This window comes from Cibotium barometz, chromosome 15, assembly GCF_041138505.1.
Source record: "Cibotium barometz isolate CiBa-2024 chromosome 15, ASM4113850v1, whole genome shotgun sequence".
Lineage (NCBI taxonomy): Eukaryota > Viridiplantae > Streptophyta > Polypodiopsida > Cyatheales > Cibotiaceae > Cibotium > Cibotium barometz.
This window is the reverse complement of record NC_141060.1, coordinates 54,433,851-54,564,272: the sequence shown is the minus strand read 5'-3', so window position 1 is coordinate 54,564,272 and position 130,422 is coordinate 54,433,851. Positions and strand designations below refer to the sequence as shown.

Below are 130,422 nucleotides of genomic sequence, written 5' to 3'. Positions count from 1 at the left end.
GTAGGCCACCTTCTTGAGAAGAATTGTTGGTCAAAGGAGAAGCAAACAAGCAACTTGATGGTGGGAGAAACTCATGAGGATGCTCAAGAATACCTTTTCTACGTGTAATGATGTATGAGATGATGTTTTATGTCATGTCTATGATGATGTCTATGTCAACCTTGGGATTTTGCAACCCTTGCTCGAGATATGCCCATATGTAAGTGGATGTGATGCTTTCTATGTTCATGTCCATGATGTCATGTCATGTTGATGTAATCACCTCTAGCCACCACCGATGATGTAGGCTAAGTGATGTATGTGTGTGTATCCATTAAGGGGGGCCAAATGTCATGTCTATGTATGTCACATTATCTCTTCGTATGAGATACAGGGGTGTTGAAATATGGTGCCCGTCGTGTCATATATGGGGCACATGTATGTGGACATGCATACAAGCATATGTGTGTGTATGCATACATATGTGTGTGTGACGTAGAAGAAGATTAGGATGCTATGAAATTAAAAGGTATGAAAGCTAAGGTTATTAGAGGATGTGAATAGATGAATGTAAAAGGTGGTCAATGGTCAAAAGTAGGCACATGGAAGGTGCAAAGGTGCACAAGGCATGTGAGCATTTATGAACACATGGATAGCACAAGTGTGCATAGAACATGTGGATGAGAGCTTTATAATAGCTACATATGGATGTAACAAGCTTATTCTCATAATGAAAAATGTGATCCCTTGATTAGTGTTGATTTTATTCGTAATATTTGTGATTAAGTTAACTATATGCCCTAAACTATACTTTATCCCACATTCCATCTGCCATAGCCCTCGTGCAATCTTCTCATATCTCATATCACTCCTTTTCATGGATTTCATCAAAAAACTATGAGAAACCTGAGAAAGAACAAAAAAGGAAAATTTTTTCCCACATGATTCTCTACAAAACAAAAAAAGGAAATTTGTTCCCCACATGATTCTCCACAAAAAGATCCTATGTAAAGGTTTCCAAAAAAAACATTTGGGGGTCAAATTAGCCTCTAAATCCGATGTAGGTGATAATTTGCAAGAAAACAAGCAAAAGAGCCTAGATAACTACTTTGGAGCTTAAATCACTGTAAATCCTAAAGGAATTTCAGAGGAAATCCTGTAATACAAGTTGTAGTATTTCAGAGGGCTATAAATTTTAGACTCACAAGATTTTCTAATTTTGAAACCTCTGGGAGGTACAAGCTTAGCAAAAAGGGTCCTGACTATGCCTAACAGCACTAAAAAAAACTTTTACCTCTAGGAGATACAAGTTTAGCAAAAAGGGTCCTGACTATGCCTAACAGCACTAAAAAAATCTCTAGGTCCACTAATTAACTAGTTCACTAATCACTCTTGAAGATTCAAATCACTATTATCAACCAAAATTAATGTCTTGATGGTTTAATGTAATTAAACCATTAAGACATCTTAGATTTTCCCTAAGACAAATCCTTGAGGTGTTTAAAATCCCTAATTATTACTAAATAAGAGATTAAAGAATATTATTGATTAACTTTTTTAAAACCAAATCGAGAAATAATCACACTTAATCTACTTGTTTGAAGTATTAAAATAAGCATACTTGGAGCAAAGAAGTTGAGGAACCCTTTGATGATGAGGACATGTCAACTAAAGATTGGGAAACGTCTCCACAATAAGATGACACCTAGGTTAAACTTTAGAATAACTTAATCATAGCATAATCATGATGATGATGCCTTAATCACCCTCCCCTAGGCCCCTTTTATAGCCACCCAAATAGAAGGAGGTACACTTGGATGTAATTAAACCATCAAGACCTCTTAGGTTTTCCTTAACATGAATCCTCAAGGTGTTTAAACTCCCTAATTATTACTAAACAAGATATTGGAAATTGTTATTGATAATTAAAAAAATTAAAACAAAATTGAGAAATAATGACACTTAAGCTACTTGTTTGAAGCATTAAAATGAGCCTACTTAGAGTAAGGAAGCTCTGGGGATGAAGCCCTTTGATGATGAAAATGCTTGGACTAAATATTGGGAAGCTTCGCCCATAAGAAGATGCTGCCTAGGTTAAACTTTGAAAGAGCTTAATCATAGCATAATCATCATCATGATGCCTTAATCACCCTCCCCCAAGCCCCTTATATAACCCTAGCCCTCCCTCTTGCACCAAAATAGAAGGAGGTACACTTAGATATATGGGGGTGGGGGAGGACATGATGTGACTTGCGTATTTGAATTTCTTCCATGTTTAATTAATATTTTTTCTTTCTTTAATAATGGGCTTAAGCTTATCATTTGATTCCTTCCCTTTTATGGCACAAAAATTAATCCTTGAAGGAGTAGTTAGCTTAATAGTCTCAAAATTTTAAGAGAACAGACTTAGCTTTAATTCTCATCTCCCACACATTTTTTCCCTTTCTTTTATTTTTAAATTTTGCTTGATATTTTATTCTGTTATTAACCCTATTCACATTTGAGCAAGCTTTGGGGCTCATATCCAAAATCTCTCTTCTCTAGATTTTCTAAATTATTTGAGAGATAAACTTTAAGAGGCTACATGACCCAAATCCAAATCCAAATGAACTTTTTTCAAAATTTTCACAAAACTAGGCTCATTAACAATTGGGATGCCAAAAAACTATAGCCATTGAAACTTAACCCAACAAAGTTTAATTTGGATTCCAAACTGGATATCAGGCACACATACAAGTTCCTTGGGCTTAGGAGAGTTTTTTCAAAAGATTAAATTTTGAAAACCAAATTTCTTTCTCTAAACATATTTTTTCCCTCTATAATTTATAACTAAAAAAAGGGGTTTTGTTTAATGATTTCTACATTCCTGGGGTGATCCATAGCTTATAAGGTTGCTCCTCAATCCTATGAGTAGCCATATAAGGTCCACAATATCTAGGTGCTACCTTCTTGTGCTCCCTAAGGATATGAAACCCCTTTTTGGCCTCACCGGGAGAAAAACCATGTGTCCTTCCTCAAATTCTCGAGAAAGTCTCTTAGGATTGGTATAACTCTTATGTCTATCCTAGGTGTCTCTAATTTCCTTTCTAATGGAGTGCACATGATGTTCCATTTCATCTAGCACTTACCTTGAAACCTTAACTTTGTTCTAGTAATGCAATTCTAACCATAACGAGCTTTAAACGAACTTATCTCACTGCTACTACAATGAGATATGCTACAAATTCCACTAAGTGAAGATAAGGCATCCATCTGTGAGGCTCATAATTGTAGAAGAACATTCTCAATTACTTGATTCACCCTTTCTATTTGGCCATCTGTCTCAAGATGATAAGTAATGTTGAGGTCTAAGGATGTTTCTAGAACTTCAAAGAAAGCAGTCAAAAATCATGAGGTGAATTTTACGTCAAGCCATCACTGACTATCCGTCTATAGTCCATGCAATTTTCAAAATTGTTTTAGAAAAACTTGGTAACATCAATTACAGGTGTAGTTGTCTTTACTAGCATCAATGAGCTGCATTTGTCAAAGTGATCTTAACGATACTAGAATGGAGTTATATCCTGCCTGCACCTTAGGTATAAGCAAGTGCTAAATCCATACTCATTCATCCTCCTTTCATCTGTAGGATATCCAAAGGATGCACCTTGCTACCTAGCACTTCACCCTTTCTACTTTCACACGCTGACACACCAAACACTGACGGATACGCTGACACACCAAACACTGACGGATATGCTGCAATACATTCTTTTTCAAACCTACCTAGAAGAAACTCTTTTTATAGATGTGAAAGTCTTAATATAGCCAGGATGCTTCTGTCAAAATCTTCTTCCTATTTCCAAATTATTGGGGATTTATAGCATATGTTACTAAAACACAATCATACATTCTCAAATTTGCAGTCCTAAGCTTTCCTCAATTTTCTAGAGTCTTACTTGGTTGCTACACTAACACAATAATAGATAAAAAGAATGTATCCAAAGAAACTAACCTTCTAACTTCATCAAAGAGGGGATTTGTAACCATAGATACTAAAAAGAGTTTTTTGAATTCAAGGTGTTAACCACTATCTCTTTTTACCTCTATCCAGGCATGGAAATATCTTCCTTCATCCCATTAGAGAACGTGTGATAATGGAGTGAGAACACGATAGACAGGCTAGTGCACCCACATCAAGGAGTTTACATGATTTTAGATCCCTTAACACTTAGATTTCATTGTATTAAGCTAAGGAATAGCTTATCGATTGTTATTAGGAGTGGAATCCACTCCAAAAACATGAGCATTAAGCTGCATTAGGTGTGGATTAGAGTGGGTTAGTTGATTGTGATTACATTAAGCCAAGAAATAGCTTAGCAATTATGATTAAAAGTGGAATCCACTCTAAAAGCATGACCATTAAGCTCTATTAGGTTTGGATTAGAATGGATTAGTTAATTATATTTGTGCATTTCATGTTTTTTCATGCATTCTTAAATTGGTATCTTAAAATCATGTAAATCCAATAAAAATTAAAAAAGTACTTGATTACTTGCATATCAACTATTAACTAAGGTTAATATCCTTAATCACCCCCATCAAGTCCTAAAAATCTTAAAAACTCTAAAAACTAGGCCAAACTAACTCTCGAGTTGGGGTCATGTGAGTCCATAGTCCTGCACACTAAAAGGTATGAATCTAGACATGTGACCCTATAGACATTAGTGAAAACCAAGCTAGTATACACTACTTCAAAGACACTACTTCAAAGGAGCAATGAAATAAACGACATGTTCCTTGTCATTTATAAAGGCACAATGGTCTCCGTAATCTTGGATGGTGATGCTAGTGTCAGCATAATCACCAAGGATTACTGGAAGGCCTCGAGAAGCCCATCACTTGTAGGCACAAGCCTCGTGGGTCAAGCTTGACATGACAAAAACATAGCAAAACCTTTGGGCATCCTTTAGGATGCAAAGATTAAGATCTTTGGGCTAAGCTTTCACCACACATTCATGGTGATGGATTTTCATAATAGAAGACAATCATACACCATGATCCTCCAAGGCCTTACATGAGAGATGCAAGGCTAGTTCACGATTGGAAAACCAAACACATTTACATACTCCAAGCCTTGAAAATAAACTTGAAAACATGGAAGGCTCATCCCATGGATTGAGGCATTATCGCTAAAATGAGTCTGACACAACCACTCAAAGAGACTCGACTCTGAGGATTGGATTCATCTTTTAATGACCATTTGGGCACACTTCCACAAAATCTTGGGATAATCTTTGCATGATTAAATGGTGATGTTCTTGCTTGATGCATTTGACACCACAGAACTAGGCTCACCTTAAGCTCAAGTTGCCCCAAAAATACCACCTAGTTGCATGGCCCACCTTAGTTGATATCAAGGCTAGCCCCAAAGTGTTAGGTTGGTAGTAGAAATGGACCTTATTAGGCCACCCATCCCTCAAAACATGCACAGGAATCATTTACCACAAAGTTCTAGCTTGGTAGACGTGGACCTCATTAAGCCACCCCACCCTCGCAACATTTATAGGAAACCATTACCACAATATTGGTCGTTTAAAGCTGAATATTGAAACTAATCTTGCCTCTTGTAAGTTATACGTGACCCCCATAGATACAATGAAAGAGAGCATCCTCCTTGTTGGGAGGGTATGGATTGCAGCCACCACTGATTGTGTAGTTAGTTGGTGGAAAAGAATCGCAACACTCGAGCTTCCCCATGGAATGGTTACCGTACGCTTTTAGTGGATGAGGTCACCTCGCACCTATCAACATCCCAAGCCTCATCCTCCACTTACACAAGCCATCACCTAAAATAACCCCCAATACTAAACACTCCACTTCAATCACCTCGCAACATCGACGATGACCACTCCCTTAAACCATCATGGAGATCCAAAACCTTGCTAGCTGTGAAGATGAAGACCACCCCCTAAGCCTCAACCTCAAGAAAATAATGTTTTAGATAGGAGGAGTGGGTACCCAAGAGTACCTTGGCTAGCCACCAAGGAAAGTACGATTCCCACCACCATTTAGCTAGAAGCTTACCCTTGAGCGAAAACATGCCAAGCGCGAGTCCCATGTGATGGAGTTTTACCCAAACCACAAGCCTCATTGGATCCCTATCAAGATGTTAGAAGCTCAAGGCTTCTACGATGAGAACCTTTTTGTTTGGGTCACAAAAACTTGGTGGAGTGCACCCCAATCTCTATGTCCAAAGAAATTCAAGTGGGTGACCTTGAACGCCAGTTTGAGCTTAGTAGTCATTCCATTGGGTCCCATCCAAGCTACTAGAAGCGCAAGGCTTCTACAAAGGATACCCCTACATTTGGGTTGTTCCGAAGTCAAGAAAACCTGTGCCACAAGCCTTTGCAACCATGCATCAAATGCCATACCAAAGATGGAGTGGAGATTAAAAGCCATGCCTCCAACGCCAACCCCAATTTTAAGTAGGAATGGAGAGCAGTGAGTTTCACCTTGACTCATGTACCAACACCACTATCAAAGTAGTTGAAGGAATCAATGGATGCCAAGTAGGCAATACCTTGCCCATGTGTAATGGCCTTATGCATTCATGTTCCCATCAAAGAAGATCCATCCATGGTTCCAAACCCTAAAAATAGCCAAGCACACACCTCTATGGCATCAACAAGCAACACTAAGGCTTAAAAAGATCACCACAACCTAGCAGCACTCGTGTGCACCCCGTCACAACACCAACTCACCAATTGGAAGTGAAAAGAAAAATCTCAATAATCAAGCGTGCCAGTAAAGGTGGTGGCATAGTGACGTGAAGGCTTTCATCATGGATGGGCAAGCAACTCTTTGCCTTTGCTCTCACTGAGGGTCCACGGTAAGCCGAAACCTTAAAACCCCATTGTACATATGTAACGTAGTACTTCATATTAATTGTACATACACATACATATACCTAAGAATAATCAAGAACTTCAAAGCCAAAACTAAACTAAAAATGAGAAAAATTTAAAAACACACATACACTTACATGTACACAAACTTGCACATACACATATACTCGAGAATGATAAAAAGACTTGAAAGCCAAAAAAAAACTAAAAATGACCAAAAATTAAAAACACGAACATGCACTTATGTGCACACAACATGCACACACACACACAACCCCTCTCTAAAAACCAAAACCTGTGAAAAACTTCCTTCACATACCCTTTAAATTTCCTCCTCCTAAATTTTTGAAACACCCTTGAACAAAATTTCCATGCACACACACACACACACACACACACACACACACACACACACACACAATAAAAAACTTGTAAAAAAAAGCACACACAAAAAGGAGAAAAAGAATTTTTTTAATTGATTAAAAAAGTACCACATGTAGGCTCGTGTGTGTCGCATGGCAATGTAGGCTCATGGTGCCACATCATCATTGTTACCAAAAAGAAAAACTTTTAAAAATTTTATAAGAGTTCCCACGTGGTGACATAGACTCACGTGTGCCACATGGTAACGTAGACTCATGGTGCCATGGCATCACCCAAGAAAGAGAGAAAGAGAAGAAAAGAGAAGCAGAAAAAAGAGAGAGAGAAAGAGAGTCTAGAGAAAGAGATAAAAAGAGAGAGAAAGAGAGAAAGAGGACGCATGAAAGAGAAAGAGGGCACAAAAAGAGAGAGAAAGAGGACTCATGAAAACCTCCCTTGAGAGAAGAGAACCAAGAAGAGAAAGAGGACTCATGAAAACCTCCCTTGAGGAGAGAACCAAGAAGAGAACCTAAGCCGGGAGAGGAGAGCCAAAAATGCAACTGAAGCCAACAAAATCCCAAGACTCAATCTTTGGCTCCACCTCTCCCTCCACAGAATGCAAAACATGCCCACGACCATGCTAATCAAACAAGGTAGAGATGCCCAGGTCACTGCAAAACCATATCCCACAGTTGGCATTGTCTGATAAGTCAATCATCGCTCACAGTTTACCGCGTTCATGACCATTCTAGATGGCCTAAATTCTTCCGTTCTCATAAACAACCCAACCTCATTCACACCCACCTTATCCACCATCCTCACGACACGTCAACACTCAATTGTCTATCTGAAACCATGTGTAAGAGTTGAAGAAAGCAAATAAATAAGTGTCAAAGAAAGCGGTATGTTTGAGTTTTCATGAGAAGTAACTTCTACACGGACCCAACTTTTGTCCAATGCCCATGCACGACACTTATAATATACAGATGGGCTCTGCATCTAGTAGACACATCAAAGGTTTTCTATCTCTCTGTAGACATGCTCTGCAAAGTTCTATACTACTGCCTCAGTATCTAGCGCTCTGAATAGCTTCAGCAATCCTCCAGAGTCCATGTCAATGAATATGTTTGGCTTGTAAAAGGAGAAGTTTCTACGTACGGCCTCAAGCACCTCCATTAAGCCTCATTGTGTCCAGATATGTTTGTGGATGGGAGGGACCATGCCATGCAATACACGACATCTAGTGAATCCCTAATAGATTCGAGAACATATTCAATGAAATTTTGGCTGCTAGTCGCGGTATGGTTTGTAGATTCTGGGTAGCTATGCCAAGTTTCGCTCGAAGATTGAGTTAGTTTTTTCCATTACTTTAGGTAAGTAAACAAGAGTGGAAAAGAGATTAGTACCCAATTTAGACGCGGTTAGAAAGGTTATGGGTAATGGTTGATGGACCTCATCATCATAAATAACTTAAAACATCCTATTCCATTCACTTTAACATTTTGACAAATAATTAGTTACACAAAGTTTATTCAAAATTACATTGGTTATAGAGACTATGCTCATCTCAAAGATCTCCTTTAATCCTATGTGCTAGTTAGGCATCCTTCAATGCACTAGTAAGGAGATTAGGAGACTTTTAAAATTTCTCATTGCAACCGAGGAGTAAAATCCTTCCTTCTAGGCACACACGTCATTGAGGCAACCATTGAGCATGATTTTGCTTTGCAAGATTATTTGTAGTTCTATCTCAAGGCCGATAGTGTGCGCCATAGTGATGTGAGTGGTCCCTCAAATATTGACCCTTTGAGCATAACCACCTTCATTATTTTGTCGTTCCTCACAACACATGATCATGAGCTTATCGTTCAATATATTTATGCTTGGCCATGGCACCACTTACGTGGCAAGAGCATATATAATCCTTCAGTATATTTATGCCTGGTCGTGGCACCATTTGCGATGGCAAGAGCACATCCCTAGACAACACGAAGGAACCCAAACCCCTTTTATATATACTAGTTAGTTGCATGTGCATTGTTGCTCCCCCTCATGCTCGAGCGAGGGACCACGTGGAGCTACCATGTGGTTTCGACCACGTGACGATTCCCAGCAAAATAGTGTGGATAATAATAGAGATTAGCTCTCCATAGGTGTAGTTTAATACCTAGTGAAATGCTTTTTAGCTCTGTATTACTAGTGATTTGAGCTAAAATTACGTTATAAGATTTCACTCTTATTTTAACTAGATCTAGAAGAAGAGAAGAAGAAGAAGACTCTAACTCTCTCTCTCTCTTTCTCTCATTCACTCTCTCAATCTAAGTCTCTCTAACTCTAATCTGCTCTCTCTCTCTCTCTCTCTCTCTCTCACACTCACCCCCTCAAATCTAACTCTCACTTACTCTTTCTAACTCTAACTCTCTCTCTCTCTCTCACTCTCTAACTTTCTCTAGGTCTAACTCTCTGTACCTCTCTCTCTAATTCTAACACTCTCTAACTTTAACTCTATCTCTTTGTAACTCTACGTCTCTCTCTAATTATAACTCTCTCTCTCTCTCTCTCTCTCTCTCTCTCTCTCTCTCTCTCTCTCTCATTTTAAATTTTCCCAATTGCTCACCTTGAAGCTTTTCATTAGCATTTTGTTGTCCAATCACTTCCATGGCCATATAAAGTAATGAAAGCTAGTATATAAAAGAGAAATAAATGGTAAGTCAATTGGACAAGAAAAGATTTGATGGGAAACTTGTATTGATAGATGATCGATCTCATATAAAAAAAGGGAGGGAGGGTGAAACTCACCGAAAAGGTGGTGTGGGTAGAAATCATGGGAGAAAGAAACTAGCAGCAGCATTAAAAGAGTAAATTTATTTGGTAGTAGTACTCGTAACTCCATATAATAATTTAAGCTTGAGGTGCATGCCAGTGCATGGTTGGTGTGGTATATTCATCCAACTGTACGCTTTATTTTTTATATTTTTAAAGGAGCAGTGGGAATCGTTTACAGAAAAGCGAGTGAGAAAAGTATTTTGGGGGGGGGGGGGGGGGGGGGGGGGGGGGGGGGGGCGCGCGGGGGAAGTGGTATACATATGCACATCACTAGTCTGCGCAGTGCGTGTGTGTGCAAGATTTGAATTTTGAGGATGTCAAATTCCAACCAACGTAAAGTGGAAGTACACAATTTGAGCACTTATCCATTCGCAGAGATGGATGGAGTCCATAACAAGGAACCGCGAAAATCGTAGCACTTCACTGTAGGTGATTCGAGGTGGCGTCAGCTCTCTCCCCACTTTAGCTTTGACATGCCAGTGTTGATGAACCCCACACAAAATTTCTTGGAAATTGAAGCGGCTACAACAACATCTCATCAAAATCTCTCCCTCTCTTTGGCGGCCAGGGATTTATCTCTAACTGCAATACAAAAACATGATTATCAACTTCCACAAAGGGAGGGGCTCCTCCACCTATACAACAAAAAACATGATTATCAACTTCCACAAGGGAAGGGCTCCTCCACCGATGCAACAAATAACCGTGGCATTCGTCTTCTCTACTATATATTACAAGGCGTCGTTTAAGCCGTCACGTGTCACATTTTTTTGAGAACAAGGGGCTACCCGACACCTTCATCAAAGAACGTCGGATGATGTAGAGGTTACAAGGGCACGTCGAATGCAGAGTAGGGAAATTTGACGTTGCCGCCCATCGGATGAACAGGGGTTTGCAAGAGAATTGAAGTCACTGCCTTGGTTTCAAGTTCTTCTCTCACGTGCTTCCCTCCTCGGCCTTCTCCTTCGTGCTTTGGTGTTAGTTGTGCATGTGCTCCATTGCTGCATTGTTCTGCCCTCCCTCCCCCCTGCAATCGAATACTCCTGGTTAGCATCTCTCTCTCTCTCTCTCTCTCTCTCTCTCTCTCTCTCTCTCTCTCTCTCTCTCTCTCTCTCTGTGTTTGTTGTTGCGTGAGAAACATTACCAGACCTACATGTCGTTTCCTCGCTCGGTTGCTCTACATAATTACATGGAGGTGGCGTCACCCTCTAGGTGCCCTCTCTGGCCCATATGCTGCTCTCCAACAAACAGTGCCATTTGTGGGAATGTCGACTACGTAGGCCTATGAACGTCGCCCTCTCAGAATCTCATCGTCTGCTGCCAGAGATGGACTATTGGCCGCCCCTCTCTCCCTGCATGCATAGCTGACTTCTAGTGGTGGCCTCTCCTCTCTACCATCATGCGCGAACGTAGAGGTAGTGTCCCCTCTCTCCCGTGTGTGAACGTTGCCTCCACATTTTGGCCCATGCGTGGAGCTTAAAAGCTTTAGCTTTAATAAGTTTTTTAAATGTTTTAATAATTTGAATAGTGTGTGTGCGTGCATGCATGTGTGTGTGTGTGTGTGTGTGTGTGCGTGCCGGTGTGCCGTGTGTTTGAGAGTGTTCTTTTATTGAAGTTGAAAGTGTTTTAAATGTTTTAATAATTTTAATAGCGTGTGTGGAGTGTGGGTGTGGGTGTGGGTGAAAGTATTTTAAAATATTTTGTTATCCAAATACTTTGAATAGCAAGTGTGTGTGTGTGTGTGTGTGTTGGTTGAGAGAGTTTTTTTTTAATGTTGAAAGTTTTTTAAAATGTTTTATTAATTTCAATAGCAAGTGTGTGTGTGTGTGTGTGTGTGTGTGTGTGTGTGTGTGTGTGTGTGTGTGTGTGTGTGTGTGTGTGTGTGAGAGAGAGAGAGAGAGAGAGAGTGAGTGAGTGATTGTTTACATTTTATTGTTTTCTTCTTACTTCTTACTTTTTTAAGTATGATGTTTAATATTATTAGTAAGTGCAATCTTTTAATTTCTTCTTACTTTGTTTAAATATGATGTTTATGTGCTTTAAGTTTGTGTGTGTGTGTGTGTGTGTGTGTGTGTGTGTGTGTGCACGTGCACGCGAGACACACAGATATTAAGTGCAACCTTTTATTTTCTTTTTTTAAGACACTTTAATATCCTTTTTATTTGTTTAATTGTGTGTGTGTATTTGAGATAGTTTTTTTATTGAAAGTGATTTTTTTAAAAATGTTTTAATTCTTGAATAGCAAGCAGTGTGTGGTGTGTGTGTGTGTGTGTGTGTGTGTGTGTGTGTGTGTGTGTGTGAGAGAGAGAGAGAGAGAGAGAGAGAGAGAGAGAGATTGTTTACATTTTATTGTTTTATTCTTACTTCTTACTTTTTTTAAGTATGATGTTTAATATTATTAGTCAGTGTAATCTTTTATTTTCTTCTTACTTTGTTTAAATATGATGTTTATGTGCTTTAATTTTTTTTTTTTTGTGGGTGTGTGTGTGTGAGAGAGAGAGTTTTTTAAATAAGGGTGAAAGTTTTTATAATGTTTTAACAAAACATAAAGAGGTTTTAACAAAAAACCTCTTTATATTCATGGTTAGTGTGTTAAAACATTTTGACACATTTTACTATCTTATTCGATTAATTATGATGTTGTCTCTCTCTCTCTCTCTCTCTCTCTCTCTCTTCTTCTCTCTCTCTCTCTCTCTCTCTCTCTCTCACACACACACACACACACACACACATGTATTAATTCAAACACACATGTTCCACACACAAAGGGGTAAGCACCCAAATGACAATCTCAAGCTCCTCTTAATCAAAGAGGCATTGGGATTACTAGATGGCTTTTACATTGTGGGTAGTAGATGTAGGAGCTCCGAGGAAAAGCGCTTCATTTTTTAGGGAAATACTGAAGTGCATTCCGTTAAGGAAGTTGGTAAAGATAATGTAATAAGCTTTAAGATTATTGATGGATGTCTATTCTCTCTCTCTCTCTCTCTCTCTCTCTCTCTCTCTCTCTCTCTCTCTCTCTCTCACACACACACACACACACATCTAATACATAAATAGTTACTCTTGCCTTTTATTGTGTATTTGGTGTGAAATGTAGCTAGCTAGGACTGGTTGAGAAAAATAGAGAGATCGTAAGTTTTTCTTTTTTTTGCCTCTGTGTCTGATTGTATGGATGCAAGCACAAGGACGATAGCATCAAAGTTGGTGCTTTCGAATATAATTCTCTCTTCAACTTGAGGTTAGTTTTTTTGTTGCCCTTTTTGTCTCTATCTATTTGTGTGTTTGTTGTCAACATGTGATGCATAGAAAAAGAAAAAAAATTGTTCATATGTTTGGTTAGCTAGAGAGAGAGGGAGAGAGAGAGAGAGAGAGAGAGAGAGAGAGAGAGAGAGAGAGAGAGAGAGGGATGAGTCTACACATCAAAATACTCTTTCTATCTCATTGAGTGTTTTAATATTGATAATTTGTATTGCAAATATTAATGTAATAACGATTTTCGCCGCATCTAAACAATTTATAATATTGATATGATTGGCACCTAAGCTAGAAACATTTCATTTATTAGACTACTGCCTTTGAGATTGTAGATAGAGTTCTAGAGAGAGAATATATGGGTCTTGGAGAATATAAAAACTATAGTAGCCTTAGAGAATATACACATGTAGTAGTCATATATTAGCAGAGAATATACACATGTAGTAGTCATATATTAGTAGAGAAACGTTCTTAAAAAGGAAAAAAAACTTCCTTTATGGTTTTGCCAATCCATTAATTTTAGAGAGACAATCATATGTATCAATAAGAGTTATCATTGTGTACTTTTTTTATCAAGGAGATATCTACATGTATATAGTGTTGGTATATAGGTAGGTTACTAGGGTTAGTTATATGTTGGGCAAAGATACAAAGAGATATTTGTAGAGCCTTAAGATATTAATTTTGGATTTCAACAAATGGAGATTCAAAATGATAACAACTACTCAAAAACTATAGTGGCGACAAATGATTCTTCCAATGAAGAAGTTGCTTTGTCTACCCTGCCTGAGTTGATGAATGTTTCAGTCGAGGTCTCCATCTGGATAACCAAAATCTAAACGTCTACAAACTATTGCAGATATATGCAAGCGCACTGTGGTTGCTTGTTGCAAGGAGTACTTACATGCCCTTTGGGATGAGATCCGTAGAAGCAGAGAGATACGCTAAGAGATGAGTTAACTCATCATCTCCATCGCATCCTTGACAGCAGTGGTCACATGGAGGCTAACCAACTAGACATGATTTCTTTCATGGAGAATATGCATGTTGAAATTGGAGAACGTTTGGGTATATTTAATGGGCAATGTAAAGAACAAGTCGATTCTCTAAAAGAGCAACTACATGCACTAAGCATGGAGGTATTAAGTCTTAAGATATCTATTAATCAACTCAATGCTATTATGAAAAAGATGAGCCGTATGTTAGAAGCCACGGTAGTTGCCTAGAGATTTTGTGAGAATAATCGGATGTTTTTGCTCAAGGGACAAATTGTATTGCAACTTTCAAATTTGGCTCTCCATTTTGGAGATATTTATGAATTTTCTATATTCTTAAATTCAATACTTCTGTCTTCTATTTTTTCTCACGCTCTTTTTTTCCTATCTCTCGGTATGTTTTATATTTCTGTTCTCTCTCTCTCTCTCTCTCTCTCTCTCTCTCTCTCTCTCTCTCTCTCTCTCTCTCTCTCTCTCTCTCTATCTATCTATCTATCTATCTATCTATCTATCTCATTATCTCTCTCTCCTCTCCACTCTCTTTTCAAAGACAGATTGTATATGTTATACTCACTTATCTATGTTGGAGATGGATTGTATATGTTATACTCACTTATCTATGTTGGAGATGGATTGTATATGTTATACTCATCTATTATAAAATTCTCTAAGAATTATATTGTTATTGAGCTGAGTCTATCTAGGAGTAGAGTCACATGTGTGATAATGGCTATTGAAGTAGAATAAATGTAATAAGGTAATATTATGTTATTTTTTGAAGTTAAGAATTTTTATAAAAAGAAAATTAGTATTCGTTATTTTGTGTTTCGAAGGAGATTAAAGATGGTTAGGAGCTATATATACTTGAGTTTGAACCAAGTTCATCAGCTTCGAATTTTGGATGCAACATGCATGTCTCTCCGTAATCGTTCATAGACAAGGGCTTACATTCGAAAACAAAATATTGCTAATTTAATGGACTACTTTAATGAAAATGGAATTGAAACATTTGGGAGGGTTGAAAATGAGGAGGAGCATAGAGAATTCCATAGTGGAATCCACTTAGATTCAAGTAAAAGAGCAATCGCCACCAATGCTACGGTACTTCAAGGACCTCTCAATGAACATCAGAATGCTCAGGCACATAGAGATATGGCACAAGGCCCTTTTTCATTTGATTTAAATGAGCTACCTATGGATGATAATTATCATTCTATTTACTATGCCGTTGGCAATGTGAAAGGTATTAAATCCGAATGTCACTCTATAAGGCGTGTGTTTTCATTTCCTCGAAATGTTAAGCACCCAACAACTATGGTGGTATATTTCAAAGATTATACTCTATCCCTTTCTTATAAGGGTGCCCTAATTTGGAAATGTGAGACATCAAGAAAGCTTGGACAATATGTGGGAAGTGAGAATATCTCTTTATATTACTACCTTTGGAAAATCCACCTCTTGCATTGGTTGAGTTGTTACTTGGTAATGATAATACAAGTAATGAATACAGAAAGAATATATGTTCTTATAATAATGCCTTGGCATTTGTTTCACTGGGCACTTCACTTGGATAATCAATTCACTAGGGGAGAAGGAGCATTCAATTTTTGAATCCATGGTACTACCTATCATCATGTTGGTTCTGTAATACCTGATGAAACACAAGATGCGGCTCCTCGATTTTCCCAACTATATGTGTGATACTACAGAGCATGAATTAAAGAATAGACTTCATGGGATGCCTTCTTTAAATCATAAAGTACCTGAAAGGCTGCAAACAATGATGTATGGACATAATCCGTACTCTTGTGCACTTCATACAATGAGAGAAATGTTGCAATCAAGTCCACATGAAGATTTGAGAATGGTCATCACTAAAGCGCGATAAACCTCAAGGCAATACTTGGTTCTTACAGGAAGTGAGGTAACAGCTATCATGCCAGGTCAAGGAGATGATTTTCATGTGGGGCATAGAGATATTCAAATAATGCCGTGCATAGGTAGTACTATAAAAATATATATTTAACTTGCACCGTTCATATATGCCTCTATTAAATGTTCTTCTATTTCCTCGAGGAGAGAATGGTTGTATGTTGGAATTCCACTCAATGGTAGGAATAGACAAGGTTCAAATGAGGAGACAAAGATTGTAACTCAACAGCAATATTATGTATATAGACTACAGATAAGGTAAGATACAAATGCCTACCTTCTGAACAGTGGTCGACTTTTGTACATAGTGAATGCATATAGTAGTATGGAAGAATCAAGATTATTATGGATACACAATAACCAAAAAGCATTGCATGCTAAAGTATAGCAAGGTCTTACAGATATGGTTAATTTAAGTGATGGGGTCAATAGAGTCTCTAGGGGACATTGCTGGGGTGGACGCAAGGTAGTTCTACCATCTACATCAATTATACCAAGATTCAATGACAATTGTTAGGAAGATGGATAAACCTGACCTGTTTATTACCTTTACTTGCAATCCTAAGTGGTATGAAATAACCAATGTTAAACTATCGGGTCAGGTTGCCAAGATCGACCTGACTTGACAACCCGGGTCTTTTATGAGAAGCATAAGGACATGATGCACTTATTGGTGAAAAAAGCAATATTTGGAAGGGTATCGAGATTTTTTTCTATTATTGAATTTCAAAAAAGAGACTTGCTACATGCACATATATTATTGATGTTGGAAAGTGGATGTAAACCAATTGAGATTTCTCACTATCATATGTTGGCATGTGATGAACTTTCTGATAAGGTGATGTTTCTTGAGTTGCACAACATAATTAGTCATTGTAATGTCCATGGACCATCATGTGGAGAACTAAATATGTACTCTACTTGAATGGTTAACGGGAGTTACAAACATCGATACCCTCGAAAGTTTTCGAGACTACTAGCGTTTATGACAATGAATATCCAACTTACATGCGACAAGACAATGGTAGTTTCATCCAGGTAAAGGATCACAGAGTGGATAGTCCATGGGTTGTTCCATATAACCCTTTTTTCTCTATGAGGTACAAAGCCCATATTAACATAGAAGTATGCTCTACCATTATAGTCGTAAAGTATTTGTGTAAGTATGTATACAAAGGATATGATAGAGCTACTATAGAGTTGCAAGACACACATGGGGTTATTGAGATGAGATTAGTCAATATCTAGATACATGGTAAGTGTCTACGTCAAAGGCATGTTGGCGCTTATATCAATATGATTTGCATGATGGAAAGCCTAATATACAAGGGTTACATATTCATCTTCCGATGCACAATAATGTGATATTCAATGATGACAAGGATTATTTGTGTAATGTGATTAGTTGTGACAGAAACCAAAGAACATCTCTCACTGAATGGTTCAAAGCTAATCAATTGTATGTGGATGCAAATATGTTGCTATATGTTGATTTCCCTTGCAAGTGTTGGAAGGTGTCATCTCCAGATGGTGTCACGCTAGTGGCACACTCTTTAGCCTCTAGGCATTTTTGGGATTTATAGCATTCATTTCCATTTTTCCCTATACATTTTTGGGTGGAGGAATTTTCTAGAGATCCGTTCATCTTGTGCCCATATATATGAGGCATTATAGTTCATTTCTAATAAAGTTGGCTAGTGGTTCATTGATGAGTTCTTGAGTACATTGTCTCTTCTCTCATCTCTTCTTTCTCACATGGTATCAGAGCAAGGTGGTGGCGCACATAGAGCTTCCTTATCCTTCTTCCTCTCTATCTCTAGTCCTCTTCAACAACCCCGCTTTCAATGGCGTTTTTTTTTTTGATTTTCTGCTAAACGAATGCGTTTTTTAGGATTGTTCCTGCGAGACCTACTGGAATCATCGTGGTCTACAACTTTGCAGAAGAAAGTTTTCGCAAATTCCTCACCATTTTTGAGTTATTCTTCGTCAAACTGCCTACATGCAGAGTTTCTGCTTGCATTTTTTGCAGAAGCCCTTACTCATCATCCTTGCACTCATTTAATGATGCAAAAGGCTTCAAACCAGCCCCTTACATCCTCTACAAGTGTGTTTTTAAAGCACTTCAATCTGAGTCCTACAACTCTACTTGCGGTGAAAACATTGCTAACTAGTTTTCCCTACATGCGGTAGCATTTTTTTTGGAGGCTTCTTGTGGAGAGATTTGTAGCCATTTCTTGGCTGCGTTTTCATCAACTTCAGCCCTCTTCATGGTGTTTTGAGGTACATATTCATCCTCTTTTCTACACCTTTCTACCGGCTGAAAATTTCACTTTGCTACACACTTTGTGTTTGCGTTTTTGTGGACAATCAACTCCTCCATACTCCTCCTACCTAAGGCTACATTCTCAGTCCTCTTTTGGTGGTTTCTACGGAGTCTATTGGTTCATATATCGGCTGCGTTTTGTGGCTGCGTTTTCGCACTATCTTTATGTATATTTTGGAGATACTTCCTTGGTGGGGACAGCCCATCTATTGGCTGCGTTTTTGGAGGTACAGCACTTCTTCCCTTGTGTTTTCCCACCCTCCTCTCCCTATGGGATCTCCGAAGTCCTCTACTCCAAATGACAAAGGCAAACTTGAAGATACTATGGATCCTAACGGTTAAGATGGCTAAGTTGGAAGAAGATTTGGATAAGCTTTCTATCTCCGAATCCGACAACATAGTGGAGAAGCTTGGAGAATTCAATCGAATCAAGCGGCAACTTGAAGAGTTTGGTACATTGGTAAGCAATCCGGTCCACAAGCTACTTGGTAAATTGCCTTCTTCTTTTGAATCGTTCAAAGATAACATCTTTCTTCGAGTTCCTTTCCCTTCCTTTGAAGAGACTATGGGTCTTCTTCATGATAAGTGCCTTACTCGCAAGCAAAACAAAAAGGACTCAGCTTTTGTAAGCCAAGGCAAGGGAAAAGGCAAAGGCAAGGGGAATGATCAACGCAAAGGCTCTAATTCCAATGCTAAAGATTCTTCAACCAAAGGCGACAAGGACAAATCAAAGGATTCTTCCAAGGAGTGCATTTTCTGTGGTCGTAGTGGCCATACGGAGGATCGTTGTTTTGCTAAGAAGGTAGCATCCAAGAAGGTAAAAGCTAAACTTGAATCCAAATCTAAGGGTTCTTCTACATCAACATCTTCTCACGACGACAAAGACAAAGACAAGAAGGAAGACGGTAATGCCAAGGTTGCATATGTTGCTATGTCTTCTACTTCTTCATGTTACACATCACTTGTGGTAATCAAAGATCTTGATACACATACTGCGGATGAGTGGATTGCCGACAGTGGTGCTACCTCTCACATGACCAATAGTTCTTCCTTATTGGAAAACCATAAGTCTATCTCTTCATCACAGTACACATTGGTGATACTTCGTCTCTCCCTGTGATTGGTATTGGTGATGTTTCTTTTGGAGATGGTATCTTACATGATGTTTTGCATATGCCTAAGATGTCTGCCAACTTATTTTCTATCTCTAAGGCTACTTCTAAAGGTCTTGGGGTTTACTTTGATGATGAAGTGATTGAAATCATTGATAGACAGTCACTTTCTTGTGTGGCACATGGTTATCAAAATGCTGGGCTTTATCATATAAGCTCTTTTACAGCACAGTTGCCACCACATGAGTCTCATCTTCATCAATTATTTGCTTCTCCTAAAGCACTTGTTTCTAATGAAGATAGTGATCTATGGTATTTCCGCTTTGTCCATGTTCCTCTTGCTACTTTGCAACATCTTGTCTCACATGACATGGTTACAGGTCTACCAAAGCTTCAGAAACCTCGCCATCACATTTGTTCTTGTGCTCAAGGAAAGCAACATCGGGCTTCTTTTCCAGAGAAGGCTACTCATAGGGCCACACGCATACTTGAGCTTTTTCATGCTGATCTTGCAGGACCTATGGTAGTACAATCGCTTGGTGGATCCAAGTATTATGTGCTTATTGTGGATGATGATATATGCATTCTTGTGCTTTATGTGGATGATTTGACACTCACTGGCTCTAATTTGGACCTACTCAAATGGGTTCAAACTCAACTCACAACATCATTTACCATGACTGATCTTGGACTACTCCACTATTTTCTTGGTTTAGAAGTGTGGCGATTTGCTTCTGGCATCTTTCTTTGTCTCAAAAGAAGTATACTTTAAGGTTGCTTGAGAAATATGGCATGCATGATTGTGCATCACTCACTTGTCCCATGGATCCTAATTCAAAATTATCCAAAGATGATGATTCCCCTGAGGTTGATTCTACAAAGTATCGCCAACTTATTGGTTCTCTACTTTATTTGGTGAACACTCGGCCAGATCTCTCCTATGCTATGAGTATTCTCAGCCAATTCTCTTCACAGCCTCATCGATCTCATTGGCAGGTAGCTTTGAGGGTTCTTTGATATCTTCATGGAACTCTTGAGTATGGCATTTCTTATGCAGGTGGAGATACACTTATTGGTTACTCAGATTCTGATTGGACAGGGTGTATTGATACTAGGCGTTCCATGTCAGGCTATTCTTATATGCTTGGTAAAGGACTTGTTTCTTGGAAATGTCAAAAGCAGCGAATTACTTCTTCTTCATCGTCAACGAAAGCAAAGTACAAGTCATATCTTGATGCCACTTCTGAAGCACTTTGGCTTTAGCAAATTCTGAATCACCTTGGATGTTCATCTACTCCGACACTCATCTACTCAGATTCACAGAGTGCTATTGCTTTAGCCCAAAAATCCAGTTATTCGAGGACGATCCAAACACATTGATGTTCATTTTCATTTTGTTCGTGATTGGATTTCTGAAGGTCGCATTCAGCTTGAGTACCAAAGATAATGTTGCTGATTTGTTGACTAAGCCTCTTCCTCGACCTACCTTGGATTATCTTCTTCAACGCGTTGGCATTGGTCCTCCCATCTGGACCTGAAGGGGAGGTGTTGGATAGGTGTCATCTCCAGATGGTGTCACGCTAGTGGCACACTCTTTAGCCTCTAGGAATTTTTGGGATTTATAGCATTCATTTCTATTTTTTCCTATTTACACATTTTTGGGTGGAGGAAAGGGTGGAGGAACTTTTCTAGAGATCCGTTCATCTTGTGCCTATATATATGAGGCATTGTAGTTCATTTCTAGTAAGTTGGCTAGTGGTTCATTGATGAGTTCTTGAGTACATTGTCTCTTCTCTCATCTCTTCTTTCTCACAGCAAGTAGGTGTGGAATTCATCTCTTCGATCATGGACTAAAAGGAAAAGGAAAAATATGATCGGACGTGTGTATAATGTTAGTCCGAGTGCAAGTGAGCAATATTACTTACGCATGTTACTCAATGTAAAAAGGATGTAAATCTTTTGAGGATTTACGAACAGTGAATGGACATTTGTATCCCTATTTTAAGATTGCATGTGAAGCCAGAGGAATGCTGGAGAGTGATGGGGAGTGGTATATGTGTCTCCAAGAAGCTGCATTATAATAGGATTCCAACTGCGACAATTGTTTGTCATTATAATGGTTTTTTGTGAGCCTATATACTCTGGACAGCTTTAGAACAAATTCTCCATTGAACTTTCAGATGATTTTTTCCATTCAGCAGAGAGGGTGTGCCGATGTTGGTGTTTGTGATTCTATATCAAAGAATCAAGCTATGTTGCACATACAAGACCTCTTACAATAGTATGAAAAGCAACTACATGATTTTAAAGGGTTTCCTATTCCTGATAGATCAAGTGTTGCCACTGTCAACAATGGTTTGCTGATGGAAGAGATGATGTTTGATTCTATTCAGCAGGCTAATTTGTCTATTTTCATGGAAAGGACTCTAACTAGTTGTCAATCAAGAGCATTTAATACTATCCTTGAGGTTGTTTCTTTGAACCAAGGTGGTGTACTTTACCTTGAGATGGACCAGGTAGATCAAGTAAAACATATCTTTATAATACCTTACTATATTGATTATGTGGAGAGAACCAAGTTGCATTGACATGTGCATCGTTTGGAATAGTTGCATTGTTACTTTCAAATGGTTGTACAGCTCACTCATGTTTCAAAATACCATTGGTGCTCAATGCTTCTAGCACATGTGGTATCAAAGCTAATAGCCCATTAGCTGAGGTGTTGAAGCTTGCAAGGTTACTCATTTATGAGATGAGGCTCTAACGATGCATCGGTAAGAATATGAAGCATTGTGGATAAGACATTGAGAGATATTATGCAAAGTGATACAGTGTTTGGTGGGAAAGTTATGCTCTTCGGTAGTGACTTTAGGCAAATCTTACCGGTTGTGCCAAAGGGATCGCGTGAGGATATTGTTGATGCATGTGCCAGTCATATATTTGGAGATATATGAATGTTTTAAAGCTCACCCAAAAACATGCGGATTAGACAGAGTGCTTATGATTGTATAGAACAAGAATTTGTCAAATGGACATTGCAAATTGATAATGGCTCTATAGGCCATCCAAACAATCAAGGCAAAGTGGTAATTCCACCACGAATGTTAATTCATGAAACTCTGTTTTGAGTTTGGTAGAATGGGTATACAAAGATCTTTAGAGAGTCGAGGATTATGTATGCTTCTTCAAAGAGCGTGCTATTCTTGCACCAGGAAATCTAGAGGTTGATGAGATCAATGAACTAGTACCTGATCTTGAAAGAGAATACCTCAGTGCAGATTCGATTGTTTCTTCCAAGAATGACGTAATATTGTATCCAAATGAGTACTAAAACAGTTTGAACTTAGGTGGTAGTTACCCTCCTCACCGCTTGCTTCTAAAGATTAATGCTCATATCATGTTGCTCTGTAATTTAGACCCTCAACAAGGACTTTGTAATGATACCATATTGATATGCAAGTAATTCCACACAAAGGTGATAGAAGCAAAAATCATTATACGTATAAATATTAGAGACAGGGTAACATTCATACCTACTATACTTCAATTGCCTTTTGACATGAGAAGGAGATAATTTTCTATAAGGTTATCTTTTGTGGGCCTGGTGATAGATTCATCGAGTCAGTTCTGCAAAGACTTCGAATAAAGCATGGCTTTAGCTCAAGTCTATCTTTGGGCAAACAAATGTAGCTGCTAGATTCTTCTTAAGGAAGAAGATTTATAGGATGGAAAAGGATAATAAAACAAGTATTGGTGCTCATGTAAATGATATCCACTGTATGCTTGACCAACTCAGTGGTGCAAGTGTGACTATTGATGAGAAGGAGGCATCTAGGGACTTTATCTGGCCACACAAGTATTCACACATGAACAATTGTACGTTACTATGTCATGTGTTAGATCACCTGATGCAGTGAAAGTGTGTGTAAACATATTGTGGTACACGAAAGCAGCAAAGAAGATTCAAACAAAGTCTTCACAAGCAATGTTTTCTACAAGGAGGTTTTGCAAATAGCATGCAGAAGAATGTAAATGTAATCTATGTCCAAAAGGTAGAGAACAAGCTATTAATACATCAGCTTACAAACACTAGAGACTACATTCATATATATCTCTATATCAATGAAGTAAGCATTTGAAAGAAGAATATTTGCAAAGATGCGACATGTGCAATCAATGTTGTCTTTCTATATAATCTTTCACATTGATGCTACTCTTTTTGATAATATCAATTTTAAATGTATAAATCTACTTATATTGAGGTAAAGCCACCATGTAAATCCACAACAAGAAGTGCCCATCATTACTCAAGAGATGGTTCAAATTGTTGAGATGGCTGAAGGAGCTCCATGAGTTCCTATTTGTTTTTTTTAACATTTGGATAAGCAAATGTTTGCTTTTAACTTGCTTTTATATAGTGGCATTACTTGCTTGGCACAAAATTATCGAACATATATATATATATATATATATATATATATATATATATAAAGAGAGAGAGAGAGAGAGAGAGAGAGAGAGAGAGAGAGAGAGAGACCTTAAAGTCTTATGTAAATGATTAGTGTAGTGTTATATATTTGATATCATGAGTATATTGCCTAAGATGGATGTGGCAAGGAGATCATTTTCATTTGTTTATGGTGATGGGGACAAAGATATTGAAGGTAATTTTTAATTTTTTCAATGATTGCTATAATATAAGTATTATTGTTTTTCATAATCTATTTAATATTCATGGCTCAATTGTAGACCCTCCATTTTTTAAAGAACAAACATCTCTAATTATTGAACCATTAGAGAGCAACGATGTTTTACGGTATATATAGAAACTTGCTTTTAATGTAGCTTTTGTGTTTTATTTAATTAAATTATATTATTATTGATACATTCTTTTTACAGCAAAGGGAATATCTTTATTTTTTAGAACCTAGATTATTGCTAAGTTTGTATGGTTGAGACACTTACAACAAGAGCTTTAGACTCCTTGGAATTTACAATCTCAGATTGTGAAAGATCACGGATCAACTTCATGTATGCTTAGGCCTTAGCCCTAGGATAAAGACCCACTAGTTAATAAAAACATTAAAAAAAGCCTCTAATACCTCCTCTAGACGTATGTATTATGTATTCCATATTGTTCGTAGGCATTAGACAACAAGGGACAATCATCAGCAAAGCATATCATGATTCATAATTCATTCTAGAACTAAAAAACATTTGAACTTTAACCTTAAAGTTCATCTTGGATTCTAATTTCTTGGCCCTTGAGGTTTGAGCCTTGGGGAGCAACATTAGTTACATTACCCACCTAAATTCTAACCTCTATGTGCATTGAACCACCACCTTAATACTATCAAACCTTAGAAAACCCTCTTTTAAAAATATTATGCCATGTAGAACCTTTGCGGTTCAATTTAGTGCTATGAAAAACCTATTCTTGTAAGAGATTCACTATAGGCCTTAAATTATACCGTTTTAAAAAATTACGAGGTTGGTCAAGACCTCGACCGAACCTTTCTACATGAGACGTCCCAAAGAGAGGAAAAATTACAAAGGCAGATGGTACCACGAAAGAACTGCTTATAACAGAAGACCTTATCAGAGATGCTTTATAGCTCCTCGCGATAGTCAAGGCCCACAGACACAATAGATACAATGCCCATCAAGGAGATGCTAAAGAGAAGGACAACAGCCCATAAAACTTGTCGCTAGCCCTAATCCCCAGTCAACCTACCAAAGCTACTGTAAGGGTGGATGAAGGACAACAACCCATAAAGTCAATCAAGAAAGATTGAAAGAAGAAGACTGACAAAAGGATTAGAGGGCTACTAGTATATGTCACCACAGAATCTCAGTAATTGGAAGCAATTGTGGCATCAGAGCTCAAGACATACCAATCATAGTGCACCTTTGCCTTGACTTCCACTGTCCCATACCAGAATATCCATATATTGCACAAGTGATTAAGCTAAAGAAGGAATACACATACAGCCCCCATTTGCCATTGTCTTTGTTGATTCTTTTAATTGTTGAACGATCCCTACACCCCTCATTCTGGCCAGCCACCTTGGTACCCAACCACCACCACCAAAAAAAAAAAAAAAAATAGAGAAACTTGGCCTACCAAAGTCTTTCTTGGACAAAAAGACAAGCGTTGCCCAAGTCTACACCACAAATACCACTGCTTTATTCTCCTTCCTTCAATTTTTGTCCCTAGACAATCAAGGAACTCAAAGATACATGCATCATGTGCAACAGTCATACTTACCCAATCTATAAAACCAAATGGCATAGTGCACCAAAAGCCACGATGATATAACCATCAATATACAATCATGCACTATGCACATATCATCAATGAACTCTACGACTACACCAGCTCTAGCAATGGCAGACACTGAAAGCAAATTCCTCTCGATGCTAGATACATATAACACATCTGACAAAGTGATAGTCCCACCATTTGTAGCAATGAGCACCATCTTTCCAACACCCTTGACAAGATACAAGTTGTTGGCACATGAAACACTTCACCTTGTGGTGCAGGCTTAAGAGAAGTACACAAGTGTTTCCTCGACGTAATCTACCCAGAGGCGCCACTATCAAAGTACCACACATCATCCTTTGTAGGAGTAAAACAAATGTCCTCTTTGAAGAATCATACGAGCATATTTCAAAAATGGCCGATCATCCTGCACAAAGTTTGCAGATTGGTCTTCATTCTTCGCATTTGGAGCAGAAGCATCAGCCACCACTAACATGCCAGGATCTTTCTCTCTCTCTTCTGCAAGACTTGTAATTGCCAAGTATTTTGCAATAATGACATTTGCTCTTTTTCTTGGCTTTCCCAACATCATTCTTATCAGCATTTGACTTGCTGAATGGATGGTTGCCCAAAATCAGCTTTCGGTTGATAACCACCCTATGAAGATCCTTAACCTTGCCCTTTTCTTTCATGGCAAAACGGGTTGATAACCACCCTATGAAGATGCCTTACCCTTGCCCTTGTCTTTCATGGCAAAGACCTAATCACCACCATGCATACCTGACATGTTTATCCTAGTTTGTTCTTCTTGCAATAGTAGACCCACCAACTCAAATGTGAGGATTTGGGTTTCCTCTCATAGACAGATTGAGGGAGGTGTTGAAACCAAGATAAGATGGAGACATGAATTCAAAGTAGTCGTGATCAGTTGGTTGTCTGGGATCACCTCATCAATGTTCGAATCATTGTTTTCTAAGGTCCTTGACCTTTAGTCAAGTGCTCTGTCATAGCATCACCCTCTTCCATTTTGAGAATGTCCAAGCTGCCTCTTCAAATATGAAACTCTAGCCTCATCCCTTCCAGAGTATCCCATGCAAGTTTGGCAGTCTCACAAGACCTAATTTTAGGTATCATTCACCTCTAGACTGAGAATACAATGAGAGACATGGCATGTGTGCAAACCTTCACCTTCAAGAAATCACAAACCACCTCATGGAAAGATGCTTTTGTGACATTTTTACAAGGCCAAAAATATGATATACTTCTAACTCCTGCGTTTAGCAAGGCTGGTCATGCATGCTAGTTTGATCGTTCAAAATCAAGAAAGATGTAAAATTACTCAAACTTCTCTTCTTTTCATAAGAAGACCTTGTCAAAGGGTTTGCACAGCTGGAAATTCAATAAGGTGCATAGTCTATAAGTGTAAATGGCATGGAGTTTTTACAAAATCCAAGCAATCACAGTGGATAAGAAGACCTATAGAACCTGCCAAATGTAGGCAAATAGAGACTCAAGCTGCAGACTTACAATTTGTCAGCAGTAGTTTAGAACAATTAGTTTTATACACCGGCACAATCTTTTGTGCAGTCAACCTCTGCTCTTAAAAGAAAACTTTGAAATGTGCAAGGATCCCATGAAGCATAGGCATACCATGCAGATAGCTGAAAAGGTGATCCAGGTAGGTCTTCGCCCTGAAAACGTGTGGAGCAGAATCTTGGCATAACACCTCTCCAGAGGCTGAGACTTCATCAGCAACAAGGCTGGAAGATATGAAATGCCCAGTAATCTGCCATATCCAGTGAAGCGCAAACGGCCTTGAAAAACATTAGTAACTTTTTTTGCTTGGTTAAAACTACTCACTGGCACTGCCATGATGAGTGCCATCATAACAAGTTGGAAATTCCAGTCCAGAGCCTGTGTGGCCAACGAACGTTGGGCACAGCCATGTCATAAGGTTTGGCCCTAAAACCTGCAGATTTGAAAAAGCAAGGTTTCAACATATCTAATGTTACTAAAAAATCATGCAAGCACAACTGATTGACCAGAATTCTGAAAGCAGCAGTGATTAAGTTCTATTTCCTCAAACCCCCCGCTTCCCTCTTTCTTGCAGCTGATTACAGCCATAGGTATAAATGTGAAATCAGGTGCTCTATTCCATCAGACATTCTTAACAAAACCATTCCAAACACAAGGTATCAAGAGTCAAGAATCATCATTTTCAAGACACCATAAAAATATCATGAAATACATTTAATCACAAATGTTAAGCTTATCAAAATAGATGTACAACAAGAAAGGACCTGAGATATCAAAGAGAAACAGGAACTCCCATGAAATGAGTTCCCTTGATGCCTAAGACAACCGATCAAAAATATATACCAATGGAAATTCCATGTTATTTAGCAAAATAAAAGGCAAGGTGCCATCTCAGCTCCATGAAAGTCTACTCACGAAGCTTCAAACCATCATCTCCATAATCATGCATAGCATAGACTACCACTCACCTCTTCAACCCTGCAGGTTCATGCATAAAGGCATGTCCATCTTAGTGGACAAAATGAAAGGAACAGCCTTGCACCTTTGAGGAAACATACACTCATGAACCCCAGCCCATAGTCGCAAGAAACGGCGTTTCAGTCCCTAGAAACGTGTTTCTCGGTTTCAGGACCCCATCCGTTTCCATGGCTGTTTCTCGTTTCCCAAGTGATATTGTCACAGGACATAGCTCTTCCCATCCCTAAAAACTCGTTTCCCCATTTCTCATTTTTTGTGACTATGCCCCAGCCACCTTTTCTTTAGGTGATCTTGTATGTCTCACTATCAGACATGGGATCCAATCATGAATCAAGCCATGTATGACCCATACTATCTTTGAACACACTTGGAGTTGATGTTTCCTTTTGAAACATTTGATCTCCCTCTTCAAACTCTTAAGGCCAAATATATTCATCTGCATATTTATTCTTATACACCTCTTTCCAATTTTTAATAAGGCATCCATTCTCTTCAACTTACTAATGCTCCAATCACATTTATGAAGCTTAGGAATGATATTTTTAGACCGTTCATGGATGAACTTAAAGTCGATTTCATTGATGACTTCTTGGTTTATAGTATGTCTCTAGAAAAGCATGAGCCACACTTGTTTACAACATTTGGTGTGTTTGAGAAAATGTGTTATTACCAATAAAGATAAGACTTTTTTGTATCATAAGGAAGTTGAATATAGTCTCTGCACAAAAAATGAAAGCAGATAGATGCGACACTCAGGAATTCATCCACGGAGCTGTCCTCCACCCTGTGAGAGTTGTGGGTCGCTCAAGGAGGTTTTTGACCCTCCCCCTCAATCTGTGACTAAAGGTTGCCTATGGCTTTATAGTGGATGTCTCATTAAATATCTCCCGTGGGATCCCGGTAACTAGGAATGGATTGATGCAGCCAATCCCTTGAAGTGCTTGCCTTTGTTCAATTAGACTGTGAGGAATGACAAACTACTACTTGGACCGATTCAAAGGATTCCTACCCTCATGCCACACTAGAAAAGCCTTGGGATTACTCCATTGATTCATAAAGAGGTTCTGGCATCACATTTGCCAATCTTACAAGAGAAGCCAGATATCCTGTTTTTTCGGTTTTTGTTGTAACTACACCGGCTAGGTGTGAATGTCATTGGGTACCATCTCGTGAACAATACGTGCGTCAACACTTCAAATGTAACAGCCACAATGCACAAAACAACTGAAAGATACACCACTGCAAAAGATAATCTGCAAGAGACAAGCACTGCGTAGTACACCACCACTGGGGCCATGAACGGGGGCACATATTATTGGAGTGTTTTAATTTGTGTACAAGATTCCAAAGGCTTTCTAGCCAAATAATCCAATGCAAAAGCAAATATGAAGACAAGTTACCCAAACAAGAGTGTGTCAGAGTAGATCGTCGAAGCTGGACTCGTCGAAAGAGCCAAAAGAACCTAGCCACCAATCTCATACACCCAGAGGGGAGTGAACACGAAACTACCATTCCGAGACCATGCATGAACAGGCACTCTAGCCTCTCGTACTAGAGCTTTGGCTCACACCCTTGTAGAGAGACCGTGGCTCAAGCCTCCTTGGTGCAAGTACACAAACAGGTACATGCACACGAGCAGGTACTAGTACGCTGTTTCCAATACCAAGTGCTCAAACAGGTACACACGGAGCTGGTTCACAGCAAGCACAGCTGGTGCAGCAAGTACTACTGTAAGCACAGCAGGTACAGTAGGATTTTCAGAAAGTACAACTGGTACAGTGGACTGTACAGCAGGTACAGTATGATTTCCAGAAAGTACAATGGACTGTACAGCAGGTACAGTGCTGTACTGTATTTGTACACAACTGCACCACCTGTACGCGCTGCACTGGTACTGTGCCTGACTGCATCCACTGTACTGACTGCTGTACTTTTCTGAAAACCCTAGGTGTACAGGTGATGCAGTCGGGGCACACAGTATGGCAGCAAGGGGGAACACTTATGAATGCTGATTTTCAGATGGAGAAGCCAGGAAGTGATGCGCTACCCTCCAATGAGTGAAGAGGAGAGGGGCAGTCGTCTGCATGGAAGGTGGGCAGGAGGTGGAGTCGTCCAACCCCTATGTGCCACATGGCACAGCGCACGTCAAACCAAGGTGGGCACCTCCTTTCAGTGTACACACACTTATGTGTTTACATGCTCAAAAAGGTACCCAGAGGTTGGGTTTCCCTAACATGCATCCCTTGGGCACCAGCCCATGGCCGGTGCCCGACTTTCATGAATGTGAACAGTAAGGGTTATATAACATTTACAATAAGAAACGAGGGTTTAAATGAATACTTGCTACCTATTCACATGCCACAAACCATGTCAAAATATAGGGCACTCGCTCGGTTCACAGGTGGGCATCCCCTACCCGTGAACTGGACACATCATATGAGGCAGTCACACGAAAACGAGTCACGCGAAATCAGTTTCAAGCAAGTAAAGATGCGTACACGTGCATTATGCAATGGATATACCCCATGTTCCTGGAACTTGTAAATAGCAGGTCTTCCCGAACACGGAACTGGCTCAATGGGAAATCTTAACTGGGATCCCTGACAGTGGGTTCCACATCCTAGCCACACTATGGGTGGCACAAGGCCTGGCCTCCCATAGGTTAAATGGTGGCATCCCCCCCTGGCTTCTAAACAGTTGTCCTCAACTGAAAAGCCACCAAATTCGCTTGAAGAAGCTCTGATAGTCTCTGAAAGTAAACAATAGGCAAGTAGTTTTTGAACTTCACAAAGTATTGCCTAGAAAGCTTACCACCGGGTAGCTTTCCCCCCTTGTGAAACACGATCTGCTCAGGTTGAAGTACTTCCTCTACTCGTCAACCTCTGGCAGCTCTTCTATGTGACAGGCTCCTTTGGCTCTAGCCCCACATGCTTCCGCAATAGACTCACATGAAAGGCATTGTGAATCCTCAAATGATTAGGCAATGCAAGCCAAAAAGCAACCACATTGATCTGCTTAATCACTTTAAAAGATACACGATACATGGTAGAGAGCTTAGGGCATGCTCCCTCCTTTCTTGGCCTCTTATAGAGAGTCTTACTTTCTCAAATTTCAGCAATACCCAATAATTCTCTTTGATGTCCACCTCTCTTCTATGCATGCCGACAGCCCTCTCATGCTTATCATGTGAGCAATGGCTGTCCGCACTTGTGCAAAGGCAACATCAAGATCTCTCACATACTCATATGCTGCAAAGATCTCATCCTTAGTGCATAGGATGGGTGGCAATATTACTTTGCCATATAAAATCTCAAACAGGATCTTTCCCATGGAGGCATGCACTATGTTGTTTATGCAAACTCTGATATTTTCTCCTTGGGTAATAAAATAAACCGCACCGCGGGGGGCGAGGGGGGGGGGGGGGGGGGGCGGCCCATTCCGGCCTCTATGCGGTGTCAATTGTGCACATCTCTCTTTTATAGTTTTGTGAATTAAGTGGCATATATTTAAGGCTATGGCCAATTTCAGTGTTTAATTGCATTACTGGTCAAGTATTTTGCGAAACCCCCAGTCTCTCTGAAAGTTACATTGGTATCAAAGCATTGGCTTTTTCACACGTGTGAAGACGATCGTATTGGGGTATAAACACTAGCTATTAGTGTAGTTAACTACGTCCGTTATCCACTTATGGGAGCAGTCATGCATCAAGGCATGTGCAAAAGACAATCTGATTTATGGATTCTTAAAATCTATTTTGGAATCGTGAATTGGCTTTATTGCTTGTATTATCTTCTATATGGAATTGGCTATTATGCCTAATTTATGAATCTGAAAGGCAACCGATATGGGGAAGTATCTTTCGACTGGCATGGTGGGTTGATAAAAACCCTCACGTCTCAGGATCGAATCTGGAAAAGAAAAGCTAAGTATACTTTAAGTTTGAAAAGTTGGTGCTTTTGCTACTTAGCATGAAGTGCTTTTGATGTTCACTAACCCTTGTATGCCTGTATAAGGAGAATAGTGACTTGTTGTTTTCCTTGAGATGGTTTTAGGCATAGTCACATGGGACGTGAAATGGGGACGGGGAACGGGGACGGAAATGATTGAGAATGGCCATTCCCTCTGACTATAGAGTGACATGGGACGGGAATGGAAATGGGAACAGGAAGATGCTGCCATCCCCAACATTCCCAAGTCTAAAAATGCCTGTTCCCTATGACTATGGTTTTAGGGAAACATTGTTTATGGCTCCCTTCATTGGGATGGGTTATGTTTTTGGCTCCCTTTATTTGGGATGCATTGGACTTATGGAACTCATGGTCATCCCATGATCGAGGATTTCTATTGGTGCATGTAAAACTATTGGTGGCTGAAATGCTTATAAACTATGTGTAGCAAAAATGTTCATGGAGCACAAGGATATTTATGTCTGTCAGTGATTCTTATCCTATGTTACACACTTGAGCCTACCTCTCCTCCAAGGTGTGCAGTCAAAGTACCAACACGGAGAGCAAGTGGTAAGAGTGGACATGACGCCTAGTAGGCAGGGGACTCATGTCTACGCCAATGGTCATCTGGACTGACACCTTCTTGACAAGGGATTGTGTCTACACCAAGTGTCAGTAGACTGGACTCCGGTATGCTGGGGACTTAACGTCTAACTCATATCCAGTGGACGTTCTGCATCCGCGTGCATAGTCAATCGGTCTTCTATTTCTCGGTCTTGTCTTCGCATATGTAAGCATTGAAACCAATGGAGAGAGTAGAGTAAGTCTGATGTGACACTGGGGACTAGGGAACGAGTAACTGCTCCTTGGAGTTTGATTCGACTTGAAGTATGGATAGACAAACGTGATTATGATATCTGGACTTATGGGATTGTTTTGTCTCGCCCATTTATTTGGGACATCATTATAATATTTGGACTTATGAGACTGTTTTGTCTCGCCCATTTACTTTTTGGGACATGATTATGATATCGGGACTTAAAGGTCTGTTTTGTCTCGCACATTTATTTGGGCCATGATTTTGATATGGTATTATAAAGACTTATTTAGACTCACCCTTTTATTTGGGACATGGATTCTTTCAATCATATTGGATTTTTGAGGCAGTCTCATCTCACCCACTTGATGGGACATGATTATATCTTGGATGTATGGAAAAAACGAGTGCATGGCCTGGTACATCAGATACAACCCTCAAATCAGCCAGTACATCCATCAAGAGGCTATAGAAATAGAGAAACCTTCTGTTGAGGGGAGTTTTAAGAATGTAGGAACTCTCCATAAAGTGTTGTAGACAAGAACGTGAGCAACCATCATAGTAGAGGCTAGTCTACAGCAAGAGAGCCTCTCTAAATGAAAAGAGAGGGCTCCATAAAGTGTTGTAGACAAGAATGTGAGCAACCATCATAATAGAGGCTAGTCTGCAACAAGAGAGCCTCTCTAAATGAAAAGAGAGGGCTTCAATTTAGAGATTTGGGACTCCCATGAGTTAAAAAATGGAAAGTGAAGGCCGACTGCTAGGTCAAGGCCTTGAGCTGGTCGATCTGCCCCAGCGAGCTCCGCCTCATCCCCCTCCCGTCTACCTTCCCCCTGCAGCTTCTCGCCGCCACGCGCCCCCCTCTCCCCCCCCCCGCCTGTCCCCCGCCTTCTCCTCCGCCTCTCTCCCCCGCCTCCTCCTCCGTTTCCTCCCCCGCCATCTCTCCCCCCCCCCGCCTTCTCCTCCCCCGCCTCCTTCCTCACTTCCTCCCCCGCCAGCTCTCCCTCCCCGCCTCCTTCTTCGCTTCCTCCCCCGCCTTCTCTTCCCCGCCATCTCCCCCCCCCCGGCCTTCTCCTCCGCTTCGCGGCTCTTCCCCCCGCCTTCTCCCTCACCTCCCCCTCCGTCTCGCCCCTCCTCCCACCGCTAGCTCCCCCGCCTCAGTCCCCCCCCCCCCTCCGCCTCCGCTATCCTCTCTCCTTCCGCCTCTCCGTTTCCTCGTAGGGCTGTGTCCCTCCCATTGGTGACCCCGGTTTCTGGCCTTTTCCCTTTGGAGGACTCCATGGAAGCGCTCCCACTACCCCTGCCGATTCCGGTCTCCGTCTGGAGTTCACAGATGCAGATCATCAGTTGTTTGTTTCCACAGTATCCGCTCTTGAGGCCTCCTCCTTGGTCTGCAAGATAGTGGGTAGCCGTCCGATGCGGAGAGAGCTTCGCGACCTTCTGCAAGGCAGCCTCGTTGGCGTGCCTGCCAAGATCGTCAGCGTCGATTTTTTGGGACGTGGCTACTACCAGGTGGATTTCGAGCCCCCCCAGGCAACTCAGACAGTGCTGACTCGGAGCCCCATTTCCCTCCACTCATCCCGGGCGTTCCTGGCGCGATGGATTCACGGTTTCGACCCCGCTTCTGACCCGCTAGCAGGCGCGACAGGTTTCCCCATCACTATCTGCTTTCCTGGACTCTGCAGGGAGTACTTGCCCCTCTTGTCATCCATTGGCAAGGCGTTTGGGCAGGTGGTGGAGACGCCTCAGACAGCGGCTTCAGTGATGGCTCGGGCAGCAGTACTCCCGGCCATTCGCGTTGTGGTTCCGTCGCCGGAGTCCCTCCCGAAGACGATCCTCCTCCCTTGTCTTTCTGGAGGACATCTGATACAGCGCGTGGAGTATTCGGGCCTCCCCGGCCAGTGCTACATCTGTCAGGAGATGGGCCACCTCGCACGCGCCTGTCCCCGCAAGGGGATTCATCCTTCACGCTCTGCCGCCTCTGGACCCCCTTCAGGAGGCCCGAGGGGTGGCCATCCACCTCAGAGACCGGACATCCCTGGCTCGTCTCAGCAGGCGCCATCATCTGACGAGCAGGCCCCGACGGAGGATGCCGCGCAGACCCAGGAGGCTGGCGGATGGCAGGAGGTTCGCCAGTGGAAACGCCCGGCCCGCAGGGACCGTCGCAGACGCCAGCAAGCAGCACAGGCTGGCGGACAGGCGACTCCGGCTGGCGTCCAGGCACCTACCCGCACTTATGCTCCAGTCAGGGATAGGCGGCCAGCAGGTTTCACCCCGATGGACGAGGATTCAGTCTCAGTGCCCGTTTGAGGCCGCTGGTGGAGCCCCCCCACGTGGAGACCCCGCTCCCGCCTCCCCCTGCGGGGGGCCCCGTCCCCTCCATGGAGCAGATTCCTGAGGATCCCGGGCCGCACTCTGCGACCCCCGGCCCCTCCTCCCCTCACTCAGAGAGCACTCCTTCCACCCCCCCTCTCCCCCCTCCCGCCTCCCCCGACGGCCCCCCCTAACACCTCTCCTCAGGCAGATGCCTCTCCATCCTCTCCTCGCTCTCCCCCCTCCTCTCCGCGAGCTACCATCCCTCCCTCGGCCTCTCCAGGATACTCCTCCAGACCACCCACTGCCCCGGGGCAGCACAGATGGGTAGGCCAGAGTTCAGTTCAGCGGCTGTTCCACCGCCACTCCGGGCCGGTGGAGATGGCGATCCTAGCTTCGCCCGTCACAGAGTTCTCTCCAGCATCCCCTGGGGGGCCCCGCGAGTGATGGGGCTCCCAGTGGATTACGGCTTTTTCAGGTGTCTCCAGCTGGATGCTGGCCCGTTCGAGACACTGGTCGCGCCCTTGCGAGTTTGCGTGGTGTGCCATCCCTCTCGTTCTCCTTCAGTGGTGAGCAGCATGGTGGCCTTCTCCTTTCCTCTCAGTGTTGCCCCAGGCACAACATGGGATTGCAACTCTGTAGAGGAAGTTTTGCGTGATAAGATACTGGAGTTTTCTCACCACTTCAGCGACTTGGGGCTCACGGACCTATTGCAGACCCGATTACACTCAGCCCGCATGAGCTTGTTTGGTATAGGAGATTGGCGGGCAGATCCGGTCCACACCTCAGTTGAGGCGGTGCTACTGATTCTCCTCCACGCCGCCCCGAGGATGCAGCCTACCTTTAGATACATATATGCCGAGGATTGGTCTCACGCCTATGCCCTGGACAGGGCGAAGGTGGAGTGGGGCTGGACACAGAGACAGGTTACCCTCTTTTTGGAGAGACTCCGCACCCGGACAGACAGTGACTATTCTCCCTCCAAGCCGGCGCCCAAGACTCACAGAGTGGAGGGCAGCTCATCCGGGCCGGCTGAGAGGGGTGAGCCAGTGGCGGCTGCTTCACTTGCCATAGCTCATCCATGAGGATCCTCTCATGGAACATCCAGGGTCGCCCAGTCCCTAGACAACTGGATATGTTTTCAGCAGCTGCCTCTAGAGGTTCAGGAGAGGAGACTCAGCGGGATGAGGGGCAGAGAGCTGATGAGGCAGGACATTGAGGCGGCCATCCCCCGGGAGTGGCGGACTCCAAGACAGGACCCTCCACCTCCACAGTGGATAGGCGTCTTTACTTGGCATGAGATCCTTCTAGCGGTCTGCGGCTCAACAGAGAGAGTCGCCCCACTCACCTTCGAGGTGGGAGAGGGAGGCCAGCTTCAGAGGATGAGTTCCAGGGTTGTATCTTTCAGAGGGTGCGGGTGGTCGGCTTTCATCAGAGACAGTGGCATGTAGACCCCTCACCGGCCTCGATAGGGGAGGACCATTCTTGGAGATTATGGGCTTGGGACAGCAGGCCTCTTATTTGCCTTCAGTGGGATCCAGGCGAGTGGCTTTGGCGAGATCCCTACTCGGCCCCTACCAGCCCAGGCACCCCCTTTTTCAGTACACAGCGAGGCTGGGGCGGCGGATCCAGAGGCACAGAATAGTGGGCATCCCGGCGGCGGCCGAGCATTGGCGGCGACAGGGGCTCTCCCGTGCCTTCCTTAGGGACTTCTGGCAGCGCCTTTGGGCCATCTTCCGGCCCCGGAAGGTGACGCTTTTTCTCTGGCTTACAGCGCATAGAGGACTGGCTGTGGGGGCTTGGCTAGCTTTTGGTAGACACCCAGCGTCCTGCCCCCGATGCGGCCATGCACAGGAGTCGCAGCGGCACTGCTTATGGGATTGCCCACAGGCACAGCAGGTCTGGCAGCGCGCTCTTAGGATGGTTTTTGCAGGCTCGCCAGGTGAGATGATGGTGACGTGGGGTGTGGTGGCTTGGGCCACGGACAGCAGCCCGGCCCTTGGATATGAGGACGTCCCTGGCAGTGTGACCATCCAGGTCTCTGACAGGGCGATGGCGGTGGTTCCGACGCCAGACTTCTCTTCGGCAGTCTCCCAGGAGGGGGACGGGCACAGATGGGAGATGATCAGCAGCATGACGGCTTGGCACATATGGAGAGCCCGATGCAGGGAGGCCATAGACCGCCAGGCGACTCCACCGGCGGAGGTCATACAGGCCCTCTGGGTGGACATCATTCACACGTTGAGAGGACACTGGGGGAAACTTCAGGGCGCCTCGGATCGCATGAGAGATCGCCGCAAGGCGTTCCTCCGCACTTGGCAGCCTGGCCCTTTCCTCATCGCGAGGGGCGAGGATGTCACTTGGCACTACAGGCCTCCAGTTTGGCTCTTCTCACCTCCCGCATGTATTACTAGGTAGCCCCCCCCAGAGAGCGGCCAGCCACGGGGGTGGAGCTCCGGTGTTCACTGTGTTTATTATCCCTCCTTGTGAGGTGAGTTTTGTAGCCTTATGGCGTTTTCTCATTAACTAATAGAAGGATCGTTCTTCCAAAAAAAAAAAATGGAAAGTGAAGGCCATGATGACAAGTGGAGAGTGACACAAGAGCGGAAGTAACAAGTGTGGGGCCACTTGTTACTTCCGCATCATAGTAGAGGCTAGTCAGCAGCAAGAGAGCCTCTAAATGAAAAGAGGGCTTCAATTTAGAGATTTGGGACTCCCATGAGTAAAAAAATGGAAAGTGAAGGCCATAATGACAAGTGGGAAAGAATAACTGCAAAAAAAATTGGAGCTCCGCGACTGACGACCTCGCCTGCGAGCTCCGCTTCTACCCCCCCCCCACCCCCCCCCGCTGCTTCTCGCCATCGCGCCCCCCTCTCCCCCCCGCCAGTCCGCCGCTTTCTCCTCCGCCCTCTCCCCCGCCTCCTTCATTGCGCCCCTCTTCGCCATCTCTCCCCGCCTTCTGCCTCGCGTCCTCCCCCGCCTTCGCTCCTCGCCTCCCTCCTCGTTTCCGCCTTCTTCCCCCCCGCCTTCTCTTCCTTCGCCACCTTCCACGCTGCCTTCCCCGCCATTCCCCCCGCCGCTTGCTTCCTTCCCCCGTCATCTTTTCTCCGCCTCTCTAACCCCTTCGCCTCCTTCTCCCCCGCCTCTCACCTCTCCCCCCTCCGCCTTCTCCTGCGCGGTGCATCTCTTCCCCTCCGCCTTCTCCCTCTCCTCCCTTCCGTCTCGCCCCGCCGCCCACCGCTAACTCTTCCCTGCCTCAGCATCCCCCCCCCGCCGCCCGCCCCCGCTATCCTGTAGCCCTCCGCCTCTCTTTTTCCTCGCAGGGCTGTGTCCCTTCCGTTGGTGACCCCGGTTTCTGGCCTTTTCCCTCTGGAGGACTCCATGGAAGCCGCTCCGACTAACCCTGCCGATTCCGGTCTCCGTCTGGAGTTCACAGCTGAAGATCTTCAGTTGTTTGTTTCCACAGTTTCCGCTCTTGAGGCCTCCTCCTTGGTCTGCAAGATAGTGGGTAGCCGTCCGATGCGGAGAGAGCTTCGCGACCTTCTGCAAGGCAGCCTTGTTGGCGTGCCCGCCAAGATCGTCAGCGTAGATTTTTTGGGACGTGGCTACTACCAGGTGGATTTCGAGTCCCCACAGGCAGCTCAGATGGTGCTGGCTCGGAGCCCCATTGCCCTCCGCTCATCCCGGGCGTTCCTGGCGCGATGGACTCATGGTTTCGACCCCGCTTCTGACCCGCTAGCAGGCGCGACAGGTTTCCCCGTCACTATCTGCTTTCCTGGACTCCGTAGGGAGTACTTGCCCCCTCTTGTCATGCATTGGCAAGGCGTTCGGGCAGGTGGTGGAGACGCCTCAGACAGCGGCTTCAGTGATTGCTCGGGCAGCAGGACTCCCGGCCATTCGGGTTGTGGTTCCGTCACCGGAGTCCCTCCCGAAGACGATCCTTCTCCCTTGTCTTTCTGGAGGACATATGATACAGCGCGTGGAGTATTCGGGCCTCCCCGGCCAGTGTTACACATGTCGGGAGATGGGCCATCTCGCACGCGCCTGTCCCCGCAAGGGGGTTCATCCTTCACGCTATGCCGCCTCTGGACCCCCTGCAGGAGTCCCGAGGGGTGGCCATCCACCTCAGAGACCGGACATCCCTGGCTCGCCACAGCAGGCGCCATCATCTGACGAGCAGGCCCCGGCGGAGGATGCCGCGCAGTCCCAGGAGGCTGGCGGATGGCAGGAGGTTCGTCGGCGGAAACGCCCGGCCCGCACGGACCGTCGCAGACGCCAGCAGGCAGCACAGGCTGGCGGACAGGTTGGCGGACAGGCGACTCCGGTTGGCGTACAGGCACCTACCCGCACTTATGCTCCTGTCAGGGATAGGCGGCCAGCAGGTCCCACCCCGATGGACGAGGATTCAGACTCAGTGCCCGTTGAGGCCGCTGGTGGAGCCTCCCACGTGGAGACCCCGCTCCCGCCTCCCCCCACGGGGGGCCCCGCCCCCTCCTTGGAGCAGATTCCTGAGGATCCCGGGCCGCACTCTTCGACCCCCGGCTCCCCTTCCCCTCACCCGGAGAGCACTCCTTCCACCCCCCCCTCTCCCCCCCCAGCCCCCCCCTCCCGCCTCCCCCGGCGGCCCCCCCTGACACCTATCCTCTGGCAGATGCCTCTCCATCCTCTCCTCGCTCTCCCCCCTCCTCGCCGCGAGCCCCCATCCCTCCCTCGGCCTCTCCAGGATACTTCGCCAGACCACCCACTGCCCCGGGGCAGCGCAGCTGGGTAGGCCAGAGCTCAGTCCAGCGGCTGTTCCACCGCCACTCCGGGCCGGTGGAGATGGCGATCCTTGCTTCGCCCGCCACAGAGTTCTCTCCTGGGGGGCCCCCGCGAGTGATGGGGCTACCAGTGGATTACGGTTTTTTCAGGTGCCTCCAACTGGATGCTGGCCCTTTCGAGACACTGGTCGCGCCCTTGCGAGTTTGCATGGTGTGCCATCCTTCTCGTTCTCCCTCAGTGGTGAGCAACATGGTGGCTTTCTCCTTTACTCTCAGTGTTGCCCCAGACATAGCATGGGATTGCAACTCTGTAGAGGAAGTTTTGCGTGATCAGATACTAGAGTTTTCTCACCACTTCAGTGACTTGGGGCTCACGGACCTATTGCAGACCCGATTACACTCAGCCCGCATGAGCTTGTTTGGTATAGGAGACTGGCGGGCGGATCCGGTCCACACCTCAGTTGAGGCGGTGCTTCTGATTCTCCTCCATGCCGCCCCGAGGGTGCAGCCTACCTTTAGATACATATATGCAGAGGATTGGTCTCACGCCTATGCCCTGGACAGGGCGAAGGCGGAGTGGGGCTGGACACAGAGACAGGTCACCCTCTTTTTGGAGAGACTCCGCACCCGGACAAACAGTGATTATTCTCCCTCCAAGCCGGCGCCCAAGACTCACAGAGTGGAGGGCAGATCATCCGGGCCGGCTGAGAGGGGTGAGCCAGTGGAGGCTGCTTCACTTGCCATAGCTCATCCATGAGGATCCTCTCATGGAACATCCAGGGTCTCGGTGGACATCGCTGCTACATTGGTCGGGGCAGACTTCGCCAGGAGATCCAGAGGGCTCTCGTTGGAGGACCCATAGATATCCTTTTCATCCAGGAGCACCACCTTTCTGCCGGGCGTACCCGCACCTGCGGGAAGATCTTGCCAGGCAGGAGTCACACTTTCTGGTCACCGGCATATGGCTCCCAGGGGAACCATGGTGGAGTATGCATCTCAGTCAGCGAGCAGCTTCTATCCGAGGTTGTGGACTCTGGCATTCTGGTCCAGGGTCGTGCGCAGTGGATCATCCTTCGGGTTGGGGAAGACCGCATTGGCTTCCTCAACTTCTACGCCCCTAATGGGGCGACCGGGAGAGCCGAGTTCTGGAGCACCATTAGGCAGTCCCTCCCCTTGGCAGACCACTGGTGCCTCGGAGGGGATTGCAACATGCTGGAGGATGCAGAGGACAGGATGGGGGGCAGCCAGGAGACCATTCATGGGCCGGAGCTCGCTGCCTGGGAGGAACTAGTGCTACAGGTGAGAGGCCAGGATCCGTGGACTCTCTCGGAGTTTGGCAGGTTGCAAGGGAGTCTATCTTTCTCGCGCTCGGATAGACGGGCCACAGGAGTTAACCTTTCCCGCATCGACAGGTTCTACATTGATGAGTGGGCCTGTGATAGAGGTGGCACAGTGGGCATACTCGCAGGCTCCTCGTTTTCAGACCACTTTCCAGTGCTTCTCCAGATCGAGGACCCCACGAGAGGAGAGCAGGGCCAGAGCGTCCGGATTCCAGATTGTCTCATAGAGGAGCCCGAGATTGCGATCAGAGTTGAGCAGGTCTGGCAGGAGCTACAGTTCAGGAGAGGATCGGCAGCCAGCGATATTGCCAGTGGCTTGCAGGAGATTAGCCAGATGCTCAGACAGGCTGCCTTGGACCGGCTGGAGGCCTTCAGAGAGCAGGAGAGGAGCCTACGGAGGAGTCTAGCGTCCCTCCAGAGACTCCAGGAGAGGGATCCTACGAGCCCTTGGATCTCAGAGCAGATGGAGTCAGCTCGCACTGAGATCAAATCCATCGAGAAGAGGAGGCTGGAGTTCCGATTCCATGCTCGGGCTTCTTTTTGGACACAGGCTGGAGACAGAGTGACTCGAGATTTCTTTGAGGCGACAGGGCCTCGCTTCAGACGAGAGGGTCTCAAGCGTCTTCGACAGGCTGATGGCCAGGTTGTGGTGGATCCCCCCAGGGTTCGGGCTATAGCCACAGATTTTTACAGGGATCTTCTCTCTGCTGAGCTAGCAGATGACAGGGTGAGCGAGGCTCGGGAGGCAGTCTGGAGCTTCACGAGACCGGTTGTGCCGGCCCATTTGCAGCACTCCCTTCTCTCCCCCTTCTCGGATACGGAACTGGAGGAGGCTCTTCAGGCATTACCTGAGGGCAAATGCCCAGGAGAGGACAATCTTTCGGTGGCCTTCTTCCAGAGGTACTGGGGCCTCTTACATAGGGGCTTCAGATTGGCATTCCAGGAGATTATGGAGTCAGGAGTCATGCCGGACAGCATGGCAGAGGGGTTGATCCACTTGATCCCCAAAGAGGGAGGAGACAGACTGGAGATTAGACAGTGGAGACCGATCACCTTGCTAGGCACGGCCTACAAGGTCCTAGCTAAGGCGATCAGCAGGCGGCTTCAGCCTCACCTTCCGGACATCATCCACTCCACGCAGACAGGCTTCATCCAGGATAGGAGCATTCTGGATAACATTTTCTCTTTCTGGGAGGCTACGGCTCTGGCTAGATTTCGACAGGAGGATCTGGCAGTGCTCCTTCTCGACTTCGAGAAGGCATATGATCGGGTGGACTGGGCCTTCTTGGAAGGCACTATGGAGAGGATGGGCTTCCCCCCTCAGTGGATCCGTGGGGTCTCTGCACTCTACACATCGGCTCATAGCCAGGTGCTGATACAGGGCGTGCGCGGAGAGAGGTTCCAGCTCTCGCGCTCGGTGCGGCAGGGGTGCCCCTTGGCGCCCTTTCTTTTTCTTTTTGTGGCGGAGGCCATGAGCACTTTTTTGACGGCACAGGATACAGGTTTGCGGGGCCTCCAGCTTCCCATCCGCACCTCGGAGGAGCTCCTAGACTCGGAGTTTGCGGATGACACAGCTATCTATCTTCAGAGAGGTGAGGAGAACCTCCGCCGCTTCGCCTTAGCCATGGACAGGTTTTGCAGAGCTTCGGGCGCTTTGATCAACTGGCACAAGTCGTGTGGGTTGTGGGTCAGCTCTATGCCCCCCCCGACTTGGAGGCCAGTTGACGGTTTTCAGTGGCTGCCCCCCGGCACTACAATGCATTATTTGGGATGCTATGTGGGCATTGACATATCTCCGGAGCAGCAGATAGCCCCCCTTCTTCTGAGCATTCGGAAGAAGCTTCTGTATTGGAGTACCGCTCGTTTATCGCTGGCTGGCCGAGTAGTTGTGGCCAACCAGGTTCTGCTTGCTACTATGTGGTACATCACTTCTTGCTGGGCCTTCTCACGGGCGTGCATTGGCCAGGTGCAGAGGCTCATCAGAAACTTTCTTTGGTCCGGTGGCGACGGGCGGCCCGCCAGGGCCAAGGTGGCATGGGCGGTGATCACTCAGCCGAGGGAGAGAGGCGGCCTGGGCATTGTTGATCCTATTTGCCAAGCCGAGCATTGCTTGGCAAGTTGGTAGTTCGTGGCCTCCTGCCAGGCGCTGAGCCGTGGAAGGAGTTTCTTGTTTCCAGGATGCTCAGCCGCACCCCTTCTCTTAGCGGCCCCTGGACCCCCAGCATCAGGTGGATCTTTTCAGAGCAGCAATCCAGAGGAGTGGGCCTTGGCTTCGAGGAGCGTTTTGCAGCTAGCCTTCTGAGGGCCTGGGCGCATCTGAGGCCGTCACTCTTCCAGACTCCCCCGGGCACCGATGAGGAGCGCCCTTTCTTTTCCGACAGCATGCCAACAATACAATCTTGGGATGCATCATAGATCTATATGGAAAGCTATTGCAGATCTCTTACACCCTTTCATTCCGATTCCAACATTGGATGTAAGAGACAGGCTTCAAGATTGGCATCTTCAGTCTTCAAGTTCAAGATTATCCTCTCAGCCTTTGCATCTATTGACTTCTATACAGGCTTGTCGATTGATATTACCTCCTCCATGGATTGCTCATCATGCTAATTCTCTTTGGCATCTGGATAAGTCTTTAGCTTGGTGGAAAGGAAAACTGAAATTGATATGGAAGCTGAAAATGCCATTGAAGCAGAGACTCTTTCTTTGGAGATGCATTGTCGGTATTTTTCCAGTGGGAGTGAAATTGGCTCAAAGAAGGATTGCCTCTCCTCTTTGTCCAAGATGTCATCATACTACTAAGAGTATTCCGCATTTATTGTGGTCTTGTTCATATTCCAGAGACCTTCTGGTAAGATCTCCTATTTTTTATCTCTCAGATTTGCTGCACACAGGTTCTACAGGTTTTTCTGGATGTTTGGCACGTTATCAGCTTCTTTGTCACAGTATTCTCTTTTTTTCCATTGGATCAGATACTGGGCCTTATGGACCCTCTGGCTACAGCGAAATCATGCATATCTGAATTCACCCCTTCAGCACCCTTATGAGTTCTTCCGAGCCTCTTTGCGGCAGTCCTTATATGATGCCGTACATGAGGAAGATTTGGATGTTTCTTGTGTTCAGCTTTTCTTTTACTGTTTCTGATGGATAGGGCATAGGCTCTTTTCTTGAGCACTGCCCTATTCTTGCATAGAACTTTTTTACTGTTGTTTTTAAGTTCTAGGGTTTAGACATCCTCTTGATGTCAAACCCTTTTGTACATTTATGATATAATGCAATTTCAACTGGTTTTACAAAAAAAAAAAAGTGTGTGTTCTCTGTTTCTCTGAAACCCTAACCCCAACAGTGGTATCAGAGTTTGGCTGCACCCCCCTGCCGGTGGAGTTCCCAGCTTCCTGCAACCGTCCGTATGTTGGCACCTGCCCAGTCCATCCGGCGTTGCATTTCCAGCGTTGCTGGGAGCTTCCGTCTGTCGCATGCAAGAATCCAGCGATCCACGGCCCTTCTATCCGCGTGTCCCCTACCACCTCTGCTCCGCCGCCCTGACTAGCCACTGAATTGGGCGGTGATAGTGGAGAGGGCTCCACCACCACCCCACCAAGGAGCGGCGCTCGCACGAGAGCAAGCAACTTCCGGTGGCACTCAGCCCCACCTGGGGCTTCTATGGCATTCGACAAGAAACCGTGTTTTTTTGTGACTTTCCTCCGTCGCAGTAGCACGTCCGAGAGCAGATCCGTCGAGCATCCATACTCGCTCCGTCCAACTCTTTCCAACCGTCGCTGACTTTGCGCCATCTACTCGCTGCCATCTGCGCCGCCTGGTACACCTGCCTACCAGATCCCGTAGCCTAATCACCGTCGCCTACACGCCGAGCCCGCCTGCTCTAGTTCTATCCTGCTCGCCACACGTGGAGCCCGCCTGCTCCAGTTCTAGATGGCTCCTGCTCACCACACGTCACCTCCTCACCTGCTCCAGTCTACCCAGCTCCTGCTCGCCATCAGCTGACTGCCTGTCACATCAACAGCAGCAACTCGCCTGCACTCCTGTGCGTTTGGGATTTTGCTTGCAGGTGCTTTTTTACAGCATATTTGGTTGCACGTGCATCTCTCTTGCAAGAGATTTCAGCACATGGCTGGAAATACGACCGATATATTGGGAGTTTTGTCCCAAGAGGACAAATTGGATGGCAGTAATTACTCCCTATGGAGTTTCATGGTCCGAAATCTACTTGTGGCCAAAGGATTATGGGCTTATGTGTCAGGTGAAGATGTACGGCATGTTGACATAGCACCTAACACACCTGGCCGTGGTGCTCAACAAGCAACAATACCCACTCCTCCCTCACAGGAGTAGAAGAGATGGGATACTCGAGATGCCCAAGCAATGGCTTTGATTGCTTTGTCAGTAAAGCCATCAATCATACCGCAAATTCGGTTTTGCAAAACCTCACGGCGAGCTTGGGATGTACTTGAAACTATGCATCACGCAAAGAATGACGCCAGGGTTGCATTTCTCAAGAAAGAGCTTGAGAACTGACATGAATGAAGGTGATAGTATGGCTAATCATCTTACGAAGATCCAAGATCTTCGGGAGCAGCTGCTCAAGCCCGAGCGGAGGGGGACTCGGACATCTAGCCACGAGGCGGCCTTCTATATGTGAGGTAACCCTAAACCAATCTTGTTTGAAGAGTTGGTTGGATTGTTGCTACAAGAGGAGCAGAATCGGAAGAACAAATCTTCCAGCATGCGTGGTGATGGGGCTTTTGCTGCCTAGGACAAGGGAAAGGGAAAGGCCAAACACAATTTTTCAGCCAAAGGCTGATTCGGGACAACCTTCACAAAAGGCTAAAAATGATGCAAGCAAGCCCAAGAAAAAGGAAAAATGTCACTACTGCAAGAAGCCAGGTCATTACTTGAGTGAGTGCAGAAAGAGGCTTGCAAAGGAGAAGAAAAAGGAAAGCGGCATGGCTGTAGATTCTTCTTCATCACCTATAGGGAAAGATAATGCATCAATAAATCTTGTGCAGGATGAGTGGACTTTTATCACTTGCAGTTATGATGCATCTTTGGAGCATATGTCTCTCAGTGTCAATGAAACACACGACACATGGTATTTTGACAGTGGTGCTTCTACACACATCACCTCACGGAGGGATTTGCTTTCGAAGCTTATGGCTGCCCCAAAAGGCAAGCGGGTAACATGTGCAAACAATTCTTCTTATCCGGTTCAAGGTGTTGGTGAGGTGATCCTCACAATAGCAGATGGTGCAGATTTATGTCTTCCAGATGTATTGTATGTGCCAAGGATTAAGAAGAACTTGCTGTCCGTCTCCTCTTTTGCTAAAAGAGGATATGCAATCAACTTTGAGGACGACAGATGCACAGTGAAAGACCATGAAGGTGGCTTTGCATTGGTCACTTCCGGCACATTGTACCATGGGTTATATCAGCTTGACAGGTTTGACACGAGAGCCCATGATGTTCATGTGGCTACCACTCTTACACTTGCCATGCACGAGGTAGAATTGTGGCATGCCAGGTTTGGGCATGTGAATTATGGCAGTTTGATGCTATTGCAAAGGCATAATATGGTACAGGATATGCCTCAAAAAAGCTACCACCAAAACATGTATGTGAAGAGTGCATATTGGGTAAAATGCCCAGAAATGCATTCCCAAAAGATGGAACAACAAGGGCTGTCCGGAAATTACCGCTTGTGCACAGTAATGTGTGTCATCCTATGAGGACACCATCTTATGGAAAGCATCTATACTTTGTAACCTTTATCGATGACTACTCCAGATTTGCATGGGTGTATCCCTTAAAAGCCAAATCTGATGTATTTGCATGTTTTCAGCATTTTGTGGCACAAGCTGAAAATCAAACAGGTTGCAAAGTGCAGACCCTCCATACAAATCGAGGGGGGAAGTACATATCCATTGCTTTCAAAGCATTTATAGCAGAAAAAGGCATAAAGCATCAATGCACGATGCCATATTCTCCTCAACAAAATGGTGTTGCTGAGAGAAAGAACACGTCTTTGATGAAAATGGCTAGATGCATGGTTAAAGGGAAAAGGCTTGCCTCCCAAATTTTGGCTGGAGGCAATAATGCGTGCTACACGGGTTGAATAGATGCCCTACCAAAGCATTGAAAACCATCACGCCATATGAGGCCTGGCATGAAAGGAAACCTAAAGTTGATCACTTAGTTTTTGAATGTATAGCACATGCACATGTACCTCAGCAGTTGACAGGTAAGCTTGATGACAAAGCAGCTAAGTGCATATTTGTGGGTTATAGCAGTGGCAGTAAAGGCTACCGTCTCTTTAATCCTTCCACAAAGGATTTTGGATACCAGATGCAGGGAGAGAGTTAGGGTTTCATGTGGGAGACATACACAGAGAAGAAGGGAGAGAGAGAGAGAGACATATGTGGGGATAAGTCAACTCACAGTATGAGTGTGTGACTCCCCTATCACACATGTATATTTGCTCTAGTACACATAGTGCACTTAATACATTAAAAGTACTAAGTGTACTATGTACTATAAAACTTATGGGCTAGTACACACTACAAGGGTGAGCATAATGCCTTTACCCCAACAACCTCCCACTTAAAGGCAAAGTGCCCTTAAATGAAGGAAAAGAAAAATCAGCATGTACATGATAATATACGAGGCCATATCAAGGCTGAAACTGGCCTCATCCAATGCCCATCAAGTGTCTGCAATGAGCAAATCGCTCTGGAGGCAAACTCTTAGTCAACAGATCAGCCGGGTTGTCATCCGTATGAATCTTGACAAGCTGAATTTGCTTGTTCTCTATCACCTCTCTGATGAAGTGATACTTCACATCCACATGCTTCGTCTTTGCATGAAAGACAGGGTTCTTTGCCAACTGGATGGCACTCTTACTCTCACAATGCAACAATGGAATATCCCCTGTATAACCCAAATCAACCACTAACCGAGATAGCCATAATGCCTCCTTGCAAGCCTCTGTGGCTGCAATATACTCGGCCTCTGTAGTAGATAAGGCAGTGCACTTCTCCATCCTGGATATCCATGACACAGCACCTCCTGTGAATGTAAACACATAACCGGTAGTAGACTTCCGGTTATCTGGATGACCGGCATAATCCGAATCCGTGTAACCATGCACTAATGCATCCTGTTTGTCAAAGACATATCCTGTGTGCCCTTCAGGTATCTCATGACTTCCCAATGCTTCTTGCCAGGTTTGGCCATGTATCTAGTAACCACTCCCACTGCAAATGCAATGTCCGGCCTGGTAGCAACCATGGCATACATGAGACTGCCACAAGCTGAAGCATACGGAATCTTGGCCATATCAGCCCTGTCACTATCCGACTGTGGGCTGTCCATAGCACTGAGTTTCACATATGGAGGCAAAGAAGTACTAGTCTTCTTCCCCCCGTCCATATTGAACCTCTGCAAAACTTTGCCAATGTATTCCTTCTGAGACAAATACAACACATGCTGATTTCTGTCCCGAAGTATCCGCATACCCAAAATGTGATTTGCATCACCTAAATCCTTCATATCAAAGGTCTGATGCCGCCTCTTCTTCATAGCACGCTCCCAAAGAGCCTTGTCTGCTCTCTATAAAGCCTCCTTAACATGAGGGCTCCCCACAGTCAGTGAGCATCAAGTAGTCAACCCCTGGAACAAACCTGTCAGGGATTCTGGAGGGTCTTGTGGACCTCCTTACCCAATGACCATCATTTGCAAGTTGCTGTCCTGGCTCCTGTTCCATGCCATAAGGTTGAAAGATCATGCCCGGTATCTCCTCTAACTGTGGAATATCCATAGGGATATCTTCTGCCATCTCTGGCTATCCATTTGGACCATTTTCAACACCATTTAAGGGCTGGTTTTGCTCTGTAATGGCTGATTTACAGCCCTTGGTTGTTTTCCATGATGTCCATCATCATCAAAGATGACTCTGCCAGGCTCCTGTTGCCTTGCAGGCTCCTTATACATGCATGTTTCAACAAAAATGACATCATTGCTGCGTATAATCTTTCTATTCACTGGATCCCAAAGTCTATACCCCATTTCACCTCTGTCACCATATCCTAGGAATATGCATTTGTGAGACTTAGGATCAAGTTTGGTGCGTATTTCCCTGCGTATGTGCACGTACGCAACACAAACAAACACTCTCAAGTGCTTGTAGGACGGAGACTTCCCTGTCCATACTTCCTCTGGCACTTTCCCACCAAGCCTCGTGTTAGGTGACCTGTTTATAAGATGAACGGCTGTCATAACAGCTTCATCCCAAAAACCATGAGGTAACGTAGCATGTGACAACATAGAACGGACCTTCTCCTGAATGGTCCTGTTCATCCTCTCTGCTGTCCCGTTTTGTGGAGGATCATAAGGAGTAGAGAGCTCCCTCTTGATGCCTTTAGCATCACAAAAGTCCTGAAACTGTTTGGACATATACTCTCCACCATTGTCGGAACGCAAAGCCTTCAGTGTTTTGCCAGTTTGATTCTCAACATGAGCAACAAACTTCTCAAACACTGAGAATGTATCACTCTTCAAACGAAGAGGATAAACCCACACCTTGCGTGTGGCATCATCAATAAAAGACACAAAATATTTTGCCCCTCCCAAAGAAAGCTGAGGCATCTCACATACATCCATAGTTGCAAGCATTCTTTGCATTCGTGCATTCGCATTCGAGAATGCCGAGTTTGCAAAAGAATGCATTGAGGGTGGATGCATTCGCATTCGTGGCAGGTTAAAAAAATAATTTTTTTGGGCATAAATAAAATGTTCAAAGTCAATGCTTGAAAACACAATGAAAAACTTGAAAGCTTGAAACTTAAAAGATGTTAGAATTTAGAACTTAAGACTCAAGACTCAAGATTGCTGGAAATGTACTCAATACTCATATTATCGCATAAAGAGTGAAGTACATAAGTCAGAGTACTAGACTGTAGTCCCAAGGCAAAGAGCCCAACACACTAAAAGTGAAGTGTGCTCACACGGGGAAAAAACCCTTGTCCAGCCAAGGTAAAAAGTGCCCGTGTGTGAGAGGTCATGTACATGGTGAATCGTGATCATTCATCATCTTCCTCTTCAGAGGAAGAAGATGAAGTAGCATCCTCATCTGTCTCAACAATATCAGCTTCAGCCTGCTCAGTACCAACTGCATGCATGTCCTCTTCTTCCTCATCCTCAATAGACTCACGAGCCTCTTGTGAAGAAAGAAGTCTCTCATCATCTTTCTCCTTGTTGATCATTTCCAAAGTTACCTCCACTTTCTCATACCCTCTTGCCTTGATTTTGGAAACAAGTCGAAGGTTGGTATGTATGTATACCAATTTCTCAGTGTTTGAAGGTTTCAACTTGTTCCTCTTTTTGGTATGAATGAGTGAGAAAGTGCTCCAATTTCTCTCACATGGGGAAGATGTAGTTCCTTGAGAAAGCACTCGAATGGCAAGTTGTTGCAATTTAGGGGTGCTTGCACCAAAAGACTCCCACCACTTTACCCCTTCATGCATTCTGCTTTCATCTAGAGCAAGTGGGCGAGAAAAAGTACCTTTCAATGACCTGTAATTATCCAACTCATCCATCAATGCACCTTGCTCAACAACATCTCCATGCGTATAACGCTCAATAAATGTCATCCATCCATTTTGCACCTCTTCATCTGCTTCTTGTCCCTTGCCTCTCCAAATTGGATGCACTACATAGCCTGTGGCATGAAGAGGAGAGTGCATCATGTCCCAACGGTCAACACATAAAGCCTTTACTTGGTTCAATTTGCATTCATCAACACCTGTCATTTTTTGTATGCTTTCCACCATCCTATCTGTGAGCTCATAAACTAATCCCATGGTGGCTCCCTCCCTATCAGCCATGCGAAGAATCTTCAAAATAGGTGCCATTATTTTCACAATCTGTCTTGCATCCTGCCAAAATCTTGTCTCTAACACTTTGCTTGTAATCTCCAAGCCAATAACTTTGTTCTTCACCTGTTTTGCATTTGTCCATTCATCGCTTACAACCATCTTCCTCAAGCCAGTGTAGACTCTCTCATCTAGCAAGTTTGACAATACAATAAATGTGTAAGCAAAACGTGTCTCTGTTGGCTTTAGAAGCTCCTTCTTGCTGTACCTTCGAAACATGTCCAAAAGAGTTGGCTTCCTTGTTATAAACTTCACAATCTTCTTTGCCCACTCAAGAACGGGGGAAACCCATGTCAAGCTGCCAATGTCTTCAAATAGCAAATCCAAACAATGGCATGTGCAACGCGTAAAAAAGATATGAGGCCATTGAGCCTCGACAAGCTCTCCCGCAACCACACAATTTGATGCATTGTCCATGCATACCTGCACAACATTGGTAGGACCAACATGAAGAATAGCATCTTTAAGGATACCAAAGATGAACTCTCCCGATTTCAATTGACCGCTTGTGTCAACAGCTTTTAAGAACACACTGCCATAAATACATGATGCCAGCACATTAATGATTGGCCTTTTCTTGGTGTCGGACCAGCCATCACATACAATTGTACATCCATATTTCTTCCATTTATCTCTTATGCCAAGCAAATCTCTATCTATGCATTTGACTTCATCTCTCAACTCCTTAACACGCAATGCCTCATATGAAGGTGGCTTGTATGAGGCTCCGGCTTCGCCAATGGCTTTGACCATATCCAAAAAATACGGACTTTTCACTTTGCAATGAGCAATGTCCTCTGCATAGAAGAAACGCCGCACTGCAATTGTTGCATTTTTTCTTGCTTGCAATTGCCATGCTGCTCCCAATTTTCCTTGAGAATGGCTACCCTTAGAGACTCTTTGTCTTTTGTTTGCAGAAACTGCCTCGTTACATGTACTAGAAGAACCACATACATTTGACATTGAAGCTGCCACATTTGATACATCCTGAGCAGCATCCCCCAAATCCCCCACCGCATCATCAATTGCCTTTTTATCATACATAGGATCAGCTTTGACATGCAATCGCCTGCATATATCTTTCACATCCTCTAGGGCATGCTCACATTTGTCCACACCGTGCCCTGAAATGGCTAGGATGTGAGCACGAATTCGCAAAGGCCCACCTATCCACTCATGAGGACAAAATTTACACCTGCACTGATACATCCCTCTTCCTTTCTTTTCCAAGCGGGTTACATATTCCCACTCCGGTCCCGAGGATTTTCCCATTCTCAAATCTCCAAGGCTTGAAGGCAGGAAGTCCTTCACTCAGTAGTAGAGACTCGAGAGGTGCTCGGGAGTCGGAAGCTCGCGGGTCGGAAGCCCCTTGGGCGGCTGGGCCTCGCTGTGGCCTGTAGGTTGTGGCCCGTGGGTGAGTAGAGAAACGCAAGGGAGCCCGGAGCAGAGAGTGTAGGGCCTAGGCGTGCACGGTGCAGCTGCTCGCTTCTGCTGGAGCCTGGTCGACAGTGGAGTCGTGGACACTGGATAGCGCGGAGAGGGAAGAGCGTAGGGCCCAGGGGTGTGCGCCCGCTGCCGTCACGCCGCGTACTGCTGGTCGACAGCGCGCAGCCTCGCGAGTCGCAGGGGGCGGAAGAGCTTCCGCGTAGGCGTGTACAACTGGTCGACAACGCGCAAGGGGCGGAAGGTGTCCGCATAGTGTTAGAAATGCCCAAAAAGTGGCCCAATTCGTAAGTGTAACAAAAAGTGCACGTGAAGTTTGCAAGGGGGTGCAAACTGCAAACGTTTGCAAACGTTTGCAACCCCTTGCATTCGCGAATGTTTGCAACTATGCATACATCTCTGTATGCACAAGCTCTAACTGAGCATCTTTCTGTCCAAGAGCTTTCTTGTGGGGGCACTGGAGTTGCCTGCCATATATACAATGCTCCCAAAACTGAAAACTTGAGAACTTTAGAGAAGGCAAGTAACCAAAACAAGACAATTGCTCCATTCCTTTGACACTCATGTGTCCCAACCGGCTATACCACATAGAGATTTCCGGCAGCTCGGTTGCATTTACATTAGCATGGTGACAAACATTAGCATGCATGCAGTAAAGAGTGTCCACCTTAGAGCCTCTGACAACAACCAGTGAGCCCTTACTAATCTTCCACTTTCATGACCAAATGTGGTAACATAATCAGCATCATCAAGCTGTCCAGTAGAAAGCAGGTTCTTCTTGATCTCAGGCACATGCCTGACATCATGGAGCATAAGCTGTGAGCCATCTGAAAACACAAGCCTCACATCACCTCTGCCAAGAATCTGGCATGCATGGTTGTCACCCAAATAAACTACTCCTTCATTGCCAGCAATATACCTGACAAACAAGTCTCTGCAACCTGTGACATGAAAGGAGGCACCTGAATCAATGATCCGTGAGTGCATACCATGACCATCTCCTGCAAGGAGTGAATGGGCATCAAGTGAAGACGTTAATAGGACTTCATCCTCACTGTCACCTGCATGTGACACATTGACTTCTTCAATCTTGACTCCACTTTTGCCCTTTGGCTTTGCATCTTTGGCTTCATCTTTGTCTTTGTCTTTTTCTTTGCCCTTTTCCTTTTGATCATTCTTCCATTTGTAGCATTGCTTTTTTAAATGTCCCTTCTTGCCACAATAATGGCATTCCAAGTCATTTTTGGAGCGGGACTTGCTCCTTCCCCGTTCTTGGCTTTTACCCCTTTGCTGGGATCTCCCACGTGCATTCATTGCATCAGACTTTCCAACAAAGTTGTTCTTCCTGTTCATCTCCTCTTGAAGGAGGGCACCCTCCACATGTGCATATGACAGCATAGCATTTGAATTGCTAGTGGCTATCCTGAATGTGTCCCAACTCTCTGGCAAAGTGCATAAGAGAAAGGTGGCTTTGAACTCATCGTCCATTGCCAACTTTTGATTGATGACCTGGCTAACAACACCATTAAACTCATTTAGATGGGCTGTCATAGACGCCCCTTCCTTCATTTGAAGACCTATGAGTTTCTTCAACCAATACACTTTGCTTGAGGCACTTTGCTGGGCATACAAGTCCTGCAATCTTTGCCACATTCCCCAAGCTGTCTTCTCTTCACGTATGCTGAAAAGTAAAGTGTCTGACATAGACAACATGGTGGTGGATCTTGCTAGCTCATCCATATCTTCCCATTCTTCAGCAGTAAGAGAAGCGGGCATTACACCCCTTTCTTTGATGGGCTTGTGCTGCTTCTTATGGAGCAACAAATTATAGCACTGGGTTTGCCAAATGTCATAATTATGTGAGCCTTCAAGCTTCTTGATGTGAAGCAATGAAGAGCTCTCACCTGTGGTTGCCATAGCAATATGCAACCTTTGACACAGTCAATGCCTGACTCCCCGCAAGATGTGCAAACACTGCACCAAAAGCACACAAAGTGCTCACAGTTGTTCTCCCAAAGTTTATCTCCCACTGCGGAAGCACGAATGCAACTCTCCTCCCACTGAATGTGATAAAATCACCAAAATCTGCTTGCTGCAGATTTATGACAGCACCTTAGATGTGCTCTGTTCCCCTCCAAAGTACTGTACAACAGTACTAAGTGCTCACCAATGATGTACCAAATCTGTACCAGCAAGTACAGCAACTGAAAATGAACCTTTTCCTCACTCAAATCAATGTACAGCCATGCCAAAACTTGTACAAAGTTGTACCAAATCTATACCAACAAGTACAGTAGCAATAAATGCTCTCCTGGCTGTCCAAATGAGTGAACATCAGACCTTGACAGTCCCCAACACTGCATACAACAGTCCTGGACAGAAATTGGGCAAAAGCCCCTTGACTGCAAGTGGATTTCTGAGTGTTCAAGGCATAAAAGTCTTCCCTGCTGCTTTGCCAAGCTCAACAAGCACAAAATCTTGAAAAGCCCCTTGATTCAAGATCAATTTCTGATCATGAATGGTACATTAATGCACATGAAAGGCATCCAGAGTCTTCACAATGCTTCCCCCTGGCCACATATACATCCAATACATAAAAGCCCCTTGATTTACTGGCACATTGAGTGCTTGACAGGCATCAACACATTGCCCAAAGCATCAAATGCCAGTGCCTGTATGCAAATCAATCCAATTGGCACAAAAGCCCTTTGATTTACACTCCAATTTCCTGCAATTTTGGCCCGAATGTAAGATTGCTCACATCATACAGCATGTATGAATGCCCAATGGCACAATTACATCAAAAGCCCCAAATGTTCCCACCCAATTTCCTGCAAATTGACCCGGAATGTGACCAATGTCACCCAATGTTGCCAATTTTGCTCAAAATCTGAGCCATTTGGACCTGTACCTGCTCAATTGATGAAAATGGACATGCAAATCCCAAAAAATTGAAGCAAGTACCTCTGACAATTTCTGATTTCTGTTGCAAAAAAAGGGGAGGGGGGCGTCGTATTTCAAGTTCTACGGGCTTCTGATTTCTGTTGCAGATGCTACTGCTGTCTGAAAAGGTACGGATGCTGCAGATCCAGGCTCTAGCAAACTACAAACGACTACACGTGTCTACATTGACCTTTGTAGTCATGTTGGCAAGGCCGCGTAGATCAGAACCGCCTTGGCTGCCACGCGTTGAGAGGTGATTGACGTGGCAACGTCAGAAGAAAGCACTGGTAATGAACCTGTTGTTGGAGTACGTGGCTGCAGATGTCAGATGCGGCTGTAGACAATATTAGAGAGGCGGCCGCAGACACAAGCTGCTTGTTGGCGTTGCAGTTAACAGCAACTGGGTTTTGAGGTTTGCAGACGATTTGATCAGGGACCAGACTGCCCCAGCCCTAGACCACTCTGAGTTCTGCTGCTCCCGCTGCTGACCAACGTCCACGGCGGTTTGCTCTTCCTCTCGTCGAACCCTTGCCTCTTGGCCGACCGCTGGCCAGTCTTACGCAGTGCATAGGCAGTGGTGGTGCAGTGCTGCTAGTTACCATCAAAGGCTCGCTTGTGGCATCTACGCACGTTGGTCGTGAGCCTAACGATCTCAGCAAATAGGAGTGAAAGCTACAGGCGATGCGGGCTGCGGGAGAAGCAGTAGCTTCAGCGACTATGCAATGGCTCTGATACCAGTTGAAGGGAGAGAGTTAGGGTTTCATGTGGGAGACATACTCAGAGAAGAAGGGAGAGAGAGAGAGAGACATATGTGGGGATAAGTCAACTCACAGTATGTGTGTGTGACTCCCCTATCACACATGTATATTTGCTCTAGTACACATAGTGCACTTAGTACATTGAAAGTACTAAGTGTACTATGTACTATAAAACTTATGGGCTTGTACACACTACAAGGGTGGGCATAATGCCTTTACCCCAACACCAGAGATGTTGTATTTGCTGAAAATTCAAACCAACCATTGGCTAAATTTTTTGGACAACCACCTTTGGGCCCACATAACGTGTTTGAAGGACTTCTCCTGTTGGGAATTGATGAATCAGCCATCAACTTTGCCCAATGGACAGCATTTGGGTGCTCAAAATCAACCCGTGAACGAGCTCATTACACCTCAGAATGTGGAGGAAGCAGTGGAGCAAGAGCAGACAGCAATGGATGAGGCTAGAGTTGTGCCTCACTCACTACTCCGTACTTTACAAGAGAGCAAACTTTCAGCTCCACTTGGCAGCAGGACACGGGCTGGTTCATGTAATGCAAGAAAACACGCATATGTTGCTTGCATGAGTACACTTTGTGATGCGAATGAGCCAAATTCAATTTGAGATGCTCATGAGGATGAGCATTGGATGCAAGCCATGCAAAATGAGATGGATTCTATCCATAAAAACAGCACTTGGGATTTGGTAGACTTGCCTCTGCTGGCAAGAAGCCCATTGGCACAAAGTGGATTTACAAGTTAAAAAGAAAGTCTGATGGTACCATTGACACGTACAAGGCCAAGCTAGTGGCCAAAGGATATGCCCAACAAAAAGGCATTGATTATGATGAGACTTTCGAACCCACCTCTCGTATGGCCGCAGTTAGATGTGTTGTTGCATTAGTTGACCATCATGGATGGAAAGTGCATCAATTGGACATAAAATCAGCTTTTCTCAATGGGGATTTGCATGAAGAAGTGTATGTAAATCAACCCATTGGTTTTGTGATGCATGGTCATGAAAACAAAGTATGCAAGCTTCGAAAAGCACTTTATGGTCTCAAACAAGCTCCTTGAGCTTGGTATGAGAAGATACATACTTATTTGACCACGCAGGGATTTTGCAATAGTCCAACGGAGAGCACCCTCTATGTGACAGAGGATCATGGCACTTTGATTATGCTCGTTCTTTATGTGGATGACATGTTGTTAACTGGGAATGATATGGATAAAATTTCAGCATTCAAAGCTGAATTGCAATCGTCATTTGAGATGACAAATTTAGGGGGAGGGGGGGGAGGGGGGGACAGGCGACTCTACGAGATGGGCGGGGGAGCTCAGCGCTTGCTCACACCACAGTGGTTTTTCTTCTTTGGTTTGGTTTTCTTTCAAGGGACTTCCTCAAAACCCAGAGGAAGATCAAGAGTTCTCTCCAAATCCTCATGCCTACCCAGAGGAGTCATCGAAGAAGATCTAGCTCTCTTCTTTTCGTGGTAGGAATTTTGGTCCAAACCCTCTAGTTGTTGATTTCTGTATTGTAGAGGAGGATCTGGAATGATATGTTGGTTAGCAGAATTGACCTGGATATCCCCGTTCTCCCAAAGATATCTATAAGCGAGATCTCTGGGGTTTTCTGCATATACTTGAGCAAGATCCCCAAAGATATCCATAACACCTCGATCTCAAGCCACTCTACCCTAGAGAAGCCTATTAACATAAGGGTCCCTTCTATAGAGTGTCAATAAGGCTTCTTTGTCAGCTAATCGCTTAGACAATTTATCCAATTCCTCACAAAAGGACTGCTACTGTTTGTCAAGAGTCTTATGAAATATAGTAATCATCTGCTCAAGAAGCTTGTCTGAATTATTACCCAACAAAGCTGAGCTGTCCATGATAGGGAAGCTATTGAACCCAAGTTCCACCAAGATCTTTTTCCTTTCCAAGAGTTGTTGTCAAGCCTACTCTCCTCGAAAGGTTGGACTCTAATAGACTAATACCAATGAAACCGGACGAGAACCCGAAGTGATGGACAAACACTTCAGATGACAGCAAAGATATGAAAACACAACGGAAAAATAACCAGAAACAATGCTAAAAGGAACACAACACTGAGCCAGAACGGCCGGCCCCCCATAGGAACTGCTTTATCCCAGTAAACGGGTTACAACCAAACCAAGGTGCCGGTGTCAACAACACCAGATCTTTCCACCAATACTTTAGAGAAACAACTCAGCTCCCAAAAGGCTGACCAACAGTCAACAAAGAGAAGCTCCTAAGAACAGGCCCCAAACCAGCCCCTGGGTTCCACACGTGTGATCCCAAACTGTACCGTTGTACGGCTGTTGCACAATATAGCAACTTTTTTACGCTTGCACCCCAAGAGCTGGACGCCCTCTTTTGTCCACAAATACCTGTCCTATGATAAAATATGTCCACCCCTTTATTAATAAAGTGTGGAAACACCATCTCCTCTCTTTAATGATGAAGATCCCCTGGTATTTTTGCCCCGATGCCATCTTTCAGGTTAAAATCTTGCCGGTTAATGTTCCCACTTACTTCTGTGGAAAGATCCCATTCACACCTTGGTTTCACCTAGTGTATAAAACATTGGTCGAAACAAGTGGGGAACCAAATGGTGACACCATCCGGGCCTCGCAACCTGTGGATACCCTCTCTTTCCCTGTGTGGGCCTGAAATCTCCAGTAACCCTCTCTCCTGCCTGCATCCAAAAAGAGGCTCTAACATGGTATATGTACTACACCTGCCGCTCCTCTATGGATCTGAGCACTATACGAGCGGCAGCCAGCTGATTCTCAATCCACGTGCTATCTGGTGCTCTCTCTTGAAAACGTTGTAGAGAAGCCCAAGGATTCTCCACTGGCTAGCACCTATCGCTTCCAGTATAGTCTGAAAGCAAAACAAAAACATATGCTGAATTTGATGACGATCCTCAACACAAGAGAGCATTCCCGGCATTAAGCACATGTAAGACAACTATAGACAGCCCATAGCACTCCCACATCAGCCCGGGACAGCCCTACATCTTCACCTCCCTCCTATATGGCGCACAGAACAAGTCGGCCAGCCTTGAAGGGCTGTTTGCAGCAGTCGACCAGCTCTCAGTAGCCATAGAAGAAATTGACCAGCAGAAGTACACAAGCCTTAAGGTCTCCGATCAGTAGGAAATCCCTTCTCCACAAATCGGCCAGCTCTCTGCCCTTTTTAGTGCCCTGACCAGCAACTTTTTAGAGCTGTAAACAGCTGGCCAGCAGTAGGAAAAGCTCCCAGAAGTAGTCAACCAGCTTCCCCCATACACCTGGATGGTTTCCGTCGCGGTAGAAGGTGGTAGAGGGCTGCCAACAGCTGCAAAACTGATCGACCAGCTCCCATGCACCCCAAAAAGCATGCACATCCTCCACATCTAAGTTTTTTTTTCCCAGTAGTAGAGCCTCTCCGCTGAAATTAGCTTAATCATGTGCTTTTTTGGTCCAGAAGGGAGTGCCTACAAGTGGTTGGTACAAATCAGGTCCGGTGCCCACCTTATGGTTGCCACATGTATTAAATAAGTCATGTCTAGTGTGTACAATTTATAAGTTGTCCGGTCACTTAAAAGTGTGTGTGAACCTGGACCCATAATTATTACTATGTGAAATCATAAAGCTGTAAATTGGGTTTTGAGGTACACTTACCACCTGCAAAACACATGTATACCACCTGTCAGTCCAAAACAGGTGTGCACATACATGTCCACAGGGTGCCCAAGTGTCCTTGGTCCCATGGACAACATAGGCAGTAATCTCAATTATTGTCCAAGCAAACAAGACAAGTCATCCAAATATAAAATCAAAGTCATTTACACACATGACTGCAGCTAGACTGGAAGAAACACCCATCTGCTCAATTGTATCAACTAAATGTCTAGGGCTCATGATCCTTCCGGAATCTTCCTAGAACATAAATACAGAAGATCTCCAAGATAGCTAGTCCCAGGGAATCACATCATGTTAGGCTCCATGAGCCATACATGTACACCATGTCAAGCCCCGCAAGCCACACATGTACTATCATGTCAGGCTCCATGAGCCATACATGTACTGTCATGTCAGGCTCCATATTGCATACAAACACACCATGTCACGCTTCATCAACCATACATGTATGTCATGTCAGGCTCCATATGCCACAAGTGAGGAGTAGAAAACAGAAACTATGAGAAATTTTATGACAAAGACTATTTCGACCCCTAGTGTGGTGTCTTCTCTCTCTTTTGTATATTTTTCAGATTTTCTCAAGGTTGTACGCAGTATTGTTGTTTTCTTGAAGATAAGCTAAGTACTCGTGCCACAACCCTTATGAAGGCATGTTTCATAGTATCAAAGCGAAGACTATATCTCTCTCGTACAAGAGAAACAATCTTTACATGCAGTGCTTTTTGCTTTCTTCAAGCAATGGGAAGCACTCACCGCCAAGAAGAGGATCAAGCCACCAAAAGTGGAAAGCAAACCCAAGAAGACCCATGAACCCACATGGTCAAAGAAACTATAACCAATTTGGACACTATTCTCCAAGATTCCGACTTGATTAGAATTTTTGAGCAACTATCTAAGAAGATCGAGCAAATGAAGAAAAGGGATGAGCAACCAACAAAGGTGGAGGCGGCTCAAAATCAGAAGTCTTCATCAAAGAGATCTCCCTCTAAGAGATAACCCAATCCTCCACCTTCTCCCGAAAGGAAGAGCAGCCATTCCAAACCAGCCCACTCTCATCATGGGAAAAGTCGACATGGTCGGAAAAGGTCCAGGAGCCCATCTTCTTTATCAAGCCTTTCATCTTCCTCATCTTCTTCTTCTTCTTCCCCTTCTAGGTCACCCTCTCCACGGCATGGAAAGAAAGAGGAGAAAGATAAGCGCAAAGCTAAGGAATTCGAAGAAGAAGGAAGGACGGTGAGGTTTACACCATATGATGGAGCTTATGGTTACACAAACAAAGCCCTCACTTTTATCTGCTAATTTGATATTACTTTTGGTTTCGAAAACTATTCGGAGTCATCCAAGATTCGCATGGCCAGTTCACATCTTACAAAGACAGCCAATGCATGGTGGAGTGCACTCATGGTTTAGGGAACATCTCCCAAGAAATGGAAAGACGTCAAAAATCAATTATATGATTAGTTTTTACCTCAGAAATTTGAAGATGATGTGCACCTTGCATGGGTAAGATTGCAAATAGAAACAAGTGAGACATGTCACATGCACTCTGCACTGTAGTGCATGGTGACAAGATGGCTCATCATCATCAATGCATCATTGTACAGCAGTAGGACCCTTAAAGGATATGAATCTGTCGAATGCCGTGACCCCATTGTAATACTCAACCCAAGATATGTCAGGCACGAGCTACGTAGGTCATTCCTCAGCCTTAGAGTGTCAGTCAGACACTCAAGTCCCTTAACCCACTTGGAGAGAATCATTCATGCATATAGACTTGGGAGTCAATAGAAACCTTAGGGTTTGCGTCAGAGCATGGTTGCATTTGCATATCATTCATCCCATTTGCACATAGACCATTGTAGAAGGCTTAGAACACTATTCAGCATTTTACCATATTTATTAACATCTATTCTGGCATTTTTACCATATTATTTCAGTATTTATCCCTTTTAGCAAGTCGTGCAACATTTAATGCTAGAGTCGGCCAGCTTTCCATCAAATCAAAGGTTCCCCAACCTGTCGTAAAAGGAGGGTCGAAGGTTTGCTTAAAAGCTCTCTTTAGAAAATACCGTTTTTAAGGACGCTCCGCGGGGGGGAAAACGCAGCCAGCCGACCAGCCCCCCATATAAATAGCATAGCTTGCATCTCATATCACATCTCATCATCATCACCTACGCAATTCAGTCCACAGCATTTTGGAGCATCATCACTTGATCACATAGAGCATACATCATCAAAACGCAGCCCGAATCCAGTCCAAGGAAAGAGGCGCATCAGCCCTTGCGTTTACAGCACTTGTGCAGTTTTCAGCATTCACACAACACCTCGTTTGCTACAGCCATCTCGGTGAAGGTAAACGCAGCATTGTTCATTCATTCATAGTGCATAAACTCAACCTAGAACAGTCCCAAAGCAGCCCTTCTCTCAGCCTCAATTTGCAGCCTTCCTTCATTCCATTGGAAGAGTGCATTGGCATTGAGATCAGTCATCATTGGTGCTTCTATAGCCGGGTTCAGTTCAGCCCAACTCTTGGTCTTTCAAAGGTCTTGTGTTTGGCTTATCTACAAACCCAAGTCAGTCATACATTCATTCTCTTCAAAGATAATAAAGCAAATACTCCTAGCAATAGGAGGCGACCCTTCAATGGGTAATTTGGGACCCAATAAAGTGTGTAGATCTCTCTCTCTCTCTCTCTCTCTCTCTCTCTCTCTCTCTCTCTCTTCATCTCTTAAATTGTGAAGTGATAAAGTGGATTGCTAAAGACTCGCGAAACTCAGGATAAAGAAGGCAGTGTAAGACCATGTGTGATAGGATCCTTTATCTACGCGTAATTCCCCTACATGTTACAAGACGAATGATCATTACACGAAATTTTGGGATGCATGTCTCAAGATTACTCCTTCTAAAGAGATTTCTGAGAAGTCTAAGTTAAGAAAGTATCGACCTGGTTTGCATAACAACATTCGAGATTTTGCGAATGCATGCCCGAATGATACCATCCAAGATTTGATGCATTCAGCTTCAGTTACTGTAAGGGCATAGTAACAAGAGATGGCCGTTTCCTAGCCCGAAAACGCGGAAACAACGTTTCCCGAGAGTTGCCGTTTTCATTTCCGTTTATCTGTTTCCTACTCTCCAATTAAAAAACACCCATCTATTTGTCTCATCTAGTGCTTGCTTAGTGATTTTCTACAAATTGTGCTCACTATTTATTTCAAATTATGATTCGCAGCAAACCATCAGTACCACATGAGATCATCAAAGCAAAGCTTGTAGTGCCCCTCATGATGGTAGAGGCTCTGTTTCAAACCATAGCCTACATCAGATGCATTAGAGCCATGGGTCCAGAGAGACTACCCCGCTTAGCCATGGAGTCCTCACAGAGTATTGCCACAAAGGGCCATCACCCCTCATGGTATGCTGCAGTAGATGAGTGGTTCTCAGCACATGGGCTCGACATGGATAGATTACCGCCCTTCTAGTACGACGATGACTCCCCATACTTTACACTCTCCCAAGAGGAGAGAAATAGAGTTCTGAGACAAGATTTGATCCAGATGCACACCAGCGAGACTTGGTCGGGTCACCTTCCCACCAAGATGCAGTACTACAAAGATCATTTCCTTAGATTCATAGAGGATGGATTTGTCAGACGACCAGGCTACGTGGATGTACACATGCCTCACGCTATGAGAATGACTATTAGTTAGATCAAAGTTTTCTCTCACACTTTGGAGATTGAGGCAAGGAGAGCAACACGAACCCCGGTCCCCCAGAGAGGACAAAGTATGCAGATTATGCCACATAGAGGTAGAGTCAAAGGAGCATTACATATGCAGATGCCTATCTTTTCTCTCTCTCTCTCTCTCTCTCTCTCTCTCTCTCTCTCTCTCTCTCTCACACACACACACCATTAGGATGAGCAAAACCCACTCTCTCTCCACAGCCGAGCTGGTAGCACTGATGGATGGAGACATATGGAGAGGCCCTCGGTTTCTATGATTTCCCGGATGATTAGGGCCAAGGCCCCTGTACCACATGATATTATCCGTGCAGAGATGGCTGCCCCCCCATTGGTAGTAGAGGCACTCACTCAATCAGTCTCCTTTATACATAGCACTTGGGCTCTCCCTAGAGACAGATATGCTCGCTTAGCCCTGGAGTCTTCACGACAGTTGGCATCACAGGGAGACGGATCATGTTGGTATGCACAGATGACAGCTTGGTTCCAGTTGCATGGCTTTAGTATGAAAAGGCTACCTCCATTTCAGTACTCCCTGGATGCACCCTCCCTCTCTCTCGCACGGGCAGAGATTACCAGACTTATCAGGCAGGACTTGATTCAGCTGGACACTAGGAGGACATGGATACAGCCGACACAGGAGCTTGGTACGAAGATGGCTTTCTATAGAGATCACCTTCTCCAGCTCACGCAGGATGGGTTTGTGATTAGACCCAGCTACATGGATACTCATCTTTCTCACGGGGTACGGTGTGCTATCGGTCAGATGCGCACATCCTCACACCAGCTAGAGATTGAGACTGGCAGATTCAGAGGAGTACCAGCTGAGGCCAGGATTTGTCAGCTATGCCAGATGGAGCCAGAGACAGAGTTACATTACATATGTCACTGTCCAGTATATTATGAGATGCCTCGTTTTCACTGCCTGTTTAGAGAGGGTTTCGGACCACTTTCTAGAGTCATGAGATACCAGGATCAGAGATGCCTCGGATTATACTTGCTGGAGCTTCGTAGACATAGAGAGGGTCTCTTGAGAGGGAGGGGATCAGAGAGGGAGAGACACCTACAGAGGCAGATTACAAACTTCTTTCGGCCAGAGATTGAGCAGTCAGGCCAGCAGGCATTGCAGCTAGCCCCAGAGTATAGCCGCACTAGAGGTACACTGATTGATCGGGCTATAGAGCTGGGGCGGTTCAGGCGCCCCAAGATGAGAGGCCCATCTCGACACCGGCGGAGACTACAACAGAGGATCAGGACCATACTAGCACGGCATGGGAGACGTCCAGTCAGAGTACTCACCATGGAGGACATTGAGGATATCCGCCATCGACCGATGAGAGACTTCTTTGGATAGTGATGTGTATGATGCTTACCTTTGTTGCTGGAGTTTTCCTCCCAGATGTTATCCATTAGGAGCTCCTAGTACCGTACTTTTCCTCATAGTTATTTCAATTTCAGTTAGTTGTTTTTAGCTTTTCTTACACAGACATTGTATCAGATCCACCAATTGTTGTAACCTTTTTGGTCTCATAGGTCATTTTGGCCTTTTGAAGACGTTAATATATCATTTCATTTCTCCCTCTCTCACCATTTCTTGTTCACAGGCAAGGAAAGAAAATCTCTATCATCCACAGAGCTTCTTCTCTCGCTAATGCAAGAAGAAAATCTCTAACATCCACAACCATTCTTCTCTCACTAATGCAAGAACTCAAAAACCCTAACTTTACTAACAAGAGGATATCAACGTACAAGACGATGACCAGCAAATCCTCTTTCATCTTTCTGACATAGAGGATGCTGTGTGTGGAACTAATACAATTTCCTCATACGAAGCTCTGGGAGCCTGCTTAAGACCATACAAAGCCTTCCATAACCTGCACACTTTGTTTTCTTAACCCTTCTGAACAAAGCCACGAGGCTAAGATACATATACCTCCTCATGTAAATCATTGTTCAAAAAGGCGGTTTTAATGTCCAACTAATGCACATTCCATCCATGATGTGCTACCATAGCAATGATGCACCTGATGGTGGTTATATGAGATGTGAAAGAAAAGGTCTCATCATCATCTATGCCCTTCTGTTGTGCATAGCCCTTTGCTACAAGTCAGGCTTTGTAGCAATCAATGCTACCCTCAGACTTTCTCTAAATCTTATAGACCCACTTCCCACAAATAGCCGTCTTGCTGAATGGCAAGCCAATTAAATCCCAAATGCCAATTTTCAAAATGGAATCATATTACTGCTGCATGGTGTGCATCCAACAATGATCTTCATGTGCTTCCTCAAAGGAAACAAGTTTCTCGTCATTGCAAGTAGAAGCACTAAGAGCATGATCCACAACATGTCCAGATGTATGGCAAGAATTAGCACATGTGCCACTATATTGCTGTCATGCAAGGTTTGCAATAGTGGCATAGCCAAAGAGCTTGCTGAATTGATGCCCTCTCTTCTTCCACTGCATCATCAATGCCTGCTTGATCAATGGATGCAACATCTAGCATAGCAGGTTGCTGATTTACAACCTTTGTGGACTGATTTCCAGCAAGTACGGGCTGATTTCCAGCCATAGGCTAAGTGTCCATATGCCCAACACTTGGTATGTGTGTCCTGTACAAGGGGAGAAAAGTATCAAAGAGATCTTGTGAGCCAACAGATGGCTGTTTTCTGCATTCAAGCAAGGATACCACATATCGACTAACCATAATCTGCTAAGAAGCATGATGGTAGAGATGGTACAATTACTGTTTGCTCTATAGCCCACAAAAATACATTTCATTGCCTTGTCATCAAGTCTGGTATAGTGTTGCTCAGGCATAAGCCAAGCAACCGAAGACGTGCATATGAGCCAGGGATGGCTTTCTATCATGCCAAGCTTCATAAGGAGTTATAGTCTTCACGGATTTGGTTGGGCAACTATTAAGTACATATGCTGCACACATAACAGCTTCCATCCAAAACTTGTGAGACAAACTTTGGCCTTTAACCATACACCGTGCCATCTCCATGATAGACCTATTACTTCTCTCCGATACACCGTTTTGCTGTGGTGTATAAGGCACGGTACATTGATGCTGAATGTCCCTTTCTTGTACTGTGCTAAATGCCCCTTTCTAATGAGTATGCATTAAACTCTTTTGGCATGTAAGCCCTCTATCTGTACAAAGGGTCTATCTTTTGGCATGTAAGCCCTCTATCTGTACAAAGGGTCTACACTTTGCAACCTAACACATTTTCAGCCATTTGCTAAAAGTGCCTAAAGCACATAAACCATCTTTTGGGAAATGATGTGCGACACGTTTTTCCCAATATGCAGCCCTCACAGACATGCTTGACGGGTGCATCAAGTGGTGGCAAAGCTGAAACCATGGCATGCCTTTGAAAGCGTAGCAAACTACCAAAGTTTAGGTGACCAAACCGAGCATGCCATAGCTCACCAGATGTCATCATGGATGTGGCAACAACTGCAAGTGCATCACTTGTGTGGGTGCCTAAACCACTGACGATCCAAAAGTAGCTCTGCTACCTATAGCAATAGGTGCAACTAGCTGTTGCCCAATTGGCGAGAGAGGACGCGCCTCTTCACCAGAAATCATGACCCATAGGCCTTTGGCAACCAACAGGTGCCTCATCATGTATACCCACAACGGGTAATTTGTCCCATCCAATTTGTCCTCGGCAGTAAGCATGCCAAATACATCATTGCCTGTCATAATAACCTGCAAAAAATTATGTGCCCCACACATCGCCTTTGCAATGTCCAACCTATATGGCTGCTAGGTGGCCCCCTCATGGCTGAAACCTGCAAATGTAATAAAAATGAAAGAGTAGGGATAGAGCTTATGCGTCAATTGTCAATTTCAGAGACGTCTGAGGTCAATTTTGCAAAGACCCCAAATTTGTGTGTGGAAAGTACCTTTAAGTGACCATTTCGTCCAAAAATCAAAAAAGCCACACTCTGAGTTGAAACCCTAATCTATGTGCTACGAGAATGCTTCAACAAGTACAAGCCAATACTGCAAGTACATGCGGCAAGTACACACATGTATGAGCAAGTACAATCGGGTGCAAGTATGACTATAAGTACAAACACTATGAACGACAAGTACAACAACTATACAGACGTTGCAAGTGGATGTACGGGCAAGTATGGAGGTCACAGGTGGTGTGTATGGGCAGGTGTAGACCTCGTGTGTACGGACTATACGGCAACAAAGAATATACGGACAGGAAAAAATCAATCTATTGCACAAAGCGCTAACGCTCAAAGCTGAATCAATGTTATGTACCTAGCACTAACCCTTGGGGTTAGGGACTAATCCAACAAGGTTAGGGGAGCCCTATGATTCGAGAAAGCACGCAAATATAGGTGGCTAAGGTTCAGATTTAATAAACTAATATTATTGGCTATTTATGACTGGACTATTATTTATAGCAACAATGCACTATTTAAGTGAGCCTTGGGTTATTATTGATTCACTGTGGTCTCGAACTGGACCAAGAGGCTTACTCCTGCCATGGACGTGGCGGGTCACGAAAAGTCTTGCCGAGGGCCCCTATGGGCAAGCACTAGTGGTATGGGATGCCAAGGCTAACTAGCATGGACCTGTGGGAGTGGCACCTTAGCCCCTGGTTCAGGGACGGTTGGCAGTCACGAACCTAGAGTTGGGTGGTGACTCGTGAGCTTGCTTGCACCCCTTCTATTTGGTTTGTACTAATCTTGTTTTGGCCTGTGTATTAGGGTTGATCTATGGAAGGATCTCACACTTGGTATCAGAGCCATCCTAATCGCGGAGGCAGAAGCTAAGCAAGGTTTGCGTGTCTTAGTATCGTAGGAAATTGTGTCTCAAAGCCAAGTATTCTTCTTGATGTTGTTCACATGTACTCTATGTAGGACTGTAAGCACGCAGCCTAGAGTCACCTAAAGTAGGCATGTGTGTGGAGGATCAGGACAGTGCACAAGAGAGCCAAAGGAATGAACATAGATTAGTACGTTTGAGAGGGAGAAGATTCTATGCAGGTTGGGTCAAAAAGACAGCACACAGCCAGCCAGCAGAGGAACAGCATGCAGCCTGTCAAAAACCAAACCGTGCACCGCTTTTCTTATCAAAAGCGTGCACCATAGTTTTTTTTGCATAGGCTGTTTTTTTCCCTCAAAACAAGGACTGCACAGGTCATTTTTCAAAAAACATGCGCTGTTTTTTTTTAAGCATGCTTAGGTCATTTTCAAAAAACACATGTGAGCAGCTCGTTTTTACAAAAGCACCAAACAGCCCTATTTTTTTACAACAACAATTCATTGATCGATTTTTTTTTTTCAAGCATACAGGCTGTTTTCTTTGGCATAACATGCTGTTTTTAGAAAAAGTAGGCTGGCTGTTTTTTTTAACTGCATATCAGCACAAAGGTTTTTTTCTTACCAAAACTCAAAAGCAACAAAGCTTTAGAAAGAAAAAAACATAGTTTACTTGGCCTATACATAAAGAGCAAGTTTGTTCTCTCTCTCCATCATCATGCATAGCAAGCGCTAGCAACTTGTAAACTTGAAGCAGCCAGCCCATACTTCATAAATTCTCAAGGTTTTGGGTGCTAGGACAGCATACTACCTTCTTTTTCTGCAATGGCAAACGCTCTATCTATGTTGATGATGTGTTAGATCATGAAGATGACCACTTTGTGGAAGAACGCCATGCACCAGAACGAGCGCAGACTTAGAGCAAGAGGCCAACACATATTTAGACCGCCAATTAACCAACATCCGGGTAGAGATCCATGCCTTGAGGGATACAGTATCTCTCCTTCAGAAGATGGTTGTTTTGGTACTTCCCAAACATCAATCAGCAGCACCTTCTTTCGCCCCATATGCCTTTTTCTTTTTTTCTTTTTTTTTTTGTGTGTGTGTGTGTGGGGGGGGCAGGGGGGGGGGGGGGGGGGGGGGGGGGGGGGGGAGGAGGGAAGAAGCGAACTCAAGAGGCGGTTGACTCCTGGCTGAATCGATGGAATGTTCACTTTGAGATTCATCCATTTCCGGATGCTCCGAAGATCAGATGATTCGAGGTCTCTTCCTTGACTTGGCGGAGGGAGCTGCAAAACAAACCTAGTACTTGAGCAAATTTTGAGAGAGAGTTTCAGGAAGAGTTCCTCTAGGCAAAGGATGAGTTTGATATAAATGGCCAAGTTTCAAAGTTGGACATGAAGAATATGCCTTTTGATACATGCGTGCAGCAGTTTAGGGAGTTGCAGTCTCGGGTAGGGCATATGGATGCTACGACTTTGTGTGGATTTTTTTGCCCGAGATCACAAGCTCCAGGTACAAAACATTGGAGGATGCCATCCAGTATGCTAGGATTTATAAGGAGACATTGGCTAGCCAGACTCAGAAGAACGTCTCTCAGAAACTTCTGAGCAGGCTTCCAGGCATAAGTCCGAGAAGGTTCCGCAGAACCAAAACCAAACTTCAGGTGAACCCAATCCAAAGAAGTAACAAAAGCACCAACAGACCCTTCGGAACATTAGGGAGGGTAAGTGTTTCACATGTTGTGTGAGCAGGGCCATTCGAAGGCAAGTTGCCCCAAGGCCAAGAGAAAGGGAGCTCATTTGAACGAAATAATAGGTAATCCTCAAATTGCTTCTGTTAATACTATTATTTTAGGTCAAAGTGTTTGCATAGAATGTATTTTTTAATATGGTAGTTTTGGGCCCTAACCACCTCATACGTATATAGGTTGGCATTAGGGGAGACTATGCACATCCTTTTTGACCTTGGTAGCACTCACAACTTCATTAAGGCTAAACTTGTGCAGGAGCTGGGAGTGAAGACGCAACCAAGTGATCACGTGTAGCGTGTGAACCTCGCAGCGAGACATGGAAAGATCTGAGACAGGCATGTGTCTCAATTACCGATATCTGTTCAGAGTTTTACAAAGTCCCTAGATTTTTTTTATTATGAATCTAGATAGGGTCAATGTTATACTAAGGAAAGAGTGGTTTTATAACCATGACGTCTATGTAGATTGCAAGGGTCATATTGTTTCCTTTCTAATGAAAGATGCTCCAATATGTTTTAAGGGTTTTATTGCAGTTCCACCCTCTATTTTCTGAATTCAGCAGGACTTTGTAATATAATATTTTGTTATTGATTGTTTTAATGTGTTTGCCCTTTCATCTGATAATTGTGGATAATGACAATTAAGTTAGATGTTCGGGGACACGGGATTAGAAAGCATCAGTGCGAGTGTCACGTGCACACCCAGAACGTGTACAAGTGACACGGCATATGAGAGCATTCATACGTATTCTACAGGCATTAATCCATTTATCCAGGCATTAATCCATTTATTCCGGCATTCAAGCATGTATGGGACTGTTTCAGCTCCTAAATCATGCACATACGGCATTTAAAAGCATTTAGAATACTCAGCATATCAGGTCGTGGGCATTTATGGCAGCCGACAGCAGTTCAAAGCAGCCGACAGGAGATAATGAACATTTAATGAAGTCGTGAAGGTCTTGACCTCTGGCCGACTGCAGTATAGGTACCCGACCAGCATCATTACAGCATATATAAGAAGCACATCATAATCAGCATTGGATATCTTCTATCCTCAGCGCTTTCCTTCCTTGGGAGCATTGGGAATTAGCAGATCAGCAGTATATTCAGCATATAGACAGTAGACAGCATCAGTCATCATCTCCTACCTCCTACATAGAGGAAAGCCGGCATCCAAGGGTGGACCTCAACATTGGAGAAGGAATCAATCATCATCATCAGCATTCAGCATATCTCTCTCATTCTGAAAAGGATATTCAGCAGAGATCTATTCATAGATCTTAGTTGTAACCATTGCATTTAATATAGTTACATTGCATTGACACCATTGTCTCTCTCTTAAGCATCATTAAGTGAAGTTTAGTATTAGCCTAAGGTTGTTTACGACGGTCAATCCCCTGCATGTCACATTGCTATCAAAGCTTTACAGAATAAGCAACCTTAGTTCATGTTCATTCCAAAGGTCATTCAGTAAGTCAACATGTTAGTCGCTTCTACTCGGTTAAATCCAATTCTCAAGATCTTGCATGCCATCCTTAGGGTTTTCCCCTTAGGCATGCATCAGTAACCCATCCATCAGCATCCTTGCATAGCATATAGGGTTGCATAGGGCTTGCATCAACATAGTAGTCATCCTAACAGTCAGTCTAGCATCTCGCATCTGCAAGGCATACATGTTTTACCCATGAGTTTTTTGATGAAGAATGACATCCATCATCTAAGGAGTAAATGGAGTTTTGGGCTTCAACTAGCAGCAAGGGGTTCTCTTCCACATAAGAAGGTAGAAGTTTGCTCCAACATCACCTCAGGAGGTTCAGAGGTTCAGCAACACGATGGAGATGGTGTGTGAAAGGATTTCACAGACAAGTCAGTGGTGACTCGGGTTTTCCGAGTAGATCTATCACCATTTGCAATGTAGTTCCCACAATACAGAAGTCTTTGGCTCAAAGGATTCAACTCCTGCAATCAACCTCAGTCCGAAGAGAAGAAGTCATAAGGGGGCAGTGGTTTCAATGGAGAAGGATAAGCAGAGGAGTCGAAAGGTTGCCAAGTGTACCACCCAGCAACAGTTTAGTAGAGGGGAATGTCACGTGCACACCCAGAAGGTGTACAAGTGACATGGCATATCAGAGTATTCATAGTATTTTACAAGCATTAATCCATTTATCCAAGCATTAATCCATTTATTCAAGCATTCAAGCATGTATGGGACTGTTTCAGCTCCTACATCATGCACATAAGGCATTTAAAAGCATTTAGAATACTCAGCATATCAGGTCGTGGGCATTTATGGTAGCTGACAGCAGTTCAAAGCAGCCGACAGTAGATAATGAACATTTAATGAAGTTGTGAAGGTCTTGACAGCTGGCCGACTACAGTATAGATACCCGACCAGCATCATTACAGCATATATAAGGAGCGCATCATAATCAGCATTGGATATCTTCTCTCCTCAGTGTTTTCCTTCCTTGGTAGCGTTGGGAATCAGCAGATCAGCAGTATATTCAGCATATAGACAGTAGACAACATCAGTCATCATCTCCTACCTCCTACATAGAGGAAAGCCGGCATCCAAGGGCGGACCTCAACATTGGAGAAGGAATCCGTCATCATCATCAGCATTCAGCATATCTCTCTCATTCTGAGAAGGATATTCAGCATTGATCTATTCCATAGTAGTTAGGAAACCCGTTTCCTACAGGGAAAGAAACTTGAAAGGTTACGCGTTTTTTTCAAGCAAAATTTTTGACATTTTTTTTGCCTCAAATCTAACGTCAAAGTGTGCGCGACTCTTTTGATAAAGTTTTTTATGTAGTGTCATGTATGTTTTTTTTTTTGTGGCATGGAATGATGGATGATTGGATCATGGATCATGGACAGTGGACCATTTGACATTGATGATGGATGATTATATGGTTTTTGTTATTTGTGATTCAAAGACTGTAGGCTTCAAATTGATGTTTCCATGTATTCTATGCATTTAGTGTTATTTTTACATATTTTATACAATATATATTTGAAATTTTTTACATGCAAACACTTGTAGGTAGGAAACTTTGGGCTGATTTTACGAAACCCGTTTGAAACGCGTTTGAAACTTTTAGGAAACCTGTTTCAAACAACCCCCTAACTACTATGATCTATTCATAGATCTCAGTTGTAACCATTGCATTTAATATAGCTCATTGTATTCACACCATTGTCTATCTCTTAAGCATCATTAAGTGAAGTTTAGTATTAGCCTAAGGTTGATTACAATGGTCAATCCCCGCATGTCACAGCGAGGTTTCGCAAATGTTTTCTCTGCTCAATTAGGATATGGTCTTCCAACAATTGGACAGTTGGTTGATCATAGGATTGTTTTGCGTACCAAGGTCTCAGCCTATGAGTGTTACACCCTACAAGATGAGTCAACTGGGGAAGGACGAGATTGAATATCTAGGGTTTTGGGACAGATTACAAGATATTCTCCTTGAGGGAGCTCGAAGATAGTCAGTACTAAATTCGAAACCGATTCCACCAGCCTATGAGTGTTACACCCTACAAGATGAGTCAATTGGGGAAGGACGAGATTGAATATCTCGGGTTTTGGGACAGATTACAAGATATTCTCCTTGAGGGAGCTCGAAGATAGTCAATACTAAATTCGAAACCGGTTCCACGATGATAGAGTCCATGCATTGGATTGTACTCGCATTAGGAGAGGAATTCCTTGTGATTGTCTTGCAACACTCCTACAACAGGCCATCCAGAGATTCGACGAACTTGTGTTTTATGATCATCCTCAATCCGATGGGCAAACGGAGAGGGTGAGATCAGGTTTTGGAGGTTATGCTTTATACATACGACTCTAAGCGACCATTTTGTTGGGAGAGGTACATCCCTATGGTAGAGTTTGCCTATGGTACTACTCAGCATATGGTTCTGGCAATAGCTAGAATATGTTTGGTAAGAGTTGGGTTAAAATCCTAGATTCTCCTAAGACTTTGATAGCTTGAAGGAGACACAGTTGTGGTGCATGATAGTTAAGAGTCTCTGAGAGGGAGATATGATACCCCCTAGTTACAAGGATTTGCCAGATCCTAGAAAGGATGGGTATTATGTTGCACCTCACATATATGTCTCAGCGATTTCATGAGGAGTTGGAGGATTGAAGGATGGATTATGTTCTTCAAGAACTTGAGAAGGTTTGGTTTTCTATCTTGTTTTCACGGTTATATTACAAGAACAGGAGCTTCAGTTGAACTGGTTCCTTGATGTGTGGTATGTGGATTTGATAGACAGGTATAAACCTAATTTCAAAGATAGTTGATCCAGGTAGTTGAATTCTTCTTCATTTATTTCCAAGAGTAGAAATAACCGAAGTAGGGAGGAATGTTCACTAACCCTTGGGATTAGAGACTAATCCAATAGAGTTAGCAAAGCCTTGGGATTAGAGAAAGCAAGCGGATATAGATGGCTAAGGTTCATATTTAATAAATCGAAGGTTATTAGTTATTTATGACTGGACTGTTATTTATAGCAACAAAAAGCCCTATAAGGGAGTGGAACTTTAGCCCCTGGCTCGAGAGTGGTTCACAACAAACCAATTGTTAGGTGATGAGCTTGCCTGCACCCGTTCTATTTGGTTTGTACTATGCAACTGTCGTCTGCTTCTTGCTGCTCCATGTAACAGCACCACTCCCAAAGGAAAACATAAAACTGCCAGTAGATCTTTTGTCCAAGATGCTACCAACCTAATCTCCATCAGTGTAACCATACATCTGCAACTATATATACCAGCCTCATAGAAGAGGCCATAATCCACTCTAGACCTCATGTATCTTAGTGTATGCCTCACACTATCCAAATGCGGCTTTCAAGGAACTTGCATGAACTAACTCTCCAACCCAACTATGTAGTTGATGTCTGACCTCGTGATTATCATGTAAATCAAGCTACCCACTATCTTCCTATACATAGTGGCATTCTCCAAAATCTCACCTCTGTTTGCACTTAGCTTGCCATTCTGATCCAATGGTACAGAAATGGTCTTACAGCAAGCCATACCATATTTGGACACAACATGTCCAATGCATATTGTCTTTGTGATAACCATATGCCCTCATGCATCCTGATGACCTCAACGCCAAGAAAGTATCTCAACTCACCCAAGTCCTTCATGTCAAACTTCTTCTTGAGGAGACCCTTTGCATTCTCAACTTCCTCTTCATTGTCACCCCCAACAATCAAACCATCCACGTAGATGGTGATGACCACAATCCCCTTATCACTCTCGATGATGATTACCAAGTAGAAAGAGTGGTACAAGGTACAAACCATAAGTGCAGCCCAAATGATAAGTGTTAGAGGGTGTTCGCGTGCACGGGGAAAAACCTCCTAAAGAGAGAAAAAAAGCCCCATCTAGTCCTAGAGTGTTCACACACCTCTGCCCATGACATAGATGTCTACAAAGGGCACCAAAAACTGCACTAATTCTTCCCGGTTTGTGAAACACCAAAAAACTCGGTGAGGTAAAGAGTAGATTTCAGCCATTGTACCTTCATTCTCATATCAGTAAAGTAAAAATTCCGCAAGGGGAGAGGGGGGTGTGCATGCGTGCTTTTTTTTTTAGAAGAGGAAGAGGGAGGGAGGTATTCTCGGAGTTGGGATCCAATGTAGTATCTATGTGCCTGAATGTATGTTCTATTGTTTAATTAGTATTTGTGAAATGTTTCCACCAGACACTCTGACATGGAAGGAATTTTTTTAAAGAAATTTGTAAATAACGCCTTATTGACATGTCACATGCCTCATCAATTTCATGCTTCCCTACTTCTAATCTCAAACATTTTTTAAGCTTTAGGTGCATACAAGCTGCTTCTTTTTTAGATCCTTTCACATGCATGCATTACAGATCAGTTTCTTATTAGACATGTTAAGGCGCACTGTTACTTTTCTTCTAGTTATTTTGCTTTTTTATTTAGGAAATCCTTCACTTACAATAACACCCTCCTACTAAACTACTGTGTACATAAACAGCTAAGCTTCCATGTAGATCGCAACGTCAAGGATGTCAAGTAGCAACAAAGGACAGTACCATAATAAGATTTGAAAAATTCCCGACATCATACGGATGCCGGTATACCTGCCCTGCCTTTCCAGCAAGCCAACGAGCTCTCACTCCCTCATGGTACTGCACTGGCCAAAAACAGCAAGCGAAATTGGAAAAGCTCTAAAAGAATTGTAGAACTGAAATCATAACAATGGCATTGTTTTCATCATGGAGGATATGTGTAAATCCTCATTCTATTTCATGACCATGATTACCACATGGATGTGCTTGTATTTATGTATGTCCATGTGTCTTGCATGCATGCGTGTGCTGTTAAATATTTGCAATGTTGGGAGAATTGAAACATTTAAAAACCGAAGACTCTCTACAACATCATGGCTACCTTGCAGAAAGTAAATCAGCCCTAAAGATTATAATTCAGAAAAGACAAAGCGTGTGAAAACGGCACAAGCAAGCAAGAAGCAAGTAATATGCTGTTTCATACAAAACCCCAGCAAGACCAAGTTCTCAAAGAGTCAACTCTGATAGCCTTGACAAAAATCCTCGTAGTTTTTGGTGGAAAATGCAGACCCAGCAATTAGTAGTGTTGGGGTAAAGGCATTATGCCCACCCTTGTAGTGTGTACAAGCCCATAAGTTTTATAGTACATAGTACACTTAGTACTTTTAATGTACTAAGTGCACTATGTGTACTAGAGCAAATATACATGTGTGATAGGGGAGTCACACACTCATACTGTGAGTTGACTTATCCCCACATATGTCTCTCTCTCTCTCTCCCTTCTTCTCTGTGTATGTCTCCCACATGAAACCCTAACTCTCTCCCTTCAAGTAGTATAGCAACTCCAAGCTCCACATTGTATATGCAAAGACGGACGCCCACATGTGGGGCAGTGGAAGATGAATAAGGATGTAGCACATAGAAAGGAAGCACATCTACAAGTTTTCATTCAAGGATGACACAAGCATGTGCGGGCTGATTGGCAAAGAGTTTGACAAAGGGCTGAGGCAAGAGAGCTCAGCAAGGTTGTGGACAACACAGGCTGAGATAGCCCAGGCAAGAGACGTGGGTAATTGCAAGGGGTAAGTGTAGACACTTCCTAGATAAAAATCTGAACCTTTTACGTTTAGTTGGCACAATCAGAAAACAACAATACATAGTGGTATGTGGTCTTGCACAGAAAACACTTCTACTGGACAGATGTTAGGAAAAATTGCTGCATTTAAGCAGAGAGTGGAGATGCACATTAAATACCTCTATGGTCGTCTTATTATTCAGCAGCAAATATATGTGCCATCCAAGAAGAACAATAAGAGCAATTGAAAGTGGGGCAAGAATAGTTGCACAAATGACCTGTTGCAAAACAAAAAAAACACACACACAACTGGTCAATTTAGGACATATTCCACCCACTCTCCCTTGTCAACGAACTCGCTACAAACTGTAGGAGGATACAGTGAACATTACTTTCAAAAGAGCTGACGTTGAAACAGAAGAGCTAACAGGTTGGTCATTTGAAGCACCCAGCTTTTCTTCACTCTCCCCTAAAAAATCAATAGCATATCCTGCAAGAAGTATCTGTAATCCAGAAACAAACCCATTACATCACCTATATAAAATTTGAATCATAGAAAAATCAAAGTGATTAAATGAGCACAACACAGATTTAGCAATATTAGAATAACAATAAATTAAATAGCAATAAGTCCCACTATGCCTTCAGCTGCATCTCTCTTGAAACTAAATATTCATCATTAACTCTCACAAGGGAACCCTTGGGAAAATGGAAAGTCGGTGAAAACACCTGACGCACTTTGCAAAACCACACCCCCACAAACACTCACACACACACACACACACACCCACACAATGAGAAATACAAGACTGCATGCTAGTGGAGCTTACCAAGGCATAGCTGCAGGCCAAAACAACATAAAAAACAAAAAGGAAGAAGGCTTTGTAGTTATTGTGACCAACGCAATTATTAATCCAAATGCAGTGATGATCCTACAAAAGACAACCAAAAGAAAGATCTTTAAGAAGAAAGCCACTTGCAGCCCTTGAAGAAGTACTCTTAGTAAACCCGCATCTCAAATAAGCATAATCTGCACATATTTCCTCTCTTGAGTTAACAAAATTGCACTTTCACTGTGTCAGAGCCCAGAAAACAAGGATTTGAATTTACAGCTGTAATACCTTAATCGTTGACAGCATTCAGTATATAATTTTGCACTTTAATAATACCGTATTCTTACTTACAGGAATGATCAGGTAAACATGCCACGTTGTTACACTTCTATTTCCAATGTGAGCAAAATTTTTGTGACATGGTACAGTTATGTAAAGTGACAATACCATTCTCAACACACATCGCTTGCAAACACGGCAATGATGAGCTCGAGGGGGCTTGTAAAGGCCACATTTTTGGCAATACCTTAGATCCCCACCCTGAAACAAAAGTTCCAATAAATGAACATCTCCAACCCATTTTTATATGTAGAGTAGATTGATAAAAAACTATATATGACGGCACTGAAGTATTCGAAATCACAAGTCCAAACATCAAATCCAGCACAACTGATAGAAATTTTTAAAATATTCTATTAAACTAGTTAAAACATTCTATAAATGTTCTACTAAATTCATTATTTTCTTAGTCAATTGGTACCACAGCTCCCAAGATTGTTCAAGGTTTCCAAGGCACATATTTGAAGGCAATGAAGTGTTAGGGTTAGGGTTTACAGAAGCTTCAAGCAGGCGTGGAAAACCAAGAGAGAGAGAGAGAGAGAACACGACTTCAGTATTATGCTTAATGATAAAAGTGAAGTACAATAGCCACATAATAGTGACCCTAAAGATGAGTGTTCACATGTCCGGCCATAAAATGTGCCGGGTGGACCAAAACACTTATAAACTGCACATAAGTGAAACTGAGCTAAACTGGGGGGAAAAACCTCCACTAACTCAAGTAAAAAGTGCCCCAGTAATCTATTGATGATCACTAGCACTCCTCTGGGTGCATACACAACATAAAACCCAACAAACCCCCCTGGAGTGATATGTGATCACTGTACATCATCCACCAAAAGGAAACAAATTCAAAGCACTGCGGAATGCTTCAAATTTCGGACGTGGTAATGCCTTGGTGAAGATGTCTGCCACATTCTGATCTGTAGGACAGTAGATCAGACTGATATCTCCTGCCTGGAGTCTCTCCCGAACAAAATGATAGTGAATCTCAATGTGTTTTGTGCGAGCATGAAACACAGGATTCCTGGCCACAGCAATGGCACTCTGACTATCAGTATAGATAGGTGTAGGCTCCTCCACTCAAATATCCATATCAGTCATGAGACGACGCAGCCAAACACACTCAACAGTAGTAGTTTAGGCTGCTCTGTACTCTGCCTCACAAGACGAAGTGGCCACTGTGGTCTGTTTCTTGCTTAGCCAAGAAATGCATGAAGAGCCAAGAAAGAAACAATTTCCACTAGTGGAATGTCTGGTATCAAAATCACCAGCCCAATCTGAATCACTGTAAGCGTATAACTGCATGTCACCCCCCTCAGGATAAAGCAATCCAAGAGACAAGGTACCCTGCAAATAACGGAATACACGCTTCACAGCTTGCCAATGTGACAACCGCGGGCTGTGCATAAATCTGCGCAACTGAGAGACTGCATACTGAATATCTGGCCTTGTATTACACAAGTAAATAAGGCACCCAACAGCCTGAGCATATGTAGTGGCATCAAAGGAAATACTGTCATCTTGTAGTGACAGTTTCATCCCAGGCTCCATAGGAGTACTAATAGGCTTGCAATCCTGAAATTTAAACTTCTCCAGAAGTTTAGCAACATAACGTGATTGCAACAACCCAATGCCTCTGTTATCCTGCACAAACTGTATGCCCAAATAGTAATGTACAAGCCCCAAGTCAGACATGTCAAATGTCTGTTGCAGTATCTCCTTAAAAGCTGCAATTTTGTCATCATTTGATCCCATGAGCAAGAGATCATCCACATAAAGACTGATGACCAGCAGATCTGTCTCTTCTTTCTTTACATACAGAGTGGCTTCTGATGGACTGTTCACAAATCCCTGAGTGAGTAGAAAAGCATCTATTTTTGCATACCAAGCTCGTGGAGCTTGTTTCAAACCATACAAGGCCTTTTTCAGCCTGCAAACTTTCCCCTCATGACCATGTTTTGCAAATCCCATGGGCTGAAATACATAAACTTCCTCCTCGAGGTCCCCATGTAGAAATGCAGTCTTTATGTCCAACTGGTGAACAACCCAACCACGATGTGGAGCCAATGCAATGACACACCTAAGTGTCGACATACGGGATGTAGGAGCAAATGTCTCCTCATAATCAATGCCCTTCTTCTGTGCATAGCCCTTTGCAACTAGACGAGCTTTGTACCTGTCAATGGATCCATCTGCATGTCTTTTCAACTTATAGACCCATTTAGTACCAATTGCTTTCTTGCCTTTGGGCAGATCAACCAAATCCCATGTTTGATTCCTTTTAATAGAATCAAGCTCATCCTGCATGGCTTTGTTCCAATGCACATTATCTCGTGCATCCACAAATGAATCAGGCTCATCATCATCCTGTAAACAAACCAGATTCAAATCCATGATGTGTGCATGCTCATTGGTCCTTGTTTCCCTACGAGTAAGACCAGCAAGAGGACCCTCTAAATGGCTGTCCTGTAATGTCCTCAAATACCATCTAGGTATATGTCTGACCTGTGGTGCCTGCTGCCCCAAATTTGGTTCAGCTTCTGGCTCATTTTGCTGCTGAATTTCTGCACCACCTACATCATTTGCTGGCTGTCCTGTACCCTCATTAGTTGGATCACCAACTGTGGAATGAAATTCCATAGGTAGTAGACCTTCAAACACATCATTTTCAGCCTGATTTGCCTCATAACCAGCCATGGATATTTCTGATTTTTCATCAAAAATCACATCCCGACTAGTGAATATCTTCCTGGATAGTGGGTCATATAACCAATAGCCCTTGCTTTCACGGCTATACCCAACAAAAATGCATTTTGTGGCTTTATCATCCAGCTTCCTCCTCAACTCTTTGGGTATGTGTGCATATGCAAGACACCCAAAGATACGAAAATGCGATACAGAAGGCTTGCGGCCATGCCAAGCCTCAAAAGGAGTAATAGAAACCAATGCCTTTGTGGGACATCGATTCAAAATATGACAAGCACACATGACTGCTTCCACCCAAAAGATATGTGGTAGCCTTTTTGCCTTTAGCATACATCTGGCCATCTCCATGAGTGACCGATTCTTCCTTTCTGCAACCCCATTCTGCTGTGGAGTGTAAGGAGTAGTATACTGATGTTTTATACCTCTACTCCCAAGAAAGGAATTCAGCATATGTGACATATATTCCCCCCCTCGGTCAGAACGGAGAGTCTTGACCTTGCATCCTGACTCTGTCTCAGCAAGTGCTACAAAGGCCAAAAATGCATCATATACCTGTGATTTATGTGTCAAAGGATAGACCCAGCATATACGAGAGAAGTCATCAATAAATGTTGCAAAATAGAAGCAACCACCTAATGACTTCGTCTGCATGGGACCACAAAGATCACTGTGTATAAGCTGCAACTTTGCAGTTGCTCTTAGAGCCTGATCGCGTGGGAAGGAAAACCTGTGCATTTTTCCCAAAATACATCCTTCACAAATGTGATCTGCAGGCATCTCCATGAGAGGTAGATCTGTAAACATGTAATGTCGCTGCATAAGCATAAGACTACCAAAATTTACATGCCCCATGCGAGCATGCCATAACTCCGCATCAACCATAGCTGGAGTAAGAGTGAATGCATGATAAGCAGACTGATCCACTGGCTGAAATGCATCCAACTGATAAAGTCCATGACATAATGTACCAATAAGCATCAAGGTCAAGGCATTAGCTTTGTCTCTGACCATGCATTTATCATCATCAAAGTGGACTTGCATACCACAATGTGCTAAAGAAGAAATGGACAACAAATTCTTCTTTATCCCTGGTACATATAAGGCATCTGTAAGGCGGAGAATGGAGCCATCAATGGCTGTGAGCTGAATCTCCCCAATGCCACGAACTGGATATGAAGCATTGTTGGCACACTGAACAGTTTTGCCAACAGGGGCAGGGCCAACATGACTAAACAAATCCCTGCGAGATGTGATATGTTTTGAGGCACCACTATCAAAATACCAAGTACATGCATGCTCTGTCAAACTGAGTGCCTGTGAAGACCAAGAGGCATCATAGCTGCATGTATAAAAACAGTAATCCCTGTCCTCAACAAAAGAAGCAGTCTCTGGAGGAGCTTTAGAAGCATCATTAACAGACATCCCAGCTTCCTTTGCCTTCTCTTTGGCAATCCTCTTCCTACATTCAGTGATGTAGTGACCTGGCTTCTTACAGTAATGACATTTGCCCTTCTTCTTGGGCTGTCCATCACCTTTCTTGGTATCCTGTGAAGAACCACCATCACCTGAATTTTGATTTGAACTCTTTGGCTGAGTTTTTCCTTTCCCCTTTTGACTTGTAGTAAATGCTTGTTCAGCATTTGTGTTCATATTCATATTCTTCCTCATTTGCTCCTCTTGTAGTAAGAGAGCAACAAGTTCCTGATACTTGAGGGGTTCAACAGCATTCCTCATGCTGAGGTTCAAAGAGGTATGAAAAGCCAAGTAAGATCTTGGCAAAGAGTGCAAGATGGTGGACACAAGCTGTGTCTCAGGAATAATCTCATCCACATTGATGAGTTGCTCTCTCAAATCCTGCAGCTTGTTTAAGTGGCTAGACATATCATCTCCTTCATTCATTTTCTGATTTTCCAGCTCTCTTTTCAAAAATGAGATCCTAGCCTCATTACGAGCAGCATACATCTGCTCCAAAGTCACCCATGCATTCTATGAAGAGCCAGCTGAACGAATATGAGGTATAATGGACCTTTGTACTGACAATGCAATGAGGGACAAAGCTTGTGCATCCCTGGCATCCCATGTCTTCTGAGCATTTGTTCTTTGAACAGGCAATGGCTGTCCTGGAGCCTGTACCTGTTGTCCACGAGCACCCCCTTGGGGAGGAGTCTCTGGAGCCAATGGACCTGGACGTGGTTCATCACCACTAACAAAATCCCAAAGACCTTTTGCCACAAGCACATTTGTCAGCATAAAACTCCACAAGGAGTAGTTCGTGCCATCCAATTTGTCTTCCTTAGACAAATATGTGAATACATCACTTTGCTGTTGATTTGCCATTATGCTTACGCACAATGTTGTACCTGTTTATCAAAAAAACCCAATAGCAGAAACCCTGAAAATAACTGTACTCCACTGAATACAGTTCACCCAAATATGCCTGCACTCTCAATCCTCTGAATGTGCAGCTCAATGCACCAATGACTGAGTAGAGCAGCAAATGGCGTAGACAATGCCAAAATGCCCCAAAAATGCCCAAATTTACTGCACCCAAACTGTGCAAAAAACCTGTATAGTTCTTTGCTAGAAAGTCTGCCTGTATTTGCCTGTAGATTTTCACAGAGAAAATAAAAATGCCCAATATTCAAAACTTGCAATGCTTACCACAGTGTGATGTTAGCAGGTACAAGTTGACTTCAATGCGAATGACTATTGTATTGTGCAGGTACAGTTTACTGTACCGAGCAGACTGCAGGTACAGTTGAAGTACAGTGGATGTACTCTGACGAAGCACTGTATTGAACAATGCGAACAGATACTCTGCAGGTCTGGAAGTCGTATTGGGCACAGCAAGTACAGTCGAAGCAGGTACAATGTTGAAACTTCAGTCGAATGTACAGAAAGTACAGTCGACTGGTACAGCAGAAGGTACGCAGCACTGAATGCTGCACGGCAGATACTGAAGTCGGCGCTGATAGGTGTACGGGGCAGGTGCAATACCAGAAGGCGGCGCAGTCTGGGCAGGTACAGTACCTGAAGGCGCTGATAGGTATACGAGGCTGGTACACGTGCGCTGACAGGAACAGAAGCTACGCGATGGACGAGCTAGCACATCCACATTAAGAAGTTGCAATTGCAGCTCTAAGGCAAGGCCCAACGACACATGCTTCGGCAAGGCTGCTAAGGTAAGCTCTTGACTTGAACATATTTTGCACCGTTGCTGGGAACTAGCTTAGGGCTTAGCTCCATTCATCCATCCATTCCAAGATATTGGCATCACCCAATATTTCCCGGTGTTGATTAGGAGGTCACACTCCGAAAGACCTACATTTTAGAGTTTGGATGTGTTAGTTTAGTTGTTTTTTATTTTGATTTGAAGTTTATTTGCATTAAAACATTCTATTTTCATATCTTAAAAGGAGAAAGTATGGTTTCTTGGTGCTTTGCATGATTTTGGAGCCCAAAAGACTTATAGATTTGATTGCACTATGCCAAGGAATAGCTTAGCAATTGTGATTAGAAGTGAAATCCAGTCCAAAAACACAAGCATTAATCTCCATTAGGTGTGGATTAGAGGGGGATAGTTAATTGTGTTCATGAATTTAATGCATTTTTTTTAATTGGTAGGTTAGAAGCATGCAAATCCCCCCAAAAAAAATCAAAAAACACTTAATTACTTGCATAACCACCGTCAAGTCCAAAAACCAAGCCAAATCAACTCTCGGATTGGGTATGTGAGTCCACAGTCTCACAAAAAAAGACATAAGTATGGACACGTGAACCTACAAACATGAGCTTGCGAACATGAGTCAGAGGTAGGTATACCTAATACTATACCAACCCATTATTATTGTCTTAAATTAAAGACTTGTAAGGACATACCTACTCATGTTCTTTAAGGATTTTCTTGTCCTACAATCTGTACCAGCTATACATTCCAAGGAAATTTCTTTTTCTTTGCAATTATTGGAACATTAAAGCATAATTGTTTTCCAATAATTGCACATCAACCCTATTCTAGGCCTACTACATAAAAGACTATACCATAGGTATCCTTTTATCGTCAAACAAAGAATGGAACTTATAATGTGTACCCCACTTGTGGAGCCAAGATTCAACTGTCACTGGAGTCTGTTAGTTAGGTTCGTAATCTGCTACTCTAACAAGGTCATCCTGGCCTCAAGTCCACCTTAGTGATTGGGTCATCGACCATCGCATCATCATCCTGTAAGATAATTTGCTACTACCGAACAAAAACTTGCTTGTCAAGATGAAGTGTCACTAAATCCACGATCACAAGTGCAAATCCTCCTCTTGGAAGCTAGCCGTGAACTTTCAGCCAAGGAGATTGTGCTTTGAATGTGGAGAGCTCCCAAACAAGCAAACCCTTTTTATACTAAAAAGTGAGGAGGCTAACTTGCTTTTTGAATTTTTTCCGAAAAAAACAAAGTGCTTTTCAGTTTAATGTAGAAAGTCACATGTGCTTTATTAACCTAAGCAACCCCCCCCCCCCCCCCCCGGCGTGCAAAAACCATCCCTTATAGTAAATGTATATATATATATATACCTAGATGAATCCAGGAACATGCCCAAATTAACCTTTTAGAGACGTGCATGGTATATACTCATGGTAGTCAACCCACAAGACTATAACTATCAACTCCATTATGCATACTATGGACTAGATACTACAACATCCCCACTAACATCATCAGTGCCCAATAGTGAGTGTAGAATTCTGTATCAAGATATGCTCTCACACACGCACTCCACACACACACACACACACACACATACGAGCATATATTCACACAAAATTGCCATGAACCTATAGCATACATGTAAATGAGCACATGGATAAAACACTATAAATAGGGCCTTGAGCACATGGATAGAACCTTTTGTCACTTTTACTAATTTTGGACATTCCATTGTACCTTTGGCTCCTACTATGGAGATGGCCATCTATGTCAAGGCTCATGGCTAGCTATCAAGCCACCCTCTTGGTGAGAGGTTAACACACTTACGCCATTGTGTATCTTTCTCTATGCTACATACACACATGGATTCACTCTCTTATTTATCTTTTGCTATTATGCTTGGGAATACTAATTTCATGTGTAATGGATGCTAGAAATCATATTTCATGTGTTTGAATTCATCTTTAACTCTAGATCCATTCCATTCGGTATCAGAGCCTTGATTTTGATCCACTTTCAAGGTTTTTTGGTACATGAGATTAGTATTTCTTGATGGATTTCTGAAATTTTTGGGATTCTTGAGATTTGTACTTAATCTTGATTAATTTTTTATTAATCTTGTGAGATTAGTGGGGTTGAGGTTTGCTTTATGGATTTTCAAGTGATTTTTTAGGAGATTTATTCAATTTGGACCAAAATTGGAAGAAAATTTGAATTAATCACCTATTAATCACTCTATTAATGACGATTATGAATTTGTGCTTCATCCTCAATCTTTCCATCACCATTGCTCCTAAATCTTGTACCATTTTGCTTCCATTTTGTGGGGCTTTGATAGAGCTTGATGAGAGGATTAGAATGAGTACCACATTAAGTGAAAATTTCTGAAATTTTCTGCACATTTTCTCTTCTTCTTCCTCATTTTCATGAAACCCTAGGGAGAGCAGCCATTAGACCTTGTCAACATTTCTTGAAGCTTTCTTGACATTTCTTGGAGCTTTCTTGAAGCCTTCTTGGACATGTCCAGAGAAAACGAAGAGATCCAGACTGCATACGGATGGAGCTTCTCGCCGCCCTCCTTGGCCGCTTTCGCCTTCACAGCGAGCTTGGGAACTTTGGCGGGCTTCTTTGCTCGTGCTGCAACAGCAACAAAGGCGTTTATGATGCTTCTTGAGACCGTGAGCCATGATTGCAAGCTACGGGACAGCTTCTTGAGGCAGTGGTGGTGATTTCTTGGATCTTGTTGGTGCTATTCTTGGCTATGGTGAGCTTTCAAAAACAGAGAACAAAGTCTTCACAAATAGAGGCATTCAAGCAATTTTCTTCATCAAGATCAATCAATGGCGGTTCTAAATGCTCCATGGTAAGTGGCTATCCAACATTTTCCATGAATTCAAGCTTCCATTGCAATCAAGGGCAAGTTTGGGGATTCCGAGTGTGGAAAGCCCTAAATTACAGAAATTAGGGTTTATAATCCATTGGGATGCCATTGATCATTAGAGAGAAGGGAAATCTTCATCAATGGATTGGCATTATGCATGCACATGAATGAGCTATTGGCACCAATTTTATGCATTGGAAGGGTTATGGAACCCATGAATGAGCTATTGGCACCAATTTTCATCTCCTTGAGCATTGCAAAGTGGTATTGGATGCCATTGAACCACTTATAGCCATTTCAATGCTATGTGGAGTCACATGGAATGTGGACATGCATAAGAGATTGTGGATTGAGATATTAGTCTTGCTTACCCTCATATGCAATTGTTGTGGTGATTGGAATTGAGTGGTTTTGTTGGATGGATGAAAGATACATGGGATTTGATTGAAAAGCATGAGTCCATGCTTTTTGGTTGTAATGAATGATTTGTAAAAAGACATGAGTCATGCCATGTGGCTATAAGTAATCTTCCTTGCTCTTACATTCAAGCAAAGCACACTACCACATCACTTGTTCTCACAACTTTCCATTCCTAGCATCTAGTATGTTGTGAGGGTACCTCGGCATTGGAGGAGAGGCCCGGGGGAGCATGGTTTGAATCCACCGTGCCGTGAGTGCCGGGTAAAGCGGTACGGTGGAGGATTAGATACTTGGAGGTAAAGACATGGCCCAACTTGTGCCTAGAATCGGACTAGATACGAGGGTGGGAAGAGCTTGGCTAGGAGATTAACAAGCTTCGACGCGCTTAGATCATCACATGTTGAATCCTCATTGTTGGTACATGTATTGCGGTGATTCACTTTTGTTGTGCATGGATTTGATGCCTATTGGATGAGGCAAACATTGGGGCAATGTGTTATACAGTTTATGCGAGATGCCAATGAGTATTTGATGTTGGAAATTTGATGCTTAGGAGATTGAGATTTGGCTCCTAATACAAAGGAGACCATGCCGAAATTTTCCTAAAATTCTATGCATGGTTTGAGTTATGGACATTGGTGAGCACATTCTATGAGCTTTTGGATGCCAATGGAGTATTGGACGCTTGAACAAGTGAATTGGGGCAAGTGGGAAGCCATTGGTCACTAAGAAAGACACTTGGACAAGATTCTGCAGAATTGTCAAAACCCTAATTCAGTCAAAATTCCTTAGGACTGAATTAAAGGTGATTATACAAGCTCTTAGTACTTCCTTAGACTTACCCAACAAGCCCTTAACCTTCGAAATCCGATATTCCTTTAGGATGGAAATTAGGGTTTTACCAGGACTGATAAACCCTAATTCAATTCACAGGGAGTTTATGATCTCATAGATCTAATCACATAGGCTCATAGAACTCATCGAGGGCTTCGATTTGAGCTAAAAAGTTTTGAATTCCGATTTCTCTAGCCCAAGTTATAGCCAAAATACGATTTCAGCCTATATCCATGATAATCCTAAAACAGAGAGATATAGCCCATCTCATTTATCCATACCAAGTGCATAGCCATCTAGTACCCTTTAGCCCGGTTCCATAGAGCAAAAAATCATCAAAATCGGATACCGTTTGCCTCTCCAAAGTGTCAAGAAAAAATTGCAGCTTGGAACCATGGATTCGGATTGCAGTATTGAAGACGCCGATTCATGTGATAATAGGGAATATGATAGCGATGCTTCGTGTAGTGTTGAAGACTACATAAGTGATCAAGATCCATCACATGAAGAAGGTCATGTATTATTGGAATTGGATCCGGATGAAGCGGCTTTTCCAAGGGATTACTATGATGATGTGGGCAACTATGGTTGGTTGTAGCTTTGATGGTTATGTTTCATCCAATGGTGGATATGGTTATGTTTCACCTAATGATAGATATAATGATGGCTATGTCTCATCCAATCACAGTTATCCTTTACCAAATGAGAGATATGCTTCATCCAATGATAATCAAGATACATGCAATGATAGGCAAAGTGACGTCTATGGTGATTTTTTTTATAAAGGGTATGTTCAACAAGAGACATGTGAAGAAGAGTATGCTCAATACTATGCAAGTAATTGTGACAGTGATGCTTATGATGATTCTTTTATGGGTGAAGAGCATGCTTTTCAAGATGCATTTGGCCATGTATGGTATGAAGACAAATATGGAAATGTTGTTACTCATGGACAATATAGGAAGAGGAATGCTTGCCAAGGTGAAGGCATGTATTATGGGCAACATGTACATCCTTATGCTTATGAGTATGCACGTTATGATGTCCATGAGGAGTCTTCACAAAGTGGTTATGCTTTTGAAGAGAAGACCAATGGCCAAGAAGATGAAGAAGAAGAGGATGCTTTTGAAGAGGAGACCAATGGCCAAGAAGAGGAAGAATATGCTTTTGAAGAAGAGCCTTCTCTCTATCGTTTGGACCTACAAGCAGCCAACCCTTCATCCTCTCCATCTACTTCTTCAATTCCTTCATACCCTTTACTCTCAACCTCGCACTCTTCAACTTCATCAACTTTTTCATTTCCTCATGCTTCTACAACCAATCTTGTTTGGACACAAGGCAATTGTAATGCAAGGGCAAGCATGCTCAAGGAGTGGCAAAAGATGCATGAAGATATGCAAGGGCTTCGTCAAGAGTTCCAAGGAACATTTGAGGGTATAAGAAGATTATCATTAAGGGATGTTGCTTCTTTTGATAGTTCTTCTTCATTTGGGAAGGATGGAAAATCTTCTTGTTTGCAATGCCAAATGAAAATGACAGAACTTCCATGTATGAAAGTGCGGCTTAACTTGAGAGAAGAAGGGGATGGAATACCTTCCTTGGTGTATACTCTTGTACATGAATTGAATTGCAAAATGGAAAAGAGAGGGTTTCCATTCACTCCCGCATTTGGACTTTGCATGGAGATGGACATTGAAGATCTTTTGAAGGTTGCTATAAAGTCCCAAGTCAAAGAAGAGCGTGCTGCGCTTTCTGGACAGATTGATACATGTGGTTTCATCACTAATTATCTTGGCAATTTTGATATGATATCATGGTTGGATAGTTCCCATGTACCAAGAGAAGTTCCATGCATCATGGAAACACCCTTTTGTGATGCTATGTGGACCGATATGGTTGACTGCATGCTTATTATGCAAGCTGAAAATTTACAGCTCTTGTGTTTGGAAGATAATGGAGTTCTTTCCTTCTCTATGAGCAAAGTTTGATACTTGGCCACATGGATTAATGAATTGGTTTGGAAGATAATGGAGTTCTTTCCTTCTCTATGAGCAAAGTTTGATACTTGGCCACATGGATTAATGAATTGGGATGCTTGTGGACAGCTTGTATGCAAGAATGGAAACTCTTTTCCACTTTACGGACGGTGTTTTCTTGCATATTTTGAGAATAAGGATGCACCTATGTCATGCGGTGTTGATTCATGCGTGGATCTTAAGCATGAAGAGATGATGATGCTTCCTATGATTTTAGAAGAAGAGACATACACTCCTAAGTTGGAAGAGGCAAGTGATTATGACATAGATTATTTTGATGCCTACACCACTTGGAAAGATGATGGATTGAAAATCAATTGCATTAAGGAAGCTATGTTATATGAAAGCTTCTCTTTTGTTGATGTTATGGACTTATGCTCATATTGGTTATGCATGGGCATAAACTTCTACATAGAGCACTGGGAAGTAGCATCTATGTACTCTCATTCATCGTCGCATGATCGTGAAGCTTTCTATTTTGGAGATTTAGATTTGGAGCCACATGGAGATTTCCAAAGATCATTACTCGTGAAGGATGCATTTTCCATGGATATTTGGGATGCCCATGTGGAAGTATTTTGTTTTGATGGGTCCAATTTTGATCATACGTGTCATTTGATGGATTATCCACTTGGTGATATGCTTTTTGGGGAGATAATTCCCTACTATGTTTTTGTGGATCATCATGTTGACATGCCTTATGATCCGAAAGGACTCCTATGGGTAGATGATGCAGTTTTGAAGCTCACATGGATACTCATGTATTGTACGGTTATGCGTGGGCATGATGTTTTGCATTCAGGGATCCATGATCTTATTCTTCCATGTGATGTTGGTATGGTTATCCACATGAGGCATACTTGGGATCCAGGTGGCATTTATGAGATTTTACCATGTCTCATTCCATATGGTCCGAGTACTCTATTGGTTTTCATGATAATGGACACATGGATCACATTACCATTTGATCCAGGAGGCTACATCATTCTCGGATCACTCTTGTCATGGCGGTGCCTTACTCGAGAGATGCTTATGCCTTGGCTAGCATGTTTGGCCATTTGTCCTTGGATGCAAATCATTATAAACAGCCTCTTCATTACCTACCTCTCCTATGATCGTATTGTTGTATTTAGGTTTCGTCCTCGAAACCTTTGTGAGAAGGGATGGTTTGTCATGAACCTATAGCATACATGTAAATGAGCCCATGGGTAAAACACTATAAATAGGGCCTTGGACACATGGATAGAACCTTTTGTCACTTTCACTAATTTTGGACATCCCATTGTACCTTTGGCTCCTACTATGGAGATGGCCCTCTATGGTCAAGGCTCATGGCTAGCTATTGAGCCATCCTCTTGATGAGAGGTTAACACACTTAGGCCATTGTGTATCTTTCTCTATTCTACACACACATATGGATTCACTCTCTTATTCATCTTTTGCTATGATGCTTGGGAATACTAATTTCATGTGTAATGGATGCTAGAAATCATATTTCATGTGTTTGAATTCATCTTTAACTCTAGATCCATTCCAAAAACCCTTCGTACTGAGTTTCTGTCAAACCTCCGGAGATGCAGAACAGACTCAACCATAATGAAGCCTAGCACTAAGGAAAGTAGCAAATAGAAAGAATTAGTACAGTAAATACATAGTTGATAGGGCAAATGCACCACTAAAGATAGAAAGAATAAGCACAATATCAATTGGCCGTAACTCGAACAAAAACTTCACAATGTGAAATCTGCATGTCCGCTAATACGGCTGAATTATATACCTAGATGAATCCAGAAACATGCCCAAATTCACCTTTTAGGGGAATGTGCATGTTATATACTCATGATAGTCAACCCACAAGACTATATAACTATCAACTCGATTATACATAGTATGGACTAGATACTATGACATCCCCACTAACGTCATCAGTGCCCACTAATAGTGAGTGTAGAACTTTGTATCAAATATGCTCTCACACACGCACTCCACACACACACACACACACACACATAAGAGCATATATTCACACAAAGTGAAACTTGCGGCGGGTGCCTGCGGGACTAGGCTCTTTGACACACTTGTTGATACCATCAATGCATATTAAAACATTTAAACATGGCCACAGCCTTAACACATATCCATCATCACTTTGCATAAAACATAAGCTGGACAAAACATCCACAAATGCTGAAAATGGAGCTTGCGCGTGTGACACGACCCCCCCCCCCCCTTGGAGTATTTTATTACCCAAGGAGAATAATATCATGTACAAGCTTTGAGGGCCTTACTCTTCCCACGGGAGATGCCGGATTATCCATATACAAACGCCATAACACAGCCCAACACGAGGCAACCAAGCTGGAACATAGGCTGTAGAAATGCTGAGCCAACAACATAATCCATATACCTCCGTGTGGGTACTGATTCTTCCCCAAAAACCACGGGTCTTCATGCAATAGAGCTGGTACAGCAAGTACAACTATCCATTCAACCGGTACAACAAGTACAATGGCTGGAACAACCGATACAGTGGCTGGTACAATAGGTACAATGGTTGGTACAGTCGGTACGATGGTTGGTACAACATATACAACAAGTACAAATGCTGGTATAGCATGTACAGTGACTAGTACAACAAGTACACTGGCTGGTACATCAAGTACAAAAGCTAGTACAATCGATACAATGGATGGTACAAGTACAACAAGTACAAGGACTAGTACAACCAGTACAATGGCTGGTACAACAAGTACAAAGACTGGTACAACAAGTACAATGGCTAGAAATCATAATAAATGATTAAATACCGTTGCCTTCAGTATTTTTTCACGATGGAAGCCTCCAAAACAGTCCCCAACAACCGGTATTCTTCATGGGCAGCTTTCAAGAGAGAAAGAGAAAGAGAGTAGCCATCATTAGGGCAGCCTGTAACGGTGGTAGAGGCTAGTGTGCACCAAGAGAGCCTCTATTAATGAAGAGAGAGGGCTCCAATTTATAGCTTTGGACCTCCCATGAGCTAAAATGGCAAGAGAAGGCTACAATGACAAGTGGAGAGCCACACAATAGCGGAAGTGACAAGTGTGAGGCCACTTGTCTCACTTTGATCCACTTTCTAACAAGTGTCAAGCCACTTGTCTCACTTTGGTCCACTTTCTTGCCACATGTCCCAATCTAAGAGATGGATCCTTCCATAAACTTTATCTCTAAAAATATCCCAACTGGTAGACACTCTGTCATAGGCACTTTGCCAACTCTTGGTATCTGCTCAATTCCAGATGTAATGACGCAAACAGAATTTCCATCGGAGTCGGGCCAAAAATAGCAACTCTCCTAAATTTTAGGAGTGTGGTCCTTTGTATTCTAGGATAATCCCCCATTCCCAAAGCTTGTACTTTCCAAATATTTAGAGATCTTGGAGTCCACCAGACCCCTTTCATACTCGGAAATGTCCAGGCTGGTGACACAAAGCTCTTCGTACTGAGTTTCTGTCAAACCTCCGGAGATGCACAGCAGACTCAGCCATAATGTAGCCTAGCACTAAGAGAAGCAGCAAACAGAAAGAATTAGTACAGCAAATAAGTAGTTGATAGGGCAAATGCACCGCTAAAAAGATAGAAAGAATAAACACAATATCAACTGGCCGCAACTCGGATGAAAACTTCACAATGTGAAATCTACATGTCCGCTAATACAGCTGAATTATATACCTCGATGAATCCAGGAACATGCCCAAATTCACCTTTCATCATGCTAAAGTAGTCATCCAAGGCATAGAATTTGTGCAAAATTTCATGGTTGCCTCTCTTGTGGGAGGTGCAGACATAATCCTAGGGATTCGTTGGTTTCACAAGTTCCACCACGACATTGACTAGGAGCGTCGCACTTTCCAGATTCTTTAGAATGTGTCAAGGACTCCTGTGATAATCAAGTGTGAGCCAAGGATACCTAACTTTCCTTTCATAAGCCACATGCAGACTAAACAAGAAATCCGGAAAGGCGTACATTGTGCGGTGATTTACGTTCCGACCACCCAGACAATTGCCGGCGCTTTCGAGAAGTACCAATATTTTGTTCCTAGCAATTATCCTCCAGATTAGGTCCTAATCTTGGGAGCAAGGTTAAGAAGCCTTGAGACTAGAAGAAAGGTTGCAAGGAGGTAACGGGTGGCTAGGGTTCATTATGATTGATAATCCATGGTTGCTGACTATTTATGACTCGATGGTTGTTTATAGCAACAAGAGTCACTATATAAGTGACTTATGGGTTTTGTCTTGATAGACTATTATACTTGACAGTTGGTATATACTTGGACCATAGTCTTACTCTTGCCTCTTGAAAATTGGATGGGGGACCAAGTCCCGAGAGGTTACCCACCCAAGTTATTGTTCATGCCAATGCGTGCTTAACTACAGGTTTCTGCAAATTGGTCTAGCCATCCAAACCCCAAAACCTTAAGGCAATGGAGAACCTCCAATCCATCCATTTTGTGGAACTCTCCTAGTGCCACTGTTACATGCACTGAGGTTGATCGTGGTAACGCACAACAAGGCCTTCTTTATACCTTTATGCGGTGAGATCTTTAGCATCCAATTCACAAAGTAGAGAGAGAGAGAGAGAGAGAGAGTAGCTACAAGAATTGCCACCTCCAACACCCTCCTTTAATTCGAGCACCTCGATCAAACAGAGGTTAGGACCGCCCAGGCCCACACAGGCCAAGCTCTGATACCATGTCAAAGTCACGCAACAGCAGCACACACACCACCCTAGGACACTGAGCAACGTCGATGGCCGGCCCCCCATCTCCTAGCCGTTGTTCTCCCCAAAAAACCGGACCGGAGAAGATATCTATGACAAGGTATAAATGGCTCTTCGACTTCCCATGCTCTTGTATAGCTTATCCAAAATATCATCAATGCACGGAATTGGGAATCTGTTCTTGATGGTAAGCTTGTTTAAAGCTCTATAGTCCACACACATGCGGAATGATCCGTCCTTCTTTTGAACAAGAAGCACAAGAGAGAAATAAGGTGAGGAACTGGGCTGAACCAAACCTTTCTCTAAAAGCTCATTTACCTCCTTCATGATCTCTTCTTCTTGTGCAACACTCACTCGGTATGCGTGTTTGTTAGGTGGAGAACTACCTGGCACAAGATCTATGCGATGATCTTCGGGCCTTTGGGGAGGTAATTCACCTGGTAGTGCATCAGCAAAAAAGTCGTTGAATGCATGAAGAAAATTCAGCCTATCATTAGTCATAGCATCCACATTTTGATGACTTGGTACAATGCTATCATGAACAAAAACCAAGTACGCAAAAAGACTCTTCTTCATTGCTTTATTAATTTGGATGTGAGATACAAGTGGGATGGAATCCCCTTCTTTGCCAGCATCAATGAAATGCATGCGGCCTTTATGCATAAAAGAAGTCATGTTGGTCTTGTACTCTTTGTGAGGCTCAAGCCTATGATGCCATGGCTTGCCCAACAATACATCACATCCATTTAATGGTGCAACTAAGAAATGTTCATTATCAAGGTAGCCTTGGATATGTATGCGCAACTTCCCTATCAATGGGGTAACCTGTACCTCTTTACCAGCAAATGCAGCTTCGGCTTCAATCTGAGGTCCCATGTTCTTAACCTCTATACCCAAAGCAGCTACCGTTTGTATAGAGATGAAGTTATCGATTACACAGTCGTCAAACATGAATAAGGCGGGCTGATCCTTGATTTGACTCCAAGCCTTGCATACCATCCGCTCTTTTGCATCATGATTTGTGTTTCCTTGCGCATCGGGAACTGCATGTACATTAGCCTTGGTCTGCTTGTCTTCATGCTTAGGTTTTGCGGTCAGGGCATTGTCGAAACATGTGGTCTTTGCTACCACAAGAAAAACATTTTCCGTCCTTGGCATATTGCTCTCTTTGCTCCGAGGTTAAGCCGAATTTGTTCTTCTTTGGGCCCTGATCTTTAGATGAGGTATTTTCAGCTCTACCTCCCTTGTGGGTCTCCCAGAAGTTCTTTTTAGGTGGCTGTCCACCTTTTTGCAAATTTGGGACAGCCTTGTCTTTCTCCTTTGAACCGCCTTGATCCTGCTTAATTTTGAGCACCAATTGCTTCGTACTTCCTCTTTCTTTGATCCTCAGTGATTTGCATAAAAGGAGTTACCTCCAGCAACACTTTCCAAAACTTGTTGACATACTGTTGCACACTTTCATTATCTCTTTGCTTAAGTCTGTCCCACTTTTGGGTGAGAGTTTGCTCCGCATTTGGTGGCAAGAACTGAGCATAGAATCTGTCCTTAAACTCCTTCCAGGTGCAAATGGGATCCTTGGTGATCTTTTCAGTGATCCACCGATGAGCAACGGTCCCTTTCAAAAACATGCTAGCATGGCGTACTTTGGCGTACTTTAGATTTCTCAGTGAAGTCCTCATCGCTAAAAGCAATGTCAAACTGTGCCACAAATGCTAACACTTTGGAAGCATCATGCTCTCCATGAAAGACATCAAACTTAACAGACTTGTCACCTGCTTTAAATTCCTTGAGCTTTCTGGCATGAGGCTCAGGGTCCTCTCTTTTTCTTTTCCCTTTATTCAACGGGGCATCCCTTTTTGCATGGGCTTCATGGGCCATCATAGAAGTTTCACGAAGCACGGTGGCATGTGCTCCACGAACTTGAGAATCGGATGCATGTGACTTTCCTGCATAAGGCAATGTCTCTCCATGAGACAACTCAGAAGGCAAAGCTCTTCTAGTAGCAGACCTGTCACCCCTACCATGGGATACATGTCTTGAATGCATGTGACTATCATGCCCTCCATGAGGACTAGCATACATATACCTGTCAAGCTTTGTGCCTTGTGGAGAAGATGCATGACGAGAGGTGACTGTCACCTCTTCCTTTTGCATAAATGACCTCAACCTTTGAGATGCGGGATCTCCATGCTTCAAGCGAGGTGGATTTCTGAAATTCAGCTCTCCGTCTTCCCCCTCTTTGATGTCACCTTTGCAGAGGAGATAGGAAAGTGCCAACTCCCTTGGCTTCTTGCCCGCTTCCCGTGCCATGGACTCAAAAGTCACATCTACCATTGCATCAGCTTTCCTTGCTTCAATGGCACTTTGCACATGGGGATCTTCATGCAAAAATTTCAGCGCTTGCTCGTGCCTGCAAAAGCTTTCTCATATGCTCCATTTCAGCCCTCATTGCATCAGGCTCTTCTTCTAGCATGACTGTCTTTCCTCGAGACCGTTGTTCCTTTGAATCACTATCATTTACCCTTTCAAGGGGCTTGTGCCTTCCTCGTAGAGCATCAGAACCACGAGAGGCACTAGATGGACCCCTCGAATTTGGCACTTCCAAAGGGTTGCCTTGGCTGTCCATTGTGTTAAGTGTGCTAGAAGTGGGGTGTCCAATACACATTCATTTCCCCACTAAGAAGAGGGAAACAACCGTGCTCTGATACCAATGAAACCGATCACGTCAAGTGGGAAAAGACTCCGTTGGACACCAACACGCGTAATAGCACAACTTAATATCACAATTTGAAATGGACAACTTAATTACAACTTGAAATTGAAATGAAATGAAATGTTGAAAGATGGACACCAGCACTGGGACCGGAACCGGCCGACCCCCCCCCCCTCAATATATGATATATTATTGGGAGTATTTAACAAATACAATGAACCAGATGATGTCCATGTTCAAATGAAAACAGTACCAAACAAGAGGCTCGAAGTAGATGTTCGAAGGAGAGCGACCACTTGAGTGGTCCAGTCTCTACGGTCCTGTGCCTTCACTAGACTCCGCGGAGAGCGCCCCACTGGTGTTCCAAGACCACGCACAAACAGGCGCTCCCGTACTAACGCCTGGCTCTCCCGATCTCAGCACCTTTGGACCGTGGTTCTCCAAGAGCTTGGACTACCCGGCACCGAACGGGTGTTAGCCGTGGAGAGAGAATCCTTTATCAGATTTACAACAAAGTTCTTTACTTAAATCTGAATTCACTTACTTGTAGCTTGTAGATGGAAGACCAATACCCAAGGTGTCTGTGTGCATACTTGAAAGGAACACCAGGGCGCAGCAGCCTGTCGAGGAGGAGGAGGAGGAGCTGCCTGTGTTCAAGGTGTAGCCACCTAGGAGGAGCCACCTAGGACGTGCAAAATCCACTTGTAGCCGCCTATGGAAAGGAAGTGCAACCTCTTGCAAAAAGGAGATGGAGCAGCCGCCTTAGGAGAGGTAGTGCCTGGCTGTAGGAACACAGCCGCCAACTGAAGAGGAGAAGGTGGCTCAGCCTAAAAAGGCGTGGAAGAGCAGCCTGTATAGTCGCCTGGCTGCAGTGGAGAAGAGGCAGCCGTCTGCTGGAGGAGGAGAAGGGAACACCCGGCTACAGCCTGCTGGTGAACAAGCGCAGCCTGCTGGAGATGGAAAACCTGTTGGAGATGGAGCACCTGCTGGAGATCGAAGGCCTGCACAGCCACCAACTATAAGTACAGCAGCCGTCTGGCTGCAGTGCACTGCCGCCTGGCTGTAGGAGAGGAGATGGAGGCGCCCAATCGCCTGCAGTGGACAGGCGCAGCCTGATGTACAGCCGCCTGAGAGCAGAAGCACAGCCTGATGAGAGGAGGCGGCGCAGCACTTCTGAAGTGGAGGAGGCGCCAGTATGCAGAGCACAACCGTCGCCTGTATGCAGAACACAGTCGCCTATGGGGTGGCTCAGCCTGCCAGTCTGAAGAGGAAAAGTAGCGCAACCTAAAGAGACGTGGAGAAACAGAGTCGCCGGCTGCTGACGTGGTGGAGATGGAAGCGCACGATCGTGTGTCCAAAGCAGAAGGATGGTCGCCATCTTTTGAAGGTGTTGGAGGGGAGTTCCACGACCACAGCCGGCCGGCTCCCCAAAGTTTGCATGGGGGCGGCCAGCTTCATGGTGTGGTGTGGGTAGGTGGTCATGCACCCACCCCCACACACAAAAGGTTAAGTGTGGCTCCCCACCTTGGCCCATATGTGGGTGCCCCTAATGGGTGCCCACTTTTAATGAAATGTGAACATACAACCTTATAAAATAAAAGGTTAGAATTAAAACTTATTACACCAACAAGTGCAATACACTTACCACTTGTTCACATGCAACAAAACTCGTCAAAAGACAGAGCAAACTTCACGACTCACTGGTAGGCGTCCCCGCTCACTAAGTGACACCTCAAGCAACCAAACACAAAAATACAAGTCATGCGAAAACAGTTTTAAACATGCAAAACATGAGTGCATGTGCAAATAGTATCATGGACATATCTCCCGTTCATGGAACGAGTACAAAATATCTGGCGGGCACAAAAATGGCACAACATAAAACATAAATCCTGGTCTTCCTATGGAGTGACAGTCCCATAGGTAAAACCATAGTTACCAGGGGACGGGGACGGGGACGGGGGACGGGGACGGGGACGGGGACGGCTAAAGGTAGGGAACGGGGACGGGGGGTGGGGACGGCACTCAAAATTGTTAATTTTAGAGGAGTAAAGAATCAAGATTAATCAATCAATAACAACAAGCTTTCTAACTCCAAAAGTTATGAATCATGATACACATTACATTTAAAATTAAATTACGCTACGAGGTGCAAGAGTCAAGAGTCAAGACTTGCAAAGTCGGAAAAGAAAGACTTTAAAGTTGATAACATTAAATAGATATACTCAAAAGATGTTGGGGCCTAGGCGATACAAAATATAAGTCACTCGCGGGCCTAGGCGATACAAAATATAAGTCACTCGCTCTCATACTCTGCGCTCCCAATAAGAGAGGTGCTAGCCTCATGATCATGAGTGCGTGAAGTGTGGATGGGGTTTGTGTCATCCGATGAAGGCTCATGATGAGAACCATCTGTCCCACCCTCCTGTGCAATAGTTGTAGCTGCCTCCTCCTGTTCCATCTCCCACTGTGTAAAAGTATCGGCATTGCATCTTGCACTCTTGCCAAGCATGCGCAAGTTTGCGCTAATGAAGACAAGATCATTAGCTCTTTCCACCCCAAGCCGATTTCTTTTCTTTGATGAAATGTGGCTGTAGGAGGACCATAATTGCTCTAGGCAAGAAGAGCTAACGGACTGGCTCAAGATCCGGATCGCCAACTGTTGTAGCTCTGGTCCATCTGATCCGAAGTCCTCCCACCATAATGCTGCACCAACCTTGAATCTGTCCTGCTGCGCATCTGCACATCCATATGAGCCTTGAAATGCCCTGTAATTAGAGAGCTGGTCTCTAATTTTGCGCCTGATTTCTGCATCCGGCGTGAGGCGATCCAAGATGAGTCTCCAACCGTTGCTCACCTCTTTATCACCCTCCTGCCCTTTTCCCTGAAATTCTGGGTCCACCATAAAAGCAGCTGCATGTAAAGGAGAGGAATATGAGCTCCATCTCGCCACACAAAGCGAGTGGATCTCCTCATATCTATCTACGTCTGGCTCAAGCTTCTCAAGACTCTCTATCATCTGGTCCATGGCTTCATATACTTTGCCGATGCATGGCTGCATAGCATCAACAATCCTGAGCAAGTGGACAATGGGATGCACCATGGCGTCAGTGCGCTTGAGGTCCTCCCAAAAATCAGCATCGTCGACCTTTTTCTTGCATGAAATCCCTACCTGTGTACGTGCAAAAGATGAGGAGCAAAACTCATCACTGATGAATAGTTGCCGCACGGCACCCTGACAATCCTTCAAGCGATGCAACATAAGAAAGTTGTATGCAAAGCGAGTGTCCAAGTACTTGAGAAGGACCTTTGTGGACCTCTTCCCAAACTCGGATCGAAGGTATGTGTGATTGTTGATGAAGGTCACAATTGCACATGCATCATCAATCACCGATTCAATCCATGACAATTTCCCAATATCTTTCAAAAGATTATTGAGACAATGTGCCATGCAAAAAGAGACGGTGATTTGAGGATACATACTCTCAAGAATAGCTCCCGCTGCCCTATTTGTCGCCTCACCATCCGTGACGAAACCGATCACACATTCGGGGCCGATAATCTCGACAGCACTACTCCACTCAGCAGCAAGTACATCCGCACTCTTTCCCGTCCCTGAAGCATCATGTGAGGAGACAAAGTACATCTCCCCCCGTGAGTATGCCACAAGGCCATGGATAGACCTTTTCCGTGTGTCACTCCATCCGTCTGCAATCAAAGAGACTCCATTGCGAGCCCATTGTCTCTTTGTGTTTGCCGCCGCTTGCTCAACAAGGCGTTTCTCCTTGTCAAGCATAGTGGTCCGCAAGGTTTCGGAGGATGGAGGTGTGTAGTGAGGACCGTACTCGCCAATCTTCTTCACCATCGTTTTGAAGTAGTCGGACCTATTTATCATTTCAAAAAAAAAGAGGGCAAGTAATTAGAATGGCAAAATGGTGATCCGTGAATCAAGACTCGTGAGACATGATGATGAAATCATGTGAGTGAAATACGTACCGTGCCACACGAAAAGCAATGTGGTCATGAAAAAAGAAGCGGGCCACCGCGGCATCAACCTCCTCCTTCTTTTTGGGATCCCAACTCCCCTCAAGAGTACTTTGCCGACGAGAGAGAGAGGGTGGACTAGGTTGCGGCATTGAGAAGGCGGCTTGTGTGAAGCCACGAGTAGTGCCACGAGGAGGACGTGGTAGAGGGGTAGATGAAGATGCACCACCACCCGATGTAGAACCTGATGTTTGGGTTGGAGTGACATAAGTGTTGGGATCCACTCCACGCACCCTTTGGCTTGCATTCAAAGCTTGATGGGCGGCAAGCTTTGCAAGAAGCTCCTTTCTTATCTCCGGTGTGACCCGCTCACAAAATTTCACCTCATGACCGGGCTCATGCAACAAATGGGCCCTCACCCTATTGGCCCCACCCACACGCTTATATGGGCAAAGCTTGCATGTCCATGGACGTGCACCCCCCGCATGAGTAGGAGGCTCGAAGTTGACCTCATCCCACCATGACCACCCATCCGTTCTACTCCTACCGCCCGCACGAGAAGAGGATGCCATGAATAGTTAGTAACTTAGTAGTAGTCTAGTAGAAGAGGGTGGAGAGAGCTTAGAGGGTAGAGTAGGAGAAGAGGTAGAGGGAAGATTGAAGTAGTCTAGTAGAAGAGGGTGGAGAGAGCTTAGAGGGTAGAGTAGGAGAAGAGGTAGAGGGAAGATTGAAGTAGTCTAGTAGGAGAGGGTGGAGAGGAAGGTGGTGGAGTAGGAGAGGGTGGAGAGGAAGGTGGTGGAGTAGGAGAGGGAGATAGTGGAGAGGAAAGCTTGAGTAGGAGAGGGAGATGGTGGAGAGCCTAGAGGTACATCATCATTCATGGAAGGCTTGAGCAATGAGTAGAAGAGGAGTAGCATAAGCCCATTATATAGCATATGGCAGCTCTCTCTCTCTCTCTCTCTCTCTCTCTCTCTCTCTCTCTCTCTCTCTCTCTCTCTCTCAAACGGCCAGCCTCAAACGGCCAGCCGCCAACGGCTAGTAGCCGTTGCCCGAAAAAAAACGGCTACTTTTCTGTAGCCGTTGCGCCGTTGCAGGCGTCCCCGTCCCCGGCTGACAACGTCCCGCCGTCCCCTCCGACGGGGACGGCCGTCCCCTTGCCACGTCCCCTCCGTCCCGTCCCCTGCGCCGTCCCGCCTCCGTCCCGCGCCTGCAGTTAATCGGGACGGCGTTCCCACGTCCCACGTGGCCGTCCCGCCGTCCCCCTGTCACTATGGGTAAAACACAGTTCCAGGCACGAGCCTCCCTATGGAGTGATAGTCCCATAGGCAAGACAAGGCACAAATACTGGCTCTTCCATGGCGTGACTATCCCATGGATAGAACACAGTCCAGGTCATACACGGGTGGCACCAGTCTGGCTCCCGTCCATACGACACCAGCCTGCTAACACATGGGTGGCACCAGTCTGGCTCCCGTCCATGTTAAGCAAAATTACTGGCCTCTTCACATGAGACACCATCCTGGCCTCAAGTGAACGAGACAAAAACTGGAGATGTACCAAATGGTCGGCCAATTGGTGACAACTGCTGAATGCTTTGTTGAAATCTAAATGATTGATGAGGAAATGATGCGCTTGCTTTTATAGTCCTAAGAGGGGCTGGTCGCCCGACAAATGCTATAGGCCAGTTCATGATGGGACAAAAAATCAATAAAATAGCATTTAATGCTATTTAAATCTTTGCGCATGTTTGTTAAGAGCTACCAGCTTACTAGCTGTCTGCACAAACCCCAAGACAAGCTGCAAACTATGTCCTATGGCTGCCCCTACTACTGGCTGCTGCACATGAAGTTTGGAAGGCTTTTGCAGATCTCTATGAGATTAAGTCTCCGGGTCGGATTTTGGCGTTGGAAAAGCAACTTATGAACTTATCAGTTTTTGCCTTTCCATCTTTATCTGCTTTCATCTCGAAGATGAAAGATCTCCGAGACGAGCTGGCTGTTTGCGGCAAGGACATCTCCACAGAGGATATGGCTATTCGGCTGCTCTCCAAACTTCCAGAGAGGTTTGATGCATACTTTCAGTCTCTTGTTTCTTCTCCTCGTCCTGTTCCACTTACTTGGGAGGAAGTTCTCCCCTCCGTCATGCAGATTGAGTCTCACTTTGAGGAGCGGACTGGCACCTCTGATGGCCCTGATGGAGCTTTGGCAGCATGAGATAAAGGGAAGACTCTACAAAAGAAAGAAAAAGGGGGTTCTAACAAGAACTCCAAGGATTCCGACAAGGATAAAGACAACAAATCTTCAAAGAATAAGGACACTGAATGTCATTATTGTGGCAAGAAGGGTCACAAGTCACCCCAATGTCACAAGAAGAAGCGTGATGAAGCAGCAAAGAACTCTTCCTCAACGGCGGTGTCTCAACCCAAGAAGGATGATGGCATTGCTACTGCTCATATGACACCCCATCGAGATTGGTTCAAGGACTTCACTACCAGATCAAGCGAGATCACTTTGAGTGATTCTTCTTCTGTGCCAGTGCATGGACATGGCACTATCCCCATCTTCCGTTCTGACCAGGACAAGAGGTACTTCTCTGACGTTCTGTATATTCCAGATTTGGCTTTTAACCTTTTGTCAATGAGTGCTCTTACAGCTCAGCTCAAGGTGCGAAGGTGATGTTTTCTCATTATGAGATTACCATTCGTGATAAGGCGACTGGTAGCATCTTGGCTCACGGAGTCCAAGATAGTGGTCTCTACAAGTTGACCGCTCTGCTGTCTTCTGGTGCTTCTTCTGCTCTTTGGCATGCTCGGTTTGGCCATTTGAGCTATCAACTTTTGCAGCGAGCTTCGAAGGATGGGTTGGTTGAGGGATTACCAGCCATCAAGGCTCCATCTTCTGCATGTTCCTCTTGTTTACAGGGGAAGCAACACCAAGCTGCCTTTCCGAAGGAGACGACACACAGATCTTCAACATCACTTGCTCTCATTCATGCAGACTTATGTGGTCCTATGAGTACCGCGTCTTTGAGTAAGGCGTTGTACATGCTCGTGATGGTGGATGATTTTACCAGATATACTTGGGTTTTCTTTCTGAAGACCAAGGATGAGACTTTTCCGCACTTCTGTGATTGGAAAGCTGAGGTGGAAAAAGAGACCGGTCACTCGATCAAGGCTCTCAAGACCGATGGAGGGGGTGAGTTCACATCCCAGGAGTTTCAGCAATATTGCAAGACTCATGGCATTCAGAGACAGCTTACATCATATACTCCATCACAGAATGGAGTTGCCGAGAGGAAGAATAGGACCATTATGGAGATGGCCTGTGCTATGGGTTTCATACGCATGAAACATTTTTTTGGCAGAGAGGGTGGAGCTATTTGGTCTTTCACATTCAAAGACTAGATTCCAAAGTCGAGAGTCCAAACATTATTACATTTGTGATACTTAATTCTTTATTATGCCATATGCAACATGCATTTGCGATAGATCCTGGACGATGGACCACATTTCATGTTTCATGCACTTGTATGGTGTTTTACATTAATTTCACTATTTTGGCACCACTTTTACACTTTTTTACATCTTGGTATGCACGAAAGTTGCTTTTTTAGTATACACCAAGTTAAAATAGGCCTTTTTGACCCCTTTATTGTAAAAAACATACAAGACATTTCTGAAACGTATTTCATATAGCACATGTGGCTATGAGCCTTTGCCCCGTGCTGTTACCAACTATTGTGGCTCCAGCCATACAAAGACTTTTAAGAAATGCTAAGTGGAATATAAAATACCGTGCAAGGGCCTGCAGGGAGACACGTGCTCACCAACTCTGAATCACAATGGAACAGTTTGTCCATTGCATTCTACCAATTTGTGCATTTCATTTTACATTACATTGTTTCCTTTTTCTAATGATTTGTGGATGTTTAATCACATGCTTTCATAAATTTTAGGTTACTACGGCGAAGCTAGGAAAATGTGGGAGGAATATATCAGCACTAATACAAGGGCTGCTGCGGGCGCCCATCAAGCACACAAATCTGAGCCAGCTGAAAACAAAGTGTTGCAAGGAAGGCTGTGTAGGACTAAAACAAAGGCAAAACTATGGTAAAAAGGGGCAGATCCAAAACAAATATGAGGTTAAAGTGGAGTGCTTTTGGGCAGTAGGGTTGTGTCTTGAAATGTTATACTGGAATAAATTTGTAAAGGCATGTTTACAGGCATGGCTGATCATAAATGGAAAGCGTTTCAAGATCACCTCGAGTGTAATAGTGTGATCTGTTAAGGGAGGTCCTCAAATAATAGGAATCAAGAAACAACAAATGGAACCTCACAATATGCTGACAAAATCGTTTAAAAAAGGAGCAAAATATAAAAAAGAAATGCAGATGTAAACTGTAGCATCAAATGGCGTACCTTGCGTTTGACTTCATGGAGGGGGTTGTTCTCGTCTTCAACGTCGGGCATGTAGGAATGGGGTACGCGGCCAGGGTCTCGGAAGATGGCCAGGACGTAGGAGAGGATCGCCATGAGGGTGAGCCACGTGAAAAGCAGCGCGTTCAGGAGGCCCGCCGCGCTCCTCATGCTCAGCCACTCCTCGATCACCACAAACACCACCGTGTAGTACACCAGCCCCACCACCGCCCCCACCACCACCACCGGCACTGACACGCACTTCTCCGCCCCCTTCATTGTCACTGCTTCTCTTCCTCTTGTGCTCTTTTACGCCCTGATGCTCCTGCTGCTGCTGATCTTCCCGCTCTCTGTCTGTGAAGAAACAACCCTAACTCCTCCGTAAAAAGACACAACCTTCCCCGCCGATCTTGTCCCAAGACCAAGCACGCAGGTAGCCCATTTCTTGTTGACGGGGATCATGGATCGGATCGCGTTCCTTTTGAGAGAGACAAATGGCATAAAGAAGCTGGGAACCCTTGCCCTTCCTCTTCCCTCTCTGCAGATCATAAAGATTTCATGCTCCTACCTACAAATAAAATTTTGAAAGGGGAAAATGCCGGTCTGGCTGAAAATTCGTTGAGCCGGTAGAAAAAAATAGGCTGTGTGTTAGTTTGGACCAAATTTCTCTCGAGATCATAGATACTTTAGATACTTGGGTCATATGGTCTCCAAAAAATGACCTATTTGTTGAGGAAGCTTATTCACTCTCACACATTAATTTATTTGTTGAGGGTGCTTGTTTAATTTTTGCAATCAAATCTAACGTTTAGTAATGTTAGAAAAGTTAAGAACAAGCATAATCAAAGATAAATGAAAATATTTTATTGTTTAATGTAACCATAGTGGGTACTTATTATTTAAATTTAAAAAAGACAAGCATAATGAAAATTATTGTTTGTATTATAAGAATGAGGACATGTAAATGTACTACAAGTGATCTTTCGAGCCAATACAAACTGTAAAGCAGATGTATTATAAACCAAAGGGACTGCAGTACAAGCCAGAAACCAAATCCAAGCTAAAACACAATTGATTACAAGATAGAGTTTGGATCTAGAGGAAGCAAGCTTCCTCCTCGATTAAGCCTACAAATTTATAGACTTCCGGAGAGAGCGAAACAAACTCATTGTTGAAATATACAAGTGAATAGGGTGTGTGCGGGAATAAGCCCTTGGCTAGAGGCTGTAAAAGAGAATGTGTAAATATGAGAGAACCTGTGAAAAGGTGAGAAGAATCTATTGGGAGAGAATAAAGGGTAGCATGAGAAGATTTAGGAAGTGTGGAGATATTCTGGGAGAGGTGGAGAGAATCAAGCAAAAGAGGTGGAGTGAATCAAGGAGAAATCAGTGGGATTAGATGCTTGGATGTAACCTCTATAAATTGAGGCATTGGCCTAATGAGAACTTGCTGGTTTTTGATTATCCATTCCTACATTAAGCTTTTAGTTAATTACTCACTAATCACATCTTAATTATTATCTAATCACTTTGTTAATGATACTGATTCTAGCATTTGATCCACCATAGCTCATCACATTGTTGTAATTTTAACATGGTATCAGAGCCAAGCCTAGAATCCATCAAGTTTATGAGCCCATTATCTGGTTAATTAAGATTAGTAGATAATTAAGAAATAATCAATTTTTTAGTTATTTTCAAGAAGCTTTCTGTACCCCCAGCCAGTGGAGGAGCTCCCTCTCCTTGTAGGCTCAACCATTGCCCAAGCCCTTTTTAGGTACTCATTCTAGACTCAAGGGCCTACACACAGCTTAAAGCATTTGAACCAATTAAGCACAAAACGCCGACGGTAGCACGATTTGCAGGCGCTTTTTTTTTGGAGAAAATCAGTGATGTCTACTTCATCAAATCAAATCAGTCTAATTCCTTTTAGCCCCAAGGGTTTTCAAGCATGCTCTACAAGCTGGTGAAGTCAAAAATTGATTTGATCAAGTCTACAGTGAGATCCAAGCTCTTCATCAAATCTGCACGTGACTTTGGTAAAACAGAGATTAAGCATTCAATGTTTGGTCAAATCTTGTGTTTCTTGGCTTAATCCTCTACTAGACTAATTGCTATTGATGGCCTTGAAAGGATTTGAGCTCATTTGAACTCTAAGGCCTCAGATCTGGGCTCCCCGCATATTATGTTTTTTGCACACAAAATAGAGGATTAATTTGCTAATCAGTGATTAATCAATGCTAATCACTATATTTTGGTGTAATTGAGGGTTCAAATTAATCATTAGGTATCTGATACAGATCCCTATAACTTCAGATTGCAATTCGGAGATGGTTTGATACTCCAACCATTCCGTATAAATTGGTTACCCTTGATTTAATGTAATTTCTGGTGATTTTATGCTGATAAATCTGTTGTAATCATCTCTTAAACACCAGATTGAGTTGTAAAAGGGTAGACAATGCCCTTGAATCTTGAAATTGGATCAAGAGGTAAGACCCCCTTCACATCATCATCATGAGTACAGCACAAGAAATAGACAAATTTAATGGGGAGCAGTTTTACACATGGCAAATAAAAACCATGTATTTGCTCATGAGGAAAAATCTGTGGGGGCTAGTTGAGGGAAGAGATGAATGCCCAGAGGTGAGAGGGGAAAATGAGTGGAAGAGAAGGAATGAAAAAGCATTGGGACTTATTGCACTCAGTTTAAATAATGAAATCATTCATCACATCACAGGGATACAATGGGCAAAAGATGCATGGGACACAAGCTAAAAATTCAAAGATAAATATGTTAATGCAATTCTACAAATTGGATATGAAGGAAAGTGAACCTTTAATCACACACTTGAACAAATATAAAAGCATTAAGCAACAACTGGCAGCTATTGGCAAAAAGGTAGAAGATGATGAGGCACTAGCAGTGCTGAAGAGTGTGGACAAAGGTGAATATGAAAACATTGTAGCAACACTAAAGAATGTACCTAAATTGAAGCTACACGAAATAGAAGGAGCTCTACTAGAGCAAGAGAGCAGAGGCAAAGAGAAGAAATGGCTTGACTCAACAGAGCAGGAGAAGAAAAAGCATTCTTCACCCGAGGAGGATTCTCTCGAGGATGAGGACGAGGAAGAGGCAGAGTAGGAGGAAGGACCTTCACTTGCCACAATTGTGTGGAAAGCCAGGACACATGGCAAGAGACTGCTACAACAAACTCAGTGGAGAAAGAACGACATCGGCAAACTTCATGGAGGCTCCAAAGGAAGTGGAGTCGGATCATCTTTTCTGAGAGAGAGAGAGAGAAACCCCACAACCCAATGTAACCTGCCCCAGCAAAGTAAAACCACCTCTGAGCCATCGATGATGTAGGCCACATGGTAGATGTATGTGTGAGCACTTTACTCAAAGGTCGCAGGCACTTGTAGTAGCCTTGGACACACAGAGAGAGAGAGAGCGAGTGTGTGTCAAGGACTATGAGTTTAGGGACTTGAGGCACTGGTGGCGGAAAGTAAGAGAGAAACTTGGTATAGGGTCCAGGTGTGCTAAGTTCACTTGAGAGTAGCCTCGGAGAGAGAGAGAGAGAGAGAGAGAGAGAGAGAGAGAGAGAGAGAGAGAAACCCCACAACCCAATGTAACCTGCCCCAACAAAGTAAAACCACCTTTGAGCCACCGATGATGTAGGCCACGTGGTAGATGTATGTGTGAGCACTTTAGTCAAGGTCGCGGGCACTTGTAGTAGCCTTGGACACGAGAGAGAGAGAGAGAGAGAGAGAGAGAGAGAGAGAGAGAGTGTGTGTGTGTCAAGGACTATGAGTTTAGGGACTTGAGGCACTGTCGCGGACTATCAAGTGAGAGAGAAACTTGGTATAGGGTCCAGGTGTGCTAAGTTCACTTGAGGGGAGGTGTGCTAGGCACTCGCGAACTATCAAGTAAGAGGGAAACTTGGTATAGGGTCCAGGTGTGCTAGGAGTATTCACTTGAGGGGAGGTGTTGAAATATACAAGCAAATAAGGTGTGTGCAGGAACAAGCCCTTGGCTAGAGGCTATAAAAGAGAATGTGTAAATGTGAGAGAACCTGTGAAAAGGTGAGAAGAATCTACTGGGAGAGAATAAAGGGTAGCATGAGAAGATTTAGGAAGTGTGGAGATATTCTGGGAGAGGTGGAGAGAATCAAGCAAAAGAGGTGGAGTGAATCAAGGAGAAATCAGTGGGATTAGATGCTTGGATGTAAACTCTATAAATTGAGGCATTGGCCTAATGAGAACTTGGTGGTTTTTTATTATTCATGCCTATATTAAGCTTTTAGTTAATTACTCACTAATCACGTCTAATTATTATCTAATTACTTTGTTAATGATGTTGATTCTAGCATTTGATCCACCATAGCTCATCACGTTGCTGTAATTTTAACACTCATCTCCTTTTCACAATTGCTTTTTTGAACTTGTATACTCTCTCCCAAACAGAAAGATAAGATGCGGAGTAGTTTTGTTGACATTGATTCTCTGTATAGTCATCGATGACAATAGGATTGCTACGACTACCAAGCTCTGCATTAGGGTTCCCATGCACATCTTCGTCACTTTACGCAACATCAGCAGCTTCACCTTCATCATCTTCATGATCTTGTCTATTGTATTGGGCAAGTAAAGGATTAAAGTATCTATAAGTAGGAGTATCTGCGAAGAAGATTTCATCAATGTCGAGGCATTGGGTCAGATGAGGGAGTTTCATTACTTTCCAAACTGCAGCGGACCTCGTCCTGTTCATACCAAATCCAGTCTTTGGAATTATCCAAGAAGCATCTGGATAGTATTTTCCCGTGCAAATCATTTTGAGAAGCGTGCTTTATAGTGATACACCTAGTTTATTTGCTATATAATTGTCCTTGTACACATATGCCTATTCAAATAAATTTATAGGTGGCAAGCATACTTTGTTTTTTAGGTCAGCTTATCTATAAAGACCGTATAGCTGGTGACCTCTTGTTATTTCTTCACTAGATATATCATGTGAAAAAAACTTGAAGTGTGGCTTATATAAACCTTTCAGACAATATTCTATCATCCCCTTAAATGTGTGCATCTTGATTTGTCTTAAGCCTCTGCACATGACTATACCACCCTCAAGTTTAAACAAATCCCACCCCAACTATCTTTTTGTAGTTTTTCCTACACTTATGAGTGAAGGTGCCATGAGGCTTACAACCGTCTAAAAGTGTAAGTGGTTTAAAGTACCACCTTTTTCTAACGCAAACATTCCTTTTAAACAATCCATTCTTATAAATTCTTCATGTGGCTCCAATAAGAGAGATGGATATCTCTATTTCCTATTACCACGGTCACTGATACTTCAAACAAGTTAGTTTTTTTTATCAGGTGGGAATTGTGAGATTTTGTGCATAGAGGGTTCTGAGTTAGCATTCTTCTCATTTGCCATTGGTTGTTTTCCTTTTGAGTTGCGATGTACAGATCTTGCATAGTATGTTTTTTTATCGTTACAATTATAAATTTGTTCGCATAAAAAAAGTCATACATTCCAATGAAAGTCGAATAATATGCGATATTTAACATTGATTGACCATATACACTCTTTTGAAAGAACGAATTCACAAACCCAATTTTTTCTTATAAAAACCCACAATAGTATTGATATCCAGTAAGAAAAAAAATCATTTGCTCTAACAAAAGCCACGTTTTGTCGATGGCGCATTTATATATCATTTTTTTGAATTGCATAGATGTGTTTAAGAAACTAATTGATTTACACCTATAGAAGACACCTTTGGTTGGGTGTTTACATTCATACACGTGTCATGCTGGGTTTAAATGTAAAATTTACCCAAACAAAAATACATTTGCCGTGGGAAACTCAAAGCAAAAATAAAAGAAAAATATACAGTAATGTTATTACATTTTCTGGAATATATATGCAGCAATGAAAGACCTAAAAGAAAGTAATTTTCCATTCATCATGGGCAACTCAAGCGAATATACGCAGCTATTCTTCATGGCAAATTGAAACCCAAAATAAAGAATATATATATATTTCCTGGCTGCATATATGTGCTTTTCGCTCTACCAACCCTTCAGAAAACCACGAAGATGGAATCGAAAAGCTAACACCACGAACTATGGAAACATTAACATGCGTTTGGGCCAAGAACTAACTGTCAGAAAATCATCATTCGTTTGGAAGTTAATGTTATAATGATCAATTATTTAACAAATATCAATTAATGAAAAAGAAAAACCAACAACCATGCACCCCGTATGCGCAAACATGAGAAAAGCTTCAAAAACTACATGTTATACATTTACAAGTCAAGGCATCAGAAACATGCATAAAATTTAATGGAAGAAAATTACCATAGGAGTGTGCCTTCTCCTTCATTGCACGGGAGGCTGCGAAGCATGTGAGGGACCTTGGGTGGTGTGACTATCAAGGGCAAGGTGTATTTAATTTGCTATGGACATAGCTAACACAGACGGGTCATCTTTATGGCATAGGAGCAGAGAAGAGGTACCACAACAATCAAAAGTCATCATATTACCAATGTCATCCCCAAAGGCTTCCTTCTAAGAGGCATGATGAGAACAAAAAGAAGAACCTAGGATAAAACAAGGACTAAAGTAAGAGAAAACATCAAGTTACTCGCTCGTATATGCACCCCAAACAGCAGGGCTGTTTAAATAGGCCAGAATCGATCTAGAAACAGAAGCATGCACATGAATATGGTGAGGAAAAAGAAACAAAATTAGTGAAGGCATGGCCATCATGACGAGGAGCGCATGAAGCATGCGCATAAGAACCACTTAAAAATAGACATTAAAACAACAACAATCACCTGATAAGCATGGCAGAGAGTAAGGTATAGTAGCGAGCGGATGACAACCACATAAAAGTAGGAAAAAAAATGAAGTTTAGAGAACACCCAATGCAGCATGGCTGACAGCTGCACAGTAGAGCTAAAGAAGAAAACATACGCAACTGCTAGCTACAACGACCTTCCCGGAGAGCTAGGCGCCATAATGCAAGCGAAGAAGGAAGAACCCATGTAACCATCATACATTTTAATCAATTGACACGTGTTATAATTGACACGTGTAATCAATGCAAAAAATAAAATTAATTAATGCACCCCCAACAAAATGTTTGGGGTGCATATGGTCTCCAAAAATGACCTATCCGCCATCCTTATTGTCTTTCTCATGCTTGTCTTTAAGGTCTCCCCACACTCCCCCAAATGGACACATGCCAATGCTCTTGCACTTTCATGCATTACTCTTCATAAGAGGGATTGGCACAAGGGAACAAGATTCAAGGCATTTGGGGATTAATTTTATATTTTAAAGTTAGAGCCCAACTACACAAGAATTCCCTCTCCCTTATGCAATAGCAACAGGCAAGTGAGTGAACAACCTTTTCATTAATCCTTGAAGCTAAGCCTTTGCATAGTTATTTGTTCAATTTTTGCAAAGCCTCAATGAACAAGAAAGATAAAAGATAAATAGAAAATACTCTTTTTTAAACAACCTCCAAGAAATTGCCCCTTTGCTCTAAGCACCAAGTGTCTTCTCTCTCTATTTGGCTTATTTTCCCTTGGTGGCCAGTTTAATTGGGCCCACAAAACCTATTCCCAACTTTTCAAATGGTTGTTGTATGATCACGTGCTTCACCAATGGCATCTTGTTTCAATCTAATAGGTGGGTTTGCTCATTGGCATACATCACAAGTTTTGCAAAATTCAATTGCATCCTTTAACAAGGTGGGCCACAATAGGCCCGCTTGCATCACCTTTCTTGCAATCACATCCACGACAAAGTGTCCTATGACAAATGCCCTCATGGTTCGGTATCAACAATGCCTCTATATCACACATCTACGAAATATCCCATCCTTGTCGTGTGTGTGTGTGTGTGTGTGTGTGTGTGTGTGTGTGTGTGTAATTATCCTGCTATGAATAATATGGGGGTTCTTTTCTGATCGATTTTGTTGCATCTACTTGGACAGCTCCAAATTAGGCATCACACTAACTAGGTATTCTACTATGTGAGTTGCCCACTCAAATCAGCTGTAATAATGATGAGTTCTTGCATCTCTTTTTCTTCATGGTGGTGAATAAGGAGGCCTTTGTAGGGCTTCTCATCCACACTTTGTGGTTGGTTCATAAGTGTGGTGATTCCCAATAAGTGGATTGCAATGAAATATCTTACTTCCCCTTTCTCACCATAACAAGGCCTCGTGATCCACATAGACGCTGAAATGATTGGAAATACGAAAATACTAAAACATATTTATTGGCAATAAGAAAACGTGTGGAATTTTTTTCTCAACACTATTCATTAACCTCAAAGAGAAGTAGGGTTATCCAAATAATGCTCTCCAAGTTGTGTAAGAGTATGCATACACCCAATCACAAACTTAGAAGCATCCATGTATATATGGAATGTCACATGACCGAAGAATCAACACATTAACCAAGGCTCATTTTAACTTTTGAAAAGATTCATCGCACTTGTCGGTCCATATAAACTCCACCAATGATATGTATAATAAGATATGTAGAATGGTGTTAGATCGTTGTAACACCGCTACGGGCGTTACCACAGGAGGGGACGGCCTCTGGCTCACCACCCAGCCATAGAGGAAGAATGAGGATTGCCCCTCATCCCCCAGGCTATATAGTGTGTGGCCTGCCGTCCACACTAGCCTGGCCGCCCATGACTCCGCATGGGCGTCCTCTCCCACTGAACCCCGGACATGGCCATCCGGTTTGCCGTCGGTCATAGGCGTTACAGCCTACGTGACATTACCCCCCCTTAAGAAGAGTTTTCGTCCTCGAAAACAAACTGGGGAAACCTTTTGGAAATTGCACTACGGCGTTCCCAGGTAACTACCTCCTCATCCCTATCTGTCCATTTAACAAGTACCTCCTGGTACACTTTATGTCGGGCTTGTCTGTCACGATACTGTAGAATCTTTTCAGGTTCATGTGGTATCTTTGGTGGCTCTATCAAGTCCACCAAAATCTTTGGAGAAACTGCGTTCTCTAACCCCTGAACTAATTTCTTCAGTTTACTGACATGGAAGACAGGATGGACTTGAGAACTCTCCAGTAACTCAAGTTTATATGCTACGTCCCCAATCTTCTTAAGGATTTTGAAAGGACCACAATATCTTGGAGAAAGTTTATCACACTTTCCCGTTTTCATGGTTTCTGACTGCGCAGGTACCTTGAGGAGTACAAAGTCACCTTCTGCAAAGGTCACCTTTCTACGTCCTTTATCCGCATAAGTTTTAGCGCAATCCTGAGCGTTACGAATGCTCTCACGTGCGGCTCTGAGCATATCATTCATATCTTCAAGGAAATCCTTGACAGATTGAATCTTCTCCTTTTCTAGGCCTACAGCCATCGGAGATCTCGCGGCTGGAATCCATACATTAACATGAATGGTGTAAATCCAGTCGGGTCGCTGAGTGTTTGGAGCTGTTATAGGCAAACTCCAATAAGGGCAAGTACTCTTCCCAATTAGATTGCTTCTTACTAACATAAGAACGCAACATATCCTCTAGAATTTGGTTAACTCTTTTAGTTTGACCATCAGACTCCGGATGATCCGCCGTACTCATACTCAGAGTAGTATCCAACTTTTTGAAGACTTCTCTCCAAAAATGACTATTGAACTTTCTATCTCTATCCGACACTATATCTGCGGGCAGGCCATATAGCTTGTAGAGATGTTCAATAAAGAGTTTTGCCAACTCTGGCGTTTTAACAGTTTTCTTCGTGGCAATAAACTTTGCCATTTTAGTTAACCTGTCCACTACCACCCACACCGAGTCATTCCCTCGACTCGTCTTGGGTAAACCGGTAATGAAATCCATGGAAATGCTTTCCCATTTCCCTTGAGGAATCTCCAGTGGATGGAGTAGTCCTCCAACCTTAAGACGTTCATGTTTATTGACCTGGCACTTACTGCATTTTCGCACATAAGTCTGGATGTCCTTAAACAAACTAGGCCAATAAAACTGTTTTTTTACTAGTGCATAGGTCTTCTGAATCCCAGGATGACCCGCACACTTGGACTATCATGACTTTCTTTAAGAATTTGGGCCCGAAAGTCACCAATAGTTGGTACACATATTCTACCCTTGTAGAGTAAGTACCCGTTGTCAATGGAGTAATTAGCATATTTCTCCCCCCGACGAAGTTTATCACTCCCCTTTGAAGCCGTGGCAGTCAAAGGTGATGAAGGGCCTACGTCAGAGCTCCCCCCGACGAAGTTTATCACTCCCCTTTGAAGCCGTGGCAGTCAAAGTTGATGAAGGGCCTATGTCAGAGCTCTCCGGCTCCAAACTATACCCAAAAGACACAGCTAGTCTCTCTGGACTCTCTCGCTTCCCTTCTCGTTTCACCTTCGGCCAGTCTGTTCGAACTAGCAATACGTGCCAACGAGGGAGGTGGTCGCGTCTGTGAAGAAGTGCGTATGCGTACAGCACGCCAGACCTCTATAAAAGATGGATCATGCTCACATAAACCACGTAGTGACTCCAAGAAATCATTCTTGAAGACTGTGAAACTAAGTTCATTAATCTGTGGCATGCGACTAAGTGCATCTGCCACCACGTTATACTTAACTTTCTGGTAACGTATCTGAAGGTCAAACTCCTGTAGAATCTCCACCCACCGAGCTTTTCTACCCTTCAATCATTTTGACTTGAAAGCCATTTCAGACTTTCATGGTCCGTTCGGACCTCAAAAGTAGCACCATATAAATACTGTCTCCACTTTTTCAGTGCATGAACTATCGCTAGTAGCTCTCGCTCATAAGCCGAGTAGTTACGCTGCGCACGATCTAACTTTTTACTCTCAAATGCAATTAGGCGTCCCCTTTGCATAAGTACGACCCCAATGGCCTCATTACTAGCGTCTGTTTCCAAAACAAACGGCTCATTTGGATCGACAATAGTCAAAACATGTGCAGCTGCTATGGTCACCTTGAGCTTATCAAAGCTCTTCTGTTGGGCTTCCCCCCAACTAATGTTTTTTGTTTTTGACCGTAAACTGGTCAGTCATCAACGGGACTGCGATCTTCGCGTAGTCCTTCACATACTGTCGGTAGAACCCCGGCATGCCAAGAAAAATCTGCAGTTCCGAGAGATTCTTCGGCATTGGCCATTTAAGAATAGCCTCTACTTTTTCTGGCTCCATTTGCGTACCATCGGCGGATATAATATGGCCAAGGTAGTGAATTTTTGTTTCAAAAAATTCACATTTGCTCTTCTTTGCAAATAGTTTGTGCTCTCGCAACAACTCGAACACTAGACGCAAATGCTGTATGTGTTCTTTCTGTGTCTTACTGTACACAAGAATATCATCTAGGAAAACTACTACGAATTTTCCCAGATATGGACGTAAAATGCTGTCCATCAGCGTCATAAATGTTGCTGGAGCATTGGTTAGCCCAAATGGCATAACCAAAAACTCAAAATGCCCGAAACGGGTCCTAAATGCTGTCTTCGCAACATCTTCTGCTTTTATTCTAACCTGATGATACCTAGATCTCAGGTCTATTTTTGTAGAGTATCTCGATCCATAGAGTTGATCAAACAACTCATCCATGCGTGGCATTGGATACTTGTTCTTAATCGTTATCTGATTAAGAGCCCTATAGTCTATGCACATCCGCATAGATCCGTCTTTCTTCTTTACCAGAAGAATAGGCGATGCCCACGGACTTGAACTAGGCCGAATAAAGCCTTTGTTCAAATATTCCATCAATTGTTTTTCCACCTCCTGTGCCTCGGAGTGGCTTAATCTATAAGCAGGTTTGCTTATAGGTTTTAATCCTGGCATAACTTTGATGCCATGGTCTACTTCTCTAGATGGTGGTAAACCATCTGGTAGATCATCAGGAAAAACATCCTAAACTTCCTCTAATAAATTTATTAAAGTATCTAACGTACTTTTTCTTTAATGTTCTTTCACCTTGGATTTTTTCTTGTTTGAATTGCATGCATGCCAAACAGGGTTTTCAAACAGTGGGTCTCGTCCAAGGCTATCTTGTTTTTCTTGTTTGTCTACGCAAACATCATTTACAGTTTCATCTACGGAAACAAAATTTAAAAGAGTGTAACAAGCATATACCTCTGCTATCTGGTCTCTGCGGACCGCTGTACACAGCTCCATGGAGGAAATAAGTGGTGTGGCAGGGACAGTACGGTCGCCCTGCAGGGTAATGACTCTACCTCTGTGCTCAAAACATAGCGTATTATGTAAGTAATTCCGAGCTAGACTAGGGCCCAAGCCATACAGCCACTCCCTGCCTAGATATACGTCTGCTTTGGCTAAGTGCACGACCTGAAAGTCAAGCGGAGCCTCGTAGTCCTGCATAGATAATGGGACCCCCAATACGACGGTATTCCATACCGTTTTGTCATATCCGTTGGCTAGGCCAATAGTATACTCATGATCACTCCGGGTCTCAGTCAACCCTAACTTCTTGACTAACGAGTAGTTCAAGAAGTTGTGGCTAGCTCCATCATCAATAAAAACTGTGACTCTACGGCCACCTATGGTGCCATACATGCGCACCATGTCATGGGAACCTACAGTAGGCTGCCACATCGCTGGTGTCACTGAACAAGCGTGAACTCTGCGGAACGGAGAGGGAGTCTCTGCACTGTATGCAACTGCCTAGAAGATTTACTATCTTTTTTGGGCTCGTTGCCACTCGTGATGGCTTTAGGCTTTGGACACTCACTGCTCTTTCTTTTGGATTTCGCTGTCTCTTTTCTTCTTGGATGGTAGCGGTTTTTTAGACCAATGACCACCCTGTCCTTCCTGGTCCGTCCTATCCCCTTGTTTATCACTGCGAAACCCTTTTCTTTTAAGGCCTGACCTCCTCTTTTCACTACCCTCGGCCCTGCTAGAACCACCACGCGCACTACGACGCTTGATGTCATCGAATATTTGTGCATACTTAATTGCCTCTGCTAAGTCTTTAGGCTGTAAGGGCTCTACGTACTCAAGGTAATCATCTTTGAGGCCTCTCTTAGAGCCTCTCAATGTTTGGAATGCACCGATTCCCTTTAGCTTGAGTACTATCTCCCTATAGTCTGAGATGTACTGAGTTAGGGATTTGTTCTCCATCGAGCACTTGTCCCATAACTCCCAGCTTCTCTCTGTCTCATTAACAAGCAAAAATTCTTTTCGAAAGATCGTTTCAAATTCCGTCCAAGTGGCAGGGTGAGTTGTCAAACTCATCCACCACTTGTACGCTTTGCTAAGAGGCCAGCCTCTACGAGATGTATACGGCTAGGCTGCTGTCGCAGCGCGTGCAAATCTGACCACTTTGCTAGAAACATATTGACTGAGTCCTTGTTTCTCTCCTCCTCCTCTCGCCACCAAAACTAGGCGGCTTTAAGTCTTTTAATAACGAGCGATGAAGCTGTCGCTACGGACGGCCCCGCAGGCACATCGGCCTATACTCCTGCAACCTTTGGCGAGGCTACGCTCACCCATGCCGCAGGAGCTCGGCTACCATGAGGAGCTAGCCGAGGCAGCTATCAATGCATCTAACCGTGTGGAGATGCTCTGTAGCATCGTGACTAAATCAGCCTGGACTTTACCCATATTGTCCAGTTTGGCATTAAGATATTTAAACAGTCCACTAGAGAGCTCCGTCTCTGTCAGGACATCAGTAGGGTCCAATAGGTCATAATCATCGTCGTCGTACTCCAAGAGGTCCTCCTCGGTCCCCTCGGCGACGTCTGTGTTCATGTCCTCTGGCTCGTCGGCTTGAAAGGGGTCATCTGCCAATGCCGCTGCTACGGGCTCGCTGGGTCCTAAGGCGGAATCAATAGACGAGGAGGGTGCTGGCGGATCTCGCGTGATCGACGAGCGCACTCCGGACCGAACAACGGTTGGACGTGTACGGCCTGACAATTCGGTCGGGGTCAAACCCGCGACCGAGGACAAGAGACCTGAAAAACCTAGAGAAGTAGAAGGCGGTGGGGACACACTACGCCTAGCAGACATCTTTAATTCTTGCAAAAAACAATGCGAGAATTCAAAAATTACTTAAAAAAACGTTAATAAAATGAGCAGTGGTGGAGAGAGAATACTCACCCCCCTTTACGGTTGCCTATCGATTTGTGTTTCCTGCGAGCCTCTACAAGCGTCGCTAGTCCGGGATGCTCCGATCCACGAGAAAAAATGCCTGCAACTCATAAAAAATTTAATTCGCTCGGGAAGTTGTGCCTGAAAAACTCGAATTATCCCACGTCTGTTGGGATTATCCCTTTGCCGAGAGAGAAGATCCGTGTGAATTAGTTTCATTTTTAATTTTATTAAAAATGAATAATTAAAATATATTAAAAAATAAATAATATTTTTTTAATCTCTTCTTCTAGCCGCCTGCAGCGCTGGTTGGCTGCCTGTGGGGCTGGCCGTCGGGGCTGCTCTGGTGGCCGCCGCCTAGTTGGCCGCCGCCTGGCTGGCTGCCTAGGCCACCTGGCCTGGTTGGCCTGGTCGCCCACTGGGCTGGCCGCCCCCCCTTCAAATGAGGGTCAGCAAGTCGCCCCTTACACCTGCACGCAGACGGGTATGGCCTGGCCGCTGAGCGCTAGCCGCGCTGGGTACTGTATCTCTCGTCCCTTACACTTGCACGCAGACTCTTCGCCCCCCTCCTCTGCACACGTCCTGTGGGGTTGGCTAGCCACTTGTGTCGCCTCGTTAAGAGGTCGTGGGGCTGGTCTTTGTCACAGCCATTTTCTTCACAGACTATCTGTCTTTCGTGTGGCTGGCCGTTGGGCAGCACAAAGTGCTTGCTTCAATCGACTGTGTGTGGGGGCACAGTTGACACTGCTCTCTCTTTCGACACCCTCTAATTTAGTCGAAAAGCTCTCTTTTGCATACAGGCGATGCTAGTTACTCTACAGTCTCTCCTCCACCAAAACGAAATCGTTTTTTGCAGACAAGCTTGAACGGCAAAAGAAAAACGAAAATTGCTTACCTGCTGCTGCTGCTGCAGATTCGCTTTGGTGTGTGCTACCGAGAGAGAGAGAGAGAGAGAGAGAGAGAGAGAGAGAGAGAGAGAGAGAGAGAGAGAGAGAGAGAGAGAGAGAGAGAGAGAGAGAGAGAGAGAGAATTCTTCCCTTCAAAGATGTCTTCCTTTCAATTCTGGCCGCCTCCCTCCACACACTCCATTGTGGAGATAAGGATGAGGAGATGAATGGTTGAAAACCATTGAGTGGGCTCCGGTCCTCGAGTCACGCGTAGACCCTGACGACCCAATCGAACCGATGCTTTGATACCAGTGTTAGATCGCTGTAACACCGCTACGGGCATTACCACAGGAGGGGACGGCCTCTGGCTCACCACCCAGCCATAGAGGAAGAATGAGGATTGCCCCTCATCCCCCAGGCTATATAGGGTGTGGCCTGCCGTCCACACTAGCCTGGCCGCCCATGACTCCGCATGGGCGTCCTCTCCCACTGAACCCCGGACATGGCCATCCGGTTTGCCGTCGGTCATAGGCGTTACAGCCTACGTGACAAATGGCCTTCCAATCACTTCAAATTATCAATTGAAGCGTTAATAGTATCGTACATAGCTCATGACTCTCATCTGGGCTTTAATCACATGATCATTCCATGCCGAGACACCACCTGAACCAATACAATTCCATGTGTCACCATGAATTGGTATTTAGCAGTCTTATAGAGATTTGCATTGCTCAGACACTTCCCTAAGATGTGCTAGATGCTCCAACTATTTTTAATGCACACATAAATACCTCCAAGAGCTTCCTCAATACATATCGACCTCTAAAAGAAGGTTGGAATTACATATCCCAAAAGTGCATATGCCATATCCCCATTTTATAAAAAATGATTAGCCTAAAAGTGCATGCGTCAAATTCCTATTTTATAGTAAATGATGTCCCATGTTGATCCGTAGGATCAATCAATACTACAAAACTAGGGATTTAATCCCATTCTATAAGCAAATGATGTCCCATGTTGATCCCTACGATCAATCAACACTTCTTGTTCCCACTCCAATCATTAAGAGGAAGTATATTTTCAATCTCGCACTCCTCTCTAGCACATCCTCTATGAAGGTCCTCTGTGAAGGGTAAGTAATAATGTTCCCTTTTAGTATAAGCATTTACCTTCTTAAGGTTAGCATAAATTTTGAGCTTCTTGTTCTTCTTGGGAAGAATGACAATACGGACACCCAATCCATGCGCTCTATCTCACAAATAAAGTCTTCTTCTTCATCCTTTTGGCATACTTCCATGTGCTATGAGCTTTACATCTGCCATCAATGGTATGGTATACGTTACCAGCTTTGTTATACCTTCTTGAAGTACAAGGGTCACTAGGTACTTTCTTCTCTATTTATTGGTCAACATCTTAGTGGTGGAAGATATTTACAATCCTCTCCCGCTCCATTATCACTTTGTACCAGTCCTTAATGTATTGGGTTGGGACAAATGCATGAAGAAGGAGCTATGTGGGCTCTCATTACACACTACCTTGCTTTCTTACATTTGTAATGGAGAGTAGAGGATAGAGGATGATGAGCTCTCTCACACAAGTATGGCAACCATTCTCCCTCTTGAACTCATACACAAAACCACACTAGCTAGAGTTTGAGAGTTATAACACAACGAGCACAAAGAGAGAGGAGAGTAGACTCAAGTTTTTGCATAATCGTTTTCTCATTACTCAAGTGTGCTTTGTACACAAAATGCATTTTCCACATGTGGTTCCGATAAATAACTCTCCAAGGTGCCCATTCCCACTTGGGAGTATATTAAACAATGTACAAATGCTTTTTGGCCCTTACATCTTTTACTTTGGTACTTAGATTCCCATTACACACTAAAGCACTTAATGCAATTTAAGAAAAACATAAGGCTAATACAAAAGTAGTGCATCCCCACATTTCCAAAATTATTAGTAGAAAAATGGGCATGTAAACCTATGGGTTAACATTTCCTCCTTCCTTATCCAGATCCCGTTCTTGGGACTGTAGCTACTAACTCCAAGCATGAAAGTAAAGGTCATAGAAAGTGCATTAATATAAAGGTTATGTGTATGAGGTTCCCTTTTGAAGTTGAGGATTCCCAAAAGTGGGTTTCATGTCCTTGAAAGTAGTCAATATGTGGCTTGCCTCATTATGAACACATCCCAAAAGTGGGTGTCATGTCCTTGTTTGCAAACACACCCTTGAAAACATGCCCTTGTCAAACATGTCCTTGAAAGTAGTCAATATGTGGCTAACCATGGGGATCTAGGGACAAACTAGAATTATATCAAAATATTGGGTTTACAATGCTAGAAGTAAGAGTCGTATGGCTTGAACAATAGAGAAGTTATTCTTACAATAGTGATAAAGTATTGCATAGAAAGAAAGAGAAGTGTACCATAAGCCATTATTTTCACCCCAAAAAAAAATATAAAGGAAAATATACAATTATAACTGAGATGGAGGATGCCATACTATAAAGCTCCATAACACATTAGGATTAGTCCCACTTACATGCTCATTAAAAGAAAATAGACATGAGATAACTTTGAGGATATGGAAAAAAACTCTAGTATCTTTTTAAACTTTATGTACTATCCTCAAGAAACTAAAGAGCACCTAATGATCCAAAGGATGTCAGTGTTCAATCAACAAATATAAGTTATGCTAGGTCTAGCTATTGAAGTAACCATTTGATTCTTTAAGCTTATTAAAATCTTAATGAATTTGGTGTTCGATCACACATAAACTAACACAAACTAACTACATTGAAGGACCATATTTACCACATGTAATGAGGCTAGCCACATAAGGACATTGACAAGGACATGTTTTCAAGGACTTAACAAGGACATGTTTTACCACATAAGGACATGTTTGACAAAGACATGTTTGCAAGGAAATGTTTGACAAGGATGCGTTCACAAGGACGTGTCATTTTAAAGAATGAGGCCCTCCTTTGTTGAGAGTGAATCATACCATTCTATTTTATTTATTGGTGGTGGTGGATTCCTCTTCTTTGTTGGGTTGTATTATCTCTACACTTTATTAGCACATTCTAATCAATGCTCCCTTGCATGATAGGTTACTTGATCTCTTCTTCTTCAACCTTGCTCACCGAGGTGAATATGGACTCTGAGAGTTAAAGAAGTTTTACACCATCCCACTATAGGGCACATGCATTGTTTAATGAAAGTAGTGGCTCAATGAGTGCTAATGCGTCAATTTCGTCCATCAAATTAACAATGTATAGTGCGATGGTATCACTTGAGGGAAGATCAGTTAATGTAGAAGGTATCACTTGAGGGAAGATCACTTAATGTAGAAGGTATCACTTGAGGGAAGATCACTTAATGTAGAAGGTTAGCTCGGGTGTCCTTTCTCTCCCTCCTTTCCACTTTCTTCTTTGTTATCTTTGCTTCCTTTACCTTGGTCTTATCTTTCTTTGCCTTTTCCATCATTTTCTTAGCTCCCATGTTTAACTTTGTCTTAGTCCTTATCTTCTTTGTCTTTGAGCTCATTCTCAAAGAGGTAAAGTTCCCACTTCTTATCTTTTGGCTCTATGCCATCATTTAGATAAGGCACGTGCATATCTTCAAAAGAACATCATGTTTTATTGCTGCTTCACAACTTGACCATAAACCCTTGTGTAAAGTATAATGATTCTAGAGGCCTTGTATTGTGTACCTCCTTGCGTACTCAATAAATGTTTTGTTGCATAAAGTACAATGATTCTAGAGGCCTTGTATTGTGTACCTCCATGAGTACTTAATATATGTTTTTTTGCATAAAGTACAATGATTCTAGAGGCCTTGTATTGTGTACCTCCATGATTACTCAATATATGTTTTGTTGTTGATTCGCAACCTTACCACAAACCCTTGTGTAAAGTTCAATGATTCTAGAGGACTTGTATTGTGTACCTCCATGAGTACTCAATGTATGTATATCATATCCGCTTCTTTGCCACCCTGTGGTTCTCATCCACTTTATGATTTCTTATAATACCTATGGAAAGGCTTGATATTTTATCAATTTTGATAGCTTCTCTATCAGCATGATGAAGTTGTCTTCTTTCTACTGCTTCTTTCTCTAAAGACTATAATAGTTGACACTAGGCTTAGAAGTTAACTCGAAGTTAAGTACTATGGGATGGGTAGGCAATGTGTATATAAGAGTGGGTGGCTCCAAAGTCAATGACCTACCTATCAAAGAACAATATGCATAATGTGGGGTGTTACAATGGTGACACCTTTATCAGCACATCAAAATGATATGAGTTCAATGCCTTTGAAAATATAAGTCAAAATAAAGCACATACAAAGCCAACGAAACAAAGCATATACAATGTGAGGGCTATGGTGTGGAGACTCAAGGTTTCACCTAAATTAAAAAAAGAGTGTTGTATAAGAAGCCTCGTCTCAACACAAACGTGAGGCCTTGCAATAAGGAAAGAATGTATTTGCCACTCACCTCACCTCTAATGAATGATCCAATCCCATGATCACCACACAGACTCAAAAGCAAGAAGTTCCTATCCATGTATGTGTTAAAGATTCTTACAGTTACTACCTCAAAGGCCAATTTGCAAGCCCAAATGAAGGCCACTACATACACTAGCTACTCTCATTAGGATCAAAATATCTACATATCATCTCTCTCTTTATAATCTAAAGGATTAGGCTTGCACTTTAATACGCCACCTAGATGAAGAGTTTAGGTGAGTGATTCATTTTTGTGGATCCTTGCCAAAATACATGTGTTCACCCCGCTGGACATACATGGAATGTGCAAGGCCCTAGAAGGTATCACATAGTCAAATCTACTTATCCTTTGCCTGTTTGATTCTTGTTTTTTGTAATCTTCTACAATAATTACATCTTACCAAGTTACCTTCTTCGTCCTTGTTTCTTAAAATAATTCACAAATCATTGGGAAGTGGAGGGCATTCTAGATGGCATCTATATTTGGTGTTAACCTCTCCTGATCACCATCCCAATTTTTTGGGTATGCATGTGCGTGCAAACATGCACGCGCATCAAGGCATGTGTGTGTGTGTGTAGCATTATATGGTAGTGATGTGTGTGAACACACTTAGGACCGTCGGGGCACTTTTTCCCTCACTAGGAGGTTTTTTCCCACCGTGCGTATGTACACCCTCTTATTTACTCATTTTGTGGTGTGTACTTATCTTTTGTATCTGGCACACATTTGTTCATTCTAATCTAGTGAGTTTGTGTGCTCTCAAGCTTCTCTATTTTGTGTGTGTGCATTGCTATAACCCTAACCCTAATTCCAACAATTGGTATCAGAGCTAGCATCCTTGACACTTGATCTAGTAGTTTGCCTCTCTCCTCCCACAACCCTGTTTTTTTGTCTTTGATTGAGATACCCTCTTAGGAGGAGAAGAATATAGAATTTTTAGGGTACGTGGCATGATTCGGGTGCGTTGTGGGGGCACCACAAGGTTTCTGTAGAGGTTCTCGAGAGGCGTCATTTTGGATTGATTCTGCTCGATTTTGGGTGTTTGGGTTGTGTAGCAGCAAAGATTTGGTGTGCAGCAGCATCTATAGTGTCTTCAACAATATCGACCATCATACTTTTGCCAGTAACACGCTATTCTCTACTCTATGTTATTTTTCATACATTTTGCAGGTTATTTAGTCAATTGTTGACAGCCATCCGGGGTTGCATTCAGTGAATACTGAGTACTTGTAGTGTGTTGAAAGATTTTGCATTTGGTAGACAGTCATGGCTAGCAGTAGTGATGTATTCAACATGTTGTCTACTGAGGACAAACTTGATGGGACTAACTACCCATTGTGGTCCTATATGATAAGGCATGTACTGGTTGCTAAAGACCTTTGGAATTTGGTCAGTGGTAGTGAAACTCACCCTGTTTCACAACTACCAGTGCAACTAGGTGCTATAGGTACATCTGAAGTAGATTCTAATACAGATGTTGCTCCTCCTCATGCACCACCAGTATCTCCCACTACTACTACTTAAATGAGATGGGATGGAGGAGATGCACATGCACATGCATTGCTTGCACTTTCTGTGAAGCGAAGCATTATTCCTTATATTCGATCATGTATGACTTCAAAACAGGCATGTGATGCACTTGCTGCATTATACCAGGTGCACAATGAAGCATGTGTTGCATATTTGCGCAAACAATTGGAGTCTAAGTACATGAATGAGGGAGACTAAATGGATAGCTTCTTGACCAAGATCAAAGATTTTAAGGAGTAGCTTGCTAGTGTGGATGAGATATATCCTGATAGTACATTGATGCCCACATTTCTCAATGCATTGCCAAATTCTTATCAGAGTTTTGCCTCTACCCTTAGACTCATGATAAGGAAAATCCAAATGCCCTTATATTTGATGAGCTAGTTTCAGTACTCTTGCAAGAAGAGCAGTCTAGGTAAAATAGATCTATTATGTGAGTTGGTGACTAAGCTTTTGTTTCCAATCAGAAAGGTAAAGGTAAGCTTCTTCGCATGATGGTGGCTATAAGCCAAAATCAAAATCCTTAGGTAAGGATGCAGAGAAAGAAGGTGATAAGCCTAAAAAGAAGGGCAAGTATCACTATTACAGGAAACTAGGGCACTACATAAATGAGTGTAAGAAAAGGCTAGAGAAGGAGAAAAAGAAATAATCAGGCATGGCTGTGGGACTGATGCATCTGTACCAAGTGCAGAGAAGAATGAATTTGTAAGTTTTGCTCACAAGATGATTGGGCATAGAATGTACATTGGAGTTATGACCCTTTTGTTCATGATGTATGCATGTCAATGGCATAATCGGATGCTTGGTACTTTGATAGTGGCGCTAGTAAACACATTACTTCATGAAAAATTTTGTTCTCATCTCTGGAATCTATCCCAAGTGCAGGAACTGTCACATGTGCAAATGGTTCCTCGTATCTCGTCAAAGGAGTTGGTAGAGTTGTGCTCATCATCACTGCTGCAAATGGGGGTGCATTTACTCTTTCTAAAGTTTTATATGTGCCAGGCATTAAGAAGAACTTACTGTTAGTTTTAGCCTTAGCCTTGTCAAGATTGACGGTGGAATTTGTGGATGACAAATGTACAGTTCAGGATAGAAATGATGGTTATTCTATCATATTTCCTCAGGTACCTTGTTTCATGGCCTATACAAGATGGATGTATTTGAGAAGTTGCAGCATGATGCTTTCTCAGTCTCTACGACTTGTGCTACTATGAGTGATGTAGAACTATGGCATGCATGATTTAGCCATCTGAATTATGGTAGTTTGTTACACCTTCAAAGGCATGATATGGTATCTGAGTTGCTAACTCTTGAGACCCCTACTAGACATGTATGTGAGGGGTGTGTTCTTGGTAAAATGCATCGGGCATCATTTCCAAAGGATGGATTTGTGAGAGTTGTTAAGAAATTACAGCTTATAATAATGATGTATGTGGTCCTATGAGGACACCATCTATTGGGGGATATCTCTACTTTGTCACTTTTATTGATGATTGCTCCAGATATAGCTGGGTGTATCCATTAAAGCAGAAGTCAGAGGTTTTTATGTGTTTTAGGCACTTCGTATCCATGGCTGAAAATGCATGTGAATGTAAAGTTGACACCCTTCGTTCAGATCGAGTGGGGGAGTATATGTCCAAGGAATTTCATGCATATAAGGCTGAAAAAGGCATAAGGCATCGATGTACAGTGCTATACACACCTCAACAAAATGGTGTGGCTGAGAGGAAGTACATGTCTCTCATGGAGTTGGCACGACGATGTATGTGAAAGCCCAAGATTTATCTCATGGTTTTTAGTTAGAGGCAACTATGTGCGCAAACTATGTGTTGAACAAATGCCCTACCAAAGGCCTTGCAATCTAAAACTCCTTTTATGAAGCTTGGCATGGTGGCAGGAAGCCTTCTATGGCTCATTTGCATGTTTTTGGTTGTCTTGATTATGCTCTTGTGCTTGAGCAACAACGCAGTAAGCTTGATGATAAGGTAGTTAAATGCATATTTGTGGGATACAGTTCAGAAAGCAAGGGATATAGACTCTACCATCCGGCCTCAAAGTGGATTTTGGTAAGTAGAGATGTTTTTTTTTGTCAAAAACTCAATTCAGCCCATGCTTTCATGCAAAAAACAACAGAATGTATACTCACATGACATGTTTGATTTGCTCCTACCTTTGTTTAATGGAGGGCAACCATATGTAGAGCAATTGAATGCTCAACCAAGTGCTGAAATTCAACCTTTGTAGTGCAAAATCAGCCTTTTGATGAGGCAATTATTGAGGATGTAGTGGATGAGGAGAGAGTAGCCATAGAAGAATCTAGGCATATGCCAAAATGGCTTGTGCAAACATTGAGGGATAGCAAGTTGGTAGCCGCTTTATCTAGCAGAACTCGTGTAGG

General features: G+C 43.6%; 2 protein-coding genes across 3 annotated transcripts; both read right to left on the bottom strand.

Moving 5' to 3' along the window:
* Positions 1-27,272: 27,272 nt before the first annotated feature.
* Positions 27,273-107,650, bottom strand: LOC147631432 (DHHC-type zinc finger family protein). Of its 2 annotated transcripts, XM_086809833.1 has the most exons (7): positions 106,967-107,650; positions 79,129-79,221; positions 78,679-78,780; positions 78,241-78,351; positions 78,028-78,126; positions 76,798-76,893; positions 27,273-27,906 (listed from the first exon to the last, which is right to left on the bottom strand). In XM_086809833.1, the coding sequence occupies exons 1-7, from the start codon at positions 107,240-107,242 to the stop codon at positions 27,790-27,792; spliced, it is 894 nt and encodes a 297-aa protein (XP_086665959.1). In that variant the 5' UTR covers positions 107,243-107,650; the 3' UTR covers positions 27,273-27,789. The 2 variants fall into 2 exon arrangements, with proteins under 2 accessions (XP_086665959.1, XP_086665960.1); XM_086809834.1 differs by lacking the exon at positions 78,679-78,780 and having other exon boundaries at positions 106,967-107,638.
* On the bottom strand, positions 100,499-103,816 carry LOC147631433 (uncharacterized). The gene has a single exon (XM_086809832.1). The coding sequence runs from the start codon at positions 102,458-102,460 to the stop codon at positions 100,862-100,864; it is 1,599 nt and encodes a 532-aa protein (XP_086665958.1). The 5' UTR covers positions 102,461-103,816; the 3' UTR covers positions 100,499-100,861.
* Positions 107,651-130,422: the final 22,772 nt, after the last annotated feature.

Coding starts and splice junctions, on each gene's coding strand:
- LOC147631432 (XM_086809833.1), bottom strand. CDS start 107,242: ATGAAGGGGGCGGAGAAGTGCGTGTCAGTGCCGGTGGTGGTGGTGGGG. Junction 78,781..79,128: donor AGCGATGTGTGTTGAGAATG/GTATTGTCACTT, acceptor TGTCTTTTGTAG/GATCATCACTGCATTTGGAT. Junction 27,907..76,797: donor ATTTTTCAAATCTTATTATG/GTACTGTCCTTT, acceptor TCAAATCTGCAG/GTTTTAGGGCCAAACCTTAT.
- LOC147631433 (XM_086809832.1), bottom strand. CDS start 102,460: ATGATAAATAGGTCCGACTACTTCAAAACGATGGTGAAGAAGATTGGC.